Below are 144,179 nucleotides of genomic sequence, written 5' to 3'. Positions count from 1 at the left end.
CATTTCTATTTGGAGAATCAACACAAAATGTATTTTCTTTGCATTTAAAAAAAATTACAATAAATAAATAAATTCCCCAGAGGCAGCAGCAGGTTGAAGGGAATGCCACGGCCATTGCCCAACACAGGTGGACCATAGGTGGTGGTGGGCAGTATGCTGGGCTCAGGTCATAACAATACTAATAATAATAATGATGGCATTTATTAAGCGCTTACCATGTGCAAAGCACTGTTCTAAGTGCTGGAGTGGTTACATGGTGATCAGGTTGTCCCACGGGGGGCTCACAGTCTTTATCCCCATTTTACAGATGAGGTAACTGAGGCACAGAGAAGTGAAGTGACTTGCCCAAAGTCACATAGCTGAAAAGTGGCACAGCCGGGATTTGAATTCATGACCTCTGACGCCAGAGCCCGTGCTCTTTTCACTGAGCCACGCTGCTTCTCATATCATATGGCATGGCGGGGGTGGGAGGGGCACCATGTTGGATCTTAGTTCAACCCCATAAATGACTTATTTATATGTCTCTCTCCCCCTCTAAACTGTAAACTGACTGGAGACGGGGGGGAAGTGCCTGCTAACTCTGTTGTATTGTACTCTCCCGAGTGCTTAGTACAGTGCTCTACACATAGTAAGCACTCAATAAGTACCAATGGTTGATTGATTTAGTGATTCACCTTGGGATTGGTAGAGGCACTAGGCTGCCCATGCAACTTCATAAACTAACCAAGTGTCCACAGACTGTCCCCATTAAATTGTAAGGTCCTTAAGGGCAGAGATCATCACTATTCATTCATTCATTCATTCATTCAATCAATCATATTTATTGAGCGTTTACTGAGTGTGGAGCCCTGTACTAAGCGTTTGGAGAGTACATTTCAGCAACGAGAGACAATCTCTGCCCACACGGGGCTTACAGTTTAGAAGGGGGAAGACAGACATCAAAACAAGTAAACAGGCATCAAAATAAATAGAATTATAGATAGATATGCATCAAAACAAGTAAACAGGCATCAGTATAAATGAATAGAATGATAGATACACATCAAAACAAGTTAACAGGCAGCAATATAAATGAATAGAATGATAGATACACATCAAAACAAGTAAACAGGCAGCAATATAAATGAATAGAATGATAGATACACATCAAAACAAGTAAACAGGCAGCAATATAAATGAATAGAATTATAGCTATATATATCCATATATACATATATATGGATATATATACATAAGTGCTATGGGGTGGGGAGAAGGGGGGAAGAGCAAAGGGAGAGAGTTTAGGTGACATGAAAGGGAGGGGAAGCTGAGGAAAAGTGGGGCTTAGTCTGGAACTATCTACACTACTGTACTTTTGAGCATTTAGTACAATGCTCTGCTCACAGTAAGCACTCAATATAAAACATTGATCGGTTGTCCAATTTCCACAGAAGAACAGAATACCTGCTCCACAAAACTGGCTGCTACTGATTCCATGGCAAGAATGCTTGCGGGATTTGGAGGGGACAAGAGCTTGGTGAGACTTCACTGAAGCTGAAAATTCATGTTTAAGGTAAAGTGATCTAAACTAACAAAAGAGTCCAATCCATATAGTCTGCGCCCATCCCAAACTTTGAACGGAACTCCCGAGTGAATTACTAAAACGTGCAAACATGGAAAAAGAGAGGTCCTCTAAGAAGTGTTTTGAAAAAATATCTCATAATTTATTCGTAGGTAAAGTCCGTTCTTCATCTAAAGATTCTGTCTCTCTGTACAAACAATGGTTAACTTTCCTTCTTTCCTCTAAAGAACTCACAAGTAATAAGCAGTCAGTTCTGTGGAAGATAGAAGAAATGTAGGGCCCTAGAGAAATAGCTCAGTGGAGATAGCCCAAATCCACTGACACCTCAATATTTTTCTCTCCCTAGTTCACTATTGTTTTCTTGGCTATGGTTTATCCTTGATTCTTAATTTTTTTCCTCCAAAGCAATGAAATAAACATGTCCATGTCGAGGAACTGGTAAATGAGAAATGGGGGCCGTACTCATTCCCTCAGGAGCCCTTAATGAATTCTGAGCCCCAAAGAAGAGGGACAAATGCATGGTGTCCCAGATCAATTCAGAATCGGGATGGTGATATGCTGTCTCCTTATCTTGCAATCAAAGCTCGGAACATGTAAAATAATTTCAATTCCCTGGAGATTGCATCCATCAATAATCCATATCAAATGATTCGATTTAGGCTACATTTGATTTTCCATGAATTGCACATAATGGGTTGACAATGGGTGATTAGAAAACCATTCAACAAATTGGGCCTTAGAGAAAAATACAAACTATAAATAAATCCTGCTCCTGAAACTTTGTCAATGACACAGACTGATCCTTTTTAAAAAATTGATTTTAGAATCGTTCAGCAACTAAAAATAAATTTCAGGTCAAAATTGATTTGTTTTCACAAAATGAATTGTCCAGATGAAGGCCAACACTGGGAAGTCAAAGCACTTGCCCAGAAAGATCTGGTTAATGGTAACATCGCAGGAACAATATTTTTTATTTTCTTTAATTTCTGCCCCTCACACCCTGGTCACGAAACCTACAGGAATGAAAACTGATTCTAAAAATATTGATAGGTTTTGTAAGCCAGTTTTAATGCCAACTGAAATAGCTGAAGTAAATTGTCAAGGGATCTTCAGGGCATAATATATCAAGAAGGAGGGCTTGTATAATTAACAAAGCACTCTGAAATAAAGATTTCATTTCATTTGAGTAAGTCGCACCATAAACCAAAGAGATTTAACCCAGAAAAAAATAAGGTGCAGTAATATGTGTTCAATCCAGAGGTGTTTGGCATGGTTTAAGAGGATTTAAAAAATACATAAATATAAATTCATGAAAAAAGATGTCTGACCGATACAATCTGTCAGTTTGAATTAGATGTGGAGCTTAACAGGATAAAAAACAGTTAAAATCTGTCAACCACCCCCTTCATTTCTTTTTAGTACCTACCATAAAATTGACACAAATAGACTCAGACCTAAGGCACACCATCCTCACTACCTTCAGTGACCTTTGATTATCCGGTTCTTTAAAAGAAAGCTACACATTTCCACATATTTCAATTTGCAGACTCATTGAAACATTGCAGGAACAAAGTAATAAACCTGGAATGATGTTAAAAAACAGAAAAAAAATCACTCTGGAGACAGGGGGAACAGTTGAGTGATGATCCAGAGTTATATTTAGAAAGACATTGTCATTTAATGTAGGTTACACCCCATAGGGGGTAATTTCATTTTACCTCCAGACAATAGAAAATGAGAGAAAAGTCCCATGAAATTAGCAATTGATGAGAGGAGGAATGGTGAGGCGAGTCTAGGATAATGTGGAAGAGAAGAACACCATTTCGGGAACTACCAGAAAACAGTGATACAGTGTTTTTAAGTGGGGCTAACAACTGAATGTCTGCATCTGAAAATATTAAAGTGGAAAAGAGACAGAAAATGGGGATTTCAAACAACTTGAATTCAACTACATCCCACCCACCCTCCCATTCTGAGTGTCCCCATCTTTACTATGAATAAAAATCCTCCTGAGTTTGACTAGTCCAGAATTATATCCTTTTCTGATTCTGAAAACATAACTGAAGCAGACTGGTGGAAAATCAGCATATCGGCTAAGAACAAAAATAGTCAACGTCAATGTCAGTATCCAAAACGGCAATTTTGTGACCCTAAAACAAGGGAGAAATTTGATGTGCCAATAGCAATCAGAGAGGTTAAGGGATATTTAGGATGTTACCCTGGAAAAGACCAAATAACTGCATTCACATAAGCATTTTGATGTGTCTTCATCTTCCTGAAAGAAATTTTGCAGATGTTTTATTTGTTCTATGAGCTCATTCTGATTTCAGTTGCCCTAAGAAAAGCAGACCTTTATCAGGATGAGAGATCGCTATGGCATCTAAACATACTATTTGCTCTGTAGGAAATCTTTTTCATTGTTCTGCAAGCTTTAGTAAAAATCCAATATTTGCTCTCTAAATTATTCACTAAGTCAAATGATGGACTTCCTTTAGGCGGTGACCCACCTTCTAACTGTCCACTGCACCTCTCCAGATAATAATGATAATAATGGTATTTGTTGAGTGCTTACTATGTGTCAAGCACTGCTCTAAGCCCTGGGGTGGGTACAAGTTAATCAGGTTGGACACAGTTGCTGTCCCACATGGGGCTCACACTCAATCTCCATTTTACAGATGAGGTAACTCAGAAGTGAAGTGACTTGCCCAAGGTCACACAGCAGGCGTTTGGCAGAGGCAGGATTAGAACCCAGGTCCTTCTGATTCCCAGGCCTGGGCTCTATCCACTAAGCTATGCTGTGGATGTCTCTTGGGGGTGGTTGGGTATTAGGGAAAATCCTCAAATCCTACAGACAGTTACTCTCCCCCTTCAAAGCCATATTGAAGGCACAACTCCTGGAGGTCTTCCCTGACTAAGCCCCCCTTTCCTCTTCTCCTACTCCCTTCTGAATCACTCTGACTTGCCCCCTTTATTCTTACCCCCCCAACTCCACAGCACTTACGTACATATCTGTAGGGTTTTTTTAATACATTAATGTCTGCCTTCCCTCCTCCAGACTTTAAGATCATTGTGGACAGGGAATCTGTCTGTTTAATGTTGGATTGTACTCTTCCAAGGTCTTAGTTCAGTGCTCTGCACATAGTAAGTGCTCAATAAATACGATTGAAAGAATGATTGAATAAATAGGTCAAGGGAATGTAAACTAGGGTGGCTGCTCTCAACCCACAAAATTAATTCAAAGTAGTTCTGGTCAGCTCAGTGCTTCCCCTCACAGCCAGTGAGAATTGGTTACCACCTCTCTAACCACCTTCCCCTCCTCACAGATACTCCCGTTTGCCATGCTCAAACTAGACTTCAGCTGGAAGATAAAATAGCCCCAAGCAACATTTTGGTTCAATTCGCCAGGAGGAAAACAGAGCCTTCTGTACACTTTCAGCATAATTACAATAGTGGTATTTGTTGAGGGTTTATTGGGTGCCAAACACGGAACTAAGTGCCAGGGGAAATACAAGATAATCAGGTCAGATACAGTCCCTTTCCCACATGGGGTTCACAATCCAAGTAGGAGGATGAACAGGTATCGACTCAGGTTCAGAGTTGAGGAAACTTAGAGACAGAGAAGTTAGCCCAAAGTCACACAGCCAATACATGGCACAGCAGGATTAGAACCCAGGTCCTCTGCCTGCCAGGCTCATGCTCTTTCCATAGGCCTCACTGCTCCTCAAGCATGAGCAGAGGAAGGCCTCCCTGGTGGCTGGAAAGTTTCCAGGCTCGGGAGCTTTCCATAGAGTTCCTGGGGGATAAACTTATTTGGAACATTCCAAAATCCTCTCTCTTCAATCCATTAATGGTATTTAATGGTCCAGAAGCAGCGTGGCTCAGTGGAAAGAGCCCGATCTTTGGAGTCAGAGGTCACGGGCTCGAATCCCAGCCCCGCAAATTGTCAGCTGGGTGACTTTGGGCAAGTCACTTCACTTCTCTGGGCCTCAGTTACCTCATCTGGAAAATGGGGATGAAGACTGGGAGCCCCATGTGGGACATCCTGATCACCTTGTAACCTCCCCAGTGCTTAGAACAGTGCTTTGCACATAGTAAGCGCTTAATAAATGCCATTATTATTATTATTATTATTATTATTATTATTATTGTGTGCTTACCAAGTACAAAGCACTGTACTAAAGCTCTTGGAAGAGGACAATGAAACAGAATTGGTAGACATGTTTGTTTCTTGCCCGCAGTGAGCTCTTTCCGCTGGAAACCTGGTCAATCCCCTGAAATATTCCAGCTCCAGAGGGCACCAAGTAGGAGATATTAAACTGCCTCCTCTTCAAGGACATAGCACAGTTCCTGAGGCTTTCCCAATCCCTCTAATACTCCCTGGGTCCCTGAATCTGCTCACTTGAAATTCCCGACTCTCTCAGTCCCAGAACTTCTGTACGTATCCATACACTCTGTCATTTCCTGGAATTGACCGATCTGTCTTTCTAGAGGCACAGCATGGCCTCGTGGAAAGAGCATGGGCCTGGGATTCAGAGCAACTGGGTTTTAATCCTGGCTCGGCCTCTTACTCCCTGTGTGACCTTGGTCAAATCACTTTAATTCTCTATGCCTCAATTCCCTCATCTTCAAATTGGGGATTCAATAGCTGTGTTCCCTCCTATTTGGATCATGAGCCCCGTGTGGGACCTACTTATCTCGGTACATAGTAAGCACTTAAGAAATATCACTACCATTGTCATTATGATTATTATTATTATAATTTAGAGAATTTGAGACATAAAGGGGAGAATCTGAACCCAGTCATAGAGATTGCTTTACCTTTAAATGTATATGACAATAATTATTGTTTTCCTAGCTAGTCCTTGGACTAGCGCATGGGCCCAGGAGTCAGAAGGAACCAGATTTTAATCCCAGTTCTGCACTTATTTGCCAAGTGACCTTGAGCAAATCGCTTAACTTCTCTGTGCCTCCATCTCCTCATATGTAAAATGGGGACTAAGACCGTGTCTGACCTGATTTGCTTTTATCTACCCCAGCGCTTAGTACACTGCCTGGCATATAGTAGGTGCTTAAAAAATGCCATTAAAAAAATAGCTTCAGGCTTGGAAGGTATTGATGAAGTGGTTAATAGCTCTCTAAAGACCCAAAGTGGAGAGCTCTGCATAAGTGCTAAACTAAAATGTAGGGAAGTGTTATCATCAAAATGCATTAGCAAAACCAAGATAGGCAGTAGAGTTTGTAGTCTGAAATGTTGTTAAAGATAATAGTAGATAGATCCTCAGAGAGCAGTCTTGTAAACAGTTCATTGTTTTTCCGAGAAAGAAAAATTGAGCTTTATGTCCTTACTCCATCCCTTGGGTCTCAGACTTGGGGCAGAAAATGGGTTCTTTTCACTGCTGATAAAATCCTATGCCTTAAGTAAGGATTTTTCAGATGGCATCTGCATGTTACGAAGAGATGTTGAGGTCTAATCAGAGGCAGAAATAATCACTCTGGAAATTATTACAGGGTCAAGTTCTGTTTCTTCTCCCTTTCTGAATCACACTGTTAATGGAGCCCCTTTCTTAACAGAGCACCCCCCCATTTTACATTGAACTTAATCAAACATCTCCCACTGTTGCTCAACTGACCACTGAAGCAGTGTGGCCTAGCAGATAGATCACAGGCCTTGGAGTCAGAAGGACCTGGGTTCTAATTTCAGCTCTTCCAACTTTGCTGTGTGACCTTGGGCAAGTCATTACACTTAGTGCCTTAGTTACTCCATCTGTAAAATGGGGATTAAAACTGTGAGCCCTATGAGGGACAGAGACTGTGTCCAACCCAATTAGCTTGAATCTACCCCAGTGCTTAGAACAGTGTCTGGCACATAGTAAATACAAATACCACAATACTAATAATAATAATAATAATAGTAATGGCTTTTATTAAGCGCTTACTATGTGCAAAGTACTGTTCGAAGCGCTGGGGAGGTTACAAGGTGATCAGGTTGTCCCACATGGGGCTCACAGTCTTCATCCCCATTTTACAGATGAGGTAATTGAGGCACAGAAAAGTTAAGTGACTTGCCCAAAGTCACACAGCAGACAAGTGGTGGAGCCCGGATTAGAACCCATGACCTCTGACTCCCAAGCCCGGGCTCTTTCTACTGAGCCATGCTGCTTAGATCATCCTATTTATGGCACCCTATTGCAGCTCACTGTGAAAATGCTGTTTGAAAATTCTGATGTCAATCATTCTCCTCACACTTCCATCCCATGAAGGGCTTACGAGGTGAACACTGCTTTGATACCTGAAGTTTCACTGCATTCCAAGACCTCATTTACCACTGGATCTTAAGAATTTCATTCATTCATTCATTCATTCAATCGTATTTATTGAGCACTTACTGTGTGCAGAGCACTGTATTAAGCGCTTGGGAAGTACAAGTCAGCAACATATAGAGATGGTCCGTACCCAACAACGGGCTCAGAGTCTAGAAGGTGGAGATAGACAACAAAACATGTAGACAGGAGTTAAAATTGTCAGAACAAATAGAATTACAGCTATATGCACATCATTAACAAAATAAATGGAATAGTAAATATGGACAAGTAAAATAGAGTAATAAATCTGTACAAATATATACAGGTGCTGTGGGGAGGGGAAGGAGGTAGGGCGGCGGGGATGGGGAGGAGGAGAGGAAAAAGGGGGCTCAGTCTGGGAAGGCCTCCCGGAGGAGGTGAGCTCTCAGTAGGGCTTTGAAGAGAGGAAGAGAGCGAGCTTGGCGGATGTGTGGAGGGAGGGCATTCCGGGCCAGGGGAAGGACGTGGGCCGGAGGTCGACAGCGGGACAGGTGAGAATGAGGCACAGTGAGGAGGATTTTAGTTGGCAATAATGGAACTGCTCTAGAAAATGCTGGTAGGATCTGTGGTTAGTTCATGGCTCAGAGCCAAGGGTAGAAAATACTGCAGATGCTTTAATTATTTTCAGTTTGCTTTTAATCTTGATGCCTTGTTGGTGCCATATTTCATCTCTCGGGCTCCCAGATGAAATCATTATAGCTTTGTGGAATTGTTTTCCTATTGTTTTTAATCTATCCAGACATCTTCAGACTATGTGTTGCCTCAGTAGCTGAATTCAGTGAAAGCATTCAGAAATATAGATCCTCGACTGTAAGATTTGTTTTTCCTGCAAAGGCTAAACCATAATTTGAATCTTCTTCAGTAAAATCATAAGAGCGCAGCTCTTTGCCGATTGTGAATAGCGATTGATTATTGCATTCATGGGTGATTTTTATGTTCCTCTTATTAGAGAATGACCATCTGATTATCAAGATTCCTGCATATCTGATTCAAGGACTTTTGGATGATAACAATAACGATGGTATTTGTTAAGCACTTACTATGTGCTAAGCACTGTTCTAAGCGCTCAGGTAGATTCAAGGTAAGCAGGTGGCCCCTCGTGGGGCTCACAATCTTAATCCCCATTTTACAGATGAGGCAACTGAGGTCCAGAGAAGTGAAGTGACTTGCCCAAAGTCACACAACTGACAAGTGGCAAAGGTAGGATTAGAACCCATGACCTCTGACTCCCAAGCCTGGGCTCTTTCCACTAAGCCACGCTGCTTCTTCAGATGCTCAATAATCAAGATGATGCTCTTTGTTGAGTTAGGATTGGATTGGATTGGATTAGGTTGGAATCATATAACGACTTCAACTTTCAGATTATTTATTGTGTCGTCCATGAACACAGTCTAGGAGTCCTGATGTTGTTTCCTGGATTGTTCTGTAACCACAGTCAAGTCTGCATTTTTCTGAATATTTGTCCTGAATCTGGAACAACAGCGCTCTTCATTTTGGTCCGGAAGGTCTCTGGCTTGTCCCTTGAGCAAGCCACATAATTCTCATTTTCTCTAAGGAAGATTTCATTTTCCTTAGCTGTAAAACGGGGACTGTCTTACTCCTCAAAGGCCAGTGTGACTGCATCTAATCTGCTTATATTGTACCTATCCCAGCACTGAATACAGTGTTTACCACATAGAAAGCACTTAATAATGAAATTATTGTTACTATTAAGAATATAAGTACTCTTGGAGATGGCGTCTATTAAATCAATCAGTCAGTCAAGAAGTCTCATGTATTTAGTCCAATCTGTGTGCAGAGGACCTATGAACTGGAGAGAGTACAAGAGAGTTGATCCCTGCCTTCAAGAAACTTATGGTCCAGCAGCAGAGTCAGATTCTGAAACAATTCTAGAGAAACAATTTCTAGAGAATGACCATCTGATTATCAAGATTCCTGCATATCTGATTCAAGGACTTTGGATGATAATAATAACGATGGTATTTGTTAAGTGCTTACTATATGCTAAACACTGTTCTAAGCGCTGGGGTAGATTCAAGGTAAGCAGGTGGTCCCTCATGGGGCTCACAATCTTAATCCCCATTTTACAGATGAGGTAACTGAGGCCCGGAGAAGTGAAGTGACTTGCCCAAAGTCACACAACTGACAAGTGGCAGAGGTAGGATTAGAACCCATGACCTCTGACCTCTGACTCCCAGTCAATCTGGTTATCTTGACTCTAACCCAGAGCTTAGTACAGTGCCTGGTATATAGTAAGTGTTCAACAAGAACCATTAAAAAACTTTATAAAGTGGATATGTATGTAAGTTAGTACTCAAATATCAGGCAGTATAAGTCCAATGTTACATATTCATTCTTTCAATTGAATTTATTGAGCACTTACTGTGTGCAGAGCACCGTACTAAGCGCTTGGGAAGTACAAATCGGCAACTTATAGAGACGGTCCCTACCCAACAACGGGCTCACAGTCTACATATAAATCATGTATTAAAATTCAAGATTTTAAGCACTTCCTAGATTTTTATTTTATTAGCACAACGAATTCTTGAAAAAATGCCATGAGTAAGGAGGACGTACATTATCAATTATTTCATTAGTATACAATTTTTGCCTCTGAATCTCACAGTTGTCAGGAACCATACTGTAATCATATAGAAATGCATTGGCAAGGCTAAATAAGAATGCTGTAGAAATCTCCAGGGCTACCATTGAACTAAACCAGTGTTATCCCTTACAACATACATATCTGGCTTATTTGCAAAATGAGGATAAGAAGATTGTGAAAGGATAGCTTACATGATCAACTGTAGTTGTAAGCTAAGCTATTCACTAGAATTCTGCCTCTCCAGACAAATCCCATAGAAAATAGAACATAATTTTCTCTTTTCCATTTCCTGTGCCATCTATTTGGCTAATCTTTAAAGAGAATATGTTTTCTGATGAGCAGACATAGGGGGCATTCAGGACCGAAGTGGGCTGCAATTTGCCATTTGGGTAAGAGTAAGACATAAATATTTGAACCTAATGACCATGTCTTCTTTCATTTTATCTATGTCTGTTTCATTTTATCTATTTTATATAGCTCTTTTTTGCTTGGTGCATAAATCATACTTTTAACTTATTTGTCAGTTTAACAATGAATTTATCAGAAGGAGCCCAGAGTTCCCAAGCACAATTCAAATTTATGTTAATTGGGCTGGGGAATATAATTCCTCCCACACAACTCTTCATTGGAAAACTCCTCTCCTACTAAAACTAGTAAATATCCTGAAAATTAGGTTGTGTAACAAACTCATTTATTTCCCACCTTGCCCTAATGCAAATATTAAAAGTTGAGCATCAGTCTGGTTCAGCTTTTCAAACTCTCAGACTAAACGAGGGACTGGTGGAATGGATATATGACTGAAACACTAGAGATAATAAAATAATAATAATAATTATTATTATTATTATTATTATTTTGGCATTTATTAAGCGCTTACTATGTGCAAAGCACTGTTCTAAGTGCTGGGGAAGTTACAAGGTGATCAGGTTGTCCCGTGGAGGGCTCACAGTCTTAATCCCCATTTTACAGATGAGGTCACTGAGGCCCAGAGAAGTGAAGTGACTTGCCCAAAGTCACACAGCTGACCAGTGGCGGAGCCGGGATTTGAACCCATGACCACTGACTCCAAAGCCCGGGCTCTCTCCACAGAGCCACGCTGCTTCCCCTAATAATAATAATGATAATGATAGTATTTGTTAAGCCCTTACTATGTGCCAAGCACTGTTCTAAGCACTGGGGGAGATACAAGGTTATCAGATTGTCCCACATGAGGCTCACAGTCTTAATTCCCATTTTCCAGATGAGGTAACTGAGGCACAGAAAAGTTAAGTGACCCGCCCAAAGTCACACAGCTGACAAGTGGCGGAGCCGGTTAGAACCCACAATCTCTGATTCCCAAGCCCGGACTCTTTCCACTAAGCCACGCTGCTTTGGATTCTAGTTCCAGCTCTGAGACTTTTTGACTATGTGACTCCTGAAAAATCCCTTGGAAAGTTCCTCATCTGGAAAATGGGGATAAAATACCCATAATCTCTCTTCCTCCTACACTATGAACTCTGTGTGGGACAAGAACCTTGTCCGATACGAGTATCTTGCAGCTACTTCAGAATTTAACACAGAGCTTCGGCACATGGTAAATACGATTAAATATTGTCATGATGAAACAACATAGAAATGAAGGTTATCTTAACTGGATAGTTAAGTAGGAAAATTGCACACAGATGGCATCCTGACTGATCAGCAGAATCATCACAGGAATCTAATACAGTCAATTAATGAATCAATCATATTTATTGAGCACTTACTCGGTGCAGATCACTGTACTAAACTCTTGGGAGAATACAATAGAACAGAATTGGGAGCACTTTCCATGTATACAATGAGATCACAGTCTAGAGGTGGAGATGGACTTCTCTGTAAGTAAATAAATTATGGAGATGCACATTAGTGCTATGGGGCTGACAGAGGGGTAAATTAAGGGACACAGAAGAGAATAGGAAAAGAGGAAATGAGGACTTAATCAGAGTGGGCCTCTTGGAGGAGATCTGCCTTCGATAAGGCCTTGAAGGCGGAGAGAAATTGTCGGATGGAAAGTGGAAGGGTGTTCCAGGTCAGAGGCGGGATGTAGGCAAGAGGGCGGTGATCAGATAGACAAGGTCAAGGAACAGTGAGTAGACTGACTCTAGAGGAGCAAAGTGTGGGGGCTTGGGTGTAATAGGAGAGCAGTGAAGTGAGGAAGGAAGGCGCAAGCTGATTGTGTGCTTTAAAGCCGACGGTAAGGAGTTTTCATTTGTTGTGGATGTGGATCGGTGTGAGTCTAAGTTGATGGGTGGGCTAGATAGGGTAGAGTAGGAGGTCACTGGAGATGAGAAATGAGAGGAAACAAGCAACAGAAGGATAATTGGGAACAGCCACATTGATATTGAAGTCCCCAAGGATCAATTAAGGGTTGGAGAAAGAGAGAATAATAATAATAATAATAATAATGGCAGTTGTTAAGCGCTTATTATGTGCAAAGCACTGTTCTAAGCTCTGGGGAGGATACAAGGTGATCAGGTTGTCCCGCATGAGGCCAAAAGTCTTAATCTCCATTTTACAGATGAGAGAACTGAGGCACAGAGAAGTTAAGTGACTTGCCCAAGGTCACACAGCAGACAAGTAGCGGAGCCGGGATTTGAACCCATGACCTCCGAATCCCAAGCCTGTGCTCTTTCCACTGAGCCACAATGCTTCTCAGAGGAATATGAGAATACCGAATACCATTGATAATAATGAGAAAGAGGTCAAAATGTTTCAGAAAAGTGGAGGAGAGCCCGGGGGTCTTAGATGACCGTGACTCGTACCTGGAGTGGATGATAGAGGCAGATGATTTAAAGGAAGGGAAGGTGTGGGATGGGGGAGGCGAAACAATAATTAAAGTGGTTTGGGGAGCAAGAAGGAAGCCAACTCCTCTCAGTATAGTGATATAATTTTGGTGTTCCGAGTAGCAGATGAAAATAATTAATCCCTCAGGAACCACACTTTCTAACTTCTTCAAGGAAGCTCAAAACTGTTATTTTCAATTATGTAAGAGTGTAAGATGGTACCCAATTCAGGCCCAATAATAATAATAATAATAATAATAGCATTTATTAAGCGCTTATTATGTGCAAAGCACTGTTCTAAGCACTGGGGAGGTTACAAGGTGCTCAGGTTGTCCCACGGAGGTCTCACAGTCTTAATCCCCATTTTCCAGATGAGGTAACTGAGGCCCAGAGAAGTGAAGTGACTTGCCCGAAGGCACACAGCTGGCAATTGGTGGAGCTGGGATTTGAACCCATGACCTCAGACTCCAAAGCCCGGGCTCTTTCCACTGAGCCACGCTGCTTCCCAGTGAATGAAGAATAATGCAAACATAAAGGTCTCATTTCCTTCCCCATATATAAGTTAAATTAATAAATGTTGTATCTGGGAAGGTGGGTGGGGGTGAGGTGGGGAGGGGTCCCAGCTGATAATTATATTCTTCTAAGACAAGAAAGAGTCAGAGGCAACAAGAGTTATTATTCAGATGGATCAACGGCCAGTTTTCTGTGTTCTTAAAATAAATAGGTACTATATTTTTCCATTTCCTAAGTCATTATAGAGAGAAGCAGTGTGGCTCAGTGGAAAGAGAATGGGCTTGGGAGTCAGGGGTCATGGGTTCTAATCCCAGCTCCACTGCTTGTCAGCTGTGTGACTTTGGGCAAGTCACTTCACTTCTCTGTGCCTCAGTTACCTCCTCTGTAAAATGGCAATTAAGATTGTGAGCCCCACATGGAACAACCTGATCACCTTGTATCCTCCCCAGCATTTAGAACAGTGCTTTGCACATAGTAAGTGCTTAACAAAAACCTAAATTATTATTATTATTATTATAAATTATTTTCTCACTAGCTGTAAACTGAGCATCTTGGATATTTGATGAGGTTAGAAAATAACTAAAAATTCAGTTATAGTGAGTGAACACTGAACGTTTTCATTCTGACAACAAAAGTCTGGGAATTACAAGTATAAAAATGGAGATAATCAGGTTTTTGGGGGGCTTACTTAATGTAGTAATCCTTACCATGTGCAAACTGCCACCCAGTTCTTCTTTAGTCTGATTGTAATGGGCAAAAACTCACATGGGAAATCTTAAACTGTGACTAAGTCCAGCATACCACGTGGATTTAGTGAACCTTACAGGAAGCCTTATTTGCTTAGTAGTCACCAGAGCCCACATCTGCTGATGATGTCCGATGTTTCTATGAAGCCTAAAACTGAATGCAAAAAAAAGTATTGAACCATAGTGCTTTTGTTGTAACTGTCATGCTGTGTCTTACCAGCAAGAGCTAGAACTAAAAAGCCTACTATTTTCTCGTCACCTCTCTTGACTTTCTTCTGGAAGATGATGCGCCTCATTTTCATCTCTCTCACCTCTGAACATTTGCCCGTGCCTTGAGAACTCCCTTTCCTTTCAAATCGACGAGTTCACAGTTCTCTCTATCCTCAAAATCCTTTTGCAATCACATCCCCTCTAAGAGGCTTTCCCTGATTAATTTCTCTTCAGAGGTTCCATGTCCCAGATATACTAGAGATATAGATGTAGATATAGATAGATATATTCATAAATAATAATAATAACGGTATTTGTTAAGTGCTTACTATGGGCAAAGCACTGTTGTAAGCGCTGGGCAGGTTACAAGGTGATCAGGTTGTCCCACAGGGGGCTCACAGTTTTAATCCCTATTTTACAGATGAGGTCACTGAGGCCCAGAGAAGTGAAGTGACTTGCCCAAAGTCACACAGCTGACAGTTGGCGGAGCCAGGATTTGAACCCATGACCTCTGACTCCTAAGCCTATGCTCTTTCCACTGAGCCACACTGCTTCTCCACGTGTATATACACATACATCCATTCATATATACATATATTCAAAGTCCTACTGAGAGCTCACCTCCTCCACGAGACCTTCCCAGACTGAGCCCCCTCCTTCCTCTCCCCCTTCTCCCCCTCCCCATCTTCCCACCTTACCTCCTTCCCCTCCCCACAGCACCTGTATATATGTATATATGTTTGTACGTATTTATTACTCTATTTATTTTATTTGTACATATTTATTCTATTTCTTTTATTTGGTTAATATGTTTGTTTTGTTGTCCGTCTCCCCCTTCTAGGTTGTGAGCCCGCTGTTGAGTAGGGACCGTCTTTATATGTTTCCAACTTGTACTTCCCAAGTGCTTAGTACAGTGCTCTGCACACAGTCAGTGCTCAATAAATACTATTGAATGAATGACTGAATATATACACATATATACACACACGTGTATAAAGACATGTGGTTGGACCGTACCAAGTCCCAATATCGCTGACTGGCTTGGAAGCTTTGGGATGCTTAACTTCAGATCAAACCACCTGCAGATGAAGTGCATGCTGTAAAGAAAACATGCCGAGTGTCAGTGAACATAGTTTTGACACAATAATTGTCCATTCTCCCAACAGCTCTACCTATCAGGGCTTTTAAGTCCTTACTGCCTACCCGCTTTAATAGTAGGGAAGCAACAAAGCGAAGAAGATAGAGCACTAGCCTGGGTGTCAGAAGGACCTGGGTTCTAATCCTGACACCCCCACTTGTACTGTGTGGCCTTGGAAAAGTCACTTCACTTCTCTGGGCCCCAGTTACCTCATCTGTAAAATGGGTATTAAGACTGTGAGCCCCATGCGGGGCAGGGACTGTGTCCAACCTGATTTCCTTGTATCCATCCCAGTGCTTAGTAGAGTGTCTGGCACATAGTAAACCCTTAACAAATACCACAATTATTATTATTATTTTTATGGCATTTATTAAGGGCTTACTATGTGCAAAGCACTGTTCTAAGCACTGCAATATTATATACAGGGAAGCAGCGTGGCTCAAAGGAAAGAGCACGGACTTTGGAGTCAGAGGTCATGGGTTCAAATCCCGGCTCCGCCACTTGTCAGCTGTGTGACTTTGGGCAAGTCACTTCACTTCTCTGGGCCTCAGGTACCTCATCTGTAAAATGGGCATTAAGACTGTGAGCCCCCTTGGGACCACTTGATCACCTTGTAACCTCCGCAGCACTTAGAACAGTGCCTTGCACATAGTGAGCACTTAATAAATGCCATTATTATTATTATTATTATTATTATTATTATTATTATATACATGCGTACATATGTGCATAACTATATATATATAACTATATATGTATAACTATATATATAAAGCTATATGTAACTATATATATAAAGTTATATATAACTATATATATATATATATATATGATATATATATAGTTTGATGTAGACTGTGAGCCCACTGTTGGGTAGGGACCATCTCTATATGTTGCCAACTTGTACTTCCCAAGCGCTTAGTACAGTGCTCTGCACACAGTAAGCGCTCAATAAATGTGATTGAATGAATGAATGAATGAATCGATTATCTATCTCTCTCTCTAGAGAGAAAGTGAGCAACATAAGAGGGAAGTACAAATATGAAACTAAAAACGAAAAGCAGTAGGGTACTGTGGCTGGAGAAACAGAACTCCAGGCTTCTCCCAGCTCTCACTGCATGGCCTGAGATTTGACTTTTCTGTGCCTGCAAAATATTGGTTCTGCAATGCGCTTCAAGCCCCAGCTATGCTGTGTAGGAAACTAAGGAAAAGGGGCATTAGCAGCATTCCTGGATGACTGTGGCACTGTGATTACGATGGTAAACTGAAATGGGTTTAATCATGGTGGGGGGGGAGGAGGCAGAAGAGTGCTTGAAATATAGGAAAACATATTAAATGACAATTTTTCACTGCCAATCCACAGACCCACCCACGTCTCTTCAATTCTTTAGGACAAAGCTATGACAGTGACAATCTTCCAACCTACACCCACACATGATGAATAAAACAATTTCCACCGACTGTTTTAACAAGCATTGCAGGGGTTCGTTTGTTTAATTGAATCATTTCTATGTATTACTTACTATACCAGAGTAAAAAGCTTTGTTTGTTTTCCGGAACACTGGGGAAATGGAGGTTTCGGGTTAGTCCCCTTTCCCAGTTAATGAAGAGTCAGGCTGACCAGGAGAGAGTTAGCGAGCGGAGTAATTATGAAAATTCATTCAAAAAAACTGTTCGCCTGAGAAAGAACTTCAAGAGCCGACAGCAGTGGGGGAAAAGATCTGACGTCAAACTGGAGAGGGAACTCTCTGCTGAGTTGAACTCTGAGACCTGGCAGATATTTGTTGGAGAGGCAGAAGCGGAATTGCGTTTCTTCCACTTAATGGTTGAAGCTGTTCCAGAGAGGAACGCCTGCCTTACAGTCCAAGGCAGTTGGCCATGCTAGACAGCCAAGGAGTGGGACCTTGGGCAAGTCACTTCACTTCTCTGTGCCTCAGTTACCTTATCTGTAAAATGGGGATTAAGACCGTGAGCCTCAGGTGGGACAGGGACTGTCTAACCCAATTTGCTTGTATCCACCCCAGCGCTTAGTACAGTGCCTGGCACACAATAAGCGCTTAACAAATACCAAAATTGTTTATTTATTTATTCATTGTGGGTTTATGTGGATTGACATAGGGGAGCATAATAATAATTATTATTATAGCATTTGTTAAGCACTTACTATGTGCCAAGCACTGTTCTAAACACTGGGGTAGAATCAAGATAATGAGGTTGTCCCATGTGGGGCTCACATTCTTAATCCCCATTTTACAGATGAGGGAACTGAGATATGGAGAAGTTAAGTGGCTTGCCCAAGGTCACACAGCAGACAATAATAACAATAATAATAATGATGGCATTTATTAAGCGCTTACTATGTGCAACACACTGTTCTAAGCGCTGGGGAGGTTACAAGGTGATCAAGTTGTCCCACCGGGGGCTCACAGTCTTAATCCCCACTTTACAGATGAGGGAACTGAGGCCCAGAGAAGTGAAGTGACTTGCCCAAAGTCACACAGCAGACAAGTGGCGGATCTGGGATTAGAACCCAGGTCCTCTGCCTCCCAAGCCCACGCTCTTTCCACTAAGCCATGTTGCTTCTCAATAATAATAATAATAATAATAATAATAATAATAATAATAGTAGGAAGTATTTCAGTAGTTATTATATGGCATATTTACTAAATGCCAAGCACCCTGCTAAGGGCTGGGGCAGATAGAATACAATTCGAGCAGACACAGATCCTGCCCACATAGTAGTAAGCAGCAATGGCTCAGTGGAAAGAGGCCAGGCTTGGGATTCAGAGGTCCTGGGTTCTAATCCCGCCTCTGCCACGTGTCAGCTGTGTGACTTTGGGCAGGTCACTTAACTTCTCTGTGCCTCTTTTACCTCATCTGTAAAATAGAGATTAAGACTGTGAGCCCCGTGTGGGACAACCTGATTACCTGGTTCCTCCCCCAGTGCTTAGAACAGTGCTTGGCACATAGTAAGCACTTAACAAATACCATAATTATTATTATTATTGTTGTGAGCAGGGAATGTGTGCATTTATCGTTCTATTGTACTCTCCAAAGCACTTAGTACTGTGCTTTGCACACAGTAAGCGCTCAGTAAATACACTGGAATGAATAAATAATGGAGAGGGAAAACATGTATTCAGGTATTTATATTCAGGTATTTATAAACAGGTATTTATTTATTTTATTTGTACATATTTATTCGCTTCATTTTATTTTGTTAATATGTTTTGTTTTGTTCTCTGTCTCCCCCTTCTAGACTTGTGAGCCCACTGTTGGGTAGGGACCATCTCTATATGTTGCCAACTTGTACTTCCCAAGAGCTTAGTACAGTGCTCTGCACACAGTAAGCGCTCAATAAATATGATTGAATGAATGAATGAATGAAAAGGTATTCAATTACCCTGAGAAAATGTGGCAAAGAGAGGTTAAGTGACTTGACCAAGGTCATACTATACCCAAGTCTCCTAACTTTCAGGTTTGTGCTTTTTCACTGAGCCCCACAAATAACTCCATGAGCCCTCCCCTCATGCCCCCAACTTTCCACTGGTTGGGAAAGACAAATTATACTCTAATGATTGCAATTTCTGCCTGCTTAATCACAGGCATTCCCACAGGAGGACAGATTGGGGTTATATACCTTTTTCTAAATTTTCTGGTGAATAGCAGCAGAAGCAGAGAAGCAAAAAAGTAGCAAGTCATTTAGATTCCCAGGCCCGTGCTCTGTCCATTAGGTCATGCTACCTCTCCACAAAGAAGCACTTCAGAGGAGCGCCTTTGGGTATAAAGATTATTATCATTATTATTATGGTATTTTTAAGTACTTACTACATACCAAGCACTGTTCTAAGCCTTGGGGTAGATTCCAGGTAATCCGGTCAGACCCAATCCCTGTCCCATATAGGGCTCACAGTCTAAGCTAGTTATGATTATGCCTCAAGTAGCTAAGATAATGAAAGGATAAGCTATGAAATTTGCAATAGGTTCAAAAGTCATAATAATTTGTAAGATTCCAGAACCACCAAGTTTAAGTAGGACGTCTAAGTAGGGGGTAGAACAGGCATTGAATCCCCATTTTACAGATGAGGCAATGGAGACACAGAGATGATAAGTGACTTGCCTAGTCACCTAGCAGATAACTGGCAGAGCAGGGATTAGAACGCAGGTCTCTGACCCCTGGCCCCTGATGTTTTCACTAGGCCTCACTGCTCTTTTATAAAGACAAAAGTATCAATCCCACCCTGACCTCTTATCATCATCATCATCATCATCAATCATATTTATTGAGCACTTATTATGTGCAGAGCACTGTACTAAGTGCTTGGGAAGTACAAATTGGCAACATATAGAGACAGTTCCTACCCAACATTGGGCTCACAGTCTAAAAGGGGGAGACAGAGAACAAAACCAAACATACTAACAAAATAAAATAAATAGAATAGATATGTACAAGTAAAATAAATAAATAGAGTAATAAATATGTACAAACATACATACATATATACAGGTGCTGTGGGGAAGGGAAGGAGGTAAGATGGGGGGATGGAGAGGGGGACGAGGGGGAGAGGAAGGAAGGGGCTCAGTCTGGGAAGGCCTCCTGGAGGAGGTGAGCTCTCAGCAGGGCCTTGAAGGGAGGAAGAGAGCTAGCTTGCACCAGTTGCAACTTGATCTTCAGATATGAATGATGGCTTGGAGATAGAAGCGGGCAGAAAGTGTGGAAGGCAGGGGAAAAAGAGAGAGAAATGGAGAGGGAGTGAGAAAGACAGAGACAGAGGGGGAGGGGGAGAGAGAGAGAGAGAGAATGGGGAGCACATTTGGAATTTGAGTGAAAACATTCAAGTTCATCCTCTGGGTGGGATTATGATCGTATCATCATCTGTAGACTTTTTTTCAGTGATAAGTACTTCATGCCACCCCAAAAAACAACTGACATTTCTTGGTTATTGACATCAAAAATTGCACTGCTTCAGAGTGTGTTCTTGAAGTTTTCTTTGGCTTCCTCTCTGCACAATTGATTTCCTTTGGTTTGCAATATATCAACCTCTCCTGCTCGGACTGCTGTATTGTACCACGAATGAAATCCCAAGCAGCATCAGAAGATGGCAATTACTTTTCCACCTGACGACTTGGACGGTGGCCACTCAGTCTATCCTCAGGCACCCTAATGGGACTGACAGTTCTGTTCTGGATCTCAGTGACAGAGTGGAAAAGGGAAAGAAAAGCACATCGATAAAGTTGGAAATTATGTTTAGATGAAGAACCCACTACTTCCCGAGGAACTTGTTAAGGGAACTCTAGCATATTTATGGATTTGCAGAAGAAGGTTATTTTTTTCCCCTGTATTCACTGGGTAAACTGTGCTGTTACCGAAGAACAGTAAAGAAATACTTCCTCTAAAGTAGCATATTTTAGATGTAGTGTAAGATCTTAGTGGGGAGGGACTGTATCTAACAACTCCATTAAACTGTACTCTCCCAAGACCTTAGTACAGTCCTCTGCGCTCAGTAATAGCTTAATACCAGAGGAAAAGGTAATATAAATCATACTTACAGTTAATGATAATAATAATAATAATGATAATGGTATTTATTAAGCAGTTACTATGTGTCAAGCACTGTTCTAAGCACTGGGGTTGATACAAAGTAATCAGGTTGTCCCACGTGGAACTCACAGTCTTAATCTCCATTTTACAGATGAGGTAACTGAGGCACAGAGAAGTGAATTGCCCAAAGTCACACAGCTGCCAAGTGGCGGAGCCGGAATTAGAACCCACGACTTCTGACTCCCAAGCCCGGGCTCTTGTCACTAAGCCATGCAGCTTCTCATAATAATAACTGTGGTATTTGTTAAGCACTTACTATGTGTCAAGCACTGTACTAAGCACTACATACGAGATAATCAGGCCCCTCATGGCGCTTGCAGGCTATGTAGGAGGGAGAACAGGTATTGAATTCCCATTTTGCAGATGAGGGAACTGAGGCACAAAAAAGGTAAGTGACTCGCCTATGGTCACACAGCAGACAAGCGGCAGATTGGGATTTGAACCCAGAACTTCGGACTCCCTAGGAACATAACAACTTCATCAACCCTGAAGGCACACAGTCTTTATGAGATGTAGAATGTAAACCACTCCTGTAGACTGAAGCTCCCTTTTCAGACTCTAATTACACTCCTTGTGGGCATAGAACATGTCTACCAATTCTGTTGTATCGAACTGTCTCAGGTGTTTAGCATAGTGTTCTGCCCACAGTAAACGTTCAATAAATACCATTGATTGATTGATTGATCATATACATTAGCAGTTACCCTTTCCTGGCTCTGCTGTTCTTGGTAGCTGCAGAGGACTGCGTTTAGATTTTACTTCTTCTTTATGCTCTCCTGAGATGTTCAGCATTTGAGAAACCATCACCCAAACTGGGGTTGTCACCCACCAGTGGAATGTCTCGCTTTGGGCCGGAGGAGAGAAGGTTATAATGGTGGCATCTGAGCAAAGTAAAATGCAAGTAGGTGGAAGAATGGAGGAAAAGTATAGATTGTGTCTCATTTCTCCTCTCCCACACCCAGATTAGCCACTATATATATCAAATATCTTTCTAAATCTGATTCTCTCCCTCTTCATTCTGTTTCCCTTTCCCTGTCTCTTTCTCCCTCTCCCTTTTTTCCTCTCTTCCTCCCTCATCCTCCCTTCTCCCTTCTTGTTTCTCCCTCTTCTTCCCTCATGCTCTCTCTTTTTCTGTCAGTTTAATTCATACTCTTCGCTATAATGATAATAATAATAATTGCATTTGTTAAGCGCTTACTATGTGCAGAGCACTGTTCTACGCGCTGGGAGGTTACAAGGTGATCAGGTTGTCCCACGGGGGGCTCACAGTCTTCATCCCCATTTTACAGATGAGGGACCTGAGGCACAGAGAAGTGAAGTGATTTGTCCAAAGTCACACAGCTGACAGTTGGCAGAGCTGGAATTTGAACCCATGACCTCTGACTCCAAAGCCCAGGCTTTTCCACTGAGCCACACTGCTTCTCTACTCTGCTACTCTGTTGTTTTCTTCTTCTTGGTCTTTGTCTTTTTCCATGCATATGCAAGTATGTAAATGTCCCTTTAAAGATCTCTGTCATTCCTACCGTATGGTCACATTTATGCAAGGGCCTAGAATGAAGCTCTGTGGCTCATCAATAATAATAATAGTAATGATATTCTAATCCTGGCTCCGCCACTTGTCTGCTTTGTGACCCTGGGCAGGTCGCTTCACTTCTCTGGGCCTCAGTGCCCTCATCCGTAAAATGGGGATTGAAACTGTGAGCTCTATATGGGACAGAGACTGTGTCCAACACGATTTGCTTGTATCCATGCCGGTGCTTAGTACAGTGTCTGGCACATAGAAACCACTTAATAAATGCCATAACAGTTATTATTATTATCAGTAGTAGTAGTAGGAGGAGGAGTGTTTTGCACATAGTAAGTGCTTAATTAATGCCATCATCATTATTAATTATACTATTTGTGAGCACATATTAGGTGCCAGACACTGTTTTAAGCACTGGAGTGGTTATAAACAAATCAGGTTGGACACAGTCCCTGTCCCTTACGGTGCTAACAGTCTTAATCCCCATTTTACAGATGAGGTAACTGAGGCCCAGTGAAGTGAAGCAACTTGCCCTCTTTGGGATGTGGCTACTTTGCCATGCTTCCCTTTACAGGCAGGGCAGGGCATGAGGTAGATGGATTTGCTAGTAAAATTCAAGATGATGGTTGGAAAGTGCCCAATCAACTCATTCTTTGAGGGTGCCGCCTCCACAGAACTCAAGTGGAGAATCGGGTCGGTGATTCAGAACAAATCTGAATCAGCAGGGGAGTGAAGTAGAATGGGTATGTGTGAATATACTCACTGTGGGAGACCAACTGGCTCTAATCTTATGGAAGGAATAGTTGTGGTGGGATTCCCCAAAGCAAGGCCTGAAGAAGCAGGGTTCATTGTGAAGGCGCAGGATTGGAGGAAGAGATCTCTTATTTCTCCTCTGAGCAGCAACATATTGGATCGTCTCTAATCCGCCGGGTCGAGTCTGAAGATAATTCCGTTGGCTGTGGGAAGGTGGGGGCCCGGCCAGGGCTCATGGTTCAGTCAGTCATTCAATCGTATTTATTGAGCACTTACCGTGAGCAGAGCACTGCACTAAGCACTTGGGAGAGTGCAAAACAACAATAAAAGGACATATTCCTAGCCCACAAGGAGCTTACCATCTTGAGGGGGAGACAGATGTGAATAGAAATAGATAAATGACAGATATGTATATAAGCGCTGTGGGGCTGGGAGGGGCGTTGAATAAAGGGAGCAAGTCAAGGTGATGCAGAAGGGAGTGGGAGAAGAGGAAAGGAGGGCTTAGTCAGGGCAGGTCTCTCGAAAGTTCAGGCTGAGGGAACTGCTCTGTATTCAAGCGAGGATTTTGTCAGAGTCCAATTTTGTTGACTAGTGACCTCGCACTCCTGAGACTGCTGTTATTGATGAGAAATGTGCCTTTCTTTCATTTTTGACATTGAGTAAGCGGGTAACCTTCAGTCACCCTGCTGTTTGCCAGCCTAAGCCAGCATACTCATCCACTCCCTCCCCGTGACCTTAATAATAATTACGGCATTTATCAAGTGCTATGTGCTGAGAACTGGGGTAGATTCAAGGTTAAGAAATTAGACCCAATCTCTGTCCCCTACCTGTTAGCCCCATTTTACAGATGAGAATTCTGAGTCCCAGTGACCCACTGGCAGTCACACAGCAGGCCAGAGGCAGAAATGAAATTCAAACCTGATTGTACTGTCTACGGAGTTCCGTATCCCTGGTGTAAATTCTGAAACAAACTGAGAAAGAAATCCAGCTCCAGCTCTCCGATCTAAAATTCCAAAACAAACGAGAAAGAGAATCAAATGATAACAATTTTCATATCAGTGTCTTTCCTGCTAACTCTTCAACTAACAATCTGTGTATTTTCACCACTTTCATAGAACCAAATGTATCAGCAACAGCCATTATCTATGAGGATGCTTGGTGCAAACCAAGATCAGGGAGAATCAGGGAGTAAGAAAAGATTTCATGCAACAGTTTTTTTGTATGATTTTTTTGCACTTCTGATCTTGAAAATAATTTTTGAGGATAAAGAGATAACTATACTATAGACAAATTTAATTATACCTCATTTCAGGTCTAAAAGAAGCTCATTTAATTAAGTGCTCACAATTTAGAATGTGCCTCATTAGAATTCAGGTATCTTAAGTCAAGCCAATAATGTGACTCAGATGAAATCTATCATTTAATCAGTTTAGACGTACTGCATATAGAAAGTAACAATTAAATGCGCACACAAGAAAAAATCCCAATGAAGCAGGTTAAATTTATTTTAAGAGCTGGAAATATTTTTTCACCCATCACTACTCCATCAGGAAAATACAAGAGTCCAGTGAGAAAAATATCTTTTTTTATAGATTTGACTGAGGAAATACATAATAATCTCAGTTCTTCACATCACTAGGTGATAACTTTGTCACATTCTTAATGGATAAATATTAGGGCAGTAATTTGCTGCTTGGAAAAATGAATCAATCAATCCATCAATGGTATTTACTGAGCACATGCTATGTGTAGAGCACTGAATTAAGCACTTGGGAGAGTACAACACGACAAAATTAGCAGAAACGTCCCCCGCCCATAATGAGCTGACAGTCTAGTGGGGGAGACAGACATTTATATGAATAAATAATAATACAGCACAATTTGCCATGCCTTTTTGGTATGTGGAGAATTCGAAAGTCATATACCAAACAGTGTGCAGGTATAGCACATCTTTTTATGGCAGCATTGAATACTAAGCATCTTGTAATAGCTCTCCAGAAATGTTTTATTCCTCCTAATGCATATCATGCGAAGATTAAGAAGCTATGTTATCGCCTACAAAATGACCTGCTATTTCATAGAAACAGTAATTGTTGGACCCGTCCTTGTCACTGACATAAATAGAATCCCTTTAATAACCTTCCATTCGGTAAGTGATGTGTTTGCATCGAAAAGACGGATGTCGTTTGGGAAATATTTAAAGATCTCAGTATCTTGTTCTTCAAGTGCCACCTAGAGGTTTCATACAAGTTGATAAAAAAGAAAAAAACAATGAAAAAGAGGCTGGAATGTTTTCACTTGTTTTTTTTTTTTAAGAAGTTGCCGGTTGCCACTGCTAAAGCTTTGTCTTAGAGGCCTAGCCTTCCTTTATGAAGTTGAGTAAAATGTTGTATACAATTTATATTAATAGCATTAGTCTTCAGACCGGGAATAGATCTAACATGAAAAACAAGACCATTTGCCCATAATTTACTATCAAACAAGCTGAACCAGACACGATTCAAAGAAAGCAGCATCAGCCAACTGGTCACCCCAGTCCAACAGACCCAGAAAGAAAGTAAACTGTCTTTAGTGTGACTGACAGACATATTATCTGCCCTTTGATAAGCCAACCATTCTCCATCTGATTCTAGAGCCCCAAAATCGGTAGCGGGGTTATTTTTAGGCTTCAAGGCAGCTATTAAAATTGAATTCCTAAATCACCAGCACTAAAAGGCAAGTCATGTCATGTATATTTGTGGATGATGGCATTTGTCAAATGTCAAGGGATAAATCTGAAAGTGGTGCTAGTGGCTAATTTTACAGAGGCATAATTAGCATTATCTGATGTCTTACTGGGAAGTAAAAGCGTCACTTAAAATGTGAGGAGAGGACAGTGGTGATGATGAGGGTAGAATTATGATTAGACGGTATGAAAAATTATTATTTTAATTTAGCTGGACAGCTCTATCTCCTTTTACTGTGTTAAAAAAAAGAGCATTAAAGGAAAAAGTATATGCTGCTGTGTATGAACATAAATTTTCTATATAACATTAAATATAAAATACATACACATAATACATAAAATACACACAGAAGCCTTAGAAGAAAATTACAGTTTTGCATGTAACTATTATATATGTATGAAAAAAATACTCTTTATAACTTATAGAAATAGAAGTCCAAGTGCTTAGTACAGTGCTTTGCACACAGTAAGTGCTCAATAAATACTATTGAATAAATGAATGAATGAATGCCTATAATAGTATTTAGATTGTCAGCTCTTTGAAGGCAGGGATCACATATACCAACCTTATTGTATGTACTTTCCCACATGCTTTGTACAGTGCTTTGCATATAGTATGCACTTAAATAACACTGATCAATTGAAAATTCAGTTATAAAATACACACACACAAAGACGCACATATAAAAATACTTTTCTATCTACCACCAGCTCTGAAGACTTATGCATCAAGATGGGTGTGTTTGCAAGGGGGAGGGGGTCAGGGAAAGGGGTTGTATACATGCACAATATGGGAATAGTAAGATGGAAAATGTACTTGGAAAGCAACAAGACCACAGACAGATGAAATGTGTTTATTTATTTATTTATTATTATCTATTATTTATTATCTATTTATTTATTTTACTTGTACATATTTATTCTACTTATTTTATTTTGTTAATATGTTTCGTTTTGTTCTCTGTCTCCCCCTTTTAGACTGTGAGCCCACTGTTGGGTAGGGACTGTCTCTATATGTTGCCAATTTGTACTTCCCAAGCGCTTAGTACAGTGCTCTGCACATAGTAAGCGCTCAATAAATACGATTGATGATGATGATGATGATGACCATCTCTATATGTTGCCAACTTGTACTTCCCAAGCGCTTAGTACAGTGCTCTGCACACAGTAAGTGCTCAATAAATACGATTGAAAGAATGAATGAATGAATGAAATGTAAAGAATTATATTTGTATTTTCTTGGATTCACATATAATTTCCATGGTGAAAAAAAAACCCTAGTAAAAGGGACGGGAAACCCATAGTAAGCCTAGTCCAGTAAAAAGAAGAAGAAATAAAAAAGGAGAAATAAAGCACAAAACTTTTTATTCATCAAATACGCAGAGCCACGATCTCTTGCAGGGCCTAATGGAAAGAGCACAGCCCTGGTATTGAGAAGACCAGGGTTCTAATCCCAGCTCTACCATTTACTTCCTGTGTGACCTTAATAGTCACTTAGTACCTCTTTGCCTTTGTTTCCTCAACTGTAAATGGGGTTGAAATACCTGTTTTTCCTCCCTCTTAAACCGGCTCTATGTTGGACAGAGACAGTGCCTGACCTGATTATCTTGTGTTTCCCAAGGCTTAGTGCAGTGCTTGGCACATAGCAAGTTCTTATCAAATACCACAGTTATAATTATTGGAAAAAGCAGTATACTCGGGGGGAAAGGAAGCCTCAGAAAGGAATGGAGAAAATTAAAAGTTCTTACTCTCTTCTCTCATGAGCACAAAACATGCTATTGGGCCTAGTGGCAGAAGCATAAACGCAAGACTCAAGAAACTCAGGTTCTAGTCCCACCTCTGTTATTGGCTTGTTGTGTGATCTTGGATAAGTCACCTAACTTTCTGGGGCCTCAGATTCTCATTTGTAAGATGGGCAAAAATACTTGTTCTACCGCAGTGGGACAGGTTGGTATCCAATCTGATTATCTTGAATGACCCCAGTACTTAATGCATCATTGATACTGAAAAATACTTAAAACTCCTCATTAGTACTATTACATAGATTCTTAGCCTCGAAAACTATTTCTAAGCCATCGGCAATTACTGGGTGCTTTCTTTCAGGAAGAGCATCATCATCAACCTCCTCAGTGATAATTACTGACTGTGGTAATAGTATTACTGTCTGCAGAGCACTGTATTAATTACTTGGGAACCACAGTGCAACAGAGTTGGCAGAAACATATCTGACACAAAAGGAGCTCACAGTCTAGAGCACTGTACTAAGTGCTGGAGAGAGTACAATACTACAGAGTTGGAAGATGCTTTTCCTGTATATAAGGATATTACATTCTACAGGGGAGACAGACTTTAGAGTAGGGATAGGGGAAATAGAATAGAAGACTAATTGCATACATTTCTGGGTGTCAAACTGCTTAAGGTAGGTAGATAAATTGGTAAATATAGTCCTCCAGACTGTAAGCTCGCTGTGGGCAGGGAATGTGTCTGTGTATTGTTGTATTGAACTCTCCCAAGCGCTTAGTACAGTAAGCGCTCAATACATATGATTCAATGAATGAATGCTTGCCCATATTTGAAGACACCACTATCCCATGGCCTATTTTTAAAATCTGCTTAGTTCATTTAAAGACCCACGCACTGCAGAATCCATTTATTTTATAGTTACCCTCTAATCATTTTAAACATGTTGATTCTATTTCTTCATTAATACCATCCGGAATACATATGGGACTAAAGGGCCCATGCAGAATTCACAGTCCTGCCATATTTTGCACATAATAAGACCGTTACTTGCTATGTTACGTTTAAATGTTTGCAGCACCTGATGTTGTTTCCTCTTTTGCCACCTTGTCTCTCGTTCCATTCAACTTTTTGCCGGAAGAATGTCGCTCCTTTCCTGCACCATGCTGACTTAGCGGGAATCTATGTGGGCATGAATGATAGGAGAGAACAATTCAACGGTTTAAATTGTTCTAAAGCTGTCAGAGACATGGAATTTCTTTTCAGAGTCACCTTCAAACCACTGTGCAAATACCAGCAGGACAATGACCTTTCATGTGTCTGCATTCTCCTTCTGAAATACAGGAAAAATTAATTTTTTTCAGTTACCACATATGACTAAATTGAAAGTTATCATCCTCATCATCAACATCAGTGGCATTTATTGAGCGTTTACAGCGTTTGGAGCACTGTCCTAAAATTCTAGTACTAGCTCTGCTTAATGGATCAATAAACCAGTTAAGGAATCCAGGCCTCTTTACTTTTAGCTTTATTTTCCCCTGCAAAATGGAGGTAAGGTCATTCACTTCGTGATTAAGTGAGAACTAACCAGTAACTCTACATCACACATCAGGAAGAAAAGTGTTTCAGAAATGTTATTAGAAAATTGGTTAGTGATACATTAATTGTCATATTTCATGACTCCTTATATAATATTACTAATAAAATAGGTAAATGCTGTGAGAAATTTGCCTAATGACTGGTGCACAGGATGTTGATGTATGGAAGTTAATAAGATATTTGATCATGTAATTGGAAGATGCACCATCCTGGCTACAAAAGATATCAGCAAGTATAATAATTGCTACAACAGTGCGCTAAAAAAGTTATCCTTAAGGTTTAAGCTTGGGGTGAATTAAAATACTTTTATAAATTGGAATTAAGTTGTGTTGCAACACGAGATTTGGGAGAGAATAAAAACCATCAAATGCTGGACAACAGTCCAATGATGCAGGTGATTGATAAACTTGATAAAAGGGTAGAATTTTAATTCACTTTCAACTGTGGTCTCAAGCTATGAACACCGTGGGATCTTTTTCTATATTGGGGATTCCTTTATGTATAAAGGAATGGTAATAGTGGTACAGCAAAGAAAATCCAATTTGCCTCAAGGACTCTGCTGGCTTTACATAACCTTGTAAAAAAACCTTAAAAAGTCAAGCTCAATTTAAGAAGAGGATTTGTAAAGATACCCTTGACAATACCTGAAATTTATATCTCAATATTCTAGAAGCGTTATACCTATGGATAATCATATCTGATCACTGTTATCTCAAAATGATGCATATATTTGTCAATCACAACATTTTAATAAATTTACACTATGCAGCTACAGTAGTGATTTCAGTAAGTGGTTTAAAATGAACAATGGATTCCTATCGCCTTTTCTGGAGTAACATGTTTTACTTCTGAAAACATTACTAACCCAAGAATTACTTTAAATGTATATAGGTGCCCAATATTTAGTCCATGTCTATTTTGGAGCAAGAAATTATTCTGTTCTGCAATTCCATTTTTCATAAATTCCCCTCGTTGTCTCAGCAAGATAAACAGCAAGATAACATGGGTTCCAAAACCGATGAACTTTACATATTTTTTTGCAGAACATCAAAGAAGCATCCATCAATAGAATGGCATCTTATAAATGAAGTCATTTGTAGTCTGATTGCCAAAAAATATTTATTCGATCCCCAAGATAATCCACTAATGCTGTACAATATTCCAATAATTGGTAGCATTTGTTGCCTGATGAAGTAGGGTCCTTTGCTACCAGTAACTTGCTCTAATATTTATACTTTGTGAAATTATTTCCTTTAGCTCCCTTTCAGGCTCTGAGTCTGTCAGCCCACTCCAACTTGCAATTTGCCCTAATGAAAAATTTTAATTAGCTATGGGGTGTAGGAATTTCACTGACCTGACAGAAATTCATTTTAATATGTTGGTGGTTTTCTTTTTCTTTTAGAAAGAAAAGGAAGCCCCAGGATTAAATTAAAAAAAAAAAAATTGTTTCACATCCCCTATGGGCAATGCTCACAGGCTCATATTCCAGTTTGGAAGGTTGTGGGCAAGGGAAAAGCCTTCCTCACCTTCTTCTTCTTCCCCTTTGTCTATTTTAAGCACCTGAGGGAGAGAATTGCAGAGGAGCAATATTATTGCTTTCCAAGGTCTCTTACAGCCTTGGGATTCTATAAAACTGATTCACTGCTAATGCTTGAAGCAATGTTTTAGAATGAAAAACATGAACACAAAGGCAACAAATTAAGCCAACCCACAGAATATATGAAATATCTCAGAAGAAATGTTTAGTCTTTTGGAATAAACATCTAGCTAAATGAATATATTTTTTTTTATTTCAGTGAGGTTTGGTTTACCTGCTTTGATAGTAATTTCTCCCAAACCAATAGAAAGGTTTTTGCAGCTTTAAATGGCAGACAGAAAAAAAGATAAAACATAAAGAAGTCTTGCTTTGTGGTAATGGAAAGTTACTATATCACTAAACGGTGAAAGACTAAGCACATTTTACCCATTTACAGAAGAATAAATTCCTACAGGTACCCATTTTATCATTAGAAGTAATAGTAGTAGAAGTAGTTGCCAGCCAATTGTATTAATTGAGCATTTACTGTGTGCAGAGCACTGTACTTAGTGGCAGAAGCCTGGGCTTGGGAGTCAGAGGTTGTGGGTTCTAATCCTGACTCAGCCACTTGTCAGCTGTGTGATTATGGGCAAGTCACTTCACTTCTCTGTGCCTCAATTACCTCATCGATAAAATGGGGATTAATACTGTAAACCCCACGTTGAACAATCTGATTACCTTCTATCTTCCCTAGTGCTTAGAACAATGCTTTAAGTAAGCACTTAACAAATACCATTATTATTATTATTATTATTATTATTATTAATAAGCACTTTAGAAAGTACAACATAAACAGACACATTCCCTGAACATAATGAGCTTACAATCTCATCGTAGAAGTGGTGGTAGCACTAATAATAATAGCATTTATTAACTTTTATTCTGTGCTCAGCACTGTGTTATCAAATAATAATAATAATAATAATAATAATGGTATTTGTTAAGCGCTTACTATGTGCAAAGCACTGTTCTAAGTGCTGGGGGGATACAAGGTGATCAGGTTGTCCCACGTGGGGCTCATAGTCTTAATCCCCATTTGACAGATGAGGGAACTGAGGCACAGAGAAGTTAAGTGACTTGCCCAAAGTCACCCAGCTGACAAGTGGCAGAGCCGGGATTTGAACCCATGAACTCTGACTCCAAAGCCCCTGCCCTTTCCACTGAGCCACGCTGCCTCTCTGATCAGACATAGTCCTTGTATCACACGGGACTCACAGTGCAAGAGCGATGGCACTTGACTTTCAGTGAAGGCTTGTTCAAAAGATAACGTGTCTGTAAATACCATATTGGAAAAAAATCATTGTATGAAAGTTTGTGAGGTTTAGATTTGGCTTGCTAATAGTCATGGTATATTAGTATATCTGAGGTCTAAAAGAACTTGTTTTCTATGTCATTTCTATTTAAATACAAAATTTATATGCCTGAAAAGGAAGAACAGAAATCTTCTGACAGGATAAATGGGTTTAAAGAGTATTTTTCTCCCCATGACCTATTTTTAAAATCTGCTCAGTTCATTTAAAGACCCACGCACTGCAGGATCCATTTATTTTATAGTTATGCTCTAATCATTTAAAACAAGTTGATTCTATTTCTTCATCAATTCCATCCTGAATTAATTGGCATTCTGAAAATGTCCTTCCGCTCAAAGGAGATTGTCGCTCCCGAACTAGCATTTGCTTTTTAAAAAGAATGTTAGATTGACATTGTGATAAATTCCCCAACCACCCAACCTCAATATACCAGGTTTCTGAATAAATGTGAACTATATTGAAATATGCAGCTTTGCTCAGAAAGCTCTAATTTTTACAAACAATCGCTGTGCTAGTTTGCTTTTCTTATGATTCACATCATGTTGAGTGAAAAAGGTGTTTTTAGGTGTGGCACAATAAATTTGATTTATCATAACATGGCTACGCGTAAATGCATACCAACAACTGGGAAATTATGTAATAAGATATCATTTAAAGATGAAACAGAATAAGCAGAACTAATTGGATGTGATTTGGTGCAAGGAGGTACAAGACAAAGTGCCTTTTAAAGTTTTATTAGCCCAGAGCAAGAAAAACAAACTGTAACAAGGTAATGGGTTCCACATTCGTAATTAATAAAATGCTCTCCAGATGGATCCCGACCCACCAAAAAGAAAAACGGCAATATCAATCTAGATTGTGGGTGCATTTATGACTGCAGCATGCTACTTATGCTGTTCATTGAGACTGTCCACCATTAAGACGAATCATAAGGTAAATATCATCTGTGACATTTAATTTCAGGCCCTTGCCCTTTGATATGACTTTGTTTCCTATAGATGCAGGATTTCAGATGTTGTACCAGAGCAAAAGTGCTAGACACGGCTAATTCTCTACTTTAACAACACATCACTAAAGCTTATTTATATACTGTGTGGATGAAGCAAATCGCCTGGATATTCATTCCAGAAGGAATCTGCCCCCCTTGGAGAGACATCTTTGGATTCTTCTTTTATTCAGCTGCCAAAGAGCTGGATGCTGGTATCAACTTCGGCTTGGCAACTTGCGGAAGGACCACATCAGGTATCTGCTCACCGTGTTTGTAGACGCTTACAGTGACGTCTATTTTTTCCCCACCATATTTGTTCTTGACATGGAGGCTGTACTTTCCTGAATCTTCTGAGGCCACCCCTTTGATGGTCATGCTGACGTATTTCCCCTGATCCACTTTCACCACAAAGTGTTCGCTAATTTCAACATCCCTATCGTTCTTAAACCAGACCACTTCAGGATCCGGATTTCCAAAGACAGTGCAGGTCAGATTGAGTGTCTTCAAGTAGTGGTAGGGGGAGCAAGCAGAAGGAAAATGATTGTTAGGCATGGATCAGATTCATTTTCAGGTATTTCAATAAAAATAAAATCAATTATAATAATAGTATTCATTAAGCACTTACTATGTGCCAGGCACTGTTCTTACACAAGATTGGACACTGGCCTTGTCCCACAGGGGGTTCCCAGTCTTAACCCCCATTTTACCAAGGAGGGAACTGAGGCAGAGAGAGTGACTTACCCAAGGTCACACCGCAGACAGGTAGTGGACCTGGGATAAGAACTCATGTCCTCTGACCCCCAGCCCCGTGCTCTTCTCACTAGACTACACTGCTTCTAGCCCACAGTAAGTGCTCAATAAATACTATTAATCAGTTGAGTGACTGAGTGTTCCTCCTCTATATATGTGCATATTCTGAATTTTACTAATTACTTATTCACAGTTTGGGGCCACCTCTAAATTCAATGAATAAAATAAAGGAAGTTCTGATGATGTGGTCTGGAAATAGGCCCATTTCCAATGTTGCTTTGTATTTGGATTGTTTATTTAGTGCCTATTTGCCAGTTGCTATGGCGAGCTCTGAGAAAAGATGCTGCCAGTGCTGAAACTTGATGCTGAAAACATATGCTCAGCCTTCATAAATTCAACCTCTCCAAATTTTCTCAAACAACACTTTCCCTATGGAATGTATAAATATACAATCCCTCAAACCTAGGCTGCTTTGTCCTAAGAGCTAATGAAAAATTCTGCCAATGCCTTCATTATAGTTCCTCAGATTTATATCCCGGAAACATTGGATTTGATCACTAAAGCAAAGAAAATATTGCCAGTTTGGACAGCCGAAGTTCTGTAGACATCAAAAGTATGAAAGAACCTTCTCAATAGATTATTAAATCTATCAATCAATCGTATTCTGTGTGCAAAGCGCTGTACTAAGCGCTTGGGAAAGTACAAAGCAACAAGGTCCAGTAAGCATGACTATTTAGTCAGAAACTTAAAAATCAGACACAGGCAAATGTCCAGACACAGATACGTCATGTAAGTTCTGCTAGTTCACATTTAGATAACTCCATGTTGCTTATCAGTTAATTGTTTTCAAGTCCTAACATGTTTCTTTCCCTAAGTACTAAACCAGATGGTACTAAAATATGTTTTATGAGCTAGTCAGAATTTGAAAGAGAAAAACAGCTCGGTGTCAGTCAGATCAATCAGTTCATCGATAGTATTAACTGGATGCCTGCTTTGTGTGTGGAACACTGTAAAAAGCACTGGGGAAAGTATAATTTGATTGGTAGGCACAATTCCTGCTCTCAAGAAGCTTACAATTTAGCCTGGAGACAGAAGAACTAATGAAGTATAAAGACATGTGCGTAAGTGCTAAGGGATTGTGAATATTGAAGTGTTAGGTGACGCAGAGAGATGTTAAAGATAAGATGATTGGTATCAGTAGCTCAGAAATATTTAATCTTACCTTGCCTTCCATTATAGTTACCACATCAGGTAATCCACCTATCACTTTTCCACGATCTGCAAAATTAAAAAAACAACCACATAGCTCTCAGGGGTGACCTAATTATTACTCAGTACTGCATTTGTATTTTTAAGCAATTATTTGCTTTAGCGATCTGCTCATATATAAGCGACTAGCACAGTGCTCTGCACACAGTAAGCGCTCAATAAATATGATTGAAATATGAATGTGTGAGAAGGGGAGGCTGGAGAGAGGGAAGAGGGGATGGTAAAGGGAGAAAGATCTGCTCTTGACCCTAATGATGGTGAGATCCTAACTGGGTGTGGAGGGTTGCTAGAAAGAGCAATGCTTAAGCAATACTCCTTCCCACCAGGTGTATGTATAAACTAGATCATCACTATTTGTTATTTCACTACAAGGTCAAATTATTATTACTATGATATTTGTTAAGCACTTACCGTATGCCAAGCAATGTTCTAAGTGCTGGGGTAGAAATAGAGTAATCAGGTTGTCCCAAGTGGGGCTTGCAGTTTTAATCCCCATTTTACAGATGAGGTAACTGAAGCCCAGAGAAGTGAAGTGGCTTGCCCGAGGTCACACAGCAGACAAGTGGTGAAGCCGGGATTAGAACCCACATCCTCTGACTCCCAAACCCTTGTGCTTGCCACTAAGCCATGCTGCTTCGCTCCAGGCATAGTCCTCTGGTCAGCCACATCAGAATTTGGTGAGGTGATGTTAAGAATGTCACATTTCTAGCTCTTTCCCCAAATGGGCTGAGCAGTGGATCTCTAAACAGCCGTGTTGAGACACCCAAATTGTCAGCAAACACCATTGCTGCTTGGCAACCAAATCCTCAGTTGCCTATTTGCATAGGATCTTTGTTAAGGATAGAGGAAGGGGTATCAGCTTCAAATATGCAACTAGAATGCATATGTAAATTGGACACCCACATACACACACAAACACACACTCACAGGAGGAAAAAAACACCAAGGCCATTTACTATGTACTTACTCTTCTCTGACACAGCAGCTGCCCTGAAGATAATAATTTAAAAAAAAGATTAAAAGTAATGTCAGTATGCTGGAGTATAACACACTCTTTTGTTTGCATATGCTTACAGCTGAAAGCAAACAGATTGGAAAGGAAAAGGCGGGGACCTAGCAGCATGGGTAATCGTTGTCTTAGAGTAAAATGAGAACACCCAGATACAGTATTTCAGGAACACACTTCATCCAAACCAAGGCATGGTGCCATACTGAATAGAGGTTTCCTTTTCAAATCTTTGACTTTGGTGAACGGGCAAAGTGGTGAGTTGAAGGCCGATGACTCCGGCTATTGACATCCCTGCCCGCAGAGTGACCTTGTTTTCTATGAACTAAACCACAAACGTTGCTAGGATTGGTAGCCACTCAGCTCTGCTTGGGGATGTTCCATTTTGGCAGCTAGGGAGATCCGATAACGGTACTATTTATTTGCCCTCCAATATTTGCCTTGCCATGTTTTGTTTCCTGCAATGTTTTGTTTTATTTTATTTACTTGACAAGTGAAGTCAAGCAGGAAGAGGCCATCTTGCTTCAGACAATACAATTGCTGTTTTTTTTTCCTTTGCATATAGCATGTCTCCACAAGACAAGGTCGCTGGAAAGAGAATCAATCTGCCTTCCACAGACTCTATATCATAGTTTATATGACAGTAAATCTCTGACTTGCCTGAAGAGTGGTCTCTAAAACAGTAGTAAGAGTATTTATTGAGAGCCCTCTAGGTGTGGTGCACTGTGCTTGGCAAGAATAAAACAAAGTGACATATTCACTGTCATCAAGAAGCTTACACTCCAATGGGTAGAAATAAAAATAAACTTTTTTCCCCACTTTTCTGCGCATATAGATAAGGAACAAAAGAATCATTTCAAAACAGTATTTTTACAAATCATTTTCTCTTTAGGACAATTCTTTACTCTGACTATATGAGAAATCCATTACTCTACATATAGATATTAATGGTCTTAGAAAACTCAACTCAGCTATATTTTTAGTTTAAAAGAATTATTGGACTGTAACATGAATAATGAACTAGATTTTTATCTGTAGCCCCTGGATAATTTCCCATGCTTGATTCCTTTCAGTGGTATCCACAGAAAGACAAAATGAGCTCGGAAAGAAAAAAAAAAGTCAAATAATATTAATAAAATATGCAAATCTTACTTGAGTTGTTGGAATTCTGCAAATGCATCATCAAAAGCTGTAATGAAATATTTCATCTATTATTTAACTTTTAATTTTGTAATTTTTATGTTAATGCATTCTGAGATACAGGCAATGGTTACTTTTTGTGAAGGCAGATTAAATAGTGAAATGATTAAGCATTGATGCACAGACAATTTCCACTGTGATACTAAAAACCTAAGATATTAATACTTATTTTATGTTAAGCTCTTACTTCTGTGCCGAACAGTGCGCTAAGCAATCCAATCCAGTCAGATATAGTCCCTTGTCCCACATGGGGTTCACAGAGAGATGGAGAACAAGTATTTAAGACTCATTTGGGAGTTAAATCTGAGGCACAGAAAGGTTAAGTCATTTGTCTAAGGTCACAGAGACGGCTAGGCCATCCTTATAATAATCTCTTGTATGCCAGTATTGTGACTTACCACAGTTTTCTATTTAATGATAGAGTCACAGATATCTAAAACATATTAGGTGTTTTAATGGAAAGACAATCGATAATCAATATATTACCTTGTCCAGAGAGATCTAGCACACGTTGATGGTTGTCCTTGCCATCGAAAATCTCAAAAGTATATTTTCCTCTATCCTTTTCAGTCGGCTCACAGATCTGTATCCAGGCCATTTCTTCACTGCCTCCAATTCTCATGTGTTCGCTCGAAGGAATCTTAGCATCTCTTGAAAAATGAACGGAAATAAGTTTAGGAGTAAGGGTGTCCGCAGTATACCCAGTAGGCCGAGACAATGCAATAGTCTTATTAAAACATAGATCAGTTCCACAGTCAACTTAGTTAAATCAACGTTTCAGAATCTCAGAATTATTAGACTTTTCTTTTGGAAAGAACCCAGGAATGTTTTCTAACCATTTCCGAGTTGACTTGTTGAGCTAGGTGTGATTCCGTGATCTGACCAGAGTCCTTCAGTGTTTAAAAGACATAAAGCGAAGGCTTTGAGGGATATAGAGAGGAGGGGAGGGTCTGGGAAGCAATAATCCAGGTTCAATCAATCCATCAAAGGTATTTATTTAGCACCTGCTTTGTGCAAAGCACTATGCACTTTACTTGGAAGAGTATAGTAGAAGCAAAACACAGTCCCTACTATAAAAAAATCTTCCATTCCAATGGGTTATTCCTTCCATCATGACTGAGGCTACATAATAATAATTATGGTATTTGTTAAGTGTTTACTATGTACCAGGCGCTGGGGTGAATACAAGCAAATCAGGTTACACACAATCCCTGTCTCGCACAGGGCTCACAGTCTAACTCCCCATTTTACAAATGAGGGAACTGAGGCACAGAGAAGGGAGGGTGACTTATCCAAGGCCACACAGCAGACAAGTGGTGGAGTCGGGATTAGAACCCACAACTTTCTGAATCCCAGGCCCTTGCTCTCTCCACTACACCATGCTGCTTCTCATCTTCTCTCGAGGTTGCTATTTGCAACCTCTATTTGTGTGTGTGTTTGTGCATATAATTATGCAGCACTCCCTCAGATTTGAAGAAGGTATTGCTGAGGCTGGATTTTTACCACTGTACAGAAATGTGGCTAACAAAACCAATGTGTGACTGACAATTTCTTTCACCGTGTGTGCATGTAAAGATTAATGACAAATATACATTGAGCGCTTACTTTGTGCGGAGCACTGTGCTGAGTGCTGGAGTAGATACAATATAAATGAAATCGGACCCAATCCTTGTCCCATACAGTGGCAAGAATAGGTATTTTATCCACATTTTACAGATGAAGAATCTAGATCCAGAGAAGTTCAGTGAATTGTCCAAGGTAATAATAATAATAATGATTGTATTTGTTAAGTGGTTACTATGTGCCGAGCACTGTTCTAAGCATGGGGGTAGATACAAGGTAATCAGGTTGTCCCATGTGGGGTTCACAGTCTTCATCCCCATTTTATGGGTGAGGCACAGAGAAGTCAAGTGACTTGCCAAAGGTCACACAGCTCATCAGTGGAGGAGCCAGGATTAGAACCCATGACCTCTGACTCCCAAGCCCAGGCTCTTTCCACTGAGCCATGCTAAGTGGGTAAGTGGCAGAAGCAGGAATAGAACCCACATCTCCTGAACGCAATCCCATGTTCTTACCATTAGGTCCCACTGCCTTCGCTCTACTGTTACATTTGACACCTACAGTGCCCAAAGCTATTTTAACTTTTCCATCATTTCACAATTTTCCAGAAGTTTCTGCTCCAAGGTTGTCACTCCACTTCAAGCGCTTAGTATAGTGCTCTGCACACAGTAAGCGCTCAATAAATACGATTGCTGCTGAGCCCTGCTGAGAGCTCACCTCCTCCAGGAGGCCTTCCCAGACTGAGCCCCTTCCCTCCTCTCCCCCTCGTCCCCCTCTCCATCCCCCCATCTTACCTCCTTCCCTTCCCCACAGCACCTGTATATATGTATATATGGTTGTACATATTTATTACTCTGTTTATTTATTTATTTATTTATTTTACTTGTACATTTCTATCCTATTTATTTTATTTTGTTGGTATGTTTGGTTCTGTTCTCTGTCTCCCCCTTTTAGACTGTGAGCCCACTGTTGGGTAGGGACTGTCTCTATGTGTTGCCAATTTGTACTTCCCAAGCGCTTAGTACAGTGCTCTGCACATAGTAAGCGCTCAATAAATATGATTGATTGATTGATTGATTGATTGATGATGACTCCAATTCTGATTACTGTAGCCCGGGCTAACCTGTCTTCAGCTACTGTATCTCAATTCCACACTCCTCTTGAATGAGATCTTGCCTTTTTTCATGCCTTTCAAAGGATCTCCTCAGACTACCCTGTTTACAATTCTCCCGTTTCCCTTTCCGGGTAGCAACTGATGCCTGTCTACGTGTTTTATTTTGTTGTCTGTCTCCCCTGTTCTAGACAGTGAGCCCATTGTTGGGTAGGTATTGTCTCTACCTGTTGCTGAATTGTACTTTCCAAGTGCTTAGTACAGTGCTCTGCACGCAGTAAGCGCTCAATAAATATGATTAAATGAATGAATGAACTGCTTCAAAATCCTATTGGCATCCATTCTCCTCACATGTCCCACCAAGGGAAGGTACACTGTGACAAACACTAATCCTTTTTAACCTAAGTGACCATCCACTCATTTTTTGTTTGTTTGTTTTGTTGTCTGTCTCTCCCTTCTAGAGTGTGAGCCCGTTGTTGGGTAGGGACCGTCTCTATATGTTGCCGACTTGTACTTCCCAAGCGCTGAGTACAGTGCTCTGCACATAGTAAGCGCTCAATAAATATGACTGAATGAATGATTGAATGAATTTTCAAAGCCGACATTTTGATGATGAGGTTCTATCCACAAGCGCAAGTGCGGCAGTGACTTTGCAAAAATCTGTGTAGTCTGATGAGCTGGAAGGGTTGCCGAGGACATCTGAGTGGATTGTGACTTCAGTCTAAAGATCCCTTATTGCATTTTCAAACCTCTGACTTGGATGGTAGTAGAGAGAGGGTCACAGGACATTTTAAACTCTGACTCTACCAAACAGCTTGACATTCATTCATTCAATCGTATGTATTGAGTGCTTACTCTGTGCAGAACACTGTACTAAGTGCTTGGGAAGTACAGGTTGGCAACATATAGAAATGGTCCCTACCCAACAGTGGGCTCACAGTCTAGAAGGGGGAGACAGAGAACAAAACAAAACATATTAACAAAACAAAATAAATAGAATATGTACAAGTAACATAAATAAATACATAGAGTAATACCTGAGGATCTTGGACTGTGAGCTCTTTGTGGGCAGGGAAAACACACCTACCAACTCTTCTGTATTCGACTTTCCCAAGTGCTTAGTACAGGGCTCAGCACATAGTAAGTGTTCAACAAATATGACTGCTTGATTGACTGATCTTGGTGAAATTATTAAGGATTTACACTGTGCCAAGCACTGGAGTAGATACAAGATAATCAGGTTGGATACAGACCCTGTAATACATGGGGCTCATAGCCTAGTTCAGAGAGAGAATCCCTATTTTACAGATGAGAAAAGTAAGTGAATTGCCCAAGATCCCCCATCTGACTGCTCTGCACACAGTAAGTGCTCAATAAATATGATTGATTGATCTGACAAGTGGCAGAACTAGGATTAGAACCCAGTACGTCTTACTCCCAGTAGATATTTTGCTTTGCACATAGTAAGCGCTTAACAAATGCCATCATTATTATTATTATTATCTTTTGTACTAGACCTTTTTGTCACACTTCTGTAAGCATGTAAATACTCCAAAAACGATGTTTGATGCTGCTTTCGGTCTGTTGTTTTGAAAGAGTTCACCTGAGGATCACAACTGTATTCCGAAACCAGCTTTCAGATTCCTTATTGCATTCCTACAGGGTAGGGCTGTGTAGAATACAGGACTGAATCTCACGCCCAAACATCCATAGAGGATTAGGAAAGGCCCTGACAAAGCCTTCCAGTTCTGACAGAATGAGATACAATGCAGATGTTATTTAAGCAAGTCCTCTAAGGGTCAAGAGCAAGTTTTTCTTACAGCAGCCTGTTGTCTTACAAAGGAAGGGCAAATAATCGGCAAAATGTTAGTTATTTATAGTAATGAATCTCACAAAGAAAATTAATTAAGCATTATGTTCACAATTATCACTTAATTCAAGATTTCCTGGATTGTATTTGGGTTTGTGATGTGTTTACTTTGATGTAGTTTTCACTCATTCATTCATTCATTCAATCGTATTTATTGAGCACTTACTGTTCATTCATTCATTCAATCGTATTTATTGAGCACTGACTATGTGCAGAGCACTGTACTAAATGCTTGGGAAGTACAAGTTGGCAACATATAGAGACGGTCTCTACCCGGCAGCGGGCTCACAGTCTAGAAGGGGGAGCCAGACAACAAAACAAAACATATGGACAGGTGTCAAGACGTCGAAACAGATATGCAAATAAGTTACATTGCTTTAAAAACTCCACCTTCTGAAGGTCTACTAAACTCATTTACATATGGCCAAACAAAATGGAAATAAGGGAGGCAACTAAGTTCACATAAACAATTTTTTTACTACTACTAATAATGATAATGGTATTTGTTAAGTGCTTACTATGTGTCAGGCACTGTACTAAGCATTGGGGTGGACACAAACAAATCAGGCTACACATAGTCCCTGTCCCGCATAGGGCTCACAGTCTTAATCCCCATTTTACAGATGAGGTAACTGAGGCACAGGAAAGTGAAGTGACTTGCACAAGGCGACACAACAGACAAGTGGTAAGGTCAGGATTAGAACCCCATGACCTTCTTACTCCCAGGACCGTGCTTTATCCACTAGGCCATGCTGCTTCTCTTACTCAATTCTTCCTCAGGTTAATGAAAAGTCTACTGAAGCACATGCTACTCTTATTAGAAAGGTTCGCCATTCTTCATTTCTCTCATACTACTGAAAACCTGGATATATTGGCTGTGAGGGTCAACTTGCTTCTTTTAAAACTTACAAATTATAAATACACAAACATACATACACACATATGTTCTATGGCTTTGCATAGATGTATATTTCTAATATATTATAAATTACAGTATATATGTAACTAAAAGTTTCTAAATTTTAAAAGAAACAGGTGGACTTGCAATCTAAACACTGCTGATTTAGCCTTGTGAATGAAGCAGGCATTTTGAGGAGACAGGGATTTTGGCCCAAGCTGCCACAGATTCACAGCCTGGCCTTTCACACTACCATGATGGAAACTGTATTACAGTCCCTGTTCTACACCAAGTGGATATTGCTTTGGGATTTGTCTTCTGCTATGGAGCAGCCGATTTCAATCATTCTGGGGATTGGCATCGTGCCCCTCCTGTGTTGCTGTGGACCACGTAAATTCCTCAGAATATCTAAGCGCCCTCTTTCAAGGGAAGACTGAGAGATGCTCCACGTACCAATTTCTTGAGATTCTGTTTGATTTCATTATATCACCGGGTTTTGCTCTCGGGGTTAGACCATTTCATTTATCTCAATTATTTCCAGTTTAGGGTGGTCTCAGAAACAATCTATGTCACAAGAATTCCCATACTATCTCTCGCCATCTACAGATAAAGAAGTTGATCCCTGTGCTTGTTTAGGGTCGCGGAGGCTAGAATTCCTTCAGGAAGAAATTGAAAAGGTCTGGGAGACACCTGCTTGAAATGTTAAGCAGCCCTACCAGAAGCCACAGGGAAAAAGCATATAGAGTCGCTATTTATCAGTCATATCTAGCAGCTCTGTTCAGAAGGTGAAATTCATTTGACCCAAAATCCACCTTACAGATGCCAGGAAGGCGCTGATAAATTGTGTCTTCGACGTGCCTATGTTCAACTTTAAATTGCTGTTGCTAACACTCCAATGCCTAAGAATGGGAGGCTATCTCAATTTGGTAAGTTACTATATTTTTCTCTTTCTTTTTTGGGTTCTCAAGAAATTAAACTCATATTTTTAGTCACTACTATTGTGGAAAATTCTGGTTTGACAATTATCTGTCCAGTTTAATGGGAATATTTCCGGTTGAAATATTAATTTCACCTTTAAATAAGACAACTAAATTATTTTGGGGAGAACTTATTTTTTGCGGAATTCTTCACTGTTAGCTTTCTTTCTCATTTTAATTAGGTTTCCAGTCATTTCTTTCTAGTGGCATTTTCAACATTTCTTTATCTATTACCCCCATATTTATAACCAAAGAATAAATGGTTTTACCCATGTTTGCTCTTCAGAAAATTCTCATCATAATTTATTTAGAGACAGCAAAAAAAAAAACTCAATGCTTATGTGACTCACCTTCAACATAGAATATTTTTTAAGGCATCAGTGTATATTTTCAAGAAAGGTTTACTACTTTTTTTATGCACTGTGTACAGTATTTCCCAGCCTGGCTTTCCATAACAGAGCATGCTGGTGAAACATCTAAATACAACTGAAGTATTAAATGCCAAAGAAATAATTTAGCACCAAATGTTACAGACATTAAATTATGCTCCTTTTTCTTCGCATTAAGCACAGATATTCGCTTTATGAATCACAAAAACATGAACTATTTCATTTTTTGGAAATAATTTAATTTCTTCCTCCCTAACCACTCTCCATATCAGGTTGCCTGCTACCTTATTAACTCTTTGAAACAGCTTTTTTTTCTTGCTTTGCATAAGAAGAAAAACTACCTAAATATTATGGAAAAATACAAATCAGAAGCTCTGGCTAGGCATGATGCTGTGGAAGTTGTAACTTTATGCGCTGCTGCTTTTCCTTTTAAACACTTCAGTTGCCATTTTGTTTACCTAGTTTCCAATATCTATATTTCAAGGGTTTATCCTTATATTTCCTGTTAGCAATTTTCCAAAATAATATGTCCGATGATAAATCTGATCTGTGTATGTCATGAGGTGTCTCCCCCTTCTAGACTGTGAGCCCACTGTTGGGTAGGGACCGTCTCTATGTGTTGCCAACTTGTACTTCCCAAGAGCTTAGTACAGTACTCTGCACTCAGTAAACGCTCAATAAATACGATTGAATGAATGAATGAATGAATGAATGAATGAATGAATGAAGTGGGAAAGACAGTGAGTGAGTGAGCCAGCCCGCAGAATATATTTTGTTGCCTGACTACTCAAGGGTGTTTCTCTGTGTTGCTTTACTGAAGACATGCTACAACCAAATAAGACACTGAAACACATCCCGACTGAAATAATGTTTTCTACAGAAAATGATTCAGTGATGTGCTTGGGAGAAGAGAAAAATCAAATGCTAGCCAGAGTCTCGACATAGATCTTTCAAGAGCACGCCTTTCCTTTTCTCCCACTCCCTTCTGCATCACCTTGACTTGCTCCCTAGATTCATCCCCTACCTCCCAGCCCCACAGCACTTATGTACATATCTGTAATTTATTTATTTATATTAATACCTGTATCGCACTCTGAACTGTAAGCTCATTGTGGGCAGGGACTCTTGTTATATTGTACTCTTCCAAGCACTTAATACAGTATTGAACACGGTAAGTGTTCAATAAATACGATTGACTGATTCTTGAATTGGAAAAGTCACCCTTTCTTGTCTTGTTTTATGCTGTCGAGTTATCTCCAACCCCTAGCGACTCCAGGGACACATTTTTCCCTGAATGCCCCACCTCCATCTGCAATTGCTCTGGCAGTGTTTTCTTGATAAAAATGTGGAAGGGGTTTAGCAGTGCCTCCTTCTGTGCAGTAAACTTGACTGCCCTCGACTCTCTCCCATGACGCTGCTGCCCAGCACAGGTGAGTTTTGACTTGTAGCGGATTGCCTTCCACTCACTAGCCCCTGCCCAATCTAGGAATGGAATGGGTAGGCCTCTGCTTGAATCTCCCTCCCATAGTCGAGACTCTTTTTGGTACTTTCAAACCATCACAAAACAGGCTGAATCAATCCATCAGTAGTGTTTACTGAGTCATTACTCTGTGCAGAACACTGTACTAAGAGTTTGGGGAAGAGACTACAATATTATTTGTAAACATTATTCCTTCCCTCTAGTGAATGGTGATACAGACCTAGGTTGTGAATCTCACTTTAGTACTTTGCTACATATGAATCATTCAAAAGAAATCTAAAAAATGTAACCCTTTGAAAGGTCACAGGCACACTCCATGTTATGATAGAAGGATTCTCAAATACGTAGCGTTCCCAGAGAAGTAAAAAGTCTCATCCACGTGAGTGAGTTTCCAATAGTCAAAGGCAATGAATCTATTACTCAGAGAGCAGTTAACAATTAACATGTGATAGCAATAATAAAATAAGCAGGTGATGACATCACAGAGAGCAGCTAACAATTAACGTGATAATTGGGCTCCCATGACCCCCTCCTGGGCATCTGCATCCCCGCCTGAGGACACCGAGGCCCTTGGACTGGTCCCGCATGCCCCCATCATCACTAGACTCACACCTCGAGGCGACCTCCACTCATTCATTCATTCAATCGTATTTATTGAGTGCTTACTGTGTGCAGAGCACTGTACTAAGCGCTTACTCCATCCAAGTAGCCAACTGGGATTGTGGTACATTGTGTCCCCCTGCTTCCACCCCCACCCCCATAAGCGACCTTCTTTGAGGAGCCCCCACTCCCTCCTTCCTGGACCGGACATGACAGATTTCCCCCGCACCCCTCCCTGGGGAAAAAGGCCCTTGTTCTCACCGAGTTACATCAACCCCATTCACACCTAGTTAGCCCACCCATGTTATTCGGCTGTTTACTCCTCTTCCCAGATGTTTCCTCTCCCATGACCCCCCTTAACAGTTCCACCCTGCTCCAGAACTGCCATCCATAGGACTCCATCCTCCACCACCTCAGAGACATTTCTGCCAAGAGCCCCTGGACTCTCCTTGCCATTAGCCTTTTTGATTTGATTTGACTGACCCACGGACAATTCATCCTTCTGCTGTGGGCATCATCTGCCTATTTTATGGTTGCTTCTGCATCCCTGGTCTGGAATGCCCTCCCTCCACACATCCACCAAACTAGGTCTCTTTTTCCCTTCAAAGCCCTACTGAGAGCTCACCTCCTCCAGGAGGCCTTCCCACACTGAGCCCCCCTTTTCCTCTCCTCCTCTCCCTCTGCCCTACCTCCTTCCCCTCCCCACAGCACTTGTATATATTTGTACAGATTTCTTAATCTATTTATTTTACTTGTACATATTTACTACTCTATTTTGTTAATGATGTGCATATAGCTATAATTATATTTATTCTGATGGTTCTGACCATGTTTTGTTTTGTTGTCTGTCTCCCCCTTCTAGACCGTGAGCCCATTGTCGGGTAGGGACCGTTTCTATAAGTTGCCGACTTGTACTTCCCAAACACTTAGTACAGTGCTCTGCACGCAGTAAGCGCTCAATAAATACGACTGAATGAATATTATTCCCAATTAGGAAGTCAACAGATTGTTTGGTAGTAGTACTTGGGCAATTACATGCCCAAGATTTATGATATAAGAAAGGCAGGCTGTATACTAATTTTTATACAGCAAGCTACTTACAGGCTCCCTTGGTCTAGGTAAGTAGATGACTTTTAACAATATCTGACAGTCATCTAGCCAACATCCCTACTAAATGCATTAAGGCATTATACTGCAAGTCTCTGGTCAGTCTAGGGCCAAAATTCTAAATTCTTGATTATCAACCCTGGAAACACTGCATAAACATGATTAATAGACCTGTGGTCTACACAATTAGACAATCTACTAGGCTACATTTCACAATAAACTACCAGCAGGCTAACTAAACATAAAATTAGGCTCCTGGGATTTACGCCTTGATTTACTTACTTGTGATACCAGTTCACTTTCATTTCATCGGCGAAGTATTTCATGGAACACTGCAGCCTAATCCCTTCTGGGGTGCAGAGTATCTTTAGTGGAGAAGCAGAAGCACCTGCAGAAAATACAACATGTTTACACTAAAGAAACCAAGATGAAGAACACTGTGAGGTGATGGTGATCATAAATTCCTTCTGCTCCCATGCCACTGGAAATACATAATTTAGGTAGAAAATGATGATTTTTACCTGTTTGCTATGTTCTTTTAGAGTACAGAGAGCCTGCTTTTTTTAAAAAAAAACCTTGAGTTTAAACATTGTCTCCCCCCTCCCACTAAAGCTCCCTATGGGCAGGCATTAAGTCTACCAACACGATTTTATTGTACTTTTCCCAATGCTTAGATTAGTGCTCTGCACACAGTAAGTACTCAATAAATGACACTGAATGACTGATTCAATTTTGCCTTGTTTTGTAGTTGTTCAATGGAAACTGTACAATTCCGGAAGTTTTTTTTTTAATCATTTGCTTTGGCTTCTGTTTCTAGCACGTTTGCCCATTACTAACAAGGCCAGCCTAAAACATTCAACCTTGAATATTGTTAAAAAGAAAGTGTCATTAGCTACAGGTATCAGCATAAATGTGGAACAGATGTATTAAGGAAAAAATAAGAGCAAAGGCACCCCAAATGCTAATATTAAGTGAGAATGTATGCCCATTTATGGGATCAGAACTCAAAACATGAAGGAATTACAACAAATTCAATTCAGTGTTTTCTCTGGGACAAGGGAAGATAAAGGAACTACGAATATGAAACTAAGACAAGTAAAATTCGTAAAATGCATACAGAAAACAACTGGAAAGAGTCAGTATTGAGCAGTTTATTTAGTTAGTCAACAGCATTTATTGAGTGCTTGCTTTGTGGAGAGCACTGTACTAAGCGCTTGAGAGAGTACAATATAACAGATGCATTCCCTGCTGCCCTACAAATACTTTTATGTCCATCACTCTTGTTAGAGTGCAAATTCCTTGTGAGCAGGTAAGGTGTCATTTACTTGTTGCTATTTCATATGGATGAATCAATAGTAGATACAGGAAAATAATTCATGACCAAATTTCATAATTTCCCCAATCAATCCCTCCTTTTTCTTGTCCTCTTTCCCTTCTGCATCATCTATGCATGTGGATCTATGACCTTTGGCCTTTTGGTAATTGTCCCATCCTTTCAAGCTGCATTCAACTTGTAAAAGAACATGAAATGTATTTGTTAACTATGTAAAACCACTGCTTATGTTTCCTTTGAACATTTATATTCAACAGTATTAAAAGCTGAATAGCAATTATTACTACACAATTATAACAATGAGACTCCTACCTGAGTGAGCATTCTTGAAGAAGAAGCCTAATTTTAAAGTTCAAATATAATAATTTTAAATATATAAGCTCATTATTATAATCTTGGGGACTCTTTAAAGCAGTGCCTCCAAAGAAAGTCTGATTCCCATCCTAATAATAATAATAATGGCATTTGTTAAGCGCTTACTATGTGCAAAGCACTGTTCTAAGCGCTGGGAAGGTGATCAGCTTTTCCCACGTGGGGTCACAGTCTTCATCCCCATTTTACAGATGAGGTAACTGAAGCACAGAGAAGTTAAGTGATGCCCAAGGTCACACAGCTGACAATTGGCGAAGCAGGGATTTGAACCCATGACCTCTGACTCCCAAGCCCGTGCTCTTTCCACTGAGCTCCGCTGCTTCTCTAAAGGTTCTAAAGGTTAATTGCTTATCTCTATAAACTACAGACTAAAATTGCATTAGATTCCCTCTTTGCGATAGCAACTGGACACATGGCAGAGCAGTAACTTGCTTGAAATTTAGAAATTGTTTACTTACCACAGACTCTGCTCAAAGCCAAGATTATGTCATCATATACTGAAAAAGAAAAGATTCATGTACCCTTAAAATGCATGACTTCAGCAAAAGACATTATTCTTGTGTCCATTTACATTTGCACAGCGTAGGAGAATATGGTAATGTGAAATCTGAGAGATTGAAATGACAATTTCTTAAAACGGTGATGATCCTGAAATGACTTAACAACAAGAAAATTGGGTCACATAAATCCAACGATGAAATTAACTGAATAATTTCATCTTTGCTTCAGTAATTTGTAAATAAATGGTAAAGGACTAAAAGTCCACTTGGATATCAGGGATCTTATAGTGTCTTGCAACGTACCAAGGAAGATTCTAAATTCTTTAATTTAAAACACCAAAATAGCTTTGAAGATTACAGAAGTGCAAAAATATATTATTTCCTTGTATAATTTGAAAGGGAAGACATGAGCCACATATTAAGCTACATATGAATGTCTTATTTTGATGGAGAGTATATTATAGGTAAAATTCATTTTCACTCAGCCAAAGACAGTTGGGCTTCTTGGTTTTTTTTTTTTACCTTTCCCAGCTAGGTCAAGGAGCGATACATCTTGGCCTCTGTCATCTTTCACTGTTGCCTTATATTCACCTTGAATCTTCTTAGAAAACTGTAAATTAAGTGCATTACTTACGTCAAGCTAGAACTCCCATATCTATTTACATCTTACATACTATATTGAAATTTAAAATATTATATAATCAGGCTTCAAAGATTTACAAAAGTTGTACTAGAATCCCACCCATGAATATAAATAAAATGGGAATAGATGATGCACTTCAACACTACATATCTAGAATATATTTTCATTTTAATAGTGTCCTCACAATTACTATTTTCAATCTACTATACCTTTGGAATACGTAGCTCACAGAATCTTTTACTCAAATCAGGTACTGCAGCAGCTTCATACAGAACATCATTCTTTAGCCATTTGAAAACTGTCTCATTTTTTGTGTTCGCTACCTGCATACAGAAGCATTCATTGTACATATTAAGTATCATTGCAAATGTCATCTTGGAACTCAGAGTGGAATTCACATTTAGAATGTAAAATGATAAAGAGGGGTGCTCGTTCTGAAATACTCCAAAAAAATTCACTATAATAATAATGATGGTATTTGTTGAATGCTTACTATGTACCAAGCACTGTTCTAAGCACTGGGGTAGATACAAGGTAATCAGGTTGTCCCCTGTGGGGCTCAAAGCTTTAATCCCCGTTTTACAGATGAGGCAACTGAGGCCCAGAGAAGTTAAGTGGCTTGCCCAAGGTCACACAGCAGACAAGTGGCAGAGACAGGATTAGAACCCACGACCTCTGACTCGCAAGCCCGGGCTCTTGCCACTAAGCCAGGAAGCACTAAGTGACTGATGGCAAGATCTCCAAAAATCCTAACCTGGTGAGTAATCTTCTGGAGTTCCTAGTCTGTCAGACTCCAGTTTAAGAATAAATCAAGGAAAGAAAATAAAAATTGTTGGTTGCAACTGGATTTCTATTGTATGCCTCTTGGTCCATGAATGGTTGCTTAGAGCAATTGCGAGAATGTAGCAATTCAACACATTCCCCCTATATATTTTCCTAATATCCTTCGTTCACATTAACTTTTGGTGAAGTGTGCTACACCCTCAAAAAATAAAAACATGTTCTTCTACATCTGGGTATCCACATTCTGTTTCCCTTTAATAATAATAGTAATAATTATGGTATTTGTTAAGCTCTTACTATGGGCCAAGCACTGTTCTAAACACTGGGGTAGATAAAAGTAATCAGGTTGTCCCTTGTGGGGCTCACAGTCTTCATCCCATTTTACAGATGAGGTAACTGAGGCACAGAGAAGTTTAGTGGCTTGCCCAAGGTCACACAGCAGACAAGTGGTGGAGCCGGGATTAGAACCCACATCCTCTGACTCTCTAGCCCTTGTTCTTTCTACTAAACCATGCTGCTTCTCTACTAAGATACAGGTTTAAAAGTCCTTGATTAAAATAGCTGCATATCAGTCAATCAATATCATTTATTAAGCATTTACTATGTGTAGAACACTGTACTGGCCAACTGGGGGGAATGCAATACAATAGAGTTGGTAGATACATTCCCTGCCCACAGCGACCTTACATTCTAGGCTGGATTTCCTCCAAAGATGCAGTTGACAGTTCCCACTGATGGTTCCCAACTGTTCCCAACTGTTCCCAGTGACAGTTTGGGATTATTTTACAACTCCCAGAATGGAAGCAGCAGTATCTATGGGCTTCCCTCACCAATCACGGTTTTCTCAGTCCCAGTGTTGCTATGAACCAATTTAGTTATTCTGGATACTTTCCAGCAACTAACCCAGAGCAAGGACCTAGTACAGTGCTTAGTACAGTGCTAAGCGCTTAGTACAGTGCTCTGCACATAGTAAGCGCTCAATAAATACGATTGATGATGATGATGATGATGACCTGGGAGTACTAAGGACCTGGGTTCTAATCCCATCTCTTCCATTTATCTGCTGTGTGACTGTGAGCAAGTCACTTTCCTTCTGTGGGCCTCAGTGACCTCATCTGAAAATGGGGATATGAGACTGTAAGCTCCATTCATTCATTTAATTATATTTATTGAGAGCTTACTGTGTGCAGAGCTCTGTACTAAGCATTTAGGAAAGTAAAACAAAACAATAAATAGTGACGTTCTCCGCCCACAACAAGCTTACAGTCTAGAGAGGGGAAGACAAACATCAATACAAATAAATAAAATTACAGGTATGTACATAAATGCTGCGGGGCTGGGAGGGGGGAAGGGGAAAGGGGAAACCCCATGTGGGCCAGGGACTGAGTCCAACTCAATTTGCTTGTATCCATCCCAGTGCTTAGTACAGTGCCTGGCACACAGTAAGCGCTTAACAAATACTATCATTATTATTATTACCTATGTGGTAAAACTGTTCATCTCAGTGGGCCTTGGGGGATGGCAGACACTCTTCCATAAAGAGTAGGCCTGAGGACGATGAATTAGAAATTCCCTGATTAATGGGGATAATTCCCTGATTGTGTTTCATCCGGTTAAAAAGTCATGGAGTATACAGGCTCAGGGTACAATATATAGTATACAGGCTCAGTGGAAAGAGCATGGGCTTCGGAGTCAGAGGTCATGGGTTCAAATCCCTGCTCCGCCAATTGTCAGCTGTGTGACTTTGGGCAAGTCACTTAACTTCTCTGGGCCTCAGTTCCTTCATCTGTAAAATGGGGATTAATGTGAGCCCCCCATGGGACAACCTGATCACTTTGTAACCTCTCCAGCGCTTAGAACAGTGCTTGGCACATAGTAAGCGCTTAATAAATGCCATCATCATCATAGTATACAAGTTACAGCTAGGAGATTCCCTACCATACAGGTCATAGCCATAATTCAACCCCAGTCTTGAATATAGACTCAATTCGTAGAATCTCTCACCTTACACTGAAGGAGAACCTCACATGCCTCTGTTACATCCCAGTGCAAATATTCTTCAAAATGAGGACCTAGGAAAAGCAAGTAGCAAGTTTTCGTAAGTGCATCCATGAGAAGGTTATTTCTTGCTAAAAGTAAATAAATGATGGAGCAGGAATGAAGATAAGCACTTTCAGGTTTCCAGATTAGTACGCTAACTCTTTTTTCAACTACTGACTGCCAGGAGGACCTTGGCGCCTCTCCCCTCTCTTCCCATGCGCCATCACTGAGAGAAGACATTTCCTGACAGGAGTGGGGAAAGTTGGCGCAGTCCAATAACATGCATCTACTATAAAGCAAAAATAGGATTAATGGATTTATGAAAGCCAATAAAACACTACTCCCTGAACACTCTAAACTATGCATGTAGAAAGTGTGAGACTCCTGGCCTGAAGAGAATAGCCTGTGGGAGATGTGTGGCGATTGCAGAAGCTATAAAATGTTGGATGGTGATTACCACAGCTTTGGAAATCTTCAGCTTGTTCTGAAGGTTACCGCCGTGATTGAAGATTTTGCCGGAATGGCCTGAGTTCACAGTGCTGTGCCATTTTCCATGATTTCGATTTCAGTAATGACCTTCCTAAAGGTTGGAACTAAAGCCATACCTTGACTTTTTGACAAGTCTTCTCTGCTTCTAAAGGCTTCCTTCTCAACGGTAGAGAGAATCTTCAGAAAATTATGATAGCAGTGATTGTGCTAACTGAGCAAGATCTTGCCTTTTTCTGAGACAAGGAGAGCCCATCCTTCAGTGGGGCTTTTGGGCTGTGTGTATACATATATATAATTATTATTATTCCTGAAAAGGCTATTCAGTCACACACCTATATGTACACATATACATATAGGTGTGTGACTGAATAGCCTTTTCAGGAATAATAATAATAATAATGGTATTTGTTAAGCGCTTACTATGTGCCAAGCACTGTTCTAAGTGTTGGGGTAAATACAAGGTAATCAGGTTGCCCACATTCATTCATTTAATCGTATTTATTGAGCTCTTACTGTGTGTGGAGCACTGTACTAAGCGCTTGGGAAGTACAAGTTGGCCCACATGGGGCTCACAGTCTTAATCCCCATTTTACAGATGAGATAACTGAGGCGCAGAGAAGGTAAGTGACTTGCCCAAAGTCACACAGCAGACAATGAGTAAGCATCTTTAGATTGGGGGTGTTCCATGTATTCCTGGATCTTTTCAGCTTTGTCCACAAGTCATTGACTTCAGACACTTGTGGCTCAAAAGAAAGAGGACGGGCTTTGGAGTCAGAGGTTACTGGTTCAAATCCCGGCTCTGCCAAGTGTCAGCTGTGTGACTTTGGGCAAGTCACTTAACTTCTCTGTGCCTCAGTTACCTCATCTGGAAAATGGGGATTAAGACTGTGAGCCCCCCATGGGACCAACTGATCACCTTGTAACCTCCCCAGCGCTTAGAACAGTGCTTAATAAATGCCATTATCATTATTATTATTATTATTATTATTATGGTATTTGTTAAACTCATATCATGTGCCAAGCACTGTTCTAAGCACTGAGGTAATCAGGTTGTCCCACATAGAGCTCACAGTCTTCATCCCCATTTTACAGATGAGATAACTGAGGCACAGCGAAGTTAAGTGACTTGCCCAAAGTCACACAGCTGACAAGTGGCGGAGGCAGGATTAGAACCCACATCCTCTGACTCCCAAGCCCGCTGTTTTCATCTGTAAAATGGGGATTAATACTTTGAGCCCACTGTGGGGCAAGCTGATCACCATGTAACCTCCCCAGCGCTTAGAACGGTGCTTTGCACATAGTAAGCGCTTAATAAATGCCATTATTATTATTATTATGTTTGAAATAGCTTTTTTAGTTCTTCTTGCTTTTTTCAAATGGATTATATTTAACGACCCCTCTTCAGACAGAATGAATTCGCTATTTACCTTGTTTCCGGAGGAATTCTTTTCTCTGCAGTTCTGCCTCCGCCTGTAGAGCCTTGAATGCTAAATTCCAAAGGAAAATTTTTTTAAAAAGAAGGAAATTTATATGCTTAGGTATTCAAATGCATTTGACTGGTAGCAAATTCTGGGGGTAAATTCATAGATTTGGGGGACATACCATCTCCAATGAGAACCAGTGAAGATTGACTCTTGGCTTTTCCATCATGAATCTGTACAGTATAAGTACCTTCATTGTCAGTAGTAAATCGGTCCATCACCATCTCAATTATGCCAGTGGATTTATCACACTTAATTCTATGGGTCTAGTAGTAATTAATAAAAACAGAATTAAATCATGAAATTCTCTCTATTCTTTGTGAGTCCCCTAAACACCCTGCTGCCTTCATTTTCTTTAAATATCTGCATCATAAAACAACAGTATATAATCTGAGAGCTCACCTCCTCCAGGAGCCCTTCCCAGATTGAGCCCCCTATTTCCTCTCCCCCTCCCCATCCCCCCCCGCCCTACCTCCTTCCCCTCCCCACAGCACCTGTATATATGTTTGTACAGATCTATTATTCTATTTTACTTGTACATATTTACTATTCTATTTATTTTGTTAATAATGTGCATCTAGCTTTATTTCTATTTATTCTGATGATTTGACACCTGTCCACATGTTTTGTTTTGTTTTCTGTCTTCCCCTTCTAAACTGTAAGCCCGTTATTGGGTAGGGACCGTCTCTATATGTTGCCGACTTGTACTTCCCAAGAGCTTAGTACAGTGCTCTGCACACAGTAAGCGCTCAATAAGTACGACTGAATGAATGAATGAATGAATCTCAAAGCACAGCCAAAAACAAAAATCAGAATGTTGTTCAAAATCCCCCAAACTTCAATGATTTAGCAAATGACTAATTCATATTTGAACTCTGAGCTATCAGCCTGCCATTATGCCCTCAGAAGTGGTTTACCCAATATTGCCGCCTTGCCGCATTCAACTTGAGTCTCTGCTCTTGACTCTCCCGGGCTACTGCTGTCCAGCGCGGGTGAGTTTTGACTTGTTGCCCGTAGTAATAATACTAATAATGTCTAGTGTGCTACAAAATACTAAAAAACGTGGGGGGGAGGGCCCAGAGGAAATGGAAATTTAATCAAGCACTCAATTGTATTTATTGAATGCCTACGGTTTGCAGAGGACTCAAATAAGGGCTTGGAAGAGAACGATGAATTTAGATCTTCCAGGGTTAGAATCTCCATATTGCTCAAAGTTCTTGCAGCAGGAGTGCATCCTGTTTGCTGAAATTATAAGATAATTGCTGAACTGGGGCCTCCAAAGGACTGAGGATCTACTGTTAGAGACAATGGTATAATTCATAAAATGTCGCTTACGGAGCGTTCCTCTGAGCTGCCTTGACTTTGACTAATCATTTCCAATACACAGAAATGATCAGGGTATTGAAACCACAGTTTAAAATCTCATTTTCTGGGAATTCAAGACAAAGCAGAGGATAACGTATTTCACGAAATTAGGAAGTGGAACAGGAAATTTGAAAGACTAAAGAAATGTGGAAATGAATGGAAAGGTAAGTCAGGCCAAGATTATTAAAGAGTTTTAAGAAACAAAATTAATGGTCAAGAAATTCAACTAAAACAAGTATACATTTATCTGTGTGGTCAATACCAAAAACTATATGAGTATTTCTGAAGTAAAATAATGAGGGAGGGTAGAAGAAGATAGGAGAAGAGAAAACGGATGTTCCATCTGTTGACCTTTCTTTTTGCCTTGGAATATTTAATAAGCTTCTGAGCTTCTATTTCAAGTATAGGGACTTAAATTATCAAATGGACCTCTATATAGGTTGACACCATTTCATGTTATCTGTAAACTGTGGCCTATAGGTAGCTGTTTCAACTAGTTTTTAGAAAATCACATATATAGTTCCAACCAGGGTCTAGAATCAAACTTTCATCAGAACAGTGTTCAGTAGCTGCACTGCAGTGTTTTGGCAGCTTTTATAAAATAATTAGGCTTCTAGCTATTGCCATTATGCAGAAAGATGAAGTTCATTGATTTTATGGGTGTCATAAATAGAAGCTCTATGCTGTTTCAACAAAACATCATAAATCTCCAAATGTAAAAGTCACCTGAGGATTACTAATTAAAGAAGTGAAATAACACTTTCATACTGCAGAATATTAGGTCTGATGTCAGCTGTTTAAAAGCCAGGTGGAAAGGGGAAAATGCTATTTTATATATACCTGTAAATAATATTCAAACTGAATCCCATTTTTATGTTGGAGTCTCTCACAGGAGAGTTTCTCTGCCAAGTTTGAAGGAGCAACACACAATTGTAAGCAAATTTTGAAGGGAATATCACAAGTTTCCTGGTCTTAACTTGAGGGCAATTGTTTTTGGGTTTTTTATGGTATTTATTTAGCACTTCCTATGTAACAGGCATTGTACTGAGTGCTGGGATAGATATATAGTTGTCAGGTTGGACACTGCCCCTGTCCCGCATGGGGCTCATAGTCTTAATCCCCATTTTAAAGCTGAGGTAACTGAGGCCCAGAGAAGTGAACTGACTTGCCCAAAGTCACCCAGCAGACTAGTGGTGGAGCCAGGATTAGAACACAGGTCCTTCTGACTCCAAACACCATGTTCTACCCATTAGGCCATACTTTTCTCTAGGTTACAGTGAAAACGAGAATAGAAGGAGGAAATCTCAAATGGTGGCCAGTGGAGGACGAGAGGAAGAGCTCCTGAACCTGGACTTTTCCGATTTTCCAGAGACATTATGTCCCCCATTTGGTCTCCATTTCTTCCCTTCTTTCTACAGAGAAGCAGCATGGCTTAGCGGAAAGAGCCTGGCCTTGGGAGTCAGAGGTCATGGCTCGAATCCTCACTCTGCCAATTGTCAGCTTTGTGACTTTGAGCGAGTCACAACTTCTCAGTGCCTCAGTTCTCTCTTCTGTAAAATGGGGATGAAGATTGTGAGCCCCCCGTGGGACAACCTGATCACCTTGTAACCTCCCCAGCGCTTAAAACAGTGCTTTGCACATAGTAAGTGCTTAACAAATGCCATCATTATTATTCCTTCTCTTGATGCATTTATTCATTCATTCTATCATATTTATTGAACTCTTACTGTGTGCAGAGCACTGTACTAAGCGCTTGAAAAGTGCAATACAGCAATAAAAATCCACAAATGCACAAATCCACACCCTTCACTGAACTATAAACTTCCTCACATCCCTATCGCGACATCAACCTTGTCCCACCAACCTGCAGCCTAGGATTCCCTCCGCAGCATACTTCCTCCTCTCTCAGGCTCAAACTGCGAAGCACAGCTGGGGAAACCCCGGCACCAGGCCAACTCCAACAAACTTAAATTCATCCTCTCCTGCTTTAACTTTGTCCTCTCTTCCTCCTGGCAAGAATATTTTACTATCCTTATTGGCTCCCATACCCACTGCCCCTCTGAGCCATTTCAGATTTTAACTACCTGCTCAAATCCCCTGCCCTCCCTGATCTCCTCCACTTCTTGCCCCTAATGATCTTGTCACTTACTTGATAAAATTGAAACCATCAGAATTTATCCTTCAACCCTCCACTCACTCCTGACTCCTCTACAACTCAATCCTACCCAGCAGCATCTCAAGGGATCTCCTGCCTCTTCTCAAAAAATCTATCCCCTCACATGCACATCTCCTTCCAGTCTTATTAAAAACACATAAACCCTATCTTCTTCCGCACCTGGAGACTGCCATCTTCAACTGCTTTCCAAACGCTCATTCCCACTGCTTTGAAACACCCACATACCCCCTATCTGAAAAAAAAAATCCCTCCTTTGACCCCGGGTCAGTTTTCTACCATTCCTTTCCAAACTCCTTGAGTAAATTGTTCATACGCACTGTCTCCAATTTACTCCAATTTTTTCCTTGACCTCTTGGAATCAGGCTGAGGCCCCCTTCACTCCATGGAAATAGTCCTCTCTAAGGTCATTAATAACCTCCTTCTTGAAAAATCCAAATTGCCGCTATCCTAATCCTCCTCAACCACTCAGTCGCCTTTGACACTGTGGACCACCGCTTAATGCTGGCAACATTATCAACCTGGGTTCCACTGAAATTATCCTCTTCTTGTTCTCCTCCTATCTCAATCGCTTCTGTAGGCTCCTCATCTGCCTCCCACCCTGTAACCATGGGAGACTTCCAGGGATCAGTTCTGGGTTCCCTTCTAGTCTCCATCTACACCCATTCGACCCTTTGACTTCAACTACTGCGTCTCCACAGGTGATTCCCAAATTTACCTCTCCAGCCCTCATCTCTCTCAATTGCAGTCCATTGCACACCTCTATTTGGAGGTCCCACTGACATCTCAAACTTAACATGTCCAAAACAGAACTCCTCATCTTCCCACTCAAATCTTGTCCTCCTCACAAGTTTCCAATCACTGTAGGCAACACCACTGTCTCTGTCTCTCACGCCCACAACTTCAACAGTATCCTCAACTGGTCTCTTTCATTCAACCCACCAAATCCTGTAGGTTTTGCCTTCAAAACATTTCCAGAATCCTCCCTTACCTTTCTATCCAAACTTCTAACCATCCTGCTTTAGCCTCTTATATTCCACCTTGACTACAGTGCTCTGCACACATTAAGTGCTCAATAATATGATTGAACGAATAAATGAATGCATCAGCCATCGTGCTGACTCTCCCAGCCCCTGGCTCTCCCCTCCTCAGTCCATCCTTCACTCTGCTGCTTTGCTCTTCCCCCCCATCCCCACCACACAGTACTTATGTATATAAGTACATATCTTTAATGCTATTTATTCATACTGATGCCTGTTTACCTGTATTGATATCTGTCTCTCCACCTTTAGAGACCACTCTGGACAGGGACTGTCTCTCTTTATTGCTGTATTAGTACTTCCCAAGTACTTAGTACAATGCTCTGCACATAATAAGTGCTCAATAAATATGACTGAACTTTATTCAATTGAATTGCCTGGATCATTTTCCTGAGAAGACTTTGTTCCATGACTCCCCACTCCTCAAAAATCTCCAATGCTCATCCATGTGCACATCAAACAGAAACTCCCTTCTATCGACTTTAATTAGTCCCTTCCAACCTTACCTCACTGATCTCCCACTAAAATCCAACCCACACATTTCTCTCCCCTAACGCCACCCTACTCACCACATCTCAATCTTGTCAGTTTCGCCACTGACTCCTTAACTATGTCCTGCCTCTAGCTTGAAATTCATTCTCCTCCCACATTTGACAAACCATCTGCCTATTGAACCACCTTCAAAGCCCTACTAAAACCAAACCTTCTCTAAAGGTCTTCCCTGACTAGGCCCTCATTTCCTCCATTCTCCCTCCCTCTTCTACAATGCCTATGCACTTAGGGAAGTGAAGGAGCATGGGCTTGGGAGTCAGAGGATGTGAGTTCAAATCCTGACTCCACCACTTGTCTACTGTGTGACCTTGGGTAAGCCACTTAACGTCTCTGTGCCTCAGTTACCTCACCTGTAAAATGGGGATTAAGCTGGTGAGCCCCACGTGGGACAAACTAATTATCTTGTATCTACTTGGCACATAGTAAATGCTTAACAAATACCATAATTATTATCATTATTATCTGGACCTCTTGAAATATGATATTCACCCCACCCTCAGCACCATGGCACTTCAGTACATATGCCTATATTCTCCCATTCCCCCATCAGTGAGTATTTTAATATCTGCCTCCTATCTCTATACTGTGAGCACCCTACAGGCAGAGAACATGTCTACCAACTCTAGGGAATTATTCTCTCCCAAGTGCCTCATTTTGTGCTCATGAGTCTGCTCGGTAAATACCACTGATTAATTAATCACCTCCAAACTTTTCAGTGTTTTTCTCTGCTAGATGGTAAACTCCTCAAATGGAAGAATCATGTCTACTAACTCTGTTGTTCTCTCATCAGCGCTTGTTACAGTATTCTGTGCATAGTAGGCTTTCAATAAATAATCTTGGTTGATTTCTGAGTTGTTAATAGAGGTAAAACAGTAGGCAATTCTTGAAACTGCCAGTAAGTTTCACATGACAGTAGCATTCTAATTGTGAGGTGCTCCCTATCATCTTAACAGGCATACCCTACCACTTACTGGAGATAATGGATCAATCAAACCTGTCATATGTATTAAGCACTTACTGTGTGCAGAGCACTGAACTAAGCACTTGTACCTTAAGCACAGAATACTGCATTATATCAGAGTAATAATAATAATAATAGCATTTGTTAAGCACTTACTATGTGCCAAGCACTGTTCTAAGCGCTGGAGGGATACAATCAATCAATCAATCAATCATATTTATTGAGCACTTACTGTGTGCAGAGCACTGTACTAAGTGCTTGGGAAGTACAAGTTGGCAACATATAGAGACGGTCCCTACCCAACAGTGGGCTCACAGTCTAGAAGGGGAAGACAGAGAACAAAACATATTAACAAAATAAAATAAGTAGAATAGATATGTACAAGTAAAGTAAATAAATAAATAAAGTAATAAATACGTACAAACATATATACATATATACAGGTGCTGTGGGGAAGGAAAGGAGGTAAGGCGGGGGGGATGGAGACGGGGAGAAGGGGGAGAGAGGTTGTCCCACATGGGGCTCACAGTCTTAATCCCCATTTTACAGGGGAGGGAACTGAGGCCCAGAGAAGTGAAGCGACTTGCCCAAAGTCACACAGCTGACAAGTGGCGGATTCGGGATTAGAACTCATGACCTTTGACTCCCAAGCCCACGATCTTTCCACTGAACCAAGAAAGTAAACATACAGTGACAACTGATCAACAAGGGTCAAAACTGACTTCAGCCAAAAAAGGAAATCATCCTCACATTCATTCATTCATCCTATCACATTTATTGGGCGCTTACAGTGTGCAGAACAATCATATGAACTTGCTTAAAGTTGCTTGTCGGGAGAGATGACCTTAAACTTTGCCCTCTCTCCCCACCTTCCCCACTCTGTCAGCATGAACAAATGAACAAATGTCTCTGCCTCCCCCTTCTAGACTGTGAGCCCACTTTTGGGTAGGGACCGTCTCTATATGTTGCCAACTTGTACTTCGCAAGTGCTTAGTACAGCTCAGCACACAGTAAGCACTCAATAAATACGATTGATTGATTGATTGATGGATGAGAAGAGAATTGGCAGCCACTGTCACATTGCTAATGTTTTGGTTGCTACAGCTGCTACTATTCTCTTCCTCACAGTTTCTGATTCTTCCTCACCCCTACACGTAACAAGCAGGAAAGCATCAGTGGCCAGGGATAGTGACCACAACAGAGATAATTATGGTGATGTTGTTTTCCTATCTCTGTTTTCTGCTCCGTGTTTAAAACAGCCACCTCAGAGAGTATGTGCTTCTCTGAGTGTGTGTCAGTGAGTGTGACCCCTTCCATCTCTCTCTCTCGATCCTGTCCGATTCTCTATTCTATCTTTCTTGTCTTCCCCATTGCCCCACGCGTTCCCCGCATTCTCAAAACACTGTTGTTTGCTTCGGGAAGCTCCTTCCCATCAGTGAGTTCCAGAAAATAGGGTCTCTTTAAACTTACCTCACTGTTAGGAACTTCTCTGTCGTTAATAACAAATCTGAAACTGGCATCCGGTGACAAGTGTTCCGCCTGAAGCCAGAAACGAACCTGGCCCTTATCAAAAAGCTCATAAGCTAATTCTGATTTCAGAGGAATTGCTATAGGAAGAAAATAAATCACAAGTCAATAATGCATGAAACCTTGGGAGAAGGAACTGCTGAATATTATAGGAAAGTATCAATCCTAGTAATTACATTTTTAGAAAATCGTGACTCCGGAGTATTGAATTGGATTATTAAAATGAAAAATCCAACAATTGTTTAGCCTTCTGCTGTTTCAAAGCTATGTAGCTATGAGAGAGCTATGTTCATTTAAGCACAATCTAGAATTCTGTGGCGATTTAATGCAATGTTTGAGGATTTGTTTAATAGATTAAAAGTTGTCCATATTGAGCCCAAACATCAAAATGGCATCCATTATAGAAATGTCTACAATTTCACAGTGCAAGATAATGGTTGGTAAATTAACAGAGGAGCATACTACTGTAGATGAAAAATTAGGCCATTGTTCTCCCGAAGTTGATCTTGGAATATACTCCAAATCCCGGATCTATTTGTAACTGAGTATTTTATTAGCTGTTTCTGATTTGCTTACTTGGATTCTTGATTTCATTGCTCAGTGCCACCAGGCGTTCCAGTTCTGAAATTGAAGGGGGACAAGAAAGCAAATTTTGATTTATTTTGATGACAGGCTCAGAGGAACTCAAGTAATATAAAGAAAATGATAAGCTACAATAGCACTTTATAAAAGACAATTGAGAATTCATGTCCCAAAATTAAAGTGTAAACACTTGTAATTCATCGATATATATTTAATCAGTGTGAGTTTTCAGGGTACAGCAATAGGACTTTTAAACTTAAACCACTTTTACTAATAGCACTGTCTGAAAATGATCGATAGAACAGATCCCAAATACGGGTGATAGAAATTATGGAAGTATAAGAGGCTTTAACCCAGAGATCTAAGCAGCATGGCCTAGAGGAGACTGCACGGGCTTGGGAGTCAAGCGACCTGAGTTCTAATCCCGGCTCCTCCACTACTCTGCTGTGTGACCCTGGGCAAATCACTTAACTTTATTAAGTGACTGAATTGTTAATTATTCAGTCTGAATTATTACCTCACTAAACTGTACTTTCCAAGTGCTTAGTACAGTGCTCTGCACACAGTAAGCACTGAATAAATACGACTAAATGAACTTAACTCCCCTGGGCCTCAGTTACCTCATCCGTAAAATGGAGATTAAGACCGAGAGCTCGAGACTGTGTCCAACCCAATTAGCTTCTATCTACCTGAGTGCTTAGTACAGTGCCGGCACATAGTAAGTGCTTAACAAATACCACGATTACTATTATTATTATTATCATTATTATTATATAACCTACACAGGAAGACTAGTGAGACCACTCTACTCAATGTGAGACAATTCACTTTTGTGGGCACTTTTCCAACTGTTGCCAACTTGTACTTCCCAAGCGTTTAGTACAGTGCTCTGCACACAGTAAGTGCTCAATAAATACGATTGATTGATTGATTGCTAAATTTGGTGAGTGAATCAGAATGAGATGCAAATACTTGTACATATTTACTATACTATTCTATTTATTTTATTTTGTTAATATGTTTTGTTTTGTTGTCTGTCTCCCCCTTCTAGACTGTGAGCCCGGAGTTGAGTAGGGACTGTCTCTATATGTTGCCAACTTGTATTTCCCAAGCGTTTAGTACAGTGCTCTGCACACAGTAAGTGCTCAATAAATACGATTGAATGAATGAATGAACCAGAAGTCATTCATAGAAGTCTGTCGAAAAAAGCCCTCCTTAAGTTTTACCTGTTCAAAGATCTATTACACCAATTATTGGTTTGACCCAATGTCCTTAGGGTTTAACAGGGACCCTTTCTCTATACCAATTTTGCTTAAAAAGTTCAGCTATGTATCGTGGATTTGCAAGCTCATAAATGTTCACTGTCAAGATAACTACATTTCATCCATTGAAGCACTGGGTTTGTTGAGGCTCCAGAAGATCTTTGTCGGACAATGATTCCGCTGCATGAGACGCAATGAAGTCATCGACATCAACATGATCCATTTGATGATGATGAAAATGGTAGCATTTTTTAGGCGCTTACTACGTGCCAAGCACTAAGCGCTGGGGTAGATATAAGCAAATTGTGTTGGACACAGTCCCTGTTCCCTGTGGGGCTCACAGTCCCAATCCTCATTTTACAGATGAGGGAACTGAGACCCAGAGAAGGGAAATGACTTTCCCAAGGTCAAACAGCAGGCAAGTGGCAGAGTCAGGATTAGAACCAATGACCTTCTGATTCTCAGGTCCATGCTCTATCCACTATGCCATGCTGCTTCTAGACTACATCCCCCTTCTAGACTGTGAGCCCGCTGTTGGGTAGGGACCGTCTCTATATGTTGCCAATTTGTACTTCCCAAGCGCTTAGTACAGTGCTGTGCATACAGTAAGCGCTCAATAAATATGATTGAATGAATGAATGCTTCTCTAAATGGAACCTCCCCAGTTCAACACTCACTTTTCTTCTCTACTCTTCTCTACTCTACTACTACTTCGAAGCCTTGAAAATCTGACAAAGATCATGGATAGAACTACCTTTACCATCCATAAGTTGTTTGCTATACAACCAAACTACATTCATTTAATTGTGTTTATCGAGTGCTTACTGTGTGCAGAGCACTCTACTAAGCCTTTACAGTTCCTTGGGTTTTGACTTTCTCACTGAAAGTCATACCATCCACTTAGTTCCCTCAGATCTCTAATGTGTTGATGCTGATATGGTTACAAATCATACAGAGAAGCAGCGTGGCTTAGTGGAAAAAGCCCAGGCTTGGGAGTCAGAGGTCGTGGGTTCTAATCCTGGCTCCACCCCTTGTCAGCTGTGTGACTTTGGGCAAGTCACTTAGCTTCTCTGTGCTTCAGTGACCTCATCTGTAAAATGTGGATTAAGACTGAGCCCCACGTGGGACAACGTGATTAGCTTGTATCTACCTCAGTGCTTAGAACTGTGCATGGCACGTTGTAAGCACTTAACAAATACCATTATTATTATTATTATTATTATTATTATTATTGTTGTTGTTGTTATTATTATTATTATTATTATTATTATTATTATACGGAGAACATGGCAATCCGTCAACTAAGCAAGCAACGTCTGAATTTATTTTACCTTTTCCTGTAAGTGGAGCACTGTTCTAAGCACTTGCACTCTGCGTCCAACTCCATATCCATAGTTCTCTAGAACATTTAGGATTTGGTTTCTTTGGAAAAATGCAAACAATTGGAATACCTTGTGTACTGATTGACTGATAGATTGATGAGCCCAATTTTCAAAGCATTTTAAACTTAAATAGCCATACTCTTTTATATTTGTTTTCTTTTGAGCACAAGTTCATTTAAAGGAGTGTGGCTTAGTGGGAAGAGCCCGGGCTTGGAAGTCAGAGGCCGTGAATTCTAATCCCAGCTCTGCCACTGGTCAGCTGTGTGACTTTGGGCTAATCACTTCACTTCTCTGCTTCAGTGACCTCATCTGCAAAATGTGGATGAAGACTGAGACCCACGTGGGACAACCTGATTAACTTACTGATTAACTATCCTAGCGCTTGGAACAGTGCTTGGCACGCAGTAGAAGTAGTGTGGCTCAGTGGAAAGTGCCCGGGCTTTGGAGTCAGAGGTCATGGGTTCGAATCCTGGCTCTGCCACTTGTCAGCTGTGTGACTTCGGGCAAGTCACTTCACTTCTCTGGGCCTCAGTTACCTCATCTGTATAATGAGGATTAAGACTGTGAGCCCCCCGTGGGACAACCTGATCATCTTGTAACCTCCCCAGCACTTAGAACAATGCTTTGCACATAGTAAGCACTAGATAAATGCCATTAGTAGTAGTAGTAAGCGCTTAACAAATACTATCAATAACATTACAGCCAGTTGTGTAAAGACTACAGGTTTTAACTCTAGAAATAAAGAAAATGCATGCATGCTTATACCCGAAAGCTCTTACCTTTTTCATCCATTACAAAACTTGATGAAACACCATCGGTATCACTGACGGACACAGAATAGGTTCCTAAATCTGACTTATCTGGATTTTTAAAGTATAGTTTGGAGCTATTAAAAGAAAGAAGAGGGAAAAAGTAAAAGCGTATTTTGTTTTGTTATTAAAGAAAATTCAGGTTAGGCAAATACCCATTTGAATATAGAACTTACTGGTCTCCCTTAGTCTCTATATTAAATTTCTCATCATCTTTTATTTCTTCATATGATTTACACCAAGTAAAGTCTGATGCATCGGTCACTTCAGGACAGTCAAATGTTAGGTAAATATTGCCCGCTTCATCAACCCCTGCACCGATTTCTTTTGTTCCTGCAGGATGACAATGGAGAGCACGTAGCACTTAAGAAAAAAATGATCTTATAATTGGTTCCGTAATCTCGTGTTGATTTTATATGAAATTTTAAACATTAATTTTACGTTTCCATTAGGCTCTGCTGCATGATAACTGTGGCAAGGAAAGGGAGGAGACAGAAGAAGAGAGAGCTGGAAGCAGGAAAAGAAAATGGGTTTAATTCCCAACTAGAAGATATTAAACATTTACTGAGTGAACGAAAATACTTCATCTGTCGCACAAAATAAAATGATCCTAAGTACTTCCATTCTCTGACAGCGCAGCAGAGACACGGGCAAATCCGAACCTGGTTTAGCCTCCAACAACACAGCTTCAGATGTAGCCGAAGGTTTACCCACTCCGTTCGAGTTTACCGCACGGACGCGGAAAACATAGGTCTTGCCTTGATGTAAATCGCTGACCTGGAAAAGGACGGAGATTACAGAACATTCACCAATTTAGCAAGAGGGAGCTTGGATCATCCCATTTGTTTCAAATCAGGTCCCACCACTCACTTCTGGCTTAAGCCCAAAGCATAACCAACCCTCCTTGAACTCCCAAACCTAGCCCTTCTCCAAAACCCAAGACCACCCCAGCCCTAACCTCACCGATACTCAAATTCTAGCCTTAATGAGGTCTCTGATCACAGAAGTTGGAAACGATAACAACTGTAATTTTCTGACAACTGAATGTTAGGTGGTTGGTGATTTTTCAGCGCTTAGTACAGTGCCTGGCACAAAGCAAATGCTTAACAAATACCAACATAATTATCTTTCAGGACCCCTCTCCATTCCAAAAATAATCTCTTCTTAAAGAGCTGTGAAAGTTAGATAAAATTAAACCTGAAGGAAATTATGCCCAGTCTAAAAGTGATCAGAAGCAGTCCACTTTTTTTTATTAAACTGAATTATTGAATAGTATTTTATTAAAGAGATATTTTATTCAATTAGACATTGTATTATTCATTAAATACAATTATATTGAAAATACAGCTTTCACGATCCCCAGAATCGTATTACTTGTCAAACTCTACTATGAGATCAATTGCGAGTATAGCACTGTTGTAGTAGAATTTCTGGCCAATTTTTTAAAAAATTTCCTGACAAGACTCAATCGAAGTCACATTCATTGTTGATTTGAAGTATTAGTATTAGTATTTTAATCATGTTCTAGTGGTGCCATGGATTACCAGTGGAACGATCTAGAAAAGGTGCTTAAAATATGTTTCATTCATCCATTCATTCATTCAATCATATTTATTGAGCACTTACTATGTGCAGGACACTGTACTAAGCACTTGGGGGAGTACAATATAACAATAAAACAGAATTGGTAGATACATTCCCTACCCACAAGAAGGTCAGCTACATAATTATACAGGTCACATATGGATGCATTATGTGTGAGAGAGTGTGTGTGTGTAGCTTATAATAATAATATAATAATAATGACATTTATTAAGTGCTTACTATGTGCAAAGCACTGTTCTAAGCACTGGGGAGGTTACAAGGTGCTCAGGTTGTCCCACAGAGGGCTCACAGTCTTAATCCCCATTTTACAGATAAGGGAACTGAGGCCCAGAGAAGTGAAGTGACTTGCCCAAAGTCACACAGCTGACAGTTGGAGGAGCCGGGATTTGAACCCAAGACCTCTGACTCCAAAGCCCGGGCTTTTTCCACTGAGCCACGCTGCTTCTCTTATTCATAAACACATAAAGCATCTATAGACTGTGAGCCCACTGTTGGGTAGGGACTGTCTCTATACGTTGCCAACTTGTACTTCCCAAGTGCTTAGTACAGTGCTCTGCACAAAGTAAGCGCTCAATAAATACGATTGATTGATTGATTGATTAAAATGCAAAGCTTTGGACTAAGGGAATAAAGTCCAGGTTAAAAACATAGGCATTTTCAGCACCCTGAAGAAGCAACCCATCTGTGACTCCAAACCTATAGGTAATACACTTCTAAAAGGTTGCTTGTCTGTGAAAAATAACTTTGCTTGCGATACTTCTTTTCAGGTATCAATTGCCAGTAGATGATTAGGGATAGCTTTCAAAAAAATATGCCAGAATTCATACCACAGGGTCCTTGGTTGCAACTACACTTTCATTTATGAGAAAGACTAAGGCCTGGAGTTCCGCATTTACGTGTCAAATCTACTCAGGAAGGATAATTAATTGAATGAAAATAGGTCGCCTAGAATAGAATGGTACTAATGCAAGCTAAGGCGGGATGGTTTTGTTTTTTTTGCCGGGGGTGCTAATTTATCTTGAATTCCACAAAGAAAACCTATTACCTTTAAGTAGCGATTTTTGGTTGTAGCCTTATTAGCGGTAATCCATTCTTCTGCATCTTCTTCCTTGTAATCCACAAAGTATCCGGTAACGGGACTGCCACCACTATACACCGGGGCTTTCCACATCAGCACCAACGATGTATCTCGGACCTCACAAAATGTTAGATCGTAGGAAGGACCTAAAACAATTATTCATCAGAATGTGGTTCAAGAATTCACTGGTTTTATGCAAACTTCACGTAAAGAGAAGCAGTGTGGCTCAGTGGAAAGAGCCCGGGTTTGGGAGTCAGAGGTCGTGAGTTCTAATCCCAGATCCGTCACTTGTCAGCTGTGTGATTTTGGGCAAGTCACTTCACTTCTCTGGGCCTCAGTTCCTTCATCTGGAAAATGGGGACTAAGATTGTGACCCCCATGTGGGACAACCTGATCACCTTGTATCCCCCCAGCACATAGAACAGTGCTTTGCACATAGTAAGCACTTAACAAATACCATCATTATTATTATCAATCAATCGTATTTATTGAGCACTTACTATGTGCAGAGCACTGTACTAAGCGCTTGGGAAGTACAAATTGGCAACATATAGAGACAGTCCCTACCCAACAGTGGGCTCACAGTCTAAAAATTATTTTAGATAAATAATAAAATAAAATAATAATAATAATAAAATAAAAATTTTATTATTATTAAAATGCAATGGTCTTCAAGTGAGGAGCTAAGTACAATGCCTAATTAGAGAAGCAGCGTGACTCAGTTGAAAGAGCATGGGCTTGGGAGTCAGAGGTCGTGGGTTCTAAACCCAGCTCCGCCACTTGTCAGCTGTGTGACTTTGGGCGAGTCACTTCACTTCTCTGTGCCTCAGTTATCTCATCTGTAAAATGGGGATTAAGATTGTGAACCCCATGTAGGACCACCTGATTACCTTGTATCTCCCCCAGTGCTTAGAACAGTGCTTGGCACATAGGAAGTGCTTAACAAATGCCATCATTATTATTATCATTAATTTTCTTCTGTGGATACAGACACCTATCACTCTCCTGGAATTATTGATCAAACGTATACTATTTGTGTGGAGGATTTTACCAGGCATTTGGGAAAAAAAAAAAAAACAGTGATTAGACAGTATTCCATCCCTTGCAATCTTACAATCTACACATAAAATTTTAACAAATACAAAATGTTGTATTAATCAACTTTCAAGCAAAACTCACAAAGGTGATTGTTCTGAGACTAGTTTAGGCTCCTTAATCTTACACTGTTATTCTCTTCAACAGTTACCTCACCTTTCCTCTGAAAAAGCACCAATCTCTACCACCTAGAAAGATTTTCAGTGAAAATGAAAAAAGCAGGTCAATATTTTTATTCAGTATTCACTAATAGAGGTCAGAGGAATTGATCGGTGTTTCAATTTACTTCAGCACTTCTGCGCTGCATAAGAACTTCAAATACTCAAAAACTTCCCCTCGAGACTGAAAACTTTTTGAGGGCAGGGAACATGTCTTCTGATTCTTCTTTACTCTCCAAAGTGTTCAGTACAGTACTCTGCACATCAGTAAGGGCTCTATAAATACTACTGATTTCTAAATTATTAGTTCATGTTGCCCACTAGACCCTAATCAATCTAAATCTTAGTGCATCTATGGAGAAAACCTGAATGTTCCTCAGCTAGACTCTCACCCACTGGACTAGAAAGCGTTCTGCCCCGCATTCAAAGTGTTTGATTCCTTGAGGCTCAACTTTTCCTTTCCTTACCACGCCCCATGACCACCCCACACAATAATACAACATAAAACTGGACAAACAACTCTCCCAAATCCTCATAAATTAGAGAGGTGGGTCATAAGATATTGACTTAGATCCTGAATATCTATGGGCATGAAGGGTGTAGGTTTTCTGTGCTCTATCTACGTTCATTAAATCACACTTTCTTCCATTACTTGCTGCTAAGTCGTTTTCGATTACAGCTCTGAAAGGGACTTGGGAAACTTCAACAGCTTTTTCTTTCTCCGGCTATGAGACAAAAATTAGCACTCCACCAGATAGTGTTATCTGAGCTATATAATCAGGCCACAGGGCTGAGGGCCAGTTTAGAGTGGAGCTTTTCACACTTCATTTTCCATTTATTTTCTAAGCCGGGTGTTAGTATTTAAACTAGCTCTTCGATATAGGGCTGATTTGGAGGATTAGTCCTTAGACACCCTAAAGATAGACACGAGAGAAACTGAACCATTGCATTCAACGCATGATGAGGAAATGAGCCTTCTTTTCAAACTGGTTGGTGTTCTCGAATTTTTCTCTGACTGATTTAACTATGTTTCCAATGTTTCTGGCTCGGGAGTATTTCTTTTCTTATTTGGAGCTTATGAGTTAGAACATAAAAACATAAGAAATGGCATTGCTGGGCCTCACCCATGGCTTTAAGGGACCCACATGATGGCTTTTAATAAGAATTAATAATAATTATGATACTTGTTAAGTGTTTACTATGTGCCAAGCACTGTTATAATAATAATAATAATAATGGCATTTATTAAGCGCTTACTATGTACAAGGCACTGTTCTAAGCGCTGGGGAGGTTACAAGGTGATCAGGTTGCCCCACAGGGGGCTCACAGTATTAATCCCCATTTTACAGTTGAGGTAACTGAGGCCCAGAGAAGTTAAGTGACTCGCCCAAGGTCACACAGCTGACAACTGGAGGAGCCGGGATTTGAACCCATGACCTCTGACTCCAAAGCCCGGGCTCTTTCCACTCAGCCACGCTGCTTCTCCTGTTGGGGTAGACACAAGTTAATTAGTTTGGACACAGTCCCTGTCCTACAGGGAGCTCACACACTTAATCCCCCCCTAGAGAAGCAGTGTGGCTCAGTGGAAAGAGCACGGCCTTGGGAGTCAGAGGTCATAGGTTCAAATCCCAGCTCCGCCACTTGTCAGCTGTGTAGCTTTGGGCAAGTCACTTCACTTCTCTGTGCCTCAGTTATTTCATCTGTAAAATGGGGATTAAGACTGTGAGCCCCCCCGTGGAACAACCTGATCACCTTGTAACCACCCCAGCGCTTAGAACAGTGCTTTGCACATAGTAAGTGCTTAATAAATGTCATTATTATTATTTTACTGATGAGGTAACTGAGATCCAGAGAATTTAAGTGACTTGCCTAAGATCATGCAGCAGACATGTGGTGGAAATGGGATTAGAACTCAGGTTCTTCTGAGTCCCAGCGCCGTGATCTACCCACTAAGCCATGCTGCTTCTCCTGTAATGACCAGTTCTACCGGCCCCCTCAGTTGCCATCTTAGATGCAATGGAGTAGAAACCTAAGTACCTGGGTAAGCAGGACACAGGGAAAGATTGTGCTATGACCCTGAAATTCTCTCTGCCTCAGTTACCTCATCTGTAAAATAGGGATTGAAACTGTGAGTCCCATGTGGGACAGGGACTGTTTCCAACTTGATTGGCTTGTATCTACCCCAGTGCTTAGTACAGTGCCTGGTACGTAGTAAGCACTTAACAAATACCATAAAAAGAACAAAAACCGCAGTAGAAAGGCAGAAGTGGAGGGCTTTACAACCTAGCAGAGGAGGTCCGGATCAGGACTCTCCTGAGGTGATTCGCTCCTCCAGCTCTTTCAACTGGGCTTCGTTCTATTTCTTATGAACATACCATAAAAACATCCTTGACTTTCTAGTCTACAGTCCCATTTATCCATATTTCTTTTGAGCCTACTGATATCTTCCCTCCTCAACTTCTTTTGGTAACAAGTTACACATGCTTATTGACAACTCTGTTAAAAACAATGCTTTCTTTGGTCTGTTTGGTGGAATTTATTGCCACCAAACTTCAGTGGCTGTCTCCTTACCCTGCTGTTCAGGGATTGGGTGAACAATAATTCTGTCCTCTAGGAGACTGTATATGACCCTCTCAGCTTTTGTTTTGCCCTAGTGAGAACACCAATCATTTCAATCTGTTCTCATTTTGGAACATCTCTATCTTCTTGACCTTCAATGTTCCTCCTTGGCTCTAGTTCTTCCTAAAATGCAGCAACCCCAACTACGTATAGAATTCCAGATGTAGGGTCCTTTGTTTTGATCCCATTTCCCAGGGGTGTCCAGCAATTGCTACTGCTGCATAGAGGTCTAATGATCTGAAAGGACTCTCAACAATAACTGCATAATCTCTTTCCTGGGTGACGATCGATAGCTCAGAGCACATCAACTTCGCTTCAGTCTATACTTCACTCTGCTGCCCAGATTATCTTTGTACAGAAATGCTCTGGGCATGTCACTCCCCTCCTCAAAAATCTCCAGTGGTTGCGTGTCAACCTACAAATCAAGCAAAGACTTCTCACTCTCGGCTTCAAGGCGGTCCATCACCTTGCCCCCTCTTATCTCACCTCCCTTCTCTCCTTCTCCAGCCCAGCCCGCACCCTCCGCTCCTCTGCCACCGCTCACCTCCTCACTGGGCCTCGTTCTCGCCTATCCCGCCATCAACCCCCCAGCCCGGAATGCCCTCCCTCCACACATCCGCCAAACTATGTCTCTTCCTCCCTTCAAAGCCCTACTGAGAGCTCACCTCCTCCAGGAGGCCTTCTCAGACTAAGCCCACTTTATCCTCTTCTCCTCCCCATCCCCCCCGCCCTACCTCCTTCCCTTCCCCACAGCACTTGTATATATTTGTACAGATTTATTACTCTATTTCACTTGTACCTATTTACTATTCTATTTATTCTATTAATGATGTGCATTTAGTGTTAATTCTATTTATTCTGACGACTTGACACCTGTCCACGTTTTGTTTTGTTGTCTGTCTCCCCCTTCTAGAATGTGAGCCCGTTGTTGGGTAGGGACTGTCTCTATATGTTGCTGACTCGTACTTGCCAAGCACTTAGTCCAGTGCTCTGCACACAGTAAGTGCTCAATAAATACAATTGAATGAATGAATCAACATAAAATTGAAATTTGGATTATTTTTCTTCATGTGGATTGCATTATAGTTCACCTTTTTTTAATGGTTTTTGTTAAGCACTTACTATGCGCTAGACAGAGTACAAAGCACTGGGGTAGATATGCTTTGATCGGCATAGTGGCAGTTTGGATGGAGAAGAAAGAACAGATTTTATCAGTGCTGTGAAGGTAGAACCGAAAGGCAGAACTGACAGACTCAATATGTTGGTTGAATGAGAGAGATGAGTTCAGAATAATACCAGGTTTACGGGTTTGTGAGATAAGGGAAGATAGTGGTGCTGACCACAGGGTTCAGGAAAAGTAGGGGAAGGACAGAATTTGGGTAGGAAGATGAGCTCTATTTTGAACATGTTCAGTTTGCGGGGTCACGCTGGTACAGATGTCCTGCAGGCTGGAAGAAATGTGAGATGGCAGAGAGAGAGATCAATTCCACGTCCTCCAGGAGGCTTTCCCCAATTAATTTTTCTTTGCCCTGGGTCATATACTCCTAATTATATACTCAGCATGGACGTACTGATAACCACCTCTCCACTCCTGTACTTAGTCTACATATCATTAAAGGCATACAGAAATAATAATAATAATAATGATGGCATTTATTAAGTGCTTACTATGTGCAAAGCACTGTTCTAAGTGCTGGGGAGGTTACAAGACTATCAGGTTGTCCCTCGTGGGGCTCACAGTCTCAATCCCCATTTTACAGATGAGATAACTGAGGCACAGAGAAGTTAAGTGACTTGCCCAAAGTCACACAGCTGACAATTTGAACCCATGACCTCTGACTCCAAAGCCTGTACTCTTTCCTACTGAGCCACGCTGCTTCTCTGCGCTCTATTACTTCAGCACTTATTCATTCACATAAACTTCTTTCCCATTTCTTCTTATCAATCAATTATATTTATTGAGCACTTACTCTGTGTGCTAAACACTGTACTAGGCAATTAAAAGAGGTACTTTTATTCATTCATTCAATTATATTTATTGAGCACTTACTGTGTGCAGAGCACTGTACTAAGTGCTTGGGACATACAATTCAGTAACAAATAAAGGCAATCCCTGCCCACCATGGGCTCAGAGCCCAGTGCTTAGAACAGTGCTTTGCACATAGTAAGCGCTTAACAAATGCCATCATTATTATTATTATTATTAAGGCGGGGGAGACAGACATCATTAGGTACGATACAGCAGAATTGAACCCTTTCCACAAGAAGCTTACAATCTACAGAGTTTACAGTCTGTCTGTAAATTCTTTATTTTGCTTGCTTCACTCATTAGATTACAAATCCCTTGAGGGCAGAGATAGTTTCTTCTACAGCTTCTGTACTCATCCAAAAATTTAGGATAGTGTTCTGCACGCAGTAGGCATCTGTAAAATGTAATCTGTAAAATGGGGATTGAGACTGCGAGTCCTACATGGGACAGGGACTGTGTCCAACCAGGTTTGCTTGAAAAGTCGTGAAATGTGCTGATGCAACAATTGCCACAAAAGTACAAATTGTCAACTCTATGGTGTTTCCAGTGACAACGTTTGGATTCGAAAGCTGGACAGTGAAACAACAGGATGGAAAGAACATCGATTCTTTCGAAATGTGGTGTTGGAGAAGGCTTTTGTGAATACCATGTACAGCCCGGAAAATAAATAAATGGATTTTGGAGCAAATTAAACCAAAGTGGTCCTTGGAAGGCCACACGTCTCAACTTACATTAGCATATTTTGGACACATACACAGGAGGGCTGATTCTCTGGAGATGACTCTAATTCTAGGAAAAGTCCAGGGAAAATGTGGAAGACACAGACAAGCAGCTAAATGGATTTTGGAGAAAGTTAAACCAAAGTGGTCCTTGGAAGGCCTCACGTCTCGACTTAGATTACCATATTTTGGACACATACTCAGGAGGACTGATTCTCTGGAGAAGACACTAATTCTAGGAAAAGTCCAGGGAAAATGTGGAAGACACAGACAAGCAACTAGATGGATTGAGACCATAAGCTCACTGCTGGGTAGGGACCATCTCTATAATGTTGCCAACTTGTACTTCCCAAGCGCTTAGTACAGTGCTCTGCACACAGGAAGCACTCAATAAATACGACTGAATGAATAACAACGATAATGGAAGAACCGTTATTGGAATGGAAGAACAGTGTTCAGCGCTTAGAACAGTGCTTGGCACATAGTAAGCACTTAATAAATGCCATAAAAAAACGGTTAGAAAGGTTGCGGATTACGGCAGAGGACAGGACGCTCTGGAGAAAGTATATCCGTGGAATCGTTATGAATCGGAAATGACTCGATGGCACTGAACAATAATAACCCCATTGCTTAGTTACAGTGCCTGGAACAATAGTTAGCGCTTCAATGGCACAATCATTATTATTATTATTAACATTATTGTTATTATCGTGATCACTATTTCCCCTGTTTTAAGGTCTGTATCCCTCACTAGGTTGCAAGTTCCTTATGGAGAGGGAGTTGTTCTCCTGTTCTCAGTTCTTCCTGTATTGTACTCTCCCAAGTGCTAGCATAGTGCTCTAAACATTGTAAGAGCTCAGTCAACACCACTGACTGTTTGACTGATAAAAGAGGAAGCACCTTACCTGGCTCTGGCATGGTCCATGCTTCACACCTGAAGTGTTCACTGGGATCGGATGCCTCTCCTATCCCAGCCAGATTTGCAGCAGCAATTTTGAATTCGTAGAGTGATTGTTCTGTCAAGCCCTCTACCTATTTAAGGGAGCAAATAAAAAAATATATATGTGGAATTAATTATACGTGACATCTCTGAAAAATAGGCGACATCTCAAATTAGGCTGCATAGTGCTAAAAATAATGCCTCATCATGTGGTTACAGAAGCAGCGTGCGTAGCTTAGTGGAAGGAGCCCGGGCTTGGGAGTCAGAGGATGTAGGTTCTAATTCCAGCCCTGCCACTTAATAATCACAATGATGGCATTTGTTAAGTGCTTACTATGTGCAAAGCACTGTTCTAAGCACTGGATAGTGACATTTGTTAAGTGCTTACTATGTCCCTCCCTCCAGGCTCGCATCTCCTCCTGCCTTCAGGACATCTCCATCTGGATGTCTGCCCTCCACCTAAAACTCAACGTGTCCAAGACTGAACTCCTTGTCTTCCCTCCCAAACCTTACCCTCTCCCTGACTTTCCCATCACTGTTGACGGCACTACCATCCTTCCCGTCTCACAGGCCCACAACCTTGGTGTCATCCTCGACTCCGCTCTCTCATTCACACCTCACATCCAAGCCGTCACCAAAACCAGCCGGTCTCAGCTCCGCAACATTGCCAAGATCCGCCCTTCCCTCTCCATCCATACCGCTACTCTGCTCGTTCAAGCTCTCATCCTATCCCGTCTGGACTACTGCACCGGCCTTCTCTCTGATCTCCCATCCTCGTGTCTCTCCCCACTTCAATTCATACTTCATGACGCTGCCCGGATTGTCTTTGTCCAGAAACGCTCTGGGCATGTTACTCCCCTCCTCAAAAATCTCAAGTGGCTACCAATCAATCTGCGCATCAGGCAGAAACCCCTCACCCTTGGCTTCAAGGCTTTCTATCACCTCACCCGCTCCTACCTCACCTCCCTTCTGTCCTTCTCCAGCCCACCCCACACCCTCCGCTCCTCCGCCGCTAATCTCCTCACCGTACCTCGTTCTCGCCTGTCCCGCCATCGACCCCCGGCCCATGTCATCCCCCGGGCCTGGAATGCCCTCCCTCTACCCATCTGCCAAGCTAGCTCTCTTCCTCCCTTCAAGGCCCTACTGAGAGCTCACCTCCTCCAGGAGGCCTTCCCAGACTGAGCCCCCTCCTTCCTCTCCCCCTCGTCCCCTCCCCCCCACCTTACCTCCTTCCCTTCCCCACAGCACCTGTATATATGTATATACGTTTGTACATATTTATTACTCTATTTATTTATTTATTTAATTTGTACATGTTTATTCTATTTATTTTATTTTGTTAATATGTTTTTTTTTGTTGTCTGTCTCCTCCTTCTAGACTGTGAGCCCACTGTTTGGTAGGGACCGTCTCTCTATGTTGCCAACTTGTACTTCCCAAGCACTTAGTACTGTGCTCTGCACACAGTAAGCGCTCAATAAATACGATTGAATGAATGAACGAAATGCAAAGAACTGTTCTAAGTGCTGGGGAGGTTACAAGGTTCTCAGGTTGTCCGGGGGGCTCACAGTCTTCATCCCCATTTTACAGGTGAGGGAACTGAGGCACAGAGAAGTTAAGTGACTTGCCCAAAGTCACACAGCTGACAATTGGCAGAGTCGGGATTCAAACCCATGACCTCTGACTCCAGAGCCCATGCTCTTTCCACTGAGCCATGCTGCAACTTGTCTGCTGTGTGACCTTGGGCAAGCCACTTGGCCTCACTTCATCTAGCAGCGTGGCTCAATGGAAAGATCCCGGTCTTTGGAGTCAGAGGTCATGGGTTCAAATCCTGCCTCTGCCACTTGTCAGCTGTGTGACTTTGGGCAAGTGACTATTTCTCTGGGCCTCAGTTACCTCATCTGTAAAATGGGACTGTGAGCCCCCCGTGGGGCAACCTGATCACCTTGTAACCTCCCCAGCACTTAGAAAAGTGCTTTGCACATAGTAAGCACTTAATAAATGCCATTATTATTATTATTATTATTTTCTGTAAAATGGGGATTAAAACTGTGAGCCTCATGTGGGACAACCTGATTACTCTGTATCTACCCCAGTGCTTAGAACAGTGTTTGGCACATAGTTACCTCTTGACAAATACCATTATTATTATTATTATTATTATTAAGCATTATCAATATGCAAAGCACTAGGGTAGATGCAAGATAATCTGGTCAGACACAGTCCCGACCCCACATTCTTATGCATTCAATTCAATCCCACTGTTGGGTAGGGACCGTCTCTATATCTTGCCAATTTGAACTTCCCAAGCACTTGGTATATTGCTCTGCACACAGTAAGTGCTCAATAAATAAGATTGAATGAATGAATCAGAATTTATTGAGTGCTGTGCGCAAAGCACTGTACTTAGCACTTGCTTAGCCCACCTGGGGCTCACAGTCTAATAGGGAAGGATAAGAAGTATTTTATCTGCTTCTTCAGATGAGAAAACTGAGGCACAGGAAAGGTAAGTCCCATGCCCAAGGTCAGACAGCCCGCAAATGGCAGATCTGAAACTAGAACCAAGGTCTTCCAACTCCCAGGTCTGTGTTTCTCCAACTGAGTCACGCTGCCTCTTTTAAATGCTAGCAATTTGAGGAGAGATTTGAGGTCACGTACAAAAATTGTTCTGACTAAGTCTGCTGTGCAGGATTCTGGGCCGTTGGAGTCATGAGCCTAAGAAAAGCCAAAAAAGTGAAGTTTCACAAACCGTATAAATAGTGTCCTTGATGAGGTGAGAATTGACTTCATGCCAGTTCTGGTGCTGGGCCTCTCGCTTGTCCATGTAATAACCAAGAATCGGTGCTCCTCCACTGAATTTGGGCACTTTCCATCCAAGAGTCATCGAGTGGCCATCGCAGTTAAGAAGCGTTATACCATAAGGATGGGACGGAGACGCTGCCAAAAAAATACATCCCAGTTTGTTCATATAAGGCAACAGAAACCACCTCTAGTCAAATTTCTTCTGCTTTAAGCCAGCCGAGTGTCAGTTATTACCCTGTTTGTAGACTGTCTACTCCTTTCTACTACTCCTTTACTTTTCCAAAGCATTTTTCCAAGGGGCAGCCGAAGAAAGCACGTAGGGTGAATATACTCATCACGGGTTCAAATCCCAGCTCCCCACTTGTCAGCTGTGTGACTTTGGGCAAGTCACTTCACTTCTCTGGGCCTCAGTTACCTCATCTGTAAAATGGGGATTAAGACCGTGATCCCCAAGTGGGACAACCTGATCACTCTGTAACCTCCCCAGCACTTAAAACAGTGCTTTGCACGAAATAATAATAATTATAATAATAATAATAGCATTTATTAAACACTTACTATGTGCAAAGCACTGTTCTAAGCACTTGGGAGGTTACAAGGTGATCAGGTTGTCCCACGGTGGGCTCGCAGTCTTCATCCCCAATTTACAGATGAGGTAACTGAGGCCCAGAGAAGTTAAGTGACTTGCCCAAAGTCACAGAGCTGGCAATTGGCGGAGCCGGGATATGAACCCATGACCTCTGACTCCAAAGCCCAGGCTCTTTCCACTGAGCCACGCTGCTTCTCAATACACAGAGTAAGTGCTCAATAAATGCCATTATTATTATTATTATTATTATTATGGGAAATTGCTGAAATCGCAGGTACCGATGCACCTGCCCCATGGGGACTCTGAACTATTAACCTACAGCTGTGGACTTCTTTCCTATAAAAAGTAACTTTAAAATAATAATATTTATTATCATTATTATTATATTTGTGACACACTTACTATGTGCCAGGCATTCTACTAAGCACTGGGGTGGATGCAAGCAAATGGAGTTGGGCATAGTCCCTGTCCCATTCTGGGCTCCCAGACTCAACCCCCATTTTACAGATGAGGGAACTGAGGCCCAGAGAAGTGAAGTGACTTGCCCAAAGTCACACAGCAGACCGGTGGAGGAGCTGGGTTTAGAAACCATGACCTTCTGATTCCTAGGGCCGGGCTCTAGCCACTACGCCATGCTAGAAATCTTTAACTTAAAAGAGAAAAGATCTCTGAGCTTTTCCAAGTGGCCGTTTGGCAGTCACTACTTGTCAGATTTCCAGCGATATGAGCATGTCGTTCAAACCTAATTCATGTCTATTATACACTGTTTTCTTTTATTCTACCCAAGGACTTGCCACTTAGCCAGAATGTTAAGGGTTATGTAGTGGTTCCTGATTTGCATATTCAGTCCATTATCGGTAACTCCGGATAATCCAGGCCCTGGATTTACTCCATTACCCTGATTAAATGAGCGTCGAATCTATTTTCATTCCAGTTAGACAATGAGTTGCAAGAATCTTGGCAGTGACTTACCAGAAATTGCTTAAATGCAATGGCAATATTTTAACGAGTTCTGCCTCATGAGAAGCATAGAAAGAAGATTAGGAGAATGATCAGTGATCAAAGAGTCATTCCATTTTTGCTGCTGATTCACCTAAGTATAATCGGAGCTCACGTTTCTAAGAAACATCCGTTAATAAAATGGCAGTCGTGGCAAACAGCTCTCCAGTCATATTGACCTTCCAGATCAGTGTATGGGAGTTTCCGGTGAGTTAAGAATATCTCCCATTCTCTTCTGCATTGCCTTTGCACTTGCATTTGCTCCCTTTATTCACTCCTCCCTCAGTACCACAGCACCTATCCACATATCCGTAATTTATTTGTTTATATTAATAATAATAATAATAATGGCATTTATTAAGTGCTTACTATTTGCAAAGCACTGTTCTAAGCGTGGGGAGGTTACAAGGTGATCAGGTTGTCCCATGGGGGGCTCGCAATTTTAATCCCCATTTTCCAGATGAGGTCACTGAGGCACAGGCCCCTCCTTCCTCTCCCCCTAATACCCCTCCCCATCCCCCCCGCCTTACCTCCTTCCTCTCCCCACAGCACCTGTATATGTGTTTGTACATATTTATTACTCTATTTGTACATATTTATTCTATTTATTTTATTTTGTTAATATGTTTTGTTTTGTTCTCTGTCTCCCCCTTCTAGACTGTGAGTCCACTGTTGGGTAGGGACCGTCTCTAGATGTTGCCGACTTGTACTTCCCAAGCGCTTAGTACAGTGCTCTGCACTCAGTAAGCGCTCAATAAATACAATTGAATGAATGAATGAATGAAGTGACATGCCCAAAGTCACACAGCTGACAACTGGCAGAGCCGGGATTTGAACCCATGGTCTCTGACTCCAAAGCCCGGGCTTTCTCCACTGAGCCACGCTGCTTCTCCAATGCCCGTCTCCCTCTCTAGACCATAAGCTTGTTTTGGGCAGGGAATGTATCTACCAACTCCGCTCTATTGTATTCTCCCAAGCACTTAGTTTGGTGCTTTGCACACAGTAAGCGCTTAATGATTAAAGTTGATTGATTTCCTCTCCCCCTCGTCCCCCTCTCCATCCCCCCCATCTTACCTCCTTCCCTTCCCCACAACACCTGTATATATATATATATACATATTTATTACCCTATTTATTTATTTATTTTACTTGTACATATCTATTCTATTTATTTTATTTTGTTAGTATGTTTGGTTTTGTTCTCTGTCTCCCCCTTTTAGACTGTGAGCCCACTGTTGGGTAGGGACTGTCTCTACATGCTGCCAATTTGTACTTCCCAAGCGCTTAGTACAGTGCTCTGCACATAGTAAGCGCTCAATAAATACGATTGATGATGATGATGATGATGAATGGGTTTCTGTAAGCCACTCTTGAGGACTCCAAATGCGTCCATTTCATTGAGCAAAGTTGTATGGATTTTTCCACTTGGTGGTGGTAGTGACAGCAGCACCGGAGAGACTAAGTAGTTGAAGTAGGTGATTCTGAATTGTGAAAGTCAGTAGAACAGGGTTCTAATCCTGCCCCTGCTATCAACCATCTGTGTGACCTTGGGCAAGTCAATTAATTTCTCTACCCCTCAGTTTCCTCCCTCTCAGACTGTGAATCCCATGCGGAACAGGGACTGTGTTGAGCTGATTAGCTTGTAGCCACCCTAGCACTTAGCAACAATAATAATAATAAATGTGGTATTTGTTAAGCGCTTACTATGTGTCAAGCACTGTTCTAAGCACTGGGGTAGATACAAGTTAATCAGGTTGGACACAGTCCCTGTCCCAAATGATGCTCATACTCTTAATCCCCATTTTACCGATGAAGAAACTGTGAGGTCCAGAGAATTTAAATGACTTGTCCAAGATGACAGAGGAGACATGTGGCAGAGGTGGGATTAAAATCTAGGTCTTCCTAAATTCCAGGCCCATGCTCTATCCACTAAGCCATGCTGCTTCTCCAATGTCCCAAGTAGAGTGCTTGGCACATAGCAAGCTTTTAACAAATACCACATTTATTATTATTGTTCTGCTGCTGCCATTACTGCTTCCTCTGGTGGTCTTAGGACTCCAAGCAGCAGCACAAATATCACAAAATGGTATTGGCCTAAACAATTTTCCTCTTTCTCCTCTTATTTGCCAACCACCCTTTCCCAAAACATTGCCCTGATTTCCACCTCCTCTTTCTCTCTCTCTCTCTCTCTCCCTTCCTCCCTACCCCCATCTCACTTTCTTTCTGTCCCTCATTTTCTGTTCTCTTTCTGTCTCTGCCCCTCTGCTTACCCCCTTTTCATAAGCCTACTCCCAAGAGTACTTGCTCACAATAATAATGATGGCATTTATTAAGCACCTTCCATGTTCCAAGCACTGGGCATTCCCCTGGCCTGGAATGCCCTCCCTCCACACATCTGCCAAGCTAGCTCTCTTCTTCCCTTCAAAACCCTAGTGAGAGCTCACCTCCTCCAGGAGGCCTTCCCAAACTGAGCCCTCATTTTCCTCTCCTTCTCCCCATCCCCTTCCCGCCCTACCTCCTTCCCCTCCCCAGAGCACTTTTATATATTTATACAGATTTATTACTCTATTTTACTTCTACATATTTACTACTCTATTTTGTTAGTGATGTGCATATAGCTATAATTCTATTTATTCTGATGGTTTTGACACCTGTCTACATGTTTTGTTTTGTTGTCTGTCTCCCCCTTCTAGACTGTGAGCCCGTTGTTGGGTAGGGTCCGTCTCTATATGTTTCCGACTTGTATTTCCCAAGCACTTAGTACAGTACTCTGCACACAGTAAGCACTCAATAAATACGATTGAATGAATGAATGAATGAATGAATGAATGAATGAATGTGGAGAGAAGAAAGCTGCACAAACAACACCAGGTCAATTTTTCAGTCCTTTTCCTCAAGTTTCTAGCATCTTGGCAGTGCCACTTTTCTAACTCCAGTAATATTGCACTAGTAATTAGAAACACTGTTTTAAGGATTACTGAGATGGCAATTTGACCAATTCAATTACTGTTTCTTTTAGTGTGATATTCTGCTATTGAAGAAGAGAGACTATCCATTCTAACCATCATTTTCCATCATTAATGATAATTTGCACTGTACATAGACCATCTTCATGTAACTACTGGGAGACTGTTTTACCAGTGGAAAATCTGAACACTGGAAAGTTTCTCCTCAACAGTATTGCCATCATCCTCAGCACTCGTGTATCACTCAGTTGATGGTATTTATTGAGCTCTTACTGTGTGCAGAGCACTGTACTAAGTGCTGGAGGAGAGTACAGTGTACCGTAGTTGGCAGACATGTTCCCTGACCTCAACGACCTTACAGTCTAGAAGGTACCTACCTATATTTTTGTACTTATTTAATATCCCTATATTTATTTACATTCACGTACTTATTCAGATGTTTCCCTCTTGATGTGCTGCTTCCTGCTTAGTATTGATTCTTCCTCCGGATTTCACTATCTGTAAATAATTTGTGTTGTGTGTCTCTCCCGAGACATCACATGCCTCTTGATATCAGGGAACCTGATTCTTGCTAGTATTTTACTCTCCAGTGCTTAGTACGGTTCTTGACACCCAGTGAGTGCGCGATGGATGCTGCAGATTGACTGACTGTGACAGAGTTAACTAGATGTGTTGCCCATCCACACCTCTGCAATAAGAAAAAACCCCTTCCTAAAGGCTTCAAAGCACTCAATCACTCTGCCACTCCTATCTAACCTTGTTACCGTGGCTCAATGGAAAGAGCACGGGCTTTGGAGTCAGAGGTCATGGGTTCAAATCCCGGCTCTGCCAACTGTCAGCTGTGTGACTTTGGGCAAGTCACTTAACTTCTCTGGGCCTCAGTTACCTCATCTGGAAAATAGGGATTAAAATGGTGAGACTCCTGCGGGGCAACCTGATCACCTTGTAACCTCCTGAACGCTTAGAACAGTGCTTTGCACACAGTAAGCGCTTAACAAATACCATCATTATTATTATTACTACAACCCAGCCCACGCACATCACTCCTTTAATGCCAACCTACTCAATGTACCTCGCTCCCGTCTATCTCACCACTGACATCTTGCCCACATCCTTCCTCTTACCGGAATGCCATCTCATTCCATATCTGATCGACAATTACTCTCCCCACCTTCAAGGTCTTATTGAAGGCACATCTCCTTCAAGAGGCCTTTCCTGATTAAGTCTTCCTTTCTTCACTTCCCATATCCTTTTGTGTCACCCTGAATTACTCCCTTTATTCACGACCACCATCCCTAGCCCCACAGCACTTATGTATAGATCCGTAATTTATTTATTTGTATTAATATCTACCTCCCCTCTAGATTGTAAATTCACTGTGGGCAGGGAATGTGCCTAGTATATTATTGAGTTGTACTCTCCCAAGTGCTTAGTACTGTGTTCTGCACACGGTAAGTACCCAATAAATACGATTGATTGATTGACTGATTAACAGAGATTCCTAAAAGACCAAAAGACTGCAAAGAGAGGGTAAGACACTGCTATTATCCTGAAAAGTAAAATCAGTTACTGGAACATGTGCTTACAGCTGTTTTGGAACCGTGGTTTTTCATTCACTTCTAATCCAAGACTCGGGGAAATGAATGCAATATAAAATAACAGCTAGAAAAAAAAAGGACTTTCTGTAAAGCTACATTCATGCAGCTTTCTTGGAGAGAGAATAACATGGAATACGGTTGCAAACTGGGAATTCAGAACTTGCAAGGAATCCTAGTACTTAAAACCAAAAATTATAGATTTTGACCATAGTCTTACTCTAAAGATAGTTTTTTATAGTTTAATTTGCATTTTAACAACCTATTCTTATAGTCCCTTCTCACTTGGAGTTCTCCAGGATTATTAGCCAATTGATAAGAGTTTTCAACCTGAATGCATCGTCTCTGTTCATTTTCTATCCCACTTGTCACATCTAGTAATATCCCCAATGGGATCATAAATGTTTATTCGGGCCAAAATTAAAACTCGAGGAAGATCTGAAAGTTGGAGCTGAAGATTATGTGATCCACTTACTGAGGGCAGCCTGGACTTTTATGACATCAGACTCCTGTGAATTCTCACTCGTCCCGACGGCGTTCACAGCCTTAACGCGGAAGACGTACTGCTCTCCGGTAGTTAAACCATGAACAACAAACCTGTAGAAACATGATTTGGAAGCTCATTTGGTTTTCAACATTGAGTCCACTCTTTCCTGTACCCCAGTCAGAAAGCACTTCAATTACATTTAATAAAAATAAGTGCCTATAAATGATACAATATATATAATTTCACTTGGGCTAAAATGAGCTAAATTTTCCTGAGTGCCTTGAATATAGCAGGCATCCAATTTCCTTTATTTAAAAAGCTATAAATAATACAAAAGCATCCAGTTATGGAAGGTCTAATTCACTCTCCACTTAAGCCCATGAGTTCAGGTTCATTCACTCATTCATTCAATTGTATTTATTGAGCGCTTACTTTGTGCAGAGCACTGTACTAAGCGCTTGGGAAGTACAAGTCGGCAACATGTAGAGATGGTCCCTACCCAACAACGGGCTCACAGCCTAGAATGGGGAGACAGACAACAAAACAAAACATGTGGACAGGTGTCGTCATCAAAATAAATAGAAATGAAGCTAGATGCACATCACTAATAAAATAAATAGAATAGTAAATATGGACAAGTAAAATAGAGTAATAAATCTGTACAAACATATATACAGGTGCTGTGGGGAGGGGAAGGAGGTAGAGCCGGGGGGGATGGGGAGGAGGAAAGGAAAAAGGTTGGCAGCTTTCCACGACTGACAAAGACCCTGCTAATCCCCTAACACTCAGCCTGTATCCTTCACTCCTCTGTGTCATTAATAATAATAATAATTGTGGTATTTGTTAAGCACAGACCATGTTATACTGTACTCTCCCAAGTGCTTAGTGCAGTACTCTTTGTGCAGAAACGCTCTGGGTATGTTACTCCCCTCCTCAAAAATCTCCAGTGGCTACTAGTCAACCTACACATCAGGCAGAAACTCCTCACTCTCGGCTTCAAGACTCTCCATCCCCTCACCCCCTCCTACTTCACCTCCCTTTTTTCCTTCTCCAGCCCAGTCCACACCCTCTGCTCCTCTACCGCCGCTAACCTCCTCACCAGGCCACGTTCTCGCCTGTCCCGCCGTTGACCCCCGGCCCATGTCCTCCCCCTGGCCTGGAATGGCCTCCCTCCACACAACCGCCAAGCTAGCTCTCTTCCTCCCTTCAAAGCCCTACTGGGAGCTCACCTCCTCCAGGAGGCCTTCCCACACTGAGCCCCTCCTTCCTCTCCCCCTCCTTATCCCTCCAGCCCTACCTTCTTCCCCTCCCCACAGCACCTGTATATATGTTTGTACAGATTTATTACTCTATTTATTTTACTTGTACATATTTACTATTCTATTTATTTTTTTTTGTTAATATATTTTGTTTTGTTGTCCGTCTCCCCCTTCTAGACTGTGAGCCCATTGTTGGGTAGGGACCATCTCTATATGTTGTCAACTTGTACTTCCCAAGCACTTAGAACAGTGCTCTGCACACAGTAAACACTCAATAAATACGATTGAATGAATGAATGAATACCCTGCATATAGTAAGTGCTCAAAAAATACGACTGACTGAATGGATGAATGAAAGTAAAGTTAGGAATGTTGTAAGTGCCGTTTGTCATAACTTGAAATATACATGGAGGGTCGCCTGTAAAATATAACTGATTGTGGTATAAACACAATCTTTCTGGATGGTTATAGGAAATCCCAGAAAATTTTATAAAACTACACCCCAAGGTCCTAAAATTAGGCTTGCCCTAGAATCAAACTGACCAGTTTATCCTGCATAGCTCCTCTCACTCATGTAAGCTTCTGAACTTCACTGATGACCTGGAGTGTGTTCAGTACTTTATTATTACTATTCTTATCAGGTGCCGTCGAGTCGTTTCTGATTCATCGTGACTCTATGGATGTATTTTCTTCAGTACTTGCCTTGTTTCAAATTGTAGGGTGTCCTGGGACTCGTAGTGTGGCTGTCATACAATGCTGGGGCAGTTCATTTAATTAATTTAATAATGGCATTTATTAAGTGCTTACTATGTGCAAAGCACCGTTCTAAGCACTGGGGAGGTTACAAGGTGATCAGGTTGTCCCAAGGAGGCTCACAGTCTTAATCCCCATTTTACAGATGAGGTAACTGAGGCCCAGAGAAGTTAAGTGATTTGCCCAAAGTCACACAGCTGACAAGTGGAGGAGTGGGGATTTGAACCCATGACCTCTGACTCCAAAGCCCGGGATCTTTCCATTGAGCCATGCTGCTTCTTTACTCTACTGAGTAGAGTAGGATAGAGTTGAGTCCTAACCTTTCCCTTACCCACTCCCATGGCAGTTCAGTTGAAAAGAGAAGATACCAAACTAAGGATGATGTCTTACTATCAGTCAATCAGTGGAATTTATTGGGTGCTTACTGTGTGCAGAGCACACAATTCCCGCCTGCATGTATCTTACAATCAAATGTATTTACAACCGAAACAATACAACCAGTATGGAGCCAATACGAGTGTCAACCTAACCTACGTGTCATTTTCACATTTTGAAATTAAGCTGTACTACACGCTTGGGAGAGTTAGACTCCTACGCAACAAAAACCAAATGAAATTACCTACCTGTTATAATCAATAGGTTTATGAATACAAGGTTCCCATTTGTTCGTCCCTGCCACGCAACAATCAATATAATAGCCGAGCAGAGCCTCTTCATGCTTTGGCTTCTCCCACTGGACGACCACTGATGTCTTTGTATTTCTCGATGCCGAGATCCGGCCGGGAGCCGAAGGAACGGCTAAGTAGAAAATATTTGGTTTTTAATTTTCTTCATATAGTCTACAAAATAATAAGAAGAGTAACTGTGGTACTTGTTAAGCGCTTACTACGGGCCAGGCATTCTTCTAAGCTCCATGATTCAGTGAAGCGTGGCTCAGTTGTAAGAATACTCTGCACACAGTAAGTGCTCAATAAATAGGATTGAATGAATGAATGAATGAATGAATGAATGAATGACTCCAAAGCCCGGGCTCTTTCCACTGAGCCACCCTACTTCCGAGATGGGTCTATTTATTTTATTTGGTTTATATGTTTTGTTTTGTTGTCTGTCTCCCCCTTCTAGACTGTGAGCCCGCTGTTGGGTAGGGACCGTCTCTATATGTTGCCAACCTGGACTTCCCAAGCACTTAGTACAGTGCTCTGCATACAGTAAGCGCTCAATAAATACGATTGAATGAATGAATGAATGAATATGGGCTTTGGAGTCAGGGGTCATGGGTTCGAATCCTGCCTCTGCCACTTGTCAGCTGTGTGATTTTGGGCAAGTCACTTAACTTCTCTGTGCCTCAGTTCCCTTATCTGTGAAATGGGGATTAAGACTGTGAGCCCCCCGTGGGACAACCTGATCTCTTTGTAACCTCCCCAGCGCTTAGAACAATGCTTTGCACATAGTAAGCGCTTAATAAATGCCATCATTGTTATTATTACAAGCAAATCGGTTTGGACACAGCCCCTGTCCCACACAGGGCTTGGGGGATAGCCAACCTCTGACACATGTGCTTGGAAGTGCAGATTCCAGGCTGGCCAGCAGATCGAATAGCAATGGGAAATGAAAAAGGCTAAAAATAGCTTTTTCCCAGCTGCAGGACTGATAGATCACCAATGGCCGGGCTTGTAAAACAGCACTGGGAAGGCCCTCTTTAAAATCAGCCTGGCTGAAATAAAACAAATCTTTCAGCGCTCCTTATCGCAATCCGTTAAGTCATTAGTTTCCAAGTGGATGATGGAAACTGCGGAAAAATGCCGAGCGCAATAATAATGAAGCTTCTAGTTAATACTTGGCAAACGCATTCTGTCAGAAGAACTCCCTCTCAAATCGGCCTGCGGCTCACACTCTGCACCGTGGAAGTTTATCCATAGTCTCTATTCGGATCCTGCTAGCATTCGGGTTCCGGTTACTTCACGTAACAACTTACCGATGCTGTCCTGGACCTGAATTGGTGATGTTATTTCAGAAGGGTCACTGAGCCCGTGCTTGTTGGCCGCCAAAACGCGAAATACGTATGATTTTCCTTCTGCGAGATCAAATACTGCGTATCGAGGAGATCTGACGGCCACCTGCGAATTAACCCTTTGCCAGCTTCCACTTCCGACTACCGACTACATGGAGGAAAAGGAAAAAGATCAACTAATAGTTGTTTTAAGTACGTTTACCAATCCCATATGGACGTTGTCACAGGACTGTGCCTCGGTGCTCCGGGATTACACAGGAGCGTCACAGCCATCCAATCTAAATTCTCCCTAAAATTGTGCGACACACAAACAAAAAGAATATTAATCTGGATAAGTTTAATGGTGGTCTTAGTAAAACGATGGGAGGATTTATTTTCTGAAAGATAGTAGCTCTGGCTGATTTGTCTTTGACTTTCACAGCAGATACATATTCAGTCATGAAGTGGAATTAGAATAACAGATTTGTACCCAATATAACCCCTTCCAATCTGTACATCACTGAGAAGTAATGCACTGAATTAAATGCATTTTTAAGAGATTGAAGTCATTAAGTCATTTTAGGATTTTTTTTAGCTTACATACCTTTTTAACAGCATAAAAAGCAAAGCCTTCTTCGATTCTGCTTTTGTCGAATTCAGAAATGATTGCTTAACTGTGTATGCTATAATGGGGTTGGGGGAAGAACCAAAATCTATTTTAGCTACCAATATTGAGTTACATAGGTGTGTTTTCTATGGGTTTTTTTGTCCCCCCAGCATGCTTCAATTCATCTTAGCTATAGATTGAACTTTCATCCGTGACTGTCAAATTGAATGAGAATCTGGAAATAAAGAATGAAATAAAATGGGGATATTATTCCTGCAGTCCTCTCTTGGCACATCTCTTATTGACCTTGAGGGGAATTATCTGCACAGAAAGATAGCGCTGTATGGATTATTGAGGTACTTGGCCCCTAAAACAAATGTCTACAGCCAATTTCCTAAAGACCAAATATAATTCCGGTGCAAGAAACTCCACTTTCTGATACTTACACAAGAGTTTTACTGAGGGCCAAAAATTGTGTGTGAACATTTAAGGGCAATGTCGGGAAGCTCACTTGGGGAGTGTAAATCTGAGTTGATTTTCATCTCATCCCTGAAGCTGGAGCTCAGTTTCCACTGTAGCCAAACAAACCAGCCAGCCTCTCCGCTTGATTCTGGAACCAGGATTTGCAACGAGGATGACATTAGCCAAACCCTGCCTACCCTTTCTCCCGTTCCAGAACAGAGTCCCACGAAATGGAAAATTCAGTTGTTTGGGGGTTCCTTCCCCCTCTGAAAATGATTTGAATTTGACTAGGAATGAGCATTTACGGGTGGATGGCACCAGTAAATAAGACCGCACGGTACCTTCTCAATGAAATACATCAATGGCTCCTTGCCACGGGGAACAGGTGGCTCCCAGCTGAGCACAACATATGTTTTGCTGATTTCTGAAGCATGTACATTGGTGGGAGGTCCTGGAATCTGAATGTCGCCTGGGGGAGTAATAAACTTTGTGAGTGTTTAACAGCAGATTAGCCCTCCGGTCAGCATTTATGCTTCAGCTCATCTTTCTAAACGCTCTCCCTAGGGAACATTCTGAGGGTATTAAGGATTACTGGATCAGTTTTACATTTACTCGTTTGTTTCATTTCTATTTTTGGAAAGTAAAATTGTAAATCTGCTCTTTGCACAGAAGATAAAGTGCACCAAACATGCTTTGCTGAGTACTTTTAAAGAATTCAAATACATTCTATAGCTTATTATTATTATTATGGTATTTGTTAAGCACTTTCTATGTAGCGTGGCTCAGTGGAAAGAGCGGGGACTTTGGAGTCAGAGGTCATGGGTTCAACTCCCGGCTCCGCCAATTGTCAGCTGTGTGACTTTGGGCAAGTCACTTAACTTCTCTGTGCCTCAGTTACCTCATCTGTAAAATGAGGATGAAGACTGTGAGCCCCCCGTGGGACAATCTGATCACCTTGTAACCACCCCAGTGCTTAGAACAGTGCTTTACATGTAGTAAGCACCTAATAAATGCCATTATTATTATTATTACATGCCAGGCACTGTACTAAGCCCTGCAGTGGATACGAGCAAATCTGGTTGGACACAGTCCCTATCCTACACGGGGCTCACAGTCTCCATCCCCATTTTACAGATGAGGTCAATGAGGCACCGAGAAGTGACATGACTTGCCCAAGGTCACACAGCAGACAGGTGGTGGAGCCGGGATTAGAACCCATGATCTTCTGACTCCCACCCCTTTGCGCTATCCACTATACCAAGCTGCTTATGAAGAGATTCAGAAATGGAACAGAAAGGATATTTGCAAAAGAATCATACCTTTAACCAGAGAAGAAGCTTCAACAGAAATGGAATGCATACCAAAAAAAATGAACATTCTGGGTTTTGCAATTTGGAACCACAGCCCAGTGTAACTAAAATAGCTTTAATGGCTCTGTGGAGGCATTTCCTTCAGAGAGCAAATGCTCAACACCTGAAATTATGCATTAAATTCAAAAGGATGGGGAATTTTATGCCCCAGTTGATTGGAACCAGGTTAACAACTATTTATTATTTGTCCATATATATCTTCATATCTCTAACTAGATGAGAAATAGATATATAAATATGAAATCTGGAAGAATTCTGACAGACATTTTGCAAACTTCCCCTATCCTCCCCAGAATCACTGCCACCACTGTATTCGATCCGCTATCCTCCTCCTACGCACCTTTCACCACTGCATATCATTCAGTCTTCCCTACTAACCATGGCAACCACTGTATCACCTCTCCTAACACTCCTAGAAACCACTGCCACCATGATATCTCCTCCCCTGTTCTCTCCACGAACTTTGGCTGAAGGTCCTAGTCATCACCACCATCATCAATGCTATTTATTGCGTGCTTACTGTGTGCAGAGGACTGTACTAAGCGCTTGGGAGAGTACAGAACAACAGAGCTGATAAATACGTTCCCCGTCCACATTTAGCTTAAAGTCTCTCGAGAAAATGGAGGCAAGGAACCTCCCTCGATCACTGCAGGAGCTGAAGGGACTGTGGCAGGGAGTCCACCTTGGAGTCAGGCGGTCAGTCAGTAAACTGTATTTATTGAGCACTTACTATGCGCAGAGCACTGTAATAAGCGCTTGGTAGAGTATGACATAATAATGAAACTGACACATTCCCAGCAAACAATGAGCTTACAGTCTAGAGCTAGCTCTCTTCCTCCATTCAAGGCCCTACTGAGAGCTCACCTCCTCCAGGAGGCCTTCCCAGACTGAGCCCCTTCCTTCCTCTCCCCTTCGTCCCCCTCTCCATCCTCCCATCTTACCTCCTTTCCTTCCCCACAGCACCTGTATATATGTTTGTACATATTTATTACTCTATTTATTTATTTATTCATTTTACTTGTACATACCTATTCTATTTATTTTATTTTGTTAGTATGTTTGGTTTTGTTCTCTGTCTCCCTCTTTTAGACTGTGAGCCCACTGCTGGGTAGGGACTGTCTCTATATGTTGCCAACTTGTACTTCCCAAACGCTTAGTACAGTGCTCTGCACACAGTAAGCGCTCAATAAATACGATTGATTGATTGATAGAGGGGGAGATAGATAGGTGTCAGCAGTAGCCTGTAAGTTTGTTGTGAGCAGGAAATGTGTCTGTTTATTGTTATACTGTATAATAATAATAATAAGGATAGCATTCATTAAACGCTTACTATGTGCAAAGCACTGTTCTAAGAACTGGGGAGGTTACAAAGTGATCAGGTTGTCCCACGGGGGGTTCACAGTCTTTATCCCACTTTTACAGTTGAGGGAACTGAGGCCCAGAGAAGTTAAGTGACTTGCCAAAGTCACACAGCTGACAAGTGGCAGAGCCGGGATTTGAATCCATGACCTCTGACGGCAAAGCCCGGGCTCTTTCCACTGAGCAATGCTGCTTCTCCCAAGTGCTCAGTACAGTGATTGGCACATAGTAAATTTGCACATAGTAACTGCTCAATAAATAGGATTAAATGAATAAATGAATGAGTGGTAGCAGCAGCAGGTTGGAACCGTACAACCAATCCATCAATTGTATTTATTGAGTGCTTACTAATTATAATAGTAATCATGGTATTTTTTAAACACTTACCATATGCCAGGCCCTGTACTGAGCACCGGGTGGATACAAGTTAATCATGTTGGACATTGTTCCTGTCCCTCATGGGGCTCACAGTTAGCAGCGTGGCTTAGTGGAGAGAGCACAGGCTTGGGAGTCAGAGGTCATGGGTTCTAATCCTGGCTCCGCCATTGATCAGCTGTGTGACTTTGGTCAAGTCACTTAACTTCTCTGTGCCTCGGTTACCTCATCAGTAAAATGGGGATGAAGACTGTGAGCCCCACATGGGACAACCTGATTACCTTGTTTCTACCACAGCGCTTAGAAAAGTGTTTGGCACCTAGCAAGTGCTTAACAAATACCGTCATTATTATTATCATTGCCATTTTCCAGAGGAGGCAACTGAGGCACAGAGGAAGTGAAGTGACTTGCCCAAGTTCTCACAACAGCCATTTTTTGCAGAGCTGGGTTTAGAACCCAGGCCCTTCTGACTCTCAGGCCGGTACTCCATCCACCGAGCCGCACTGCTTCATTCATTCAATCGTATTTACTGAGCGCTTACTGTGTGCAGAGCACTGTACCAAGCGCTTGCTTCATGTGCAGAGGCAGCGTGGCTTAGTGGAAAGAGCCCGGGCTTGGGAGTCAGAGGTCGTGGGTTCTAATCCCGGCTCCAGCACTTATCAGCTGTGTGACTTTGGGCCAGTCCTTAACTTCTCTGTGTCTCAGTTACCTCATCTGTAAAACAGGGATTAAGACCGTGAGCCCCATGTGGGACACCCTGATTGCCTCGTATCTACCCCAGCGCTTATAACAGTGCTTGGCACAAAGTAAGCGCTAAACAAATACTATTATTATTACTATTACTATTATTATTATTAGGAGAGTATTAGAGGAACTATAGCTGCCCATACCCCAGCTGCTGGGTGGAAGGTTTCCCATCTCTGTTGGCTCTTCCGGATTCCGCCCCCTGGGAATTTCAGCCAGTTGGCCTAGCCAACGGCAACAGTAACCATGGCAGTGATGATGACAGCAGCTGCAGTGACTATTATTTTATCCAACGCTCTCCTGTCAACTGCAACTTCACTAGTTCACTTGGCACCACGATCGTCCATCTGGGAACGTCTCTCTGTCTTGGCGATGGGGTGCCTGAAGGGCTGGGTGGGGTGTGGGGATGCTACTACTTGGGGAATGAAGTGTCAGTGGGCGGACAACACCTGCTACAGAGAGGAGTGAAAGGCTGTCAGAGTGTGTGGGTGGAGAGGAGTGACTGCTTGATTTTTTCTAACAGTATTTGTTATTAATAATAATAATAATAACAAGTATGGTATTTGTTAAACACTTCCTATGCGCCAAGCACTGTTCTAAGTGCTGGGGTAGCTGCAAGCAAATCGGGTTGGACACAGTCCCTGTCCCATGTGGGGCTCACAGTTTCAATCCCCATTTTACAGATGAGGGGACTGAGGCACAGAGAAGTGAAGTGACTTACCCGAGGTCACACAACATACAAGTGGCAGAGGCAGGATTAGAACCCATGACCTCCTGACTCCCAAGCCCGTGCTCTATCCACTAGACCATGTTGCTTCTCTTACAATAATAGTAATAATAATGATGATGATGATGGCATTTATTAAGCGCTCACTATAGGCAAAGCACTGTTCTAAGCACTGGGGAGGTTACAAGGTGATCAGGTTGTCCCACGGGAAGCTCACAATTTTAATCCCCATTTTACAGATGAGGCAACTGAGGCACAGAGAAGTTAAGTGACTTGCCCAAAGTCACCCAGCTGACAATTGATGGAGCCGGAATTTGAACCCATGACCTCTGACTCCAAAGCCCGGGCTCTTTCCACTGAGCCACGCTCTTAATAATGACAATAATATAATGATGACAATAATAGTATTTGTTACATACCTACTATGTGCCAAGCACTGTTCTAAATGTTGAGCTAGATACAAGATAATTGGGTTGGACACAGTCCCTGTCCCACTTGGGGCTCACAGTCTTAATGCCCATTTTACAGACGAGCTGAGGCCCAAAGAAGTGAAGTGACTTGCCCAAGGTCACCCAACAGACAAGTGGAGGGGCTGGGATTAGAACCTGGGTCCTTCTGATTCCTAGGACCATGCTCTACCCATTAGGTCACGTATTTGTTATAATAATAGTACTTATAATTGTGGTACTTGTTAAGAGTTTAGTCACTTCTTTACTTCATTCTCACCTATCCAAAGCAGGGGGGAGTCTCTGCTCGTCTTACAATAGGATGGCATTGGGAGAATTCAGCTCCAGACTAGAACAGTGCATCGCAACAACATAAGAAAAGATGCATTTTCTTGCATTTCACTGTAGCTCCGGAGCGGAGTACCTCACATGTGAAGAAGCTGTGTGGATAGAGCACAGGCCTGGGAATCAGAGTGTCCTGAGTTCTAATCCCAGCTTGACTGCTTGTCTGTTCTACCTCGTTCCAAACTCTCAGGGCTGCTGTTATATATTTATCTAAAAGCTTGCTCATGAGGTAAATGTTTTTTCCAGCACTCCCGGCTCTAATTATAATCTAAAATTCCTTGGACGTAAGCTGCTGAAGTGAAATCATGAAGTTGCATACCTTCAAGGTCATCCTGATAGATTACAATTTCTCTGTCTCCCTCCAAATGAACGGCTGCGAACAGAAAAAAAAAATGTTTATTCTGAATTTTTGAGAACCAAAAAGTTCAGAAGCAAAACCCTAACCGGTGTTACTTCTTTTCTGCCGTCTGAATCACCATTACATTCTGATAGTTTAATAAACTAAACAGGCATAATCCGCTTGCTGAAACACCTGAAGCTGCTTCGGATAACGCTAGGTATTTCTCCGTCGCTAGTGAATCTATGCCTGTAAAATCCTGGGAAGCTTGACAGAAATTACCATAACAAACGTTGGGCAAACACAGAAAATGATCAGGCGTTCACTGCTCCTAAGGAATTAGCACAGATTTGATATTAATATTCAGAAATCCATGATTTCTAATCACTGTTTCTTTGGTCTCATGGTCTTCAGGTCACCTGAAATTACACTGAAAACGACCTACGAATTTCTCGAGAGATGAATTCTGACTCAGTTCTAACCTAATTCTCCTGAGGAGTAATAATAATTTATTTGTTAAGCGCTTACTATGTGCAAAGCACCGTTCTAAGCGCTGGGGAGGATACAAAGTGATCAGGTTGTCCCATGTGGGGCTCACAATCTTAATCCCCATTTTACAGATGAGGTAGCTGAGGCACAGAGAAGTTAAGTGACTTGCCCAAAGTCACCCAGCTGACAAGCTGCGATGAGATGAGAAATGAGATCAGCTGCTCTGCTTCTCAGTGCGAAAAGTTCAGTTCAGCCCCCTCGCCTGAAAATGTCCATTCCTCCCGTGGCTGGGATGGAGACAGAGGTGATTAGCCAGCAATGCGCTTTGTGGTGACACTAGGCAACTGAAGACGTTCTCAAGGCTTGCAAGAGGTGGGAAACCACCTGAGAAATGTCTCATCGATCAGAAAAAAAACAGAACATTTCCACGTCTAAAGCAAAAACGGGTGTTTCTTCGCTACTCGGATACTTACCCTGCAACTTCTTGAGGTCAACGGGGTCAAGGGCTGCAACAGCTTCAGAGACCCTAGAAGGTCTGCTGATCCCTGCGTTGTTGACAGCTCTAACACGGAACATGTAAGACCTTCCCTCAAAAAGGCCGGTGACAGGATATTTGCAGATTTTTACCGGTGTGTCATTGCACTGAATCCAATTGTCGGTTCCCACTTCACACCTGCAGAGGCAAAATGGTACAAATTTCAAAATCCCGGTGTATAATAAGCACCTACAGGAAGGTGAACTGCTTTTAATGATGTGGAAAACTGCAATTTATTCATTTATATCAATGCCTATCTCTTCCTCTAGATTGCAAGGGCCCAGGAGGTAGAGAGTTTAGCAACGCCGTTGTATTGTACTATCCCAAGTGCTTAGTATAGTTCTCTGCACACAGAAAGCACTAAATACGACTTTTTTTAATGGCATTGCCAACTTCTACTTCCCAAGCGCTTAGTACAGTGCTCTGCACACAGTTAGTGCTCAACAAATACGATTGAATGAATGAATGAATGAATGGTATGTGTTTACTATGTGCCATGGTCTGTTCTAAGTGCTGAGGTAGATACGAGCCCACGTGGGGCTCGCAATCTTAATCCCCATATAGTAGGTGTGGAAACTGAGGCACAGAGAGGGGAAGTGACCTGCCCAAGATCACACAGCAGAAACGTAGTCAGGATTAGAACCCAGATCCTTGTGACTCCTGGGCCCGGGCTCTATCCACTAGGCCAGGCTGCTTCTGATTTTAACATGGAGAAGTGGATCAGATTAACACAAACTAAACTAAGTTTAAACAGACTTTAGTATGGAGACTGTATGCTCATTATGGGCAGAGAAAATGTCAGCTAATTCTGCGGTATTTTACTCTCCCAAGTGTTTAACACAGTGCTCGGAACATAGTAAGCATTCAATAAATACCACTGATTGATTGATCGATGACATCGGTGTTAATACGTATATACACAGACAGCTATATGAAGAAAGAAAAAAAAAGAGTGTTACTTTTCTTTTCCCCTTGGAAATAGTACAATCCAACCTAGAGGATGAAATCTACCTTCAATAATAATAATAACAATAATGGTATTTATTAAGTGCTTACTATGTGCAAAACAATGTTCTAAGCACTGGGGAGTTTACAAGGTGATCGCCTGTCTACATGCTTCGTTTTGTTGTCTGTCTCCCCCTTCTAGACTGTGAACCCGTTGTTGGGTAGGGACTGTCTCTATATGTTGCCGACTTGTACTTCCCAAGCGCTTAGTACAGTGCTCTGCACACAGTAAGCTCTCAATAAATACGATTGAATGAATGAATGAATCAGGTTGTTCCATGGGGGGTTCACAGTCTTAATCCCCATTTTACAGATGAGGTAACTGAGGCCCAGAGAAGTTAAGTGACTTCCCCAAAGTCACACAGCTGACAATTGGCGGAGCAGGATTTGAACCCATGACCTCTAACTCCAAAGCCCATGCTCTTTCCACTGAGCCACACTGCTTCTCCATTGTACTTTAAGTATTAAGTATACAAAAATCATCTTTTATAAAGGACATTATCCAAGTATCAAAGCTTCCACTCTTCATTTTCCAATTATACCTCTTGACATGACCCAACATATTTCTAATCTCTGAGGTTTTTTCCTGTCATATCGCAAGGAATGAAAGAAAACCATTCCCTTTGAACCCCTAGTATCAAATGCCTTTCGAATTCAGCAGCAACCTTTGAATAATGTTAAAATTTTGCATTCTATCATACCTCTCATCTGAACATTCCCAGTCCTTTTGCAAATATTAATTAAGTTCCAAGCAGAGCCGTGAGGGTTGGGAAAGATCACAGTCCACATTTTACAGACTGAGCAAATGAAATGGAGGAAATCAGTGATTTTCCCAGTTACAGGGCAAAGCATTTGCCAAGATGACAATGAACTCATTTCAAAAAAAAAATTCTATCTGCCATACCGAACAATGCATAGACTAATTCATTTTCCAGAAGTGCCTTTCAAAGAGCCACAATACCCACACGTCAGTTTGGTGAAAGGAAGAAAAGTCCATTTAGATTAGAAGCAGTCTGATCGTAATGGATTGAGGAAAGCAACCAAGTACTTTTAAGCTCATTCTTCTCCTCACCCCCAAAAGTCTTCAATATCCAGCTCCAGGCTAACTATGCCAATTTGTCAAGTGCTTATTATGTGCGAGGCACTGTACTAAGCACTGGGGTACATCCAAATAATCCTTCCAGACTGTAAGCCCGTTGTTGGGTAGTGATCGTCTCTATATGTTGCCGGCTTGTACTTCCCAAGCGCTTAGTACAGTGCTCTGCACTCAGTAAGCATTCATTAAATGTGATTGATTGAATGAATGAAATAATCAGGATGGACACAATCCCTGAGCTACATAGGGATCACAGTCTTCATCCCCATTTTACAGATGAGGCAATTTAGGCACAGAGAAGTGAAGTGACTTGCCTAAGGTCACACAGCAGACAAGAGGTAGAGTGGGGATTAGAACCCACGTCCTTTCATTCATTCAATCACATTTATTGAGCGCTTACTGTGTGCAGAGCACTGTACTAAGCGCTTGGGAAGCACAAGTCGGCAACATATAGCCGGCCCCTACCCAACAACAGGCTCACAGTCTAGAAGGGGGAAAGATAATGGCATTTATTAAGCGCTAACTATGTGCGAAGCACTGTTCTAAGCACTGGGGGGATACAAAGTGATCAGGTTGTCCCACGTGGGGCTCACAGTCTTAAGCCCCATTTTGCAGATGAGGGAACTGAGGCTCAGAGAAGTGAAACGACTTGCCCAAGGTCACACAGCAGACATGTAGCGGAACCGGGATTCGAACCCACATCCTCTGACTTCCTGGCCCGTGTTCTATCCAATAGACTACACTGCTTCTCACCGTTGTTCCAGTTGCTCTGGTCATGGTTGTTCTATAATTGACCAGAAATATCAATCAATCAATCAATCAATCATATTTATTGAGCGCTTCATCATCATCATCAATCACATTTATTGAGCGCTTACTGTGTGCAGTGCACTGTACTAAGCGCTTGGGAAGTACAAGTTGGCAACATATAGAGACGGTCCCTACCCAACAGTGGGCTCACAGTCTAAAAGGGGGAGACAGAGAACAAAACCAAACATACTAACAAAATAAAATAAATAGAATAGATATGTACAAGTAAAATAAATAAATGAATAAATAAATAGAGTAATAAATATGTACAAACATATATACATATATACAGGTGCTGTGGGGAAGGGAAGGAGGTAAGATGGGGGGGATGGAGAGGGGGACGAGGGGGAGAGGAAGGAAGGGGCTCAGTCTGGGAAGGCCTCCTGGAGGAGTTGAGCTCATCTCACCTCAGCCTCCTCACTTATAGCAGCAAGAAGAGCAGCAAAGGAAGCAGTTGTGACAGTGGTGGTCATTTTTCTTTTTACAGAACTTGTCGAGCACTTACGATTTGTCAGCCACTGTACTAACTGCTGGGGTAGATATGAGCTAATCAGATTGGGCACAGTCTGGGCAGCGTGGCTCAGTGGAAAGAGCCCGGGCTTTGGAGTCAGAGGTCATGGGTTCGAATCCCAGCTCTGCCAATTGTCAACTGTGTGACTTTGGGCAAGTCACTTAACTTCTCTGTGCCTCAGTTACCTGATCTGTAAAATGGGGATTAAGACTGTGAGCCCCCTGTGGGACAACCTGATCATCTTGTTACTTCTCCAGCACTTAGAACAGTGCTATGCACAGAGTAAGCACTTAATAAATGCCATTATTATTATTATTATTAATCCCCATTTTTCAGAGGCCCAGAGAAATGCAGTGACTTGCCCAAGGTCACCCGGAAGACACGTGACAGAGTCACTGTGGCTACCCTTAATCTTTTGAGGGTTGCATTTGGAAAAATATGGTCATATGAAGATAATCTAAAGATGCTACTCCCTTAGCCTAGAGAATGATGGAAAACAGGACCTATGAGAAAAGAGAAAATGTACAGGGAATTCAGTGTGTTTAGACTAACACAAAGCCAGATGAAGCGTGGCTTTATAACCACTCATGGGATGTGAAATTATATCTACAAACATCTAAATAATACTAATGATAATAATAAGGAGGGTATTTGTTAAGCGCTTACTATGTGCAAAGCACGGTTCTAAGCGCTGGGGAGGTTACATGGTGATCAGGTTGTCCCACAGGGGGCTCACAGTTTTAATCCCCATTTTACAGATGAGGTAACTGAGGCACAGAGAAGTGAAGTGACTTGCCCAAAGTCACACAGCTGACAGTTGGTGGAGCCAGGACTTGAACCCATGACCTCTGACTCCAAAGCCCGTGCTCTTTCTACTGAGCCACGCTGCTTCTACGACCACCTATGGGATGTGAAATCATATCTACAAACACCTAAATAATAATGATGATGGTATTCGTTAAGTGCTTACTATGTGGAAAGCACGGTTCTAAGCGCTGGGGGGGTTACGAGGTGATCAGGTTGTCCCACGGCGGGCTCACAGTTTTAATCCCCATTTGACAGACGAACAAAAGAATAATGATGAGCCTCAATTAAGCCGAGAGATTCTGGCTGAACCAAATGAAAGATTCCAGTTTGTCAGAATGAGCAAAGCAGGGAGCTGGCTACCGAGCGATGGTGTGGAGTGCCCATTTTTGGAGATCTTAAAAAATGATATATTTGGCTTGCTGTCTTTGGTGGCTTAGTCACTCAGCTCTCTGGAGAGGGGAAGGTGGTTTAAAGGCTCTCTTCAGGCCCTTTGGGACCAAGAGTCTAGGATCCTTTGATCTACCAAAGGGACCACTTGAGGAAGGGGAATGCCAACCAGCCTAAAGTCACTAGGGAACTGTGTTACCTTCTCACACCTGGCATAAAGAGTTCTTTTTTAGGCCTCTACACTCACAAAACTCTCAAATGCTTGATAACTAGACATTGCCAGATCCTTGATTTACGGAAGAATTATTTTCCTCTAAAAGGAGAAGAGCATAGTAGTAAAGACTGCTCTCTGTAGAGAGACAGAGAGTCATCTCCATAGAGGAAGTGCAAACGAAGAGCAAAATTACTTCTCTGGGGTCTTTCTACGTCAAGTTCAAGTGCTAAACGTTCCTGATTATGAAGAACACGCACTCACCTATCCACAAAATAGCCGATGACTGGACTTTCACTTGCTGTATTCGGCGGTTTCCAGGAAATGATAACGTAATCTCGGTTGGCATCGTGGCACTCCACGTCCATAGGTGCCCCGGGGGCACCCATAACTAAGGCGTCCGCGTCTGGAACAAACAGATTCATTCAGTCGTATTTATTGAGCTCTTACTGTGAGCACTGGACTAAGCGCTTGGGAAGTACCAGTCGGCAACATACAGAGAAGGTCCCTACCCAACAACGGGCTCACAGTCTAGAAGGGGGAGACAGACAACAAAACAAAACATGGAGACGGGGGTCGAAATCCTCAGAACAAATAGAATTGAAGCTATATGCACATCATTAACAAAATAAATAGAATAGTAGATATGTACAAGTAAAATAGAGTAATAAATCTGAACAAATATATACACAAGTGCTGTAGGGAGGGAAAGGAGGTGGGGTGAGGGGGTGGGGAGGAGGAGAGGAAAAAGGGGGCTCAGTGTAGGAAGGCCTCCTGGAGGAGGTGAGCTTTCAGTAGGGCTTTGAAGGGAGGAAGAGAGCTAGCTTGGCGGATGTGTGGAGGGAGGGCAATCCCAGGGGAAGGACGTGGGCCGGGGGTCGATGGCGGGACAGGTGAGAACGAGGCCCAGTGAGGAGGTAATCGGTGGCAGAGGAGTGGAGGGTGTGGGTTGGGCTGGAGAAGGAGAGAAGGGAGGTGAGGTAGGAGGGGGTGAGGTGATGGACAGCCTCGAAGCTGAGAGTGAGGGGTTTTTGTTTGATTTGTAGGTTGACATGAAGTTGGGAAAAGGAGAGGAACATTAGGAGGGTGTTGGTGAAAGGTGATCTTGAAAGTCTGATGAACAATTAAGAAGCTTACAGCAACTTTAATAACTGAGTGTGATAATAACAACAATAATAATAATAATGGCATTTATTTAGCACTTACTATGTGCAAAGCACTGTTCTAAGTGCTGGAGAGGTTACAAGGTGATCAGGTTGTCCCAGGGGGGGCTCACAGTCTTAATCCCCATTTTACAGAAGAGGGAACTGAGGCACAGAAAAGTTAAGTGAGTTGCCCAAAGTCACACAGCTGACAATTGGCGGAGTCAGGACTTGAACCCATGACTTCTGACTCCAAAGCCTGTGCTCTTTCTACTGAGCCACACTGCTTCTCTACTGATGTACTTCAGGTACTCAAGAGTGATACTGATTGTGAACAAATGGGCGATATTGGATCCTAAAACTCAAATTATCACCTTAAGGGTCAAAAACAAACTAAATAGAGCCATTTAACTTCCAACTTCACTCCATCTTTCCTTTCCCTCAAGGCATAAAGCCAGGGAGTAAATCATTCTCTTCTTGTGTCTACCCCAGTGCTTAGCCCAGTGTCTGGCAACAAATAAGGAGCAGCATGGTGGATACATAGTGGATACAGCACAGGCCTGGGAGTCTGAGAGTCATGGGTTCTAATCCCGGACCTGCGACTTGTCTGCCGTGTGACCTTGGGCAAGTCATTTCACTTCTCTGGGCCTCAGTTGCCTCATCTGTAAAATGGGGATTGAGATTGCGAGCCCCACGTGAGACGCGGACTGTGTCCAACCTGATTTGCTCGTATCTACCCCAGCGCTTAGTACCGCACCTGGCATATAGTAAGCGCTTAACAAATACCACAATTCTTAATTATTAGCATTATTAGCTTAATAAGGAAGTGGCAGGGTCTGGTGGAAAGAGCAGGTGCTTGGGGGTAAGAGGACCTGGGTTCTAATCCCAACTCAAACATCATACATGGTTACATGTCACAAAGACATGGGTCTGTTCTGTCACTTAATTTCTCCGTATCTTAGTTACCCCATCTGTGCAATGGGGACGAAATCCTACTCCATCTTTCTTGGACCGTGAGCACCATGTGGGACAGGAACTGTGTCCAACCCGATTAACGTATATCTACCCCAGTGCTTAGAACAGTGTTTGGCACATAGTAAACATCCGCATCAGCTCCACAAATATCCCGCCCAGCTGAATGTTTCCAAAACTTCCTTTCCCAAGTTGAATGACCAGCTTTGCCGAGTGGATGCTAGTGACTTCCCTTTTCCTGCATTGACTGCATGGGATGTGTCCTAAAGGCTGCTCTTGTGACTGAAACATCATTAGAGAAGCAGCGTGGCTCAGTGGAAAGAACACGGGATTGGGAGTCAGAGGTCATGGGTTCAAATCCCAGCTCCACCCATTGTCAGCTGTGTGACTTTGGGCAAGTCACTTAACTTCTCGGGGCCTCAGTTCCCTCATCTGTAAAATGGGGATTAAGACTGTGAGCCCCCCGTGGGACAACCTGATCACCTTGTAACCTCCCCAGAGCTTAGAACAGTGCTTTGCACATAGGAAGCGCTTAATAAATGCCATCATTATTATTATTATTTTCCCTTAAAAACCACGATACCTCTCACGAACAAGAAAGCGCTGTGATCATTAACACCTCCTCTCGTCACCAATCGCAAGGTGTAGAGACCTTCATCATCCTTATTCAGGTGGCTGAATGATAAGGAAGCCTGACCTTCTCCATAGAACATCTTTATCCACTTAGATTCTTTGAGCAGCACATCTGAAAGGGAATTAAGGATTTTTCATTAAGTGCAGGACATCAATCCATCAATCAATAGTATTTGCTGAGCTTCTGCAGTATGTAGGGCACAGAACTAAGTATTTGGGAGAGTAAAATCGAGTCAGTAAACATGTTCCCTGCCCTCAAGGAGTTTACCACTTAACAGGTGCAATAGACAGTAAAATGAATTACTAAATTACACATAGGAAATTACACACAGAATAAAGATATGTACATAAGTTCTCTGTGACAGGGGGTGTGGAGAGTTGTCACCCAAATGCTTTGGTGACACAGAGGTGCTTAAGTGGCAGTAGAGGAGGATACACAGGGGTTGAAAAATGAAAGAATAATCTGGGAAGGCCTCCTGGAGTTGATAGACCACGGGCCTGAGAGTTAGAAGGTCATGGGTTCTACTCCCAGTCTGCTGCATGTCCTTGGGCAAGTCACTTGATTTCTCTGGGCCTCATTTGTAAAATGAAGATTGGGACTGTGAGCCCCGGGTGGGACAGGGACTGAGTCCAACCCAAATAGCTTGTATCCATCCCAGCACTTAGTACAGTGTCTGGCACACAGTAAGCGCTCCACAAATACCATTATTATTATTATTATTATGTGATTTCAATAATGCCTTGAAGATGGGGAGAGCTGTGATCTGCTGGATGTGAATCTGCCCTTTCTGGCAGAAGGGAGGGTATAAGTGAAAAGTAAATGATGATAATAATAATAATAATAATCATAGCATTTATTAAGCACTTACTATGTGCAAAGCACTGTTCTAAGCACTGGGGAGGTTACAAGTTGATCAGGTTGATCCACAGGGGTGCTCACAGTCTTAATCCCCATTTTACAGATGAGGTAACCAAGGCACAGAGAAGTTAAGTGACTTGCCCAAAGTCACACAGCTGACAAGTGGAGGAGTCAGGATTTGAACCCACAACCTCTGACTCCAAAGCCTGGGCTCTTTCCACTGGGCAGTAAATTGGTTTGCTTGTGGTTATACTGCTTCCTGCTCTTCTGTAGTGTGTGATGAATTAAAAATTCTCATTTATGTTAAGAATGTTAAGAAATGTTAAGATGATCATGAATTTAATAAACACTGTGTAATACATAAGACATATATTATATTCTTCCTTGTAGTTATGTATGTTGCTGATGACAGTTGAAGAGTAACAACTTACAGCAAGCAGTTTTATCTATTTTACCAATTTTTAATGAATATATCAATTTACCTTCAAAAACTTAAATTTCCCTTTTTCCCTTATTTTACAGAAAATACCTCAATGTCATTTTCCTTATGCTACAAGTATAAACGTGGTTTTTCAATCCCCTATGTAGTAAGTGATATTGACTTGAAATTTATCATAGATGAGAAGCTGGTAACCCATGATGAATATAAATTAAATTGATTGACTAGCAAAACCAGGGTAATGAAAAAAATGAGTTGAATAATGTAGACTGGTCCGTGGAGAACCTACTCATTCATTTATTCAATAGTATTTATTGAGCGCTTACTTTGTGCGGAGCACTGTACTAAGTGCTTGGAAAGCACAATTCAGCAACAGAGTCAATCCCTGCCCAAAATGCACTCATTCTTTCTATAATTAACTGAATTACTTTTAATGTTTAACTCTGAGATAAATTCCTTATCAGCAGATTTACTGCTGGACAGATTCTGCATCAATCAATCAATCGGCGGTATTTATTGAGTGCTTACTATGTGCAGAGCACACTTGGAAGTGTCCAATACAACAGAATTAGCAATCTTGTTCCCTGCTCATAAAGAGCTCTCAGGTGCTCTGCACGTAATAGATGTTCAATAAATACCATTGATTGATTGATTGCCTTGCTGTAGTAACACAAACTAGGATCAAGAGAGAACTCTGAAGGAAATTGAGAACCTATGATTATGATACATAGCTTTTGGCTGGAATTTTAGAACTTAGATTTACAGACTTGAATGTCTTAGATGGTTAGTTTATGCAACCTAGGCTTAAGTGATCAGTCAACAGTATTTATTGAGCACTTACTGTGTGCATAGCACTGTACTAAGCGTTTGGGAGAGTATAATATAACAACATAAGAGACACACTCCTTGCCCACAACAAGCTTAATGGCCCCTACCTATGCAGAGAAGAAAGACCTTCCATAAATATATAACCAGGGCATAGTAGACATAGTCAAATTGTCAATTCAAGAAGGTTTGAACCACCCTAATGTTTACAATTTTTAGCCAGTTGGGTGATGTTCTAATTGCAAAGATCCAGATATTTCAACTTTAATTCAATTTGCTCTGACGACTTGACACCCGTCCTCATGTTTTGTTTTGTCGTCTGTCTCCCCCTTCTAGACTGTGAGCCCGTTGTTGGGTAGGGACCGTCTCTATAGGTCGCCGACTTGTACTTCCCAAGCGCTTAGTACAGTGCTCTGCACACAGTAAGCGCTCAATAAATACGATCGAATGAATATTGACAATGATTTAGTTTGCAATGGCGGGGCTACTGTGAACTAGTTGTGAGCAGGGAATGTGTCTGTTAATTTTTATATTATCCTCTCCCAAGTGCTTAGTATAGTGCTCTGCACACAGTAAGTGCTCAATAAATACGATTGAATGAATGAATGAATGAATATTATCCTCTCCCAAGTGCTTAGTACAGTGCTCTGCACACAGTAAGCGCTCAATAAATATGACTGAATGGTGTTAGTGGAGACAGCAGGTTTCAAAGGATGTCAGAACTTTAGTATCTAATCGATTATTTATATTTACTGAACACATTCTGTGCAGAGCACTGTACTGAGCACTTGGAGAGTACAATTCATTTATTCAATTGTATTTTTGAGCAATTACTGTGTGCAGAGCACTGTACAAAGCGCTTAGAAATTACAATTCGGAAACAGAGATCATTCATTCAATCACATTTATTGAGCGCTTACTGTGTGCAGAGCACTGTACTAAGTGCTTGGGAAGTCAAGTTGGCAACATGTAGAGATGGTCCCTACCCAACAACAGGCTCCCCACCCAACAATGGGCTCACAGTCTAGAAGGGGGGAGACAGACAACAAAACAGAACAAGTAGACAGGGATCAATAACAACAACATAAATAAATAGAATTATAGAGCTATACATATCGTAAATAAAATAAAATAAAATAAAATAAAATAAATAAATAAATGTGACATGATTATTGCCCTCAAGGAGCTAGCAATATAGCTGGGGTGACAGACTCCAAAGTAAATAACTCAGTACGTGTGTGTTTCCGTGTGTGTGTGTTTGTGTGTGTGTGTGTGTGTGTGAGTGAACACTGGATACTATTAATTATGCAGATATAGTTCACCTGTGTTATCTGTAATTTATTGATATGTTTCCTCCAATCGATGAATCAATCGATGATATATATTTAGTACCTACTGTGTGCAAAGCACTGTCCTCAGCACTTGGGGGAGTTGGACACAACAGTTGGTAGACACCTTCCCTGCCCACAACAAGCTTACAGTCAGTCAGCCCATCGTATTTATTGAGCGCTAACTTTGTGCTGAGCACTGTAATAAGCACTTGAGAGAACACAATACAGTCACGGGACTTCAGGAGGGCAGGGATCCTCTCTACACATGGTGCTCTTCCAAGGATTTAGCTGGGCACTGTGCACCCAATAAATACTATGGATGGATTAATTATCTGTTATTATTTATTAATTATTCCTGAAGAGAGGTTTCGAGCCGTTGCCCTGGGGGTGGCCCTGAGCAGACCTGGCAAGGGGAAAGGAGTGTGGGTTCTTTGATCCCACCCACCATTTTTACTATTGAAAGGAGGATGGCATTACTTGAATCTGCTCTGCTAATATGTCCACAGTTCGAGCAGCCCCCCAGGTCGATAGACCCCAACCTGAGCTGCATGATGAATTTTTCTAGTGCCCTAGAGCCTCCGTTTGAGCTGGGAAAATTGAGTTTACTATAGACAATGATAGGGAAAACTAGCCACCCCGGATCATCTTCAAAAATTGGAAATGGTTTCTCTGACGACTGCAGCACGAGGCGGTTTCCCAGAATTTCTACATTTCTAATCCAGGTTGTCAAAGTTCTTCAGAACAGCGAAAGATAACGTTATTTTATTTGCTTATTATTAGGAGATGCCACCTTTACCCTGTGCTAAATTTACTACTCATTCTTGGCTCTGAATTTGTGAGGAAGCCAGGAAGGTGACTAGGGCGTGTAATCTGGAGACTATAATTGCTTCATTATTCCAAATTCTGCATCCAGTTGAAATCCTATTTAAAAGTGATTTAAAGTTATTAGAAATATCCAGTAGCTTTTTCTTCAGTGATTACTTCAGCACGATAGTTTTACAGTATTACTCCATTTTGAATTGTGTCAGTAAAACTAAATTCTTGTTTGTACGCTGTTTCGCCTACATATTTCAGTGGATATTATAGGTGTCTCATATATACTCTAGAGCTTACTAGCTACGAAGTTTTAAACAGCACAAATATCTTCTTGCATTTTAATATCCACCGATAATCTTATTAGTTACTTTTCATTTAAATAATAAAATCCCCCAAATGTTACGATGATTGGTGACGAGGACTGGCTTTTTTGACTAAAGTCTACATTAAAAATTACATAGACACACAACTGGAAATGTGAGCCTTGGCTTCACCACATTTCTCTGAAAATATATTCTGCTCAAATTGATCAATTCTTATAAAAGGAATAGATTGTATTCCATCCAGCAGACACATTTCAAAATGTTTGAAAAGGACTCTGGGGTGATGTTCTGAGGATATTTTTGTTCTTCCTTTGATTTTTTCCAAAGCCCTTGTTAACAGACTGTTTGTTTTCTTAAATAATAGTAGTAGTAATAGTATTTATTAAGCTCCATGTCTCAAGCACTGTACTAAGCACTGGGACAGAATATCCAGGTGGGATTTATTTACCATGACGGTCCCTCAGTGCGTGGCTAGACTAAGCAACGATTAAAATCAAGGAAACATCACAAGACATACTAGGTCGACATTCTGATCTTGAAAAGTTGATCTTGATGAGTAATTTAAATACAGGCACTCCTCGGCCTTAAAAAATGTTTTACTTCCACAAATTTCATGCCTCCTCCTGATCCTGAAAGTCTGAGCCCTGGACTATCACCTCTTTCAACCTTCCAAGGAAAACATAATAGATCCAACTCTCATTTAAATCTGTCATCAGGTGGCTGTTGTTCTTAAATAGCCGTATAAATCCCAAGGTTTTAAGCTCATCCTCTAAGCTGTGAGCTCACTGTGGGCAGGGGATGTATCTGTTGTTGTACTCTTCCAAGAGCTTAGTACAGTGCTTTGCACACAGTAAGCACAGGATAAATACGATTTAATGAATAAGCATGTCTCTTTCTCTCTCCCTCCCTCCCTCTCTCTCATTCCCCTGAATTCAGATTCTTTCCAGCTAACCTCTCAATAATTCCTTGGATGGATCTCAAGGACAGTTACCTAGCTACTGAGTTGTATTTAGTCTCTCAGCCCTCAGCTAATGTAGCGTTAAAATCCAGGTTGGGATAAAGCCACAGACCAGAGGCGCCTGCCGAAAGCCGCCCATTTCAAATAGGTATGATCCGATCTTACAAAATAACAATGAAGAACTTCATGAAAGTTACAGTATTTACTTCTTTGCTGTTCAAAAGGATCTTGGACTGAATGTTATTTTTCAAGCGTACTTACTATCTCTGTACCACTCCACACGAGGTTGGAGTCTTTTCAGCTCCGGAGTGACCAGCAGAGAACACTTGAGAGTAGCCGTATCTCCTTCCGTCTTAAAGGTGACACCGAACTTCTCCAAAAACTGAACATCAAAGTGAGTGTAGGGAATCACTGATGACAGGGGTACTGTACAAGAAAAGGTTAAGTGCAATGATAAGATTAGAGTTAAATCAGCCATTTCAGGGAGATTTTGGAGAGTAAGCACTTACTCTCTACCAAGCATTTGGAGTAGATTCAGTGTAATTAAATCAGACACAGCGCCAATCTCACACGGGGCTCACAGTCTTTCAGGGAGGGAGAAGAGGTTTTTAACCTTCATTTTACTGCAGAGGAAACTGAGACCCTGATACATCGAGTGATTTGCCTAAGGTCGCACAGCGGACAAGTGGCTACTTCTCCCGCTATTTCTGGGCTCTTTCCACATGCTGCCTAGTAAATTTGAAAGCTACCCAATATTTTCTTTTTCTTATTGAGCGCTTACTGCTGTTGCATGCTGGGGAAGCAGCATGGCCTAGTGGATAGAACACAAAGTAATCAGAAAACCTATAAAAATCTAAAATAATTCACGATGGGCGCAAGTCGCCACATAATTGCTTTGATAAAAACAAATCGTACAAGGTCAACAACAGAAAGAGATCAGCAGCATAAAAGTAAAGCAAAGATGCAAAATTGAAAAACCTTGACAAAAATTTTTAGGTTTACATTACACAGATAATTACAGCAGAAAATGCAATACAATTTTGCGGCTGCTTTTTCAACACAACTTACATTTTAAATTACAGCACTTGAAACCAAAAAAAATTCTACTTTACCAGAAAATGAATTCTAAAATTATTCTTTGAAAAAACACTTCAAATAAAAACAAAAAACAAAAAAAAACTTGCGTTCTTATCCCAGCTCTGCCACTTGTCTGTTGTTTGACCTTGGGCAAGTCACTTAACTTTTCTGTGCTTCAGTTACTTCATCTGCAAAATGGGTATTAAGACTGTGAGCCCGTGGCTCAGTGAGAAGAGCCTGGGCTTGGGAATCAGAGGTCACGGGTTCTAATCCCAGCTCTGTCACTTGTCAGCTGTGTGACTCTGGGAAAATCACTTAACTTCTCTGGGCCTCAGTGACCTCATCTGGAAAATGGGGATGAAAAGCGTGAGCCCCATGTGGGACAACCTGATCACCTTGTATCCCCCAGCGCTTAGAACAGTGCTTGGCACATAGTAAGCACTTCACAAATGCGAACAGTGCTTGGCACATAGTAAGCACTTCACAAATGCCATCATCATCATCAAAGGGACTGTGTCCAATCTGATTAGCTTGTATATCCCAGGAATTAGAACAGTGCTGGACACATAGTACGTGCTTAACAAATACCATTATCATTATTATTATTATCATTATCACACAGCCCTGGGAATCTGTTCTAATTAATAACACCCTAGAGGGGAGTAGTAAGGGGCTCCCTAAAGGCCTACATCCTTTAAAAAGGGCTTCAAGTTTGGTGACTCAGTTAATAATAATTGTTGTATTTTTAAGTACTTATTATGTTCCAGGCACTTTACTAATTGCTGGGGTGGATGCAAGCAAATTCATTCATTCATTCATTCATTCAATCGTATTTATTGAGCGCTTACTGTGTGCAGAGCACTGTACTAAGCGCTTGGGAAGTACAAGTTGGCAACATATAGAGATGGTCCTTACCCAACAGTGGGCTCACAGTCTAGAAGACTGAAATTGGGTTGGACACAGTCCCTGTCCCACTTGGGCTCACAGTCTCAATCCCCATTTTACAGATGAGGTAACTAAGGCCCGGAGAAGTAAAGTGACTTGCCCAAGGTCACCCAGCAGAGAGGTGGAGGAGCCGGATTAGAACCCATGACCTTTTGACGCCCAGGCCTGTCACTACACCTTAGGGAGCCTAGGCTAACTGGGATATCACCCCTTCTCTCCCTCCCCATTCCCTCTCCTGCCATAGGACTTCTGAATTGACTGATGCGATAGTAATACAGCAGAGAAGTAGCACAGTCTCTATATGTTGCCAACTTGGACTTCCCAAGCGCTTAGTACAGTGCTCTGCACACAGTAAGCACTCAATAAATACGATTGAAAGAAAGAAAAGAATAGTGGAAAGGGCACAGGCCTAAGAGTCGAAAGCCCTGGGTTGAATCCCAGCTCCAATACCTGTCTGCTGGGTGACCTTGGACAGTTCACTGAACTTCCCTGTGCCTCAGTTCCCTCATCTACAAAACGGGGATTCAGTCCCTGTTCTTCCTCCTACTAAGAGTCTGAGCCCCATGTGGGACCTGATTATCTTTTATTTATCCCAGCACCAATTACAAGTGCTCGCCATGTAGTAAGTGTTTAACAAATATTATCATTATTATTATTATCATTATTAGAGCACTTCCTGGGGGCAATGGATTGTACTAAGTGCTGGGCTAATATGCTAAAAGTTCTTCTGCACCAAAAACGAGCTTGGGACCACAGCAGATCCTTCTCGCTTCTCTCCCTCTTTGCCACAGGCAGGACTAGTAATAAAAAGCCCGGGCTTTGGAGTCAGAGGTCATGGGTTCAAATCCCGGCTCCACCACTTGTCAACTGTGTGACTTTGGGCAAGTCACTTAACTTCTCTGGGACTCAGTTCCCTCATCTGTAAAATGGGGATGAAGACTGTGAGCCCCACGTGGGACAACCTGATCACCTTGTAAAATCCCCAGCGCTTAGAACAGTGCTCTGCACATAGTAAGTGCTTAATAAATGCCATTATTAATAATAATAATAATAATGGTACTTGTTAAACACTTACTATGTGCCAAGCACTGTTGTAATCACTGGGGTATATTCAAGTTAGGTTGGACACAGTCCCCATCCCACGTAATCCCCATTTTCCAGATGAGGTAACTGAGGCCCAGAGGAGTGAAGTGACTTGCCTAAGGTCACACAGCAGACAAGTGGGAGAGCAGGGATTAGAACCCATGACCTTCAGACTTCTAGGCCTATGCTCTACACATTAAGCCACACTACTTCTCCACAAAAAAATTATGGCCTGAGAAAAGTAATCCCAAATCATCATCAGCCAAGAATAACTTCCCAAAATACCTTCCTACTGAAATCAAAGAGATTTCTGAGAATCACAAAGTATCAGGGAAGCAGTGTGGCTCAGTGGAAAGAGCAAGGGCTTTGGAGTCAGAGGTCATGGGTTCAAATCCCGGCTCCACCAATTGTCAGCTGTGTGACTTTGGGCAAGTCACTTAACTTCTCTGTACCTCAGTTACCTCATCTGTAAAATGGGGATTAAGACTGTGAGCCCCCTGTGGGACAACCTGATCATCTTGTAACCTCCCCAGCGCTTAGAACAGTGCTTTGCACATAGTAAGTGCTTAATAAATGTCATTATTATTATTGTATATGCACACCATCAACATAATCCATCAGAAGAAAAGTCCACACTTACATCCAATAGGGAGTAACACAGAATGATACGGTTCTTCGTCTCCTCTGAACCCTAAAAAACAATTCAAGGTAAATCATAAAATGAATAAAAGGAATAAATTGTGTTTTAGGTTTTGACTTAATACTTACTCTTCACAATCACGGCAGCATTGGTAGATACCTGTCCATGGACATTTGTTGCCACTGCCGAATAAATAGCGGTATCATCGAAATTTGCTCTTTAAAAAAGGCAAAATAAAGCAATTAAAACAATTTACAGGAGTCCGATAACCTACGGTTCATATTTACAAAACAAAATATTACTAGACAGCGAAGATTATGACCTAGATTGCTGTGTTGATTAAAGAGTCATCAATTCATTCATTCAATTGTATTTATTTATACTGATGCCTGTTGACTTGTATTGATGTCTGTTTCCCCCTCTCTAGACTGTGAACTCTTTGGGAGCAGGGATTGTCTGTCTTTATTGCTGTGTTGTACTTTCTAAGAGCTAAGTACAGTGCTCTGCACACAGTAATCGCTCAATAAATACGACTGAATGAATGAATGCATTGAGCACTTACTGTGTTCATTCATTCATTCAATCGTATTTATTGAGCGCTTTCTGTGTGCAGAGCACTGTACTAAGCACTTGAAAAATAAAATTAAGTGCTTACTATGTGACAAACACTGTTCTAAGCGCTGGAGTAGATACAAGGTAATCAGGTTATCCCAGGTGGGGCTCACAGTCTTAATCCTCATTTTACAGATGAGGTAACTGAGGCACAGAGAAGTTAAGTGACTTGCCAAGCGCTTATTGTGTGCAGAGCACTGTACTAAGCACTTGGAAAGAACAATTTGGAAACAAATAGAGACAATCCCTACCCAACAACGGGCTCACAGTCTAGAACGGGGGAGACAGACAACCAAACAAAACAAGAAGACAGGCATCAATAGCCTGTTTTTGTTTGATGCGGAGGTGGAGGGGCAACCGCTGGAGGTTTTTGAGGAGCGAGGTGACATGTCTTGAACGTTTTTGTAGAAAACTGAGCCGGGCGGCAAAGTGAAGTATGGACTGGAGTGGGGAAAGAGGAAGCTGGGAGGTCAGCAAGGTGGCTGATGCAGTCATCCAGGTGGGATCGGATGAGTGTGTTAATGTGGTAGCAGTTTGGATGGAGAGGACAGGGAGGATTTTAATGATGCTGTGAAAGTGGGACTGATGGGATTTAGTGACGGATTGAATATGTGTGTTGAATGAGAGAGAGGAATTAAGGATAACACCAGGATTATGGGCTTGTGAGACTGGAAGGATGGTGGTGCCGTCTACAGTGATGGGAAAGTCACGGGGAAGACGGGGTTTGGGTGGGAAGATAAGGAGCTCTGTTTTGGACATGTTAAGCTTAAAGTGAAGGGAGGACAACCAGGTAGAGATATTTTGAAGGCAAGAGGAAATGCGAGACTGCCGAAGGCAGAGAGAGTAGAGCTGGAGATGTAGATTGATTGATTGATTAAAGATTGAGACAGTGAAGAACACCAGCTATGCAGAGAAGAATCCCAGCTATGTAGTTGATATGGCCTATTAGCATCCAGCTGTGCATTTAGACATGGATAAACCTTTGACTATAGTTGCTGTAAGGACTGTTTTTTCAGGAATAAAGAAGGGGAATTTCCCTTGGAATCCCCTTGTTGAATTCTAAATCAGAAATCCTTGTTGCACTGAAATTCTATTTTTCTCTACAAATAATAGAGTTCATTAAACCTGTCAGATAAGAGGTTTTGGATTTTTTTTTTGGGGGGGAGCATTGTTTTTTTATGATATTTCTTAAGTATTTACTATGTGACAAGCTGTAAGAGCTGGGGTAGATACATTTTAATCAGGTTGTACAGAGTCCACGTCCCACATGGGGCTCACAGCTTAATCCCCATTTTACAGATGAGGGAACTGAGGCACAGAAAATAATAATAATGACAGTATTTGTTAAGAATTTACTATATGTCAAGAACAGTTCTAAACTCTGGGGTAGATATAAGATAAGCTGGTTGGACACAGCCTTGATCCCAATTTTCAGGTGAGGTAACTGTGGCCCAGAGAAGTGAAGAGACTTGTCCAAGGTCATAAGGCAGATAAACAGCGGAGTCTGGATTAGAACCCAGGTCCTTCTTACTCTCAGGCCCGATCTCTGCCCATCTGCCAAGCTAGCTCTCTTCCTCCCTTCAAGGTCCTGCTGAGAGCTTACCTCCTCCAGGAGGCCTTCCCAGACTGAGCCCCTTCCTTCCTCTCCCCCTCTCCATCCCCCCCATCTTACCTCCTTCCCTTCCCCACAGCACCTGTATATCTGTATATATGTTTGTACATATTTGTTACTCTATTTATTTATTTATTTATTTATTTTACTTGTACATATCTATTCTATTTATTTTATTTTGTTAGTATGTTTGGTTTTGTTCTCTGTCTCCCCCTTTTAGACTGTGAGCCCACTGTTGGGTAGGGACTGTCTCTATATGTTGCCAATTTGTACTTCCCAAGCGCTTAGTACAGTGCTCTGCACATAGTAAGTGCTCAATAAATATGATTGATGATGATGATGATCTCTAGGTCATGCTGCATTCCCAGAGAAATTAAGCAACTTGCCCGAGGTCACAGAGTAGACAAGTGGCGGAGCTGGAATTAGAACTCAGGTCCTTCTGACTCCCGCCCATGCTCTAACCACTATTAGGCCACACTGCTTCTCCAATATATTTTGAATTTGATTTCATTCACTCATCCATTTATTACTCTATTACTCTATTTATTTATTTATTTTACTTGTACACTTTTATTCTACTTATTTTATTTTGTTAAAATGTTTTGTTTTGTTCTCTGTCTCCCCCACTTCTAGACTGTGAGCCCACTGTTGGGTAGGGACCGTCTCTATATGTTGCCAACTTGTACTTCCCAAGTGCTTAGTACAGTGCTCTGCACACAGTAAGCGCTCAATAAATACGATTGAAGGAATTGAATGAATGAATGAATGAATGAATGAATCCATTTATTCAGTAGTATTTATGGAGCACTTGCTGTGTGCAAAACTCTGAGGATTGGTGGTAGAATTTATTAAGTGTGCAGTACATTGTGCTAAGTGCTCGGTAAGTATAAAACAAAGGAATGACATGTAACCTACCAACGTAACAGGGGAGACCGACTCTTTCTCTGTATATAGCTGATTTATTTTTAAGCCTTTCCAAACACATATATGACTAATGGTTGCAATACCCTCTTAAGGATTCATTGATTGATTAAGGAGGCAAGGTCTCTCTGTAGCAGCTGAGAGATTTCATCTCTACCTCCTACCTCTATTTTCATTATGGTTAATCAATCAATCAATCGTATTTATTGAGCACTTACTGTGTGCAGAGCACTGTACTAAGTGCTTGGGAAGTACAAGTTGGCAACATATAGAGTTGGTCCCTACCCAACAGTGGGCTCACAGTCTAGAAAAGTCACGAAAAGCAGTGTGGCCTCATGGACAGGGGACGGGCCGGAGAGTCAGGAAACCTGGGTTCTAATCCCATCTCTGCCTCTTGTCTATCGTATGACCTTGAGCAAGTCACTTCACTTCTCTGTGCCTCAAGTTACCTCATCTGTAAAATGGGGATTAAAATCGTCCCCCTTCCGATTCAGACTGTGAGGCCCATGTGGGACAGAGTCTGTGTCCAACCAGATTATCTTATATATCCCTGGCAGATAGTAAGCATTTAACAAGTACCTTTAAAAGCCTGATTTTTTTTTAATAATGTGAAAAACTAAGAATAACCTGCTATAACATACCACGGATTGATTGATTATTAAAGAGAAAAAGGAAGAAGCCAGAAGAGCAAAAGGAAACTGTTTGACCCTTTCTTCAAGAGCATAAGTAAGGGTAAGCAAGTCCAAATAAGGTCTCATGAATTGCAAAGTTAATTCCGATATAAGCAGTTAGAATTAACGGGACTTGTATTTAAAATCTCATTAAAATCCAGAATGCATTGGTTGTTGGCTATTATTAATTATACGATGCTGCCAAAGAACGCATGTTCCACTTCCTTTCCAGTTTTCCCCTACGCACAATCATGCTATCCCTTAGTCCAAGAGCTCGGGGACATAATGTTTCAGGAAACTGTGTCCTCTGCAAAGAACATCTTAGCCTCCCCATGAAGTGTAAATCCCGAGTAGGCCAGAAATCCTCCGCCCCTGATAAGGCTGAGAGGTTAATGGCAGACGGCTAATTCTGATTGAGGTTCTGGCTATTGCCCCAGGAGACTTTTAGACTGTGAGCCCACTGTTGGGTAGGGACTGTCTCTATATGTTGCCAATTTATACTTCCCAAGTGCTTAGTACAGTGCTCTGCACATAGTAAGCGCTCAATAAATACGATTGATGATGATGAGACAAACAACAATAATAATGATAATAATTGTGGTATCTGCTAAGTGCTTACTATGTGCCAGGACCTGTACTAAGCACTGAGGTAAATATCTGATAATCGGGCTGGACACAGTTCCTGACCCACACAGGTCTTAATCTGTGAGCCCCATGTGGGACAACCTGATGACCTTGTATCTGCCCTAGTGCTTAGAACAGTGCTTGGCACATAGTAAGCGCTTAACAAATATCATTATTATTATTAATCCCCATTTTACAGATGATTTAACTGAGGTCCGGAGAAGTGAAGTGACTTGTCCCAGGTCACACAGCACACTTCTGTCAGAGCCGGGATTAGAACCCTTGTCAAAATGCTATGGATAACGGTTGTGCGATCCACTTACAAAATCCTACAATTTCACTTGCATTAAAACACCTCCACCCATCTCTGCAGACTTTGCTAATGACATTTCAATTGATGAACTGGCTTCTTTGCTGCTCTGTGAGGATGTCTTATGGTTTATACTGGGCAGCAGCTACAAGTCTTCCTGTGGGTACTTCATCAATAAGCTAAAAATCTCTAATTCCAAAGCAATAATTTTCCGTTTCATCGCTTACTCTTCCACATTTCTAAAAATGTAAAATCAATCAGCCAAGTGTATTTATTGAGCGCTTACTGCATGCAGAGCACTGTACTATGCGCTTGGGAGAGAACGATACACCGGAGGTGGGGACACATTCCTTGGCCATGACAAGGTCACAATCCAAACATCTAAAGGTACAACCTCCTCAATTTCTTTACCAAAATTGGTTTTAAGATTGGTTTGACTAGACCTAGTCAACATTTACTGCCTTTTGCCAGATTTATCTCCAGGATGATGACAATGCTGGTGATATTCATTAAATGTTTACTATGTGCCAATCACTGTGTTAAATGCTTGAACAGTTGCAAGATAATCAGATCGAACATAGTTTCTGTCCCACAAGGGACTTACTGTCTAAGGAAGAGAAACTAGGTAACAACCCCATTTTACAGATAGGAAAATTGAGATCCCAGGGAGGTTTCCACTCTAGGGAAGCAGCGTGGCCTAGTGGAATGATTCCGGGCTTGGGAGTCAGAGGACCTGGGTTCTAATCCCGCCTCTGCCACTTGTCTGCTGTGTGACCTTGGGCAAGGCACTTAACTTCTCTGTGACAGCTGCAAAACGGAAATTCAGAACCTATTCTCTTTCCTACTTAGACTTATGAGTCCCAGGTGGGAGTTGATTATCTTGCACATACCCCAGCACTTAGTACAGTGCTTGGCACAGAGTAAGCGCTTAACACCACAATTATTATTATTATCGTGAGATTTGTTTGAGTTCTCTCAAGAGGTAAGGGGAAACTAATCAACTAAGGATACTGCAGTTTAAGACTGAGACAATGTTTACTTTGAGGATTGCAATTTCCATTCCTTTTTATAACACAGTTATTAAAGGCCCACACATACTATCAAAATGCTTCCTGGAAATCCTGAAAATGAGTCGTTTACTTAAAATGGGAATGTAAATTGGGAAAAGATGTCACTGGCATCTCCCAAACCAGGGCCTTTGGATTATTAGAACATCAAAGAGGAATTCTTTCAGATAATAAATTGTTTTGTTAATCTGAGACAGTTCCCCTCTCCTTTTGAGGGTTTCCTTAATTATAACTAAATTCAGAATATGAAGATGTAATATGGGTGCATTCGGTTGAGGATTCACCATTAAATCATTTGTATGAAATCTATCTTGCGTGAATGGAAGATGCCATATAATTTCACTTAAAGGACATTACAGAATCTTGAGCAAAGGCAATAAAGTTCTCCTTGGAAGGAAACAATGTTAGTAGTCCTAAGAGACGAATAATGAGCAAATGAAAGTATGTCACTGGCAATTTTAAAATGACAGGGTTATGTTTCCTCCTTGGCACGTCAAGAATTTTGCCATGGGAACCCGATGATATTCATAGGAACAAATGTCACACTTGCATCCGAAGGAGAAGTTCCCAGTTGAGAGCCAAAATTATCCAAGCCACTTCGAATGGCCAGGGATCGTATGGCACATAGCTCAGCAGTTGGCTATGAACAGCTGAGACACCCACCATCGGGAGATTGTCCCACGCTTCAATTTCTCAAAAAATATTAGCACTTCAAATAGAAAAATCCCTTTCAGTCTTTATTGGGCTTTTCAGCCAGAAGACAGAGAGGGGAAAACTAGCCCTGAGCGGTTATTTAAGTTTTCTACTAGTACTTAGAAGCACAAACTCTCTAAATTCCCTCTGTATAAAGCTCAATACTTACATCATTTTCGGGGGGGGGGGGGGGAGGTTTTGTGTCATGTGCCCAAAGCATTTTTGGAACCTATCAAATATTGTTTGACAAACCAGTTCAATAAAAAAAATTGTACAGCATACATAGTTCGTATCTAAATAAGATTTGATTTCCCAACCATAGAGAAAGAGTTGGCCAACTGTATTATTTAAGGGAAATTAAGTGTGTAACCAAAGTAAAAAATCTCCAAAGGCTTCCTTTGTGGTCGTAAGGTTTCAACAGATCTCCCCTCATTAAGGCAGAATGTGGTGTTTGGATGAAATTTTTCACTAGACAGAAGTCATTATTCTAGAAAACAAAGAGTTAAATAACACTTAACTACTTAGTTAAATAAAATCAAGTGTTATTTCTAGAAAATACATGCCCATAAACAATGTCCAAAATAAAAAATAAAAAAATACCCTCTCAGACTGTCGGTTGGTCGATCATATTTATTGAGCACTTATTGTGTGCAGAGCACCTTACTAAGTGTTTGGGAGAGTTCAGTATGACAAAATAACAGGCACATCCCCTGCCCACAATGAGCTTAATGTGCTCACTGCCCTACAGAAACAGATTTCATTTCATTTGGGGTGAAATTTACATTATTATTAATACTACTACTACTACTACTACTACTAATAATAATAATAATAATGGTATTTGTTGAAGCTTGCTACATGCCAGGCACTGTCAGAAAAATGAATTAGAGGATGGGATTTTTGTTACAGCCACCCTGGGCCCAGATGACCTGAAGCTGGAGGAAGAAATGAGGTGGGTGGGGACAAGATAACCTAGTAGAAAGAATATGGAATTGGGACTCAGGAAACCTGGAGACTAGTACCAGCTCCGGAATTTTTTTTTAAATGGTATTTGTTAAGCACCTAAATTTTCGGCATTCTTTTATAATGAACTTTCCCAAGTGCTTTGTACAATGTTCTGTATACAGTTAGCATTCAATAAATAGGACTGATTGATTGATTGATTACTATGTGCCAGGAACTATACTATGCTCCTGGGTAGATACAACATAATCAGATTGGATCCCTTCTGTGGGATTTTGGACATGTCACTTAACCCTCTTGGCCTGAGTTTCCTCCTCTGTAAAATGGAGATGTGATAGGTTATGAGCTCTGAGTGGGAAAGGCACTGTGCCTGATCTGATAACCTTACACCAGACCCAGGATTTAGCACATAGCAAGGGCTACATAAAAGCCACAGATATAATGTTAAAATATTAAAAATATACTCCACTGAAAACAAAGAGACTGAGCACCTATGGTTGAGCAACTCATTCTAATTCACCACCATGACTTCGGCAGGTGAGCTACCTTCAAAATTAAAAAAAAAAAAAACAACTAATCTGAGTTAAGGAGATACTTCTAACTGCTTAATCACGGGAGTATATCCAGCCTCACTTTCCCTCCAATGGAAGTGGGGAAGTGGATTGGGAAGTAATATCTTCCTTTTCTCCATCTTTTCTCTTTTTCTCCTTCTGTTCTTTGTTCTAATCAGTTAATCAATCAGTGTTAATTATTGAGCACATGCTGTTTCCTCAGATAGGTGCAATGCTGTAAAAATCTAATCACTACCCTCAAGGACCTTAAAATCTAATGGGGTCACGAGCACAACATTATTCAGAATTAGGAGGGAAAGATGGAGCAGTGAATGAATAAGTATTTAAGTAGCAGAAAATGCAAATATAAGTTCCTTAAAGTGGCTGTGGATACCAAAATTTTGAGGTCAATGTTGGGAGGATAGGACCTGAGGAGAAGAAAAATGATCAGGGAAGGCTGCCTGGAGGAAGTGGGATATCAGCTGGGCTTTGAAGATGGAGACAGTTGTAGCCTAGTAGAATTGAAGGTGGAAAGTGAGGGAGAGGGTGTAAGAAAGAGCCAGGGAAATGAGAGGAGCTAGTGAGGGCCAGTGAGAAGGTTCAGTGGGGATGAATGTAGAGTGCAGATTGAGGAGAAGCAGGTGAAAAATAATAATAATAACTGTGGTATTGTTAAGCACTTACCATGTGCCAAGTCCTTACTAAGGCCTGGGGTAGATGCAAGATAATCAGGCCTGACATGGGGCTCACAATCAAAGTAGGCGGGAGAATTGGAATTAAATACCCTTTTTACAGAGGAGGGAACTGAGGCACAGACTAAAGTCCAAGGCCACGCAGCAGACAAGTGGCAGATTAGGAATTAGAATCCAGACCCCCTGTCTCCTAGGCCCAAGCTCTTTTCTCTGGGCCATGGTGCTTCTCAAGAGGACAGATAAGTATGAAGGAGAGGGTTGATAGAAAGATTTGAAGTCAATTGTCAGGAGATTTTTCTTTGACGTAGAGGGAAGTGGGTAGTCAGTAGGGGGTTTTCAGTATGAGCAAAATAACTCTCCAGGAAGACAGTTGGAGCTGTAGTGTTATAGGAACACAGGGATCAGCTTGGTCTAGTAGAAAGAGTCAAAGGACATGGGTTCTAATTCTGTTCTGCCACTTTCCCGCTGTATGAACCTGGGCAGGTCAATGAATAATAATAATAATAATAATAATGATAATAATCATGGTATTTGTTAAGTGCTTACTATGTGCCAAGCACAATTCTAAGCGCTGGGGTAGATACCAAGCAATCAGTTTCTCCCACAAGGGGCTCACAGACTTAATTCCCATTTTACAGATGAGCTAACTGAGGCACAGAGAAGTTGTGACTTGCCCAAAGTCACACAGCTGATAAGTGACAGAGCAGGGATTAGAACTCACAACCTCTGACTCCCAAGCCCGTGTTCTTTCCATTAAACCATGCTGCTTCTCTGTGCCTCAGTTTCCTCATCTGTAAAATGGAAATTCAATACCTGTTCTCTCTCTTACTTAAACCGTGAGCCCTATGTGGGACAAGTACTGATTAATTTGTATCTACCCTGTGCTAAGAACAGTGCTTGACATACAGTGAGTTCTAGCAACGATAACAGAGATGTAGCCTGATACAGAGGGAAATTGAAGGCAAAAAGACCAGTGAGGAAGCTGACACAGTCCTCTATCTAATCAGGGGATGACAAAATCTTGAACCATAACATCTAATAATAATAATAATAATGGTATTTGTCAAGTGCTTACCAAGTGCCAGACACCGTACTAAGCGCTGGGGTGGATACAAGCAAATCAGGTTGGACACAGTCCCTATCCCAAATGGGGCGCTCAGTCTCGATCTTCATTTACAGATGAGGTAACAGAGGCACAGAGAAGTGACTTGCCCAAGGACACACAGCAGAGCTGGGATTAGACCGATGACCTTCTGACGCCGAGGCCCATGCTCTATCCACGCCACACTGCTTAATACATCCCTCCATCACATTCTGTGCCCCTAAATAACCTTCTCATCTCTAGTATTAGACTGGGCTTGTGTGGAATCACGGTGGAACAGATTTTTCTAGTAAAACAATCACTTAGGAAAAACACCATTGCTTGGTGTGGGAACAGTGTAAGTTTGGGTTTAGAAGAATGTAGAGAGATTCTTAGAGAAGAGCAAATCAAGTGCAGTCTTCAACTGTGTTTCTGGCAATACTGTTTTGAGACCGATAAGTCTAAGGATCCTGAATATTAATTTTCACAAAGTAAGAAAAACTTCCCTTTCACTGTTCAAATTTAACAGCTTGGGAAATAAGGTATCATCCATTCCCTGACAAGTGACTCTCATAAAAATATCATTAATAGGCTAATTGAAATGACTTCATAACTAGGTTACAGAGTAATTTGAAGGATATTACAAAGTCATGTTTTTTTCCAAAACAAACATTAAACCTTCCTGTAGTTAGGAAATAGAATAATGCCTTCCTTAAGCAGAAGACTCCTGAACTCCTGAAATTACAGACTTTTCCAGAATTAGGGTGATAGAATAAAATCCAAATATAAAATAAGAATGTAAATACTTGCATCATTTGTGCTACTACCTTTAATGCATTGTGACTGTACTTTTCTAGACTGTGAGCCCACTGTTGGGTAGAGACCGTCTCTATATGTTGCCAACTTGTATTTCCCAAGCGTTTAGTACAGTGCTCTGCATACAGTAAGTGCTCAATAAATACGATTGATTGATTGATTGATTATCTCAAGATATACTATTGATTCACAGTTTGGAGACTGAAGTAGAATTGCCTAACTCTGAGTTCCTCAGGTGTAATCCTACACTCTCCAAAGAATATGTTCTAACGCCAAAGTAACTCTTGGCAATAATTCCAATTTAAAAACTAAGTCTAACAATATAGTGCTGTATATGGATTGGGTTTTGTGAAGGACTTTATTATTTTTTAAATTCCAATCATCAGCTCCCAAGACTGGATGGGTTCCAAGCTGTTTACTCTGATGTCTTACCTATTTATCTCCAACGTATGCACTCCATACTTGCTCTCAATTCTGTACTTTCCTGGTTCACTTGACAGGAAAATAGGACTCTCATTTTTATACCTAAAAACAGAAAAAGATCACATATCTCTAGTAAAAATTGTGGCATTTCACAGGGGGTCCAATCCTTCCTATCTCTACAAATTTCTCTGGTATTCGGTTCATTATGTCATATTCAAGCCTTATAAATGAAGATTCCCATATTTATTATGTCCCTGGTAAGACTAGCCTTCCCTCTGAGGGAGGTAGGAATATCTGCCACTCTCCACAGTCAGAATCTTCGCTCAACTTGGGTTATGTCAGTCAGTCAGTCAATCTTATTTATTGAGTGCTTATTGTGTGCAGAGCACTGTACTAAGCAGTTGGGAGAGTACAGCACAACAATAAACAGACACTTTGAAAGTGATCCAAGGAAATGAAAATGGTGTGGAGAGGGGAGGAGAGCAGAGTGGGGTGTGGGGGGGCAAAGTGAGAGAGAAAAACTCTACTAAAACAGACTTACCACTGAACCACAGGAGTAGGAAATCCCTGTACAGTGAAGCAAAGCGTCACGCTCATCCTTTCCCAAACGGTGTGGGATCTCAGTCGCACCAGGATTTCCGGAGCTCTGCTCATCCGTTCTACAAACGACCGCCTTTCCCAGGCCATTTTCGCTTCCACCTATTACCAAAGGCACAGATCAACAGCTGTTCACATAAAGTATGGCCAGCCCCATCATCTGAGAGAGCAGCTTACAACACAGTTGACAAACATGATCCCTGCCTACAAGGAATTTACGATTTAGAGAGACTTTATTCTTCAGAATAAGAAACATAATCGAGGACAATTTCATTACAACTATAAATGAGTATTTCATTGACACATCTAATAGAGGGTTCAGATAGTATTTACCATCTGCTGAATGTCATATTTATCCAGTTTCTCTCTAGCGAGAGACTTAGCCAGGCGAACATCCTCTTCTAAGTAAGCCAATTCCTTAAGAAACTTTTGCCTCTTCTGTTCTCCATAAACAGCCAGTTGGGATTCATACCTGTAGGGACAAAATCAATCAATCAATCAATCAATCAATCGTATTTATTGAGCGCTTACTATGTGCAGAGCACTGTACTAAGCGCTTGGGAAGTACAAATTGGCAACACATAGAGACAGTCCCTACCCAACAGTGGGCTCACAGTCTAAAAGGGGGAGACAGAGAACAGAACCAAACATACCGACAAAATAAAATAAATAGGATAGAAATGTACAAGTAAAATAAATAAATAAATAGAAATGCTGTCAATCAAAACACACACACACACGGCAATGGAGCATTTGAAAGGCCTGAAAGTTGCCTCACAAGACTGCCCTGATATGTCCTCCAAGAGGCCGGCCCTGACTCAGTCCTCAGGACTGCTATCGCCCCTCATTTCTACATTGCCTCTATCACTGCTGCCCGGCACAGGTGAGTTTTGACTTGTGGCAGATTGCCTTCCACTCGCTAGCCACTGCCCAAGCTAGGAATGGAAAGAGAGTCTGCTTGACTCTCCCTCCTGTAGTCAAGACTGGTAGAGGACTGGAAATTCTCCAGGTGTTACCCAGAGAGGACATCTCACTAACACCACAATTATTATTACCCACGTTTGTACTACTCTCTTTCACGCACTTAATTCAGTGCTCCGCACACAGTAAGCGCTCAAATAAATACCACTGCGAAAGCATACGGAAACAAAATAAAAGCATACCTAAATGTTCACGTTCTACCTAGGAGGTCTGCTTGCCTGCATTTTCTCAGCAAAGCCCTATGGATCATGCTGCTTAGAGAAGCAGCGTAGCTCAGTGGAAAGAGCACGGGCTTTGGTGTCAGAGGTCATAGGTTCAAATTCCAGCTCTGCCAGTCGTCAGCTGTGTGACTTTGAGCAAGTCACTTAACTTCTCTGGGCCTCAGTTACCTCATCTGTAAAATGGGGATTAAGACGGTGAGCCCCCCGTGGGACAACCTGATCACTTTGTAACCTCCCCAGCACTAAGAACAGTGCTTTGCACATAGTAAGTGCTTAATAAATGATATCATTATTATTATTATGCTGTCGAGCTGAGAACATTGTGCCAAAGTCACTACTGATCATCCTCTTTTTGCTTTATACCCATTGCCAAAGAGAAAACCAGGCTAAAAATAAACTCTCAGACCTTCACTTTCAGGGGACAGGTACTCTAGACAAAAACTGATAGTACATCAAAGCTTCTATATCTTCAGAATCAATAATGCGATTTTTTGGGAAAGATCAAACAACCCCACCAATGTTGGTTAAAAATTCCCTTTGTGGTATTTGAAGTTTATTTTCTGAAGGCTCAGATTCATTCCTGGTCCAACAGCACCACCACGGTCTCTCTGCTTTGCAAAACGACACGGTTAATTCTATCATTTCTTTCCTCCTCTTCTTTTAAGGCTTGAGATCTAGAAAATCTAAAAATAGCTTCCAAGTGCTGAATAAGAACTCAAGCAAATCGGACTCCTTTTATACTGAATCTGTTTTCATTCATTATGCAGTTCTCACCAGACAAGGCACTGGAATAAACTTTGAAAGCATTTATAAACACTAAATCACATGGCACCTTTTTCCAGGATTCATTTTTACCACGAAAGAATTAAAAGGAAATTTTCTAGTCATTTGCATCATCTAAAAGAACATTTTCACTGCCTTTGCAGCACATTTATGTGTCTGAAATATTTACTGCTAAAAAAAAAGTAAGCAGTAACTCATATTGACCAAAGTATTCATTCATTCATTCAATCATATTTATTGAGTGCTTCCTGTGTGCAGAGCACTGTACTAAGCCCTTGGGAAGTATAAGTTCGCAACATATAGAGACGGTCCCTACCCAACAATGGGCTCACAGTCTAGAAGACATAAACTTCCTGTACTTCCTGTACATTTATTATGGGAAATCCTCTGTGATTTGATATTACATTGTAACAGTGGCAAACTCTCTTGAGAAAATGTTTGAGGGCAGAAGCATCGCGATATTGATCTGATTAAGGTGTGTGTACAATATTTGCCTACTCTATTAACCCAACATGGATGTCAATGGCTCTCAGAATCTCTGGCACAAATGTCACCATCATCATCAATCGTATTTATTGAGCGCTTACTATGTGCAGAGCACTGTACTAAGCGCTTGGGAAGTACAAATTGGCAACACATAGAGACCAACAGTGGGCTCACAGTCTAGAAGGGGGAGACAGAGAACAATGTCAGGAGTTTCTGATGAAGGAGAGGGAACAAGGCTGGGGAGAAAAGTCAGCTGTGATTTTAAAGAGAAGCAATGGGCTGGGGATAACAATAATGATAATTGTGGTATTCGTTAAGTGCTTAGTATGTGCCGGGCACTGCATTAAATGCTGAGGTGGATGTGAGCAAATGGGCTGCATACGTTCCCTATCAGGAAGAGGCTGTCAGATTTTGGTTCCCTACCGTCATTTCTCTCAGACCCTTCTGGTTCTCTTCCTCAACCTCCCTGAGTCAGTTATTTCCACTGGCCTTTCCTTCTACTCCTCCATAACTCTTCCCCCATCACCATCCTCAGTTTTTGATAAGGTCTTGCTCGTACAGCTCAAATAAATGAAAAGATGGGAAAGAAACATGTTAATTTTTTTTGAGGTAGCTTGACAGAACGTTGCATTTGAAGAATCACCCACTGTGCTCACTCTGCAATGCACGTACGAGTTTGTTAATGAGTTTCTGGCCCTTCTCTCTTGATGATATGGATATAGATGTGGATAGGAATGGGAGTATAGATACGGTGTCCTAAAGAAATCCTCAACCAAGATAGGCTGTCTCAAAGGCTTGCAGGACTGGGATTTGGTGTCTCTTACTTGCTGAAAATGGCAGTCTCTACACTCGTCCTCAGTTTCCCTTACTCCTCGGACATGACTTGAATACATCCCATTGGTTTATGGTTTTTTATTTGACTGGAATTGGCGGAAAATGTCATCTAAGTGGAATGAGAAGCAGTGTGCCTAGTGGATAGAGCAAGGGCCTGAGAGTCGAAAGCACCTGGATTCTAATCACGCTTCCACCGCTTTTCAGCTGTGTGAACTTAATTTCTCTGTGCCTCAGTCTCCTTATCTGTAAAATGGGGATTAAGGCTGTGATTCCCACATGGGACATGAATCATATCGAACCTGATCCGCGTCTTTCTATCCCAGAGTTTAGTACAGAGCCTGGCACACAAACAAATGCCATTAAAAAAAATGATGGGAAACAACTGTGAAGCAATTCATCTGTACTGGCTCGTTTAAACACATCGACAACCTTGGATTTCTTGGGTTAGAGACTCCCACAGAAGGAGAAGAATCATTGACTTTTACAAACGCTTAATGACTAAAAACAAAGAATTCTAATGATGACATCTTGAATTCAAATAGCTCCTTTCTTCCACAGAGCACAAAACTCATTACAAAAACACTCTTGTTCCCTCTCACAGCAACCCTGGGAGCTAGGGAAAGAAACGCTAACCCTCTCTTGTTTTCCTTAGTGGATGCCGATGCTTTTTTCTTTCCTTTGTGGGGGACGGAAGACCCGAGTTGCGGTGGAGCAGGCATCTGTTCAGCCTTCAGAAGTGCTAGCTGCTTCTGCCCTAAGCCTGGCATGTGTTCAGCGCTTAGAACAGTGCTTGGCACATAGTAAGCGCTTAACAAATGCCATCATTACTATGACTTCGGGCAGGATGTGGGATACAGGGGGAGCTCAGTGTGGGGGGCCTTCAGTGTGAGAGGATTGGGGCACTATCTCCCTGCTCCAGCTCTTTCTCCAGGCAGGTCATTTTATTTAAAATGGTAATTCTTAAGTGCTTACTCTGTGCCAGGCACTGTACTAAACGCTGGATTAGAAACAAGATAATCAGGTTGGACACCATCCATATCCTACTTGGGGCTCACAGTGAAGCAGCGTGGCTCAGTGGAAAGAGCCCAGGCTTGGGAGTCAGATGTCATGGGTTCAAATCCTGGCTCTGCCCATTGTCAGCTGTGTGACTTTGGGCAAGTCACTTAACTTCTCTGTGCCTCATTTACCTCATCTGTAAAATGGGGATTAAGACTGTGAGCCCCACGTGGGACAACCTGATCACCTTGTATCTTTCCCAGTGCTTAGAACAGTGCTTTGCACATACTAGGTGCTTAACAAATGCTATTATTATTATTATTATTATTAATCCCCATTTTACAGATGAGGTAACCGAGACACAGAAACATTGTCAGTCAGTCAATTATATTTATTGAGTGCTTACTATGTGCAGAACACTATACTAAGCGCTTGGGAGAGTACAATATAACACAATCCCTGCCCACAACGATCTTACAGTCTAGAGGGAAATTTTTTCAATCCATCAGTGGTATTTATCAAGCCTTACTGTCCAAGGTCACACAGCAGACAAGTGGCAGAGCCAAGATTAGAACCCAGGTCCTCAGACTCCCAGGCTCCTTCCACTAGGATACGCTGCTTCTCGTTGTGGGCAAGGAACGCTATTTGGTATCCCATGGGAATTAGGCATGGGTAAAGTATAACACTTTTCTTCTCATTGGGGGGCCAGGCATGGAAAACTGCCTCTACCTCTGCAGGGTTGGTGGTTTTAAACGTGTTCCAAACTCTTGCACATTGTCTGTTCTGGACCGAGTCCACACGGGGTTCACAGTCTTTGAAGGGGGCTGGGAGAATAGCTATTTAATCCCCATTCTACAGATGAGGAAACTGAGGCACTGAGAAGTTAAGCGACTTACCCAAGGCCTCTTGGGCAACTCTGATGTACTATACTCTCCCAAGCAGTTTGTACAGAACTCTGCATACAATAAGTGCTCAAAAAATAAAGACTGATTGATTGAACTGACCCCAGCCCAGACCCTCGTCCTCATCGCCCACACTATTCCCGCTCACTGCTGCACACTCTATTGACCCTTGACACCAAGGTCAAGGGTTAAAACTGTCGGGCAGTTTTGACAAATAAGATACTGAACTCAAAGAATCCGGTTACATTTCTCTCATGGAAAGATTCTTTTAGAATCCCATCTTTTTTTTTTTAGAATAAAAAATAAAAAGAACAGCTCTCTCCTTACTCATCTGGCCTTTTCACCTCCCATTCCCTGATCCACATCATATACTCCTTCTAAAAGAAACTTCTCACATTACCCACTCTCCCCACTTTGACCTCTCATTATGAGCTTCAAGGGACCAGGGTTATAACCCTGTTTTTGCCAGCTGCTCACTGTGTGGCCTTGGGCAAGTTGTTGAACTTTTCTGTGCCTCAGTTTCCTCATCTGTAGAATGGGGATTAAATAACTGTTCTCCCTACCCCTCCCCAAAGACTGCGAACTCCATGTAGGACAGGGACTATGACCACAACAGAAAATGCACAGGAGTTTGGAGCACATTTAAAACCACCAACTCTGCAGGGGTAGAGGCAGTTTTCAACACCTGGCCAATCCGGGAAGAAAATGGTTACACTTTCCCCATGCCTAAATCCCATGGGATACCAAATTCAATCATATTTATTGAGCACTTACAGGATGCAAAGCACTGTACTAAGCACTTGGGAGAGTACTATATAACAATAAACAGACACATTCCCTGCCCACAGTGAGTTTACAGTTCAAGAGATATTCAATTTTAGGGTCTTCGCTTTCATACCTAAACCATTTTGTTTTTTACAGAGAATAGTTAACAAGAATTGTGAACTGGTGGGATTTTCACATCACATACTTTCACATTGAGAGCAAGGGACTGCTCTGTGGGTCTTCTGATGCCACTTGTACTTGCCAGAAAACATCCAATACACTTGTGGGTGAGCCACCAACTCAATGCTCAATGCATGGTATTTGAATTGTGCATGTGTGCGTGCCTTCCAGATGACTATTTTAGCTTCACTGTTCAGTTATTTTTATGGCGTTCAGTGCCCTTTTAAACAGCCCCACTATGATGACAACAAAACAATGTGAATTAATTCCAAGTACATCCACTCAGTTCTGCTAAATTGAAGAAATTATACTGCTGGAAAAAAAAACAAAACCCTTTAAGGTAAGATCCCCCGAGAGAATGACTGCTTTGAGCACATCACAATCACATTAGCCAAATAGACGTATATTGTTGAAGCGATTCCCCAATTTTTTAACCATATCTTATCAAAATGGACAGTAAAAACACATATTATGGTAGAAGTGGACACAAATGAATGCACATGATATATACTTCCATATGAGATAACAAGGAATTTGATGAAGGAGAATGGATTTACAGTCCAGCCCGCACCCTCCACTCCTCTGCCACTAACCTCTTCACTGTTCCTCATTCTTGCCTGTCCCGCCGTCAACCCCTGGCCCACGACTTACCTCTTGCCTGGAATACCCTCCCTCCACACATCTGCCAAACTAGCTCTCTTCCCCCCTAGAAAGCCCTACTGAAAGCCCACCTCCTCCAGGAGGCCTTCCCAGACTGAGCCCCCATTTTCCTCTGCTCCTCCTCCCCTTCACATCACCCCAACTCCCTCCCTTTTCTCTACCCCTTTCCCCGGACCACAGCACTTATGTATATTTGTACATATTAATTATTCTATTTATTTTATCAATGATGTGTATATATCTCTAATTAGCTATATTAGCTAATTAGCTATTATATATATCTATATTAGCTATATTTAGCTATTCTGATGTTATTGATGCCTGTCTACTAGTGTTGTTTTGTTGTCTGTCTCCCCCTTCTAGACTGTGAGCCCGTTTTTGGGTAGGGATTGTCTCTGTCGCCAAACTGTACTTTCCAAGCACTTAGTACAGTGCTCTGCACACAGTAAGTGCTCAATAAATACGATTGAATGAATGAATGATTACATGCCCTTATTTCCCATTATTATTATGAACAGTAGTTCATAAATGCTGATATGATTGTTAACTTTCTCAAGAAGATAATAATAATAATAATGGCATTTATTAAATGCGTACTACGTGTAAAGCACTGTTCTAAGTGCTGGGGAGGTTACAAGGTGATCAGATCGTCCCACGGGGGGCTCACGGTCTTCATCCCCATTTTACAGATGAGGTAACAGTGGCACAGAGAAGTTGAGTGACTTGACCAAAGTCACACAGCTGACAAGTGGCGGAGCAGGGATTTGAACCCATGACCTGTGACTCCGAAGCCTGTGTTCTTTCCACTGAGCCATGCTGCTTCTCCACTGGCATTACAGAAATGAATAGCATTTTGTACCAGAATAATTGCATAATAAAATCATGTAAGGATAAATTTGTATGGTTTAAGAATTAATATTTTCTTCTCTCCAATCATTTTCAATCAATAGTATTTATTGAGCTACTACTGTAGTAATTATAATTGTGATGTGTGTTAAGCAATAACTTCCTGCCAAATACTATGCAAAGCACTGAGGCAGACATAGTCTTTGTCCCACGTGTCCCAATCTTTGGTGGGGGGAGGTAGTAGACAATAGTTATTTAATCTCTATTCTACAGATGAGGAAACTGAGGCAACGAGAAGTTAAGCGACTTGCCCAAGGCCACACAGTGAGCAACTGGCAGAACCATGATTATAACTCAGGTCCCTTGAAGCTCATGAATAGAGGTCAAAGTGAGGAGAGTGAGTAATGTGACAAGTTTCTCTCAGAAGGAGTATATGGTAAGGATTAGGGAGTGGGAGGCAGAAAGGCCAGATCAGTAGGGAGAGAGCTGTTCATTTTATTTTCTATTCTAAAAAAAAAAAAAGATGGGATTCTAAGTGAATCTCTCCATGACAGAAATGTAACTGGATTCTTTTAATTCAGTATCTTGGTTGTCCTATCATTCCCCATCCTGTGTTGATCCTGAATAATGTCACTTCTAAGTTCTGATAACCAGATACCAAATGATGAATCCATTTTCAACCATGGGAAAAATGACCAAGTTATGGAATTCCTTTGTATTGCAATCTCTTTATAACGGACATTTTGCGTGAAAATTTAGTTTTTTCAGACTCCCTTCTTTTTTGGTATTCAAAATTCACCTTCACACTACGCTTTGAAAGAACATTCCAAAGTGAGGACTAGAGCTATTTAAAATAAAGTCCTGCTTTTCTAAGTGCGTGACTTTGTGACATAATACTGTGCACATTGGAAAACAAACTTTCCAGAAAATACGAGGCATGCTTCAATCAGGTAAAGCAAATAGACTCTACAAACTCTAAACACAACAATTAACACCTCCGAGAACATCACTTTTGCTTTTAGTCATATAACAACCAGGTGTGTGTTCTTATGAAAACCATATGCAATATCAAACTTCCTCTAAAAACACACTAAATTTTTTTACAGTAAGGAGACAAATATAATGGAAAGATGAAGAAGCAGATTAATAACTCCTTTAGCTTTCATCAGGTGGTATGCTTTGGAAGCACTTTCTTTGGAAATTCTGCTTATAAATTAAGTCTTACCCATTTACTCATAGCATTTATCGAGAGTCCAGTTGGTATGGTGTACTGGAGAGTATAGAATAAAAAAGTGACAATGTTTCCTGCCAACAAGGAGTTTACACTCTAATAGGGTGAGAGACATAAAAAATATTTACAGCTGGAGGGATTAAAATAAAATAAATTGAGCAGACTATATATGTGAGTGCTAAGGAAGGTGTAAATATGTTTGTAAATGCTAGAGTTGGTTAAAGGACCGATGACACAGCTCAGGATGCTGGGAAATCAATCAGGGAAAGCTTATTGGAGGAACTCGGGTTTTTGAACACAGTTCAAAATCATAATCATTTTTCCCCCTTTCGCCTGTTGGATTCCTGTAGATTGACGTAGGAAATGTCAAGTTTAGATAAATTCACATTTTCCTTTTTAAATATCACGTTAGCATGAATACTAAATGGTACTGAAAGTTTTTACCATTCAAATTGAATTTTGTTTTTCAAAATATTTCTTCTGACCCTCTACTTTGGGAGATTTCAACACTGTGGTCTGCCTAATTGAAATCTACTTCTTAGTTACTCTTGTGCACACACCTATAGTGAGACAATAGTTGGATTGTAACAGTGTTTACAGTGAGTCCCAAAAGACTTTGAGAATGCCAATCGGCAGACTACCTTCTTTTATAATCATGCTCTTCATCTTCAGTGGAGGTGTTGATACGTTTTGCACAAAGTCTGCATATTGTTCTCCCCAAAGATGTCTGAGTAGAAGTCCTCTGGCTGGACGATTTCTGGGTGGAAGATTCGGTAGAAGCACGTCTTTGGACAGATAAAAAAGTCATGATGCAAACTGGAACATTATGGTAGTAAATCATTTACCTAACAACCCCACATAATAATAGAATAACAAGCCAGGCAGCTGCCCAGAAAAGTCTTCCACTGTCTCTATTCTTCCAATTAGGAAGAAGAATCTTGGGCTCCCTTTTGCCAGCTGTATTTTGGTCTTTGTTTTTCTCCAGGCTTATCAAGTTAGCGTCTTGGATTTCTGCCCAAAATCCGGTGTACATCTATCTTTCCGTATCACCATGTTTTCAAAGAACTAATGGAACCTCTTGAAAGGACCACGTGTTTACAATGGCCGTGACCCTGAATGTGATGATGTGTTTAAGAAGGAACTCCAGGGCAAACACTAGGGCAATAAATGTAGTTCCCAAACATATCAAGTTATACAGGATCCATAGGCAGGTCCTAAGGGGCAGAAGTGTTCCTTGCTGAAAAATCTCTTTTAGCCTTTATTAGAGGCATCAACTCCCACCTGTAGTTATCCAACTCCATTATTTCTCTTGAACGATGGAGACTGGATGCCACGGTCTGTATGGGGCAGAAAGGCCAAAGAAATTGGGCAAATATCTACTCAGAAGATGGCAAAGTATGTTCTACCCTATCCTGTTTTGTGCTCTTTTTTTGACATCAGTTGGACTTCCATTCATTAACAGAATAACATACCTATGGACCCTGGAAGAGAGTTATGCCTTGGAGAATTTTCCTCCTCAATAACATGGTGGCCATGTGGGAGGTAGGCATGAGGATGAAATAAAGTGACAGGGAGAAGAATTTAAAGCCTACAGATGTTATATGAAGTTGCTGTTGACTTCCTATGCCAATGGGAGCTACCAGAATGTGTCTGTTTATTGTTGAATTGTCTCTCCCAAGTGCTTAGTAAAGTGCTCTGCACACAGTAAGTACTCAGTAAATATGAATGAATGAATAAAACTCACCTTTCAAACCTCAAACATGGTGGTCCACACAGATTGGACCAATTGATCGCATTTGTTGAGTGTTTGTGTGTAGAGCACTATACTAAGCTCTTGGCCCTCACTGAACATTCAGGCTTGGATCAGAGAGCTGAATTCCATGGCCACCACAGGATCGCAGATCAACTATCTGCCATGGATACTGAACCCTTAAAGTGCCAAAACAGCTGCACCAACTCAATTCTGATCCTTATTCCAACTGTACCCTCCATCCCTTTATTCCTAATTCCCCTTTTTCTTCTCTCCCATTTCTTCATCGTGTTAACATGTCACTCTGTCTTTTTTTGTCACCCTTCTAGCCTATTATTTGTTTAGTGCTTACTATGCATCAAGCATTGTTCTAAGGTCTGTGATGGATACACATTAATCAGATTGGGCATAGTCCTAGTTTCACATAGGGGTTCCGGTCTAAGTAATATGATATTGTACTCCCCCAAGAGCTTAGCGCAGTGCTCTCTGCATAGAGCAAGTGCTCAATAAATACGATTGATGGATGACATTATCAGGAAAATAAATTTAATATGATAAGTGGGCATCGACTTAAGAATTCATTTTCATTCATTCAATCGTATTTATTGAGCGCTTACTGTGCACAGAGCACTGTACTAAGCACTTGGGAAGTACAAGTTGGCAATATATAGAGATGGTCCCTACCCAACAGCGGGCTCACAGTCTAGAAGGGAGAGACAGACAAAAAAAAACACATATTAACAAAACAAAATAGAGTAAATAGACAGTAACAAAACTCTATCATGCCTTCTGATAAATTTTAGGCTTCTACTTACTTCCTGGCAGCATATTCTTGCAGCAGATATCTTGTGTTAATATTGTGATATGATTGATCGAAGTGTCTGTGCCTCCTTTGGTAAAAAGGCGCTGCCAGGGTGGACATATTTGCAACACCTAGAATATGAAAAGTGATTCCCATCAGTAAATGGTGATGCAGATTTTGCAAATGTTTCAAATTTTCATTTTCTGCATTCCCCAAACATTGTTCACTCCTTCACATAGAAATATTTACTTCAAAAGAGATAAATCCAGTCTGGTTACTACAGCACAATCAGTGGATACAGCACAGATCAGATAATAATAATGATAATAATGATAGCATTTATTAAGCGCTTACTATGTGCAAGGCACTGTTCTAAGCGCTGGGGCGGTTACAAGGTGATCAGGTTGTCCCACGTGGGGCTCACAATCTTCATCCCCATTTGACAGATGAGGGAACTGAGGCCCAGAGAAGTGAAGTGACTTGCCCAGAGTCACTCAGCTGACAATTGGTGGAGCCGGGATTTGAACCCATGACCTCTGACTCCAAAGCCCGGGCTCTTTCCACTGAGCCATGCTGCTTTTCTAATAATAATGGCATTTATTAAGCACTTACTATGTGCAAAGCACTGTTCTAAGTGCTGGGGAGGCTACAAGGTAATCAGATTGTCCCATGGGGGGTTCACAGTCTTAATGCCCATTTTACAGATGAGGGAACTGAGGCCCAGAGAAGTGAAGTGACTTGCCCAAAGTCACACAGCTGACAGTTGGCGGGTCTGGGATTTGAACCCGTGACCTCTGACTCCAAAGCCTTGCTCTTTCCCCTGAGCCACGCTGCTAACTAATAACCACTTTCAACTCATCTAGTATCTCACAAGGTAAAGAGGGTGAAATTTTTGACTACCTCCAAACCTCCAAGGAGACCTCAGATCTGCAGTTTGATAGGATTATTCCCTTTGTTAGTAAAGAACTGAGCTCCATGAAGATTCTGACAAACTCCTATTATGTTCCAAACTACCTCCATCTTTGTAACTTTCAAATGAAAATGGTAAGCCTTGCTCATTTGCTTTTTTCTTCTGCTAAGCACTAACCATGTGCCAGGCACTCTACTAAGTGCTGGGGTAGATACAAGAAAATCAGGTTGGACATGGGGCTCACAGTCTTAATCCCACTTTACAGACGAGGTCACTGAAGCACAGAGAAGTTAAGTGACTTGCCCAAGGTCACACAGCAGACAAGTTCACTCAAGGGTTCTATTATTTCTCATTTGTTGCTTCTTACACAAAACTATTTCACAGGATTGCAGAGAGCTGCCAACTGTCCATTCCCGAGGACAATGACGTCCTATATTATACTTCTGCTTCTCTTTATCCTATCAAATGCCAAATTTTATGTGATGGCAAACAAGTCTGTGAAGTTCCACTGGGAATAGATAATTTATTAGTCATGAGAGAATACAGAATTTTACCATTTTTTTAGTTTTCAGTAAAGGAATTTTGGCCTCATTTTCTCTATTGACAATCTTCCTTCTGAACTGGCCAAATAATTTCAAACTTTTGCAAAGGGTAGAGAAAATAGCACAGAAGTTGCATAGTCATGAAAGCTGGAGCCGTGAAGCTAACCCTCTCTGCATTTTTTTTGTTTGTTTTGCCATAAAGGTATTCCAATCTCATTCTTTCTGATAACAGATAAGTGGACTTCTGGCTTGCCTAGTAACCAGCTGACTAGTTATCTTGAATACACACTCCCTGTGATTGCTTCCACACCCCAGTTAGCAGAATGAAACTTAACTTGTAAACACCCAGGTATTCCAAAACACGCATGGATAGAGAGGTTGCACTCTGCAGAGGTTAGAGATTAGATGCCCAGAGTCCTATTTCTGGCCCGACACTGTCTCCCAGACTTCGTGTGGTGGAAAACGGGGCCTTTCACTCCATCTCCATTCCTCAGTTTCTGCTCCAAAAATGTTCTGGATTCATGGATCCTGGGTCCTGAGCATTTAGCACAGTGCTCTGCATTGCAAAAGCACTCAATAAGTTCGATTGAATGCAGTTGTGAAGTTTTTTCGACCCTTGGATGGAAGGATGGTCTCTGGCTGATGGTGAACTTACAGAAGGTCATTTCTGAGTTGGGTAGAGCCCAGCAGAAACCAGCTCCAGGAGGCTGTTGCTTGTGAGAGGGAATGAAAACTACTCCACCATGCTCACTTTCCAAATCCTATTGGTCCCAAGCCCTGGGCAGAGCCACACCCCTCTCCTCACCTAGTCGACCTTCACAAGATTCCTAAAATCCACCCTATCCTCTCCACCCAAACGGCTACCATGTTAATCCAATCACTTAACTATCCCACCTTGGTTACTGTTATCAGCCTCCTTGTTGACCTCCCTGCCTCCTGACTCTTCCTTCTCCCGTCCATACTTCACTCTGCTGCCCAGATCATTTTTCTACAGAAACGCTACAGCTAGGCTTCCCCTCTCCTCAAGAACCTCCAGTGGTTGCCCGTCCACCTCTGCTTCAAATGGAAACTCCTCACCATTGGCTTTAAAGCACTTGATCACCTTGCTCGCTCCAACCTCACCTTATTTCTCTCTTACTACAACCCAGCCCACATACTTCACTCTTTTAATGCTGAACTTCTCCTGCTTCTGGCCTGAAATGCCCTCCGTCCTCATATCCGACAAATACCCCTTCAAGGCCTTATTGAAGGCCCATCTCCTCCAAGGGCCTTCCCTTCCTCTTCTCCCACTCCCTTCTGCATTTCTCTGACTCCATCCCTATTTTCATCCCCCCTCCCAGCCCCACAGCACTTATATACATATCTGTCATTTATTTATTTCTATTCATGTCTGTCTCACCCTCTGTACTGTAAGCTCACTGTGGGGAGCGAATGTGTCTGTTATACTGTTATACTGGACTCTCCCAAGCGCTTAGTACGGTGCTCTACAGACAGTAATCATTCAATAAATATGACTGACTGGCTACACCAGGAGGAGAGACTAACCCTCTCGGTTGTTCTTTGCCTTCTCTCAGGTACCAAGGCACTAATATTCGCCCACCCCAGCCCACACACTTCATTTCTGCAGTGACAACCTACTCACTGTGCCTCGCTCTCTACAAGATACAGCCCGCGGATCTCCTAATGCTCATTCCCCTCTGAAGAACACTTATAGGAGCCTTCTGCCCGTATTAAGAAATGACCACACCAAAATGAAATGCAGTAGCATCATCGACCATTGAGTACTGCTTGTAAATGATATGCTGGGCACTATTTCTACTGTCAGAGATTATTCTGGGAACTGTTCTTTAATACCGCCTAAAGGATTTCTGTACAGAAACGTAAAAGCAACTAGTAGGGCAAACAAAATAAATCATCATCACCACAGTCGTTACTAGGGTCCTATATGGTTTGAGGGCTAGAAAAATTCAGTCTCATTGGATCACTGGATTAGAGAGCTGAATCAACCCAAGGGCTTTTCCAAATGAGGCAGCGTGGAAGACACCGTAAGACGTCTTCAGGGTAGGACACTCGTTGCTCTGTGAACTTCTGACAATTGCAGTAGACGCCTTTAGTTTTGAGAATGCATAGATCGTTTTACTTAAATGCTTGGGGGAGGTGTTCACTTTTACCTCAATATCACAGTCCATAGAGCATCTGTACATTTTCTATCCATCTAAAAATGGATTGTTCTTTACCCTTTGAAAGAATTTAAACCTAATCGATATTCATAAATTCCAAGTTCCTGCTTGGTAAAGGAAAACTGGGTTTACACAGTCCTCAACCTAATATTAAATCAGTATACTTTTCACTTGAAATGTCACTCCCTTAACTATGGTTTGATTTTAAAATTGCCTAAATAGGGTTCATTGAGATGTTAGCTTTATAGCTGTTTTCTAATCAGGGGGTGAAGAATGTGCAAACAGTGGAATGGTGAAAGATAGTTGTTTAAAACCATTACAACCTTTATTAGCCTTCATTAAAGTCATTTCATCAACTCTGCTTTTCAATCCTCCAATTTCTGTAGCTCTTTCTGGCAGGCAGAGTTTCAGAGCTTGAGTACAGTATGGAATAGTTCTATCAGAGAAAATCAGCTAGGGCCATAACATTAAAAAAACCCCAATGACAAACAGTTCTCTGAAAACTGCCTTTTAAGGCAGGCACTTGAAAAGTATTGACAAACCAAAGTGGCACCTTTTTTCCCCAAATAATCCAGATTAATCATATTTTTTTAAAAAATCTTCCTAAACACACCTCAAAAAGAATTACTCATAGTCTCATACAAAAAAATCATTTAATTTTGTTTTTCAACATTTATGTAACACATATTTCTTGGAAGTATGGAACTTTATCTTCCAGCTGGGACACATTAAAATTATACCTATATGCCAACATGAAGCATGCTTTCATAGGTAAACTCAGAAAAATTACAAATCTTTTTCATTGGAAAGTGAGTTCACAGGAGAACTGCCTTACATCACTCATGGAATGATAACAATAATGGAAGATAAAATGCCAAAGAACAAGGGAATAAAAAAAAAAAGAATTAAAATTTTTAAAAAGCATCTGGGGTAAACCTGAAAGTATGTGAAACAATATCTGTATATCCATCTAGGAATATTATTCATTAACCCTGAAATGGTTTACTGCAGCCATTTTGAAATCACATAGTAATGAGTATTGAATAAGCTATCCTTTCTTCATCTACTTCCTCAATTTAGAAGAGAAAAGTGAACTTACCTAGTTAGACAGAAGTTGAAATGGCAAAGAGGACTGAAGCTGTGTCCTACCCAGCTTACAAGACACTGGCTGAGGAAAACAGAAATAATTTCTCTCTCTAAAGAAAGATTGCGGCTGACTCTTCCCACCCCATTTATGGGCAGACATGATGCTATATATGGAGTCAAGTGAGTTCTTCTCCCCAGATTGACAAATACATAATACATATTCAAATATACAATGAAACAAAAAGGTATCTAGTTTAAATGGCTTCTTTTTTTTTCAAAATGGAGATACAGAAAAAAAATGTCACCGAAAAAAATAATTGCAATGGTTTTTGCATAAAGGTTATAGAGAATTAGAAACTGCCCAGATTAACAACAGAGTTAAATAGTTTTGCTTTAACTAATACATTTAAAAGACTGGATGTACATTGCTGCCATAAACCAAACTTAATATTTAGATCCTCTAGTGACTTAGCTTGTAAATCGAGACAGGCTGGTAAGTCTTTCAGTGAACACTCTGACCATTAGCTAAGCCACATCAACCAAGAGGGAGAGCCCTGCTAAGGGAGGATAAAAGACAGAGTCCTCTTCCTCCCACCTCCTGAATCCAGATGCTACCGTCAATTCAATATGCCCTGTTAAATTAGTCTATTATAACCCAGCAACTTGATTACTTCCAAAAAGATGTGTCAGCTTTTTTGGTAGGCATTTTAGTAGGTGAAAGATATTGTTGGTGATCATCTAATTGCTACAGGTCCATAAACACAAAACACGCTTGCACACACACACACACGCTTTTT

General features: G+C 41.4%; 1 protein-coding gene and 1 non-coding gene across 2 annotated transcripts; both read right to left on the bottom strand.

The window, feature by feature from the left end:
* Positions 1–33,466: 33,466 nt before the first annotated feature.
* Positions 33,467–143,480, bottom strand: MYOM2 (myomesin 2). Its single transcript, XM_038740308.1, has 37 exons — positions 143,396–143,480; positions 138,678–138,795; positions 136,754–136,897; positions 127,561–127,699; positions 127,172–127,329; positions 126,640–126,732; positions 115,723–115,811; positions 115,595–115,645; positions 112,111–112,275; positions 106,249–106,410; positions 103,816–103,957; positions 98,663–98,862; positions 97,683–97,736; positions 92,339–92,466; positions 90,914–91,097; positions 89,562–89,736; positions 86,915–87,036; positions 80,238–80,425; positions 77,456–77,582; positions 69,898–70,076; positions 67,910–68,024; positions 67,424–67,580; positions 67,218–67,324; positions 63,789–63,833; positions 63,156–63,292; positions 55,716–55,860; positions 55,541–55,600; positions 53,589–53,656; positions 51,011–51,124; positions 50,681–50,768; positions 50,117–50,155; positions 48,236–48,341; positions 38,448–38,611; positions 37,914–37,950; positions 36,723–36,745; positions 35,709–35,764; positions 33,467–34,237 (listed from the first exon to the last, which is right to left on the bottom strand). Exons 2-37 carry the CDS (start codon positions 138,782–138,784, stop codon positions 33,920–33,922), a joined length of 4,386 nt encoding a protein of 1,461 aa, XP_038596236.1. The 5' UTR covers positions 138,785–138,795; positions 143,396–143,480; the 3' UTR covers positions 33,467–33,919.
* On the bottom strand, positions 128,121–128,254 carry LOC119920084. The gene has a single exon (XR_005447851.1). It is a non-coding gene; the product is annotated as a small nucleolar RNA SNORA7 (small nucleolar RNA).
* Positions 143,481–144,179: the final 699 nt, after the last annotated feature.

The sequence above is a fragment of the Tachyglossus aculeatus genome, chromosome X1 (assembly GCF_015852505.1).
Source record: "Tachyglossus aculeatus isolate mTacAcu1 chromosome X1, mTacAcu1.pri, whole genome shotgun sequence".
In the NCBI taxonomy this organism is placed as follows: Eukaryota; Metazoa; Chordata; class Mammalia; order Monotremata; family Tachyglossidae; genus Tachyglossus; species Tachyglossus aculeatus.
Note: the sequence above shows the minus strand (reverse complement) of the source record. Positions and strands in the feature narration are given on the sequence as shown.

What these genes read in the sequence shown, in the direction of transcription:
- MYOM2 (XM_038740308.1), bottom strand. Translation starts at nt 138,784, where the DNA reads ATGTCCACCCTGGCAGCGCCTTTTTACCAAAGGAGGCACAGACACTTC. An exon ending in TGTGGAGTGGTACAGAGATA is followed by an intron (nt 106,411 to 112,110) that starts GTAAGTACGCTT and finishes ATTCCCTTTCAG; the next exon opens with ATGTGCTGCTCAAAGAATCT. An exon ending in TCAAGGACACTATTTATACG is followed by an intron (nt 77,583 to 80,237) that starts GTTTGTGAAACT and finishes TCCCTTAAATAG; the next exon opens with GTAGAGGGCTTGACAGAACA.